Consider the following 124784-nt stretch of genomic DNA (forward strand, 5'->3'; position numbering starts at 1 on the left):
AACCACTCTAGTATCTTTGCCAAGAAAATCCCAAATGGGCTTGAGAAGAGTCATATATGACTGAACATCAAAAATACACACATGTACATATATGTAAGTATCCACACATACATGTAAACACACACATGTGTGTTGTAAGTAGACACAAAGTGGTTACAATGTACTTTTGGAAGGATCTACTGTGGGGATCAGTAAAGGCTTCCTGTAGACTATGGAACTTGACCAAAGTCTTAGAGAATGTGAGGAGGGTCACCTACAAAATGGAAGCTTGTGTTTGTCCCTTGTTTTTGAAAAGGACCATGGCATCAAGGAAACGATGACATACATGACTTTGATTTGAGTGAGACAGGGCTGAAGCAGTGATTTAAAACATGGGCAAGAATCCCACCAAAAGTGTCACGGGGCTGCCACTGGCGTGGGAAAAGAATGGACGCATAATCACAAGACCACGAATCCCTCACAAAACCAGTTCTCAAACTTTTTCATTTCAAATTTTAAATTCTAAAAAGTTTTCAAGACCCTCCATAAGAGTTTTGTGTACATATTCTACCTTGTATCCTGGGCCATTAGTTGTCCCGAGGTATCTGGCCACTGGACCCAGATGGCTCTGGAGGAGAAAATGAGGCTAGTGACCCCGAACAGCCCTGCCTCACTCAAATCAAAGTCAACTGCAAGTCATGTCGTCATTTCCCTGATGCCATGGTCCTCTCTGAAAACCAAGGACACAAGGACAAACACAATTTATCAAATTATGTGTTAAATTACATATTTACCAAATGGACATTTGATTATATTTTGATATTTGCCAAATTACATATTATAAATTAAAATGTCTTAGTGGTATTATGAAAATAGTTTTGACCTCATGGACTCCCACCCTGGTGACCCCTGGACCACACTTTGAGAACCCCTGCTTCATGGTATCAGAAATAGTAATCCAAAGGAATAATGGTAGGAACTCAGAGAAAGAAATTCACCCAAGAAAAGGAAGGTAGCTTTTTATACTCATATATTTTCAGAAACTTAAGGACAACCCTAAAAGTGATCAAGTTATGAAGTCATAGGATCATAGATTTGCATCTGGAAAGGAACTCAAAGGCCATGTAATCCAACTCCTTCATTTTACAGATGAGGAAACCAAGGCCAAGATAAATTAAGTGACTTGCACAAGGACTAGCAAGTAGAAAGTTACAGGGTTAGGATTTTGAACCCAGGTTCTCTGACTTCAATCCCAACACTCTTTCTACTGTTTTTTTCCTGATCTCCTCAGGTATTTGTGACCTTCCCTCATTCCTTCAAATGACTTTGTATATATTTTATGTTTATTTATGCATATTCCCCCCCCTCCCCAATGTAAGCTCCTGGAGGCCAGGCATTTTTTTTTCTTTCGAATTCCCAGCACCTGGTCCATAGCACAATGCCAAACCCATTGAAGCTATTTATTGAATTTAACTAAATGATCCCACTCTGCCTCTTAATTTTGAGTCAGAGTTACTGAATCCTGCTCCAAAAAAGAGTGAGGGTCCTTTGCTGAGCTTTAGAGATGGTGAATACTTTCTCCTTAGCACTCCCTTCCTTGTTTATTTGTTTTCCCCTTGTGATATTTAAAAAAAAAATTTTTTTTTTGGTCTGAATCCCTTTGAGTACATAATCTTTCCCGTAATACCTTGTGGGTCCTCCTTTATTGCATGCATTATTCTCTGTTTTCTCTTTTGTATTATCATCTGTTTAAGAAGATTAAGTGCTGTACTAAAATTAATTGATTCTTTCCCTGGCATAAAGACTGAGCTCTAAATCAATTCCACTTCTCTGATTCCCTCTTAATACTTGACGACCTAGACAGTAACGAGTTTATGGTTCATTGTCTTCCCCACACAGCTTTTCCCCCAGTCTAAGCTGTCATACCGATTTTGAACATCTAATGTGCCTTCGCCCCTTCTTTTATGAAGATCGACAGTGGGGTCATCTAAGCAGGCAACAATCACTTTGATAGAAAGAGAATTTCCATGACTCCTCATCACAAATGAGCATCATTGGTAAATTCTCTAGAGAGTTGGAATGGGCTGTAAACACCATCCAGGTCAATTCCCCCACTTTACAGAGGAAGTCCAGACTGGGGAAGAAAGCATTTGTGCACAGGCTCATATGAGTCAGGGCTAGGATTGGAACACATTTCTCTAAGACTTATTCCTCCATTGTATGCTGTCTCTGATTTCAACCCAACTAACAGGGCGTCCCGGTGGAAGGCTCATGTTTGGGCCTGAAAACATACTGCCCCCAAATGGGCACAATGGGAATAACGCTTGTCTTGGAGTCAGGAAGACTTGCTTTCAAATTCACCCTCAGACACGTAGTAGCTTTGTGAACGAATTGTTTAACACTCATTTCTCTCAGTTTCTACATCAATAAAATGGGAATAATAACAACTGCCTCCCAGGGTTGTTGTAAGAATAAAACAAGATATTTATAAAGTCCTTTACAAACCTTAAAGCACTCTATAAATGTTAGCTATCCTTATTGTGCTTCTTTAAAATTGTGTGTGAACTCAAGGGTAACACTGCTACTACTGCTGCTACTACTACCACCACCACCACTACGGCTACTACTACTACTGCTACTGCTACTGCTACTGCTACTGCTACTACTACTGCTACTGCTACTGCTACTGCTACTACTACTACTACTGCTACTGTTACTACTACTACTACCGCTACTGCTACTACTACCGCTACTGCTACTATTACTACTACTGCTACTGCTGCTGCTACTACTACTGCTACTGCTACTATTACTACTACTACTACTGCTACTGCTACTACTACTACTACTACTGCTACTATTACTACTACTACTGCTGCTACTACTACTGCTATTACTACTACCAATACTACTACCACCACCACCATCACTATTACTACTACAATAACTACTTTAAAGTTTGCACAATATTTTACTTATATTATCTCACAGCAACCTTATGAGGCAATGCTACAGGTGGTTTTATCCTCATTTTATAGATGAGGAAAATGGGGCTCAGAGATTAAGTAACTTGCCCAAGGTCACAGACAAGATTTGAACTCAGTGACTCCCACCTCCAAGTCCAGTACTGGAATCTGGCTCCAAGATTGGTCATCAAACCTTTTCAGGCACAAGAATTCCATCTACAATATCCTGCCCATAGTCATTCTACAGCCTTTCCTTAAAGACCTCCAATGAAGGGGAAACACTATCTCCCAAGGCATTCATTCATTTTGGGGATGGCTTTAATTGTTAGGAAGTTTTTCCTTATGTCAACCCTAAGTTTGCATTTTTGAAGCTAGAATTCAACAATTTTTTAAACATCTCCAAAGTAATTCAAACTGATTTCACGAGGGAGAAGATGACAAGAAGCTGGGGATGTGTGAGGTTTTGTGAAGTGTCACATGTGCTGTCCTTGAGTGTCAGGAGATGGGTCCAGATGACCAATGAATCTAGAAGATGTTTCTCTTTTCATCTTCCCCTCTCTCCCTTCCTTCACTCCCACCCTCCCTGAGCCTTTTGGCTGTGTTCATTGGGCTCCTTTCTCATGTGTGGATTAAACTTCTGAAAAATACAAAACAGTGTGAGATTCTGCCTCCCTTCTTCCCTGGCAGTTTCTCATCTCTCTTGTTTTCACCCTTTGGGGACAAACAGAGCAAAACAATCTCTCTTCTTCACAATCATCCTTCCAGTTCTTGAAAATAACTATCCTCTTTCCCCAAAGCCTTTTCCTTCTAGCCCAAACCTCCCTAGTTTATTCAATGAATCCTCATGGAGTGTGAGCTTGAGGCCCCTCCCCATCCTGGTGGCCCTCCACGTATAAATGCCCTTCAAAAGCATGGCCTTTCCGCACCTTGCCAATCACAAACCCCAGCAAATATGCCAACGGGCAGGCTTGCCAATAACCCTCAACTGTACTGTGACTAAAGATAATCTCTTCCAAAAGCAAATACGGGGGGCAGCTCCAGATACCACAGTCAGGTACTGAGGGAGACATTTAGTTAAGAAAAGGAAGGGAAACCAGGAGGGCCCTCGTGGGCCTCTCCAGTTCCTTTTGGCTCTAATTATTTTCTCTTTTCATCATGAACAAGTCTCCATTCTGTTTTCCTGTGGCCACAGACCCAGCTCTCTTTCCAAGTTGCCTCACTGTAAAAAAGTGACCTTGAGATGAAAATCTCTGTATGACAGCTGCCACTCAACCCCATGAATGAATCCCAGGGACATCCAGCCGCTGGCTCTTTGTCTGACCACTGCTTACCATGCAGAAAAAATAACATTCATTCTTGAAAGCTTAGTCTAGGTTATTCTCGGTGTTTTGTTTTTGAAATGTATGGAGATCTTTTTTGTTTTCCTTTTTAAATCATTCAAAATGAAATCTGAGCCACCCAAATGCAGAGGATTTTCTCAAGAATTGAGTTGATAAGGGTGTCCTTGCATATTCAGCTGCCAAATGACTCTACTCAAAATCCTAAAACTATACCATACTAGTTTTTAACTCAAAATGCAATTTTAAAATATCATTGAAATGTATGTCCAAAGAATTTGACCTTCTCTTTTTACAATCAAGACTGACTTAAGGAGTGTGAATTTTAAGAATAACAAAAATAGACAATAACCCCCATTGTTCCTTTGCTTAGTTAGCCGGCAGTAGAATAGCTGGGTGATTTGTAAAATGGGATTTATGGAGGTTCTGAAGACCTGTTGCTGTGGCAACCAAATTCAGAAAACTAACCTCTCGGTGAGTGTCAGGAGATTATTCCAGATGACTAATGAGTCTAGAAGACGATTTCTCTTCGCCCTCTTCTTCCTCCTTTCACTCCCTCTCACCCTCCAGGAGCAGTTTGGTGGCTTCCACTCATGGGCTTGTATTTAAGGTTCACCCAGATGGGTTAAACTCCTCAGAAGATACAAAACAGAGTGAGATTCTGCCTTCCCATTTCCCCGATATGTAAATACAACATTCCCATCATGCTGTCTTCAGGTCCCTCCCTTGAGACTTCCCCACTGGCAGCATGTTTTTCTCCTGGTATTTTCAGGTATTCACAGAATCATTGAGCTAAATGCATCTCTATTTGTGAGATTTTAAAATTCATTTCCAAAATCACACATAGGCACTTTGAGATCATGGCTGGCACATAATAAATGCTTAATAAATGTTTGTTGATTCTCTGGAGCTGCAAACTGATTTAACATTTCTGGAAGACAATTTGAAATGATGGGAGAAAGGCTGTTAAAATGTCTATACCCTCTGACCCAGTGGTCTTATTTTTAGGCATTTACTCTGTGGAAGTCAATGACAGAAAGATCTCAATGTATAGAAAACGTGTACAGCAGGATATTTTGGAGGATAAAAGCCATCTCTGGAGAGATGGTGGGTGCTCAGCAATGAACAAACTGTGATACACTATGAAATATGAATCTTAGTGCCAGTCAAATCATCAGCAGCTTACAACTGCACTAAGACTTTGGGGACAACTTGTATAATGGAATAACATTGAATGGGCTAGTGGACAGAGCTCTGGACTTGGAATCAAGAACTAAGTTCAAGATATTTCCTGGCTATGCACCTGTGGAACAAGTCACTGTATCTCCCTGGGCCTCACTTTCCTCATCTGTAAAATCAGGTTGTCTTGGAGAACCTCTGAGGTCCTTCCCAGCTCTAACCTATGATACTTTATGGGAAATTCAGAGAAACTTGGGAAAATAGGAATGAACTGGCAGACACCCACCCAGTGACAGCAATAATGTAAATAGAAAACAACTCTGCCTTTCAAGGCAGGAGAACTCAGATGATAAGCAATGATAAAACCTGGTCCAGGAGGGCGGATGATGAAACCCTTCTCAGTAAAGGGATGAAGGACTCATGTGTGGGTTGTTATGTCTGCTATTAGGTGTGGTCGCTGGGTTGGCTGGGTTGGGGGTGGAGAATTGGAACAAACCAACTGAAAGCATCATTAAAACTTATTTTTAAAAATTCAGCCAGTTACAAGTCCCTGGAAGAGTCTAGGTGTTGCCCCTCCTACACAAGACATTTCTCAGTCCCCTGGATGATAGCTCTTCTCCTGGCCTCCACAATTCTCTGTATTTACTTTGCATATTTATGTTGTGAACAACTCCTTTCCCTGCCCCCCCCCCCCCAGTAGACTGTAAACTCCTAGAGGGTATTTCTGTCCTGTCTCCAGCACTAGCAAGGTGCTTTGTACATAGTAGGAGTTTAATAAATGCTTGTTGAATTGAATTGGATTTAGATAAGAGGTACAGGTTATCCTAGAAATCTTAGTGCAGTTTTAAGTGATTAGACTTTTGGGACATTCTGAATATTGATTATAAAGTTGTTTTTTTTTTAATAAGGCTCACCCTATGCAGGGATTTCTTCAAGTTCAAGGGCCAAGACTTAAGCCTTTCTGTCTGTCCCCCACACTCTCCCCCTAACCACCCATCCTCAGAATCTCGGGCTTCCTTCAAGACCCAGTTTGAAGGGCCACTTTTTGCAGGAGGCTTTCCTCATTCCATCCCCTCTCCCCAATCCAGCTGTCAGTGACATTCTCTCTAAGGCAGCTAATCTTGTGGGCATCTTTTTGTGTATAAGTTGTCAGAGTGCTTAATAAATTCTTATTTGTTGATCAATAGGCCTCCAATACCTGTAGGTTCAAAGGGCAGCTGGATGCTCAGTGGATAGAACACTGGCCCTGGAACCAAGGACCTGAGTTCAAATCCAACCTCAGACACCTCCTAGCTGTGTGACCTTGGGTAAATCACTTAATCCTGTTTGCCTCAGTTTCCTCATCTGTCAAATGAACTGGAGAGGGAAGTGGCAAACCACTCAGTCTCTTTGCCAAGAAAACCCCATGGACACTGTTGGAATAATATATGGTCAGGAAGAGCAGGGCAGGACTGACCAACAACCACCTATAGCAATGATTCCAATATCCTCTGGACAATGGTGGTGGCGTCAGACCCGCACTCTTTCACTGGTAGTGACAAATGAGGCATTCTGGTCCCCACTCACATCAGCCCTTACCCTTCCTTTGATTCACTGGACAAATGAATTTTCCACTTGGGGCCTAAATTTGAAATCAGTAGAAGTGTTGAACAGTAATGGAAACTGGGGGCTATATGCAGGAGAGTAGTCCTGGGGCCTCTCCTGCCCACCCCAGGATTTACCAATTTAACCAGCAGGCATTTCAGTTCCCCTGGGTAAATAGCATTCTCACACCACAGATTCTAAATTAGGCCAGAGTTACTCCCATAGTGACTTTCACAGAACACAGGGAGGATTGGACTAAGTGTCACTACATGACAGAGCATAAATGCCAAAGACAAAAGATTTCCCATTTTTAAGACCTCTGGTTTCTTCTCCCGCCCCCTTTGAACACATGAAGAGAAAGTGCAAAGAAATACAGGTTTACAGTGCCTTTTGCTTGGGGTGTGAAATGGAAAAGATCAGCAGGTTTCGACTTGGAGAACCTGGGTTCAAGTTCTACCACAACTTCCTTGACTTCTCTGGGCCTCAGTTTCCTCTTCTGTAAAAGAAGAGGGGTGGCTGAGATAACCCCGAGAGCCTCTTGCATCCCGGGTACCCCCGATGCTATGAATATCCTAACAAAGCTGATAATCTTTGTACTCAGTGGGTTGTGACTGGAAACAGAACAATCACAAGGCATTTCTTGCATTTGGGCTAAGGACAACAACCACCCTTCCCGCTGAGAGCATCGCAGAGTGTAGCCCACAATCGCAGGATGTGTAGACAGGTGGATGAGAAGCCAGGTGGATCCGAGATGGCCCTCTGGTAGCTTTCCGGTTTAATTAATTCTTGCTAAGAAGGTGCTAAATTCTCCTGTATATGTGCTGATGAAGGACTCAAAGTGCTATACACAGCCTCCTATTAGGGGCCTCCCCTAATCCCTCCCCCCCCCCACAGGTATAGCTCCTCCCTCCCAGGGCTGTTGTGAGGTTCAAATTGTCATATTTGTAAACTGATGAGTACAGCCCCTGGCACACAGTAGGTGTTTGTTCCTTTCCCTTTTCTTTTTATAGACAAGCAAACAGGCCCAGCGAGGTTGGGGCAGTCAGCATCTGAACCCGGATCCTCTGATTTCAGGGTCTGCATTGTGCCTATGTCAAGCACAGGGACTCACATTCAATCAACCAACAAGTTTCATTGACCTCCTACTGTGCGCCAGGCTCAGTGCCAGCGGCCTTCAGGGGGCAACGTGGTCATAGAACAAGGGGGCATGTGGTGTAATGCCATCTCCTCTGGAGGCCTAGAATCGCTGGCTGCTTCTCATGCAAAGCTCTGGGGAGAGATCAAGCAGCCCCCACATTCCAGGAAAGGAAGGAGGAGAGCACCTGAAGGGGAGGTCTTCCTGACCCCCAGACTTCCCAGGTGGGGCAGGGGAGGGAGGTGTGGAGGTGAGAAGGAGCCCCCTAGTGGCCATGGGCTGTGATTCCAGTTGAATCTTCCAAATAGAGTAAGCTCCTGCCTCTAACTTCAAAGTTCCCAATTTAGCACCCCCTGCATATCTTAAGAATCAGAAGAACTTGTGACCTTGGATGAGTCACTGCATGACTCAGTTTTCTTGCCTGTCAAAAGAAAGGAATGAGAAATCCTCCAGGATTCCTCCTACCGCTAATATTTCAGGTTTTAGGAATACAATTTGGACCCTTTGACATAAAGAGAAATGGAAGGCACAGTGCCTTGAGTACTGTGGACTCTTAAATGTTCATTTTAGCTGACAAGTGATAGGAGGCAACAGAGTTCTCAACAGTCACGATTTTCTCCAGTGAATATTGGTCTAAGTGGTTTAGGTTGGGCACTTAAAAAACAACCAAACAAAAAACCCAACAGCCCAGACCAGCTGTGGGAGCTTCACAAGCCTGGCGTTGCTCAGGGAGTGAGCACCTATTCTGCTATTCAGTATTGCTCTGGCTCCAAGAGGCCCAGAACATCGTAAACATTCCATGGGCAGATTCCTCCTCAAAGGACCAGAAACCTCAAAGACAAATTCAACGGAACCTTTAAACCTAGGAGTCTTTGGATTCGGGGCTAGAAGGGACCCTAGACCCCATTCAGACCCTGATTTTATTGTAATCCATACTATACAGCTGCCAAGGGCCATTCCTCAAACACAGACAGGATTGTGTCACTCCCTAGCTTAAGAATCTCTACTGGCTTCCTATGGCCTCAAGAAGGAAGCATCAACTCCTCAGTGTGGCTTTCAAACCCTACACAGCCTGATTCTTACCTATGTCCAGTCTTATTTCATATTACTTCCATTCAGTCCCAAACATACTTCTACATGTATGCATGTATGTGTATATACACAAACACACATACACACTTCCATATTCTCCTTTCTAGTGTTCCCCACAGTGGACATTCCATCTTTCCATGGCCTGGATATTGGATGGACTGCCTAGAATGCTCCTTCTATCCTTGATTTTCTTCAAAGCTCAGCTCACAGGCTACCTCCTTCAGAAAGTCTTCTCCCCCAACTAGAAAGAGTGCTGGAATTGGGGCTGAGGACCTGTGTTCAAATTCTATCATTGCTGCCAGATGTCCGTGTGACCTTAACCACCCCATTTCAACTCTCTGAGTTTTGAATCTTCCTCTGAAAAAGAAAATTCTAGCCCCTAAATCTATGATTCTACTTTGTAATTTCTTGCTTATATTTGACACAGATGCTTCCTTATGCATGGTCTCTACAGAGTCCATGGAATGTAAGTGACCCCAGTACAGGCTTTCTATCCCCAGTTCCAAGCCCATATTTTAGTTCCTTGAGCGCAGGGTCTTTTGTTGTCGTTGCTGGCGGTTCATTTCTGCCTAGTTTCTGGAAATATAGCAGGGGCGTAACACCTAATGTTGAATTACAATCTGTTTCGTACAGCTGGCTCTTTTAAGTTCATAATAAATTTAGTTTATAGCTTTCAAAGGTGCCTTGATTGTTTTTCTTCCTGTTCCCCCATGCCAACCCCATTAAGATGCTTCAGTGTTCTTTCTTTTTCTGCAAACTTATCACTGTCCTCTCTGTCTTCTAAGTCCAACACCACTGGAAAAAAGAAAAGAAAAAGAAAGAAAGCCCTACATAGAGAAGGGAACAGAATTTCCAGCTTGGACCCCACCTAAAACAGCATAGCTCATTTTGCACTGGAGGTGGGATTTGAACCCAAGCCTTCTTATCCTCATTGTACCGCACCCAGGGAAACTGAGGTCCAGTGAGGGGAAGGAATTTGCCCAAGGTCACACAGGATGACAGAAGTGCACAGATTGGAATTCAAGTTCTTTCTGTAAACCCTTTTCCCTCTGTGCCATTCCTGCTATCCCCCGTTACTTGGTCTCCAGAGAAGCCCGTCCAAGCAACAGGGTCCAGGACAAGGAGCGTTTGTGAAGGTCAGAGCAACAGGCCCAGTGTTATCGGAGGGGCCTGCAGGCGATCCCCTGGTGGGCGGCACTGACCAGGTCGAATGGGAGGCCTGAGAACCGTTCTTTAGGGGATTGCGGCGCTGGCATCCCCACGGGGCCCGAACATCCCAAGAGGCTGCTTTGTCCCAGGACCCGCCCCGGCTGCCGCATCTCTTTCCCACTTGGTGCTCCTCCCTCCCCGCCCCCGCCCCTTCCCCCCTGGCACCAAGCCGCACTGCTGCCGCTGCTCGCTGGCCTGGTAGCTGACGGACGCTGGGGCCACCGTGCTGTCCCCAGCTCTTTCAGCCTCGGCCTCGGCTGGGAGGGGCCCCAGCTGTCTGGGGACCCGGGGGGCGGGGGTCTCTGGTCACGTGGCCCAGGGCCAGCTGTTACCTGGGGGTGGGGACGGTGGGAGAGCAGGGAGGGGGGCGGAGAAGCACCCGCTGGCACTCGGGCAGTTTCTGCTACAGCCACTGCAGCCCGGGCTGCCGCACCAGCAGCAGCAGCAGCATCAGCAGAAGCAGCAGCAGCCGCTGCCGCCGCGGAACCCAGAGACAGAACGAGCCCGGGAGAGAGCGAGCGTCCAGCCAGGTGAGCTGGAAGCAGGGCCACGGCCGCCCTCCGTGCAGAGCACCTCGCAGGGGCTGTTGCCCGCGGGGCACCGAGCAGCTAGGGGCTCCTGCCCAGTTTGCTCCGAGCTGGAGCGTGGGGCGGCCCCTTTCTCCGGGGTTCTCCTCCCTCACCCCCACCCCCATCCCTTCCACCCTGGTTTTGGTTCTCAGTCACGATCACAATCGGATGGCTGTAATGGCTGGGTGCATGCTGCAGCTAGTTAGACCCTAGAGGGGGAGAGAGACTGGACAGCCAAGCAGGGACCCTGGGCCCTTCTTCAACCCCTCCTTCCTCCCCCCACTTCTTCTCCTTTCTTCCCAAGGTACAGTTTCCCAAGTTGCATCCTTGCGGGTGCGTGGGCAAATGTGGCTCTGCGTTCGTGCCGTCCATCTTTCCTGCCCCCAGGGCCCGGCCCATTGTCCACGGGGGAGGTTGGGGGGAGAGGGCTCCGCTTCTGCATGCCGCGTGTCCGGCCTTGCAGAAACAGGTCCAGCCACCCCCCTTCCCTTTCCCAAGAGTTCCCGTACCTGTGTGGAGGACTCTAACATGGCTGCCTAGTCTCGCCTTCCAGACCTCCTGCCCGTGCCCTTGGCCGGCCTGTCGCACACTCTGGGCTTTATTTGTTGGGCTTCACTGGAGCGGATTTAATGAGCCCGGAGGCCATTCCCGGCGTCTAACCTCCTCCCATCCTCCCGGAGTCCCCTAGCTGTGCTGTCGCTTAGAGAGTGGGCAGCACACACTCGCTCCCCTTCGCTTCACCTTGGGGGCGCCTTGAAGGGCCGGCCCCTGGGCCCTGTTGCATGTTCGCACTGGAATGAGGGGAGGCTCCTTCCCTGACTTGGCTTTGCCTCTAAGATTCTAGCGCAGTGTGGGAGCTGCCCGGGCCCCCCCTGCCTTCATGGAGGGGTCATGTTTGCCGTCCTTCCGAGCCTAAGGAAGGAAGAAGGAAAAAGTTTTATGTTTCATGATTTTGAAAACGTGAGTCATACTGAGAGATGGGGTGAACATCAATCACCCACCAATCTGACTTTCAGTGCTCTCCTCACTCACTGCTAAAGCTGACTTGGGCTTTGAGCCTGGCATTTCGGGTTCTGCAGCGTTCTTAGATTTGCTGTTTTAAATCCCGGATCCTCAGGGTACCTTTGTGCCTACATTTGCTGCTGTGAATATGGTGACTGTCTGTGCCTATCCTGCCCAGATGATGCAGCATTTTGGGAAGAAATCTATCTTAACAATTCAAAATGGCAGCATGCTAAATCAGTTTTTTTTTTTTAAGAGAAAAGCCCAGTTCAACATCACTATATTTTCTATAGAGTATTAAGCTTCTGATGAAGAGATCAATAACTACCCAATGGATTCTTTCAGTATTCAGCAGGGAAGGCAGAGGCTGCATCTTGCAATGAGGCTTGGATTTTAGGAGAGGGATAGCTTTGAGGTTGGATGTTAAATGTATGTATGTATATATATCGAGGGGTGGATCTAGGGTTGGACTTGGAGTCTGCAGAACCAAATTCAAACCCTGCCTCAGGCATTGAGTGACTCCCAGAATGTCACTAAACTACTCTCAGGCTCATATTGGTTTGTTTTTTTTTTTTTTTTTCATTTGTAAAATAGAACAATAATAGCACCTCTCTCTCTCAGCCTTTGTTTCTTCATCTGGAAAAGGGGGCTAATAATATCACCGACTTCACAGGGCTGATTGGAGGATCCAATGAAATAACATGTAACAAGTGTTTAGAGATATTATGTATACATATATGTGTGTATGTATACATATATGTATGTGTGCATATAAATGCTATTAAGTCTTGGCTACCCGAATGTATTTTTTTTCCCCTTCTAAAGCACTAACCCTCCAATGTGGAGGAATTAGAACTGGAAGATCTAATCATGTTAGAGATCATCTAGTCATTTTCCAGATAATGAAACTGAGGCCTAAAGAATGGGCATGGTTTGCTCCAGGTACCAGAACACGGATGGATTGGAATCCAGATCTTTAGACTTGGAGGCCAGTGTTCATTCTGCTACGCAATGAGCCTCCCAGGAGAGGCCAGCCTTCTGTGGCAATGTGCTACTGGATTTGATTGGCCTATCTTCTTGGCTTCTTTGAATGAATAAAAAGTTGTTTGCTTTGCTGGCTTGCAGAAGAAAGCTTTTGTATTAAATCTGTATGCCACCCCCTCTAAGTTTTCTTCCCCTTTCCTCGTATGTTTTGTTTTATATATTTGGACTCCCTATTAGAGTCTAAGCACCTCAATGACAGAGATGGTTTTTGCTTGCTTGCCACATAGTAAATAAATATTTGTTGAATGACATATGGGATGAGATGCCTGTTTTGCTTGAATGCTTTTTTTTTTAAAAAAAAAACCATGAATTCTGACCTCTTTTGTCAAGTAAGAGGAATCATTTATGTTGGGCACTATATATTCATTCAACAAATATTTATGTAATACCTAATATGTACCAGGAATTGGAATAAAAAAGACCAATAGGAAATAGTCTTGGGCCTTAAGATCTTATGTTCTTTGCAACATGCACACGGGTAAATCAATAGAAAATATGTAAAAAGCTGGTTTTCTTTTTTTTTTATGGGGAAGGGACATTAATAACTGGGGATATCAGGAAATGCGTGTATGAGATGATATTTGAGCTAAACCCTGAAGGGAAATTCTGGATTCCAAGAGTCAGAAGTGGGGAGGAAATGCCTTTTAGTCTTGGGTGGACAGCCTAGATAAGGGGAGATGAACCAGTGTGTCCAGGGCTCAGCAGGTGGAAATGGAGAATTTGTGAAGGGGAGTAATGAGAAATCAGCCTGGAAAGATAGGCTGGGGTGAGAACATAAAGTGCTTTACATATCAGTTAGAGAAGTTGCTATGTCAGCCATTTCTTGAATGCCTTCTGTGCACCAGCCACTGTGCTGGGATATAACTGAGGGACTGCCTTGAGTTTGTATGAAAAAACTACCTCCACAAATGTCGATTGACAATTATTCTCTAAGTAGTGGTGAGCTCTCCAGTGCACTAAGAGCTTAATACTTCAGCTAGGAAGCATCAGCTAGAGGGCTCAAATACACAACTTGCTGTCTCTCTACTCCAATCTCTTCCAGTTCTAATTCCTCCACATTGGAGGGTTAGTGCTTTAGAAGGGGAAAAAAATACATTCGGGTAGCCAAGACTTAATAGCATTTATATGCACACATACATATATGTATACATACACACATATATGTATACATAATATCTCTAAACACTTGTTACATGTTATTTCATTGGATCCTCCAATCAGCCCTGTGAAGTCTCTTGCTATCCCTCTGCTAGGTAAATACTTTACATAAGTTTGACAGGTAGAATACAAACTCCTTGAGGGCAGGTTTTGCCTTTGTATCCAAAGCATTTTGAGCACTGTGTCCCCCGAATTGCAAAGTCATGTTGGCAGTGCAGAGGGGAGGAGAGAATTCCCAATTGGAGAAATCATGGGAGGTCTCTTGTAGGAGGAGGCAGCATGCTAAGTTTAAGAAGCAGAAAACGTTTCATCTCGGTCATAATCGTTGGGGAGGGAAGAAGGTGCATTTTGAGATTTCATTTTAAAAAATAAATAGGGCTTGTAATGTCTTCGGTAAGAGATCTTTTCCTGAGAAACTAGAAGGGAGTTACAATAGTATATCTATTAATCTAAAGCAAGATAAAAGCAAAAGGCAAACACCATAAATAACCCAGTAGATTTTACAATGGGTTTTGAGGCAGCCTTGGTGAGGAGCGTGATTGATTCATTTTCGGGTGAGCCTGAATTTTTCACGGCTAATTTGAGTCAAATGGTTTACAAGTTGTCACAGAAAAATTAAGCTGGGGTTAAGACTCCAGAGGAAACAGAGCAGAGGCTACATTTCTGTTTGGCTGTTCCATGTGCCTCTGGAGGATAACATTTGGACCCCAGTTAAGCAGAAGGGACAATACTGAGAGGGGGAAAGTGGAGAGGATGGATGTTGGGAAAAAGAAGCTGAGATGAAGAGGGGGTAGATGGGAGAGCTTGTGTTTGTGCTTTTTGGTGAAGGAAGATTTGAGTTCACTGGTTGCAAGGGTTGGGCTCTGAGTGAATGTAGAGAATTGAGGGCTCAAGCGAAAAACATCATGGAGCTAGATCTAAAAGTTGTCTAGTCCAATGTCCTGACATGGCCCTTCACCATCTCCATTGTAACAGGTCAGCTGCCTCAGTCACTAATAGTATGGGTGTCCAGAAAATGAATTAATGAAGTAATTAAAGAAATGGATGTTAAAAAAACTAGCTTGTTGCCTCTCTCTAGTTCTGAAATCAAATTGCCTTTTTACTCTTCATCTTTTTGGAACTATATTATTTTGTGCCTTTAGCTACTATACTTATCTAACACAATGGCTAAAGATTGAGGTGTATGACAGAATACTGGAATTATACAGATGTATTCAGTAGCTTTATTGACAAACGTTGGCAAAATAGAGGTGCCTCCTTGCTTACAGATTGTTGGATGATTTCTGTAGTCATAAACCTTGAAAACAGGTCTTATAGCTCAACACCTTAAGAATATGCGGACAGTTTGTCTCTTTTCCTTTTTTTAAAGAATGGTAAAATATTTTTTAGAATATTAATTTAATATTTAAAATATTAAAATATTCTGAAATTAAGATCTTAGCTCTAGAATTTTGAAGGATCCAGAGTCACCTAGTCCAACCCTTTCATTTTATAGAAGAGGAACTTGAGATATGGAGAACTGGCTAGTGTCACTTGGGTAGTGAGTGGAAGGGCTTCCTGGGTTCTATTTCTCAAAGTCCATGCTCTCTCTATGGTCCTTCCTTTCCAGTATGCTATATTCCCAATCCCCCAGTTTTTCTTTACAGAATCCCAGAGACAATAGACTTGCTTTGGTCCACTCACTGGAAAGAATTATTGGCATTCCTGCTAAACTGAAAACAGGGTAAATTACACCCAAAGAAAAATTGATCTTCTATATTGTATCTCTCCTACTGAAATATCAGTGAGGAAATGATGTCATTTTATTATGGAGTTCTTTAAACTAAAACCTGGAACAGTATGAAATATAGCATGCTGGGGAGTCAAGGGCAGTGGGAAATTAAAGGAAAGCAGATTTCAGGTCAACATAAGGAAAAACTTCAAAACTATTGGAGCTGACCCAGAGACAAATGAGATGCCATGGGAGGCAGTGGGTTCCCCATCACTGGAGGTCTTCAGATATAGATTGGGTGGCCCCTTGTTGGGTACACTGCAGAGGGGCATCCTGATCTGGTGCAGGTTGGCCTGGAGGCCTCTGAAGCCCTGGTCATCTCTGAGTCTCTACAATTCTGTAAAATATAGCAATATGTCACGGACCAGATTTTATTAGGACTGATGCAGTTTGCAAGTCTTCTATGCAGATGGTCCCTGAGATCTATTCCAGCCAGAAAATTGTCACCTTGAGGCTAATATGGTGCTGAGACTCCAGATTTAGCCGACCAGTCCTTGGTCTTTTGTTGGCCCAGACCTGAGGCCCTTGAAGTCTGGTGGAACTGCTGGAGAGTGCGCACCCTCCTTGTGTGGCCCTTACAGCCCAGGTTCGCCCCCACACCCATGCAAGACTCCTGTTGTGAAGATTTTGTCTCCTCAATATGCTCTAATCTTCTCAAGGCAGGGATTCCCCCCTTTGTTTATGTGCCCATTGTGGTGCCTGGGACACATTAGGTGCCGAATAAATGCTAGTTCACTGCGGTGGAGTTTGGTGCAAGAATGAATAAATTATCATTGCTAAGATATTTTTACAGGTTCATCCTAATAAGCAAACCTTTTGGTGTTAGAAGGAAACAGAAGTGGGGAGAGATTTAACTGGAGTTAGATCAATCTGAGCTCAAGTTGTGTGCCCGGGGCCAGTAAGATGCTTAGCCTGGGAGAGAATAAGGCAACTCTCTTAGACAGGGGTTCTTATTAACCTTTTGTGTGTCACAGACCCCTTTAGCAGTCTGGGGAAGCCTACGGACCCCTTCTCAGAATCTTTTAGGTGCATAGAATAGTGTGTAGGATTACAATGGACACGAATTATAGTGAAATATAGATATCTATGCACACATTCATACATACACACACGCACATACATACATACAATGGGAAGAGTGAGGACCTGGAATCAGGAAGACCTGAATTCAAATCCAACCTCAGACATTGGGAAAGTCACTTCATTCTGTTTACCTCATTTTTCTCTTCTGTAAAATGAGCTGGAGAAGGAATGGCCGATCACTCCAATATCTCTGGCAAGAAACCTCAAAATGGGGACTCAGAAAGGACTAAACAGCAATGGCTTGCTGAAAGGTCTAACAAGCAGCAAATGGCAGAGTTGAGATTCACGTCTGGGTCATCTGGCTTGAAATTCAGGACTCTTTCAATGGTGCTGCCTTTCCATTGTGCTATATTTCTCAGCTCCCCATTTTATTTAAAGAATTCCATCATTAAAAACTTAATTTACTCATTTACATTTAAATAGGAAAAATACAATAGAAAATCAGTTTCTCACTCGGTTGAAACTCATTCCATTTATAGTCCAGCAGAATGCCAATAATTCTCTCAAGTGAATCAATACAGCAATTTTTGGGGGGTGGTATTTGGGGGGTGGGTAGGAAAGAAGTAGGGAATCAGTTTGGATAATTGTTTCATTTACTTTTGCAAGAAAAAAACATTTCACCCCAGGATTCCAAGAGCTAATTAATAATTCTAAAATCTCATTGGGATGGACATTTTCATGCTGCCCTGAACTAAATCTTTTCCTTAATAGAGTAGATGATGACTAATGAGGAATGTTTCTAGAAGTTTCACTGAGAGAGATGCAGGGCATTCTGTGGGAGAGAGGCCATTCAGAGCCCCCAGTGATTGAGGGAGCACGCCTTCAGTTCTGTAAACATCGCCTGAACTTGAAGACAAAGACCTTTTTTTCTGACCTAGCTTCCTCCCTCCTTGTCTAGACATTCTAGGAGCTGTTTCCTAGTTACATATGACCAGCATTTCAACCCCCCAAAGGGGTTAACTTTAGCCTCCTTTCAGCAGCCTAGAGAGTGACTATTGAGGCATTAAACTCCTTATGGCTGGACTTCATTAGGACACAATTCACATCTTTCCCCTATAAGTAGCCAGGAGTGTTGATAGGACTCATTGGAAATTCAGTGTTGATGTGATGAAAAGACTCAGTATAGAACTCAGGTTAAATGTATTGACCAGTCTCAGTTCTGGAGAGGAGATATGGGCGGGGGGGGGGAGGTGGGGAATGTAGATACGTGATGTTGCCTGCACCTTCACATGAGGTCATGCTGTTTGGTAGTGAGGGGTAATTCTGCCATCCCTGATGAGCATCACAGAAAGTCCTGGGATGAGGAGGCTGAAAGGTATCCTCAGATAAACTGTTTCAGGGGTAAGAGGAAGACCTCATAGGATCTTAGACTCCAGCGGGATTCAGAGACCATTAATTTCAATATTCTCAGTTTGCTGACAAGACATTCGGTGATGTGCCAAACAGGTAATTAATAGCTGAATCTGGATTCAAACTCAGGTCCTTTGATTCTAAATCTAATGCTGTTTCCCTTACTCACTTCATGGAAAGACCTTCCACTTGGGACATAGAGCCTGGATCCTGGTCTCCTTGGGAAACCACCTTGATGTTCTGATTGAAAGTTGATTTCAGAGCCCAAGAGACAGTGAGGCCACAGGCCCCGAGGGAGAATGTGGGGAGAGGAAATCTGGGTCTCTTGAGTTATAGCCTCAGAGGCAACTACTTATTTTAACTCATTTTTGCTAACCAGGCATTGGACTCAGTTATTTTTATCTACTAAGGGAATGCAGGTGCGGTCATCCTCTAAATTACAGCATCCTGGATCAAAGTACCCATTTTCACTTCCTAGTTATGGTTCTGATGAGGGAAGATTCTATGGAGAAGAGGACACTGGGAAAAGTCTGTGATGTAAGAAATAAAAGCGATCACTTAAAATTTTAAAAGTTAAGAAAATACTGCAATGACAACAAAGATCCAGCAGAACCCTTGACACAGCATTGAAAAGGACACAATCAGCCAGTATGCCTTTTTGAAGCATCTACTTCAAGGCACTATGTTAGAAGCTAGGGATACAAAGGCAAAAATGAAGCAGCCCTTGTCCTCAAGGAGCTTACAATCTAATGAAAGATACAACATATGCATCTACAGAATGTATATAGCATGAAGACAAGGGAGTTTGGGGGAGAGAGCATTAACCCCCTTATGAAGTGTTTCATGTAGAAGGTAGGATTTGAGCTGAGTTTGGAAAGAAATCAGGAATTCCAAGAGGTAGAAATAAGAAGGCAATAGATTCCAGGCATAGGGTAGAGTCATTGCAAAAGAATGGGAACAGAAGATAGTTTGTAGCATGGGAAGAACAGTGAGTGTAGCTAAATTACAGATTGTTGGAAGGGGAGCTGTCCAGCTTCTGGTCTGGTGCAAGGAGTCCCTCAGAGCCCAGGGGTTCAGAAAAACAATTCCTTTAATAAAAACATTCAACAACCCTAGTAAAAAGGAATCCCCAAGGTGGTTAAAAACAAGAGCAAGAACAACGGTCCATGAAGGTATAAAGCAGGTAAAAAGTCTTGGGCAAGGAGATGAAGAAGCAATAGGCAAGGAAGTTCCCTGGGGTCTCAAGAGCCTCTTTGCTAAAGTCCTAAAACAGTTTCCTACATTTTCCTTTTCCAAATCGCCTACTGTTAGATCCCAGATCTACTGACCAGAGTCTGCTGGGGCACTGCTTCCTGCCTCACAACAGCTCCTGGTGGTTGGGCGGAAGTATGTGGATTAATTTAGGCCTCCCTGATTCCATTAGTGTCCTGGCTCACAACGGTAGAAATGTGTGAGAAGACAAGAAACATCTCTTCTAAAATCATGCTAATAACTGACATTGGCCACAGTATTTGTTTATGGCGGAAGAGAGAGAGAGAGAGAGCCATAGTTCTTCCTTGTTATTTAAAGCTGTATTTCTCTGACTCCTATAAAAGGTATCATCTCTGTGACCTGAGATTAATAGGCTTCACCCCTCCCCCTCATCTATCTTTCAGTATTTCCTTCCTTCCTTCTGATTGCATGTAACCTTTAAAAATAATATCTGCCTGAAAGCCTAAGTCCCTTGGTGATTGACTCCATAAATATCAAAGGCATTAAACAAATAAATGCTTTCTTATTGATATTTTCATCCCCCTATGCCTGGAATTAACTTTTCCCTGACTTTCATATCATAGAATTTCTGTCTTCAAAGCTACAGTTCAGGTGCCATCTCCCACTTGGGGTCTTTTCTGTCCCCCTTTCCCCATCCTCCCAATCCTTAGAACTCAACAGCTCTTGAAATTATTTTGTATGTGCCTATCAGTGTCTTGATTTTAAAGCTCCTTGAGGGCAGGAAGGATTGTCTTTTGAACAAAGTAGTGTTTAATCAGTCAATCAACAAACATTTATTAAGAGCCTACTAGGTGCTAGGCACCATGCTAACTGCTGGGTATATAAAAACCAAAAATGAAACAGACCCTTCCCTCAAGGAGCTTATATTCTGTTTGTAGAATTGCATTTACGATAGTCATTTTTCTTTTTTATCCTCCTTGCCACCATGAGGGGGGTAAGGTGGACTTTCAAAATTGCTTTCATTTGCCTTTCTCTAATTATTAGTGATACCATGATTGTTAGCTTAACTGCTCCATGCCAGTGCCCACCCTGCTGATCCTCTATGGGTCTAAACTGTCAGTGTGACTTTATCTGGCAGGAATTCACACTGGTGTTTAGAAACAAAGTTCCCTGGGGCAAAGCCTTATTCTACCCATATTAGTGACAGCCTTGTGTGACTGGATAAAGACCAAGAGGAATTACAGAGCAAGTAAATGATGCACAGATAATCTTATTTATACATTAGAACATATTGTATTGCAAATACTCTTGAATGTGAGTCTATGAATGTGCCTCCATGGCATGCTCCTTGTAACCCTGCAGACTGTAATCTGACTATACCTCCTCACCTTGGGTGACTCTTGGAGATGTCTTATCATCATTGGGAGGATCCTAGATCTAGAATTAGGCTCCATCCAGTCCAACCCCCTTCTTTTACACATGGGAGAATTGTGGCCCCTTGAGGTTCTAAGTGACTTGTCCAAGGTAGCAAGCAGCAAAGCCATCATTTCTACCCAGATCCTTGGTTTTGGAGGCTTACTCTTTCTATTCCCATCTTGCCTAGAGATTCTACATAGAGGGTCCACACGGCATTATGAAGATCTTCCTCTATGTCTCTTGGCATCAAATAAATGGGTTCCAGATCTTCTGTTGTCTCTTGACACAGTATTTACCATCATGACTGGTCCATTTTATCTATTCGTGTGGTTTTTTTGACCAATATCTTTTATGTTATCTATTTTTGTTTTGTAAAGTTATGTTCATAATTCCATTCATTAAGCGTTTATTAAATGCCTGGTACATATAGGTAGATTGATAAACGTTTGTTGACTTCCTTTTGTAGCCAGGTCACTGTACTGAACTACAGGGGTACAAATATAACCGTGAAACAGCCCCTGTCATCATAGAGCTTTATTTCTTTTGGGAGATGCAATGTATATGGCAATCAATGCAATCCAAAGCAGAGTGTAATAAGCCAAAGGAGGGACCTAGAGGACAGAAGCACATTCCCAGGGGAGGCTTTGTGGAAGATGCAGCCCCTGAGTTGGCCTTAAAGGAAGAGACACATTTCTACAGACAAAGACAGAGGAGGGAGTATACTCTAAGCATGGAGGGGATGGCCCAAGTGAGTGGATGGAGAGAGAAGGAGGAGCGATGAAATCATGGGAGAATGAACTTTGCAGATTAGTTAGTGTAAAATGCATGACAGGGAACAATAATGATGACAATGTAGTTTTTATGGAGTCCCTGAAGGTTTGCAAAACACTGTGTGTGTTACCTCATTTGATTCTTCCTATGGCCTTCTCAGAGAGATGTTATTTATTATTATTATTATTATTTTTTAAGCAATCGGGGTTAAGGAACTTGCTCAAGGTTACACGGCCAGTTATTTCTGGGTGTGGTGCTGAGTGTCAGAGCCCGGGATTCGATCTCCAGGTCGTCCCAACACTGGAGCCGGTGCTCTTACTTGCTGTGCTACCTGGCCGCCCCAATGTTATTTATTATTAACCTCATTTTCCAGATGAGGAAGCTGGGGGGGGGGGGGGGTGGGGGCGGGGCGGGGAGGAGGTTAAGTGACTTGTCTGCGGTCACACAGCTACTAAAGTGCCTGAGGCAGAATTCTGACTTGGGTTTTTCTGATCCCCAAGTCCATCACTATGGCCTGAAAAGTCTGGAAAGGGAAGTTGGATTTAGGTTATGGGGAGCCTTGGTAGCTGGCCACAGAGTTTTATTTTACCCTAGAGACGGTGGGGAGTCACTGATGATTTTAGAGCAGGGGAATGATTTGGACAGGTCTGTGCCTTCAGATGGATAGGACAGCTGTATGAAAAATGAAATGGGAAAGAGAAGAAACCAGAGGCAGAGAGATCAGTGTGGAATTTTTTTTTACCACTCTCCAAGCTTTAGATAATGAAAGCCTGAGTTAGGGTCATGGTAGCATCAATGGAACAATTCATTTTAAAAATAAAAATTGACTTTGATACCACCAGGCCTCATTCCTTTCTTCTCTTTATTTTTCCTTTAATTAACAAGCATTTACTTTTTTCATTCACCTATCTCTCCTCCCCCATCGAAGAGGAAAAAAAAATCACACCAAGGTCTAGTTCATAACCAAGCATAGTTGGACAACAACAAAAATCTCACATTGGCTGTGTCCAAAAACATTTGTCTCCCCTTTCAGCTTGAGTTCATCCTCTGGCTGCCAGGAGGGTGGTAGATGGCTTCATCATTGGTCCTCTGAATCATGGGTGAACATGGCATTGGTCAGTGTTCTCAGGTCCATTTGTCTTTATAGTGTTGGTGCTAGCACAGAAATCGTTCTCCTGCTCTGCTCACTTCACACTAAATCAGTTCAGGTTTTTCATAAACCATCCCCTTCACCATTTCTTATGGCAAAATGCACCCCATGACCTTTACAAACCATTGTTTGTTCAGCCATTTCCAGTTGATGGGCATCCCCTTCGTTTCTTGTTCTTTGCCACCACAGAAAGAGTTGCTATAAGATTTTCAGACTTCTCTTTATCCCAGGCCCCCATTCTGCTTTGACCTGCCGCTGACCCAGAAGGGACTCCCATGACTATCCACCCCTGCTCAGTCACATTCTTGTTATGTTATTGCTTTGTAATGATACCCCCATGGACTTATAGGACCTGTTGGACTTTTCCAAAACCCCTCAGTGAAGTGGCAAACATCTCAGAAAATGCTCTACACTGTCCCTATGCATATTTGAACTCAGAAAATGCATAGGCCTGTGCAGTAGCCACTCTTTTTCTTTCTGCTCCTGCCTGGGAGACCAGGTCAGCCAGCTCTGGTGCCTGGGCCTTCCTCTTTCACTAAATTATTAGAGGAGTGGTGATTTTCATCAGTATAGGGAGTATTTGAGTTGATAAGGGAAACTGAGGCTATAGTATACTGTCTCTCTTTGTATTCACTTGGGGTATGAAGAAGAAAATGGTTCTGCCCCCAGGGAGTTTGCAGTCTAACTTTTATATATGACATGCTCCTAAGGATGAACTGAGGTGCACTGAGCCAGGGGGGGAGTTGTGAGCCAGATACGTTTCTCTAGGAATATTTGAGGAGGGAGAACTCATGCTCAGTCTGGGGACATGAGGGTCATGGAGGGCTTCAGGGAGGAGAAGGCATCTGAGCTATCAATAGGTGGAGATGAGGAAGGAGTCCATTCTTGACATGGGACATGCCTTATGCCAATGTATGGAGGCAGGAGAGGTTGGGATGAGATCACAAAACCCCAGCAATCCACTTTCACTGTGATATAATTTATATGACTGCAGGGAGAGTGGGAGTGAAATAAGGCTGGAAAGATAGATTGGTGCCAGATTGAAGAGACCCTTCTGTCAAGTTCAGGGGGTTATATTTTAGCCTATAGATAATGGGGAGCCATTGTTGTATTTTGAGCAGGGGAATTTTGTAACTATTCTCATGGGCTATGAATGTTGTCTGACAGCTCTAGGATGGATAGATTGGAAAGGGGAGAGTCTGGGAATAGGTTTAGATGACTGTTACACTAATTTAGACAAGAAGCAAAAGGGGCTTAACTGGTAAATAGAAGATAGAAGCAGTTTGGCCATCATGGGGTACCTGAATGGAGGTGGGAGTGAGGAAGCAAGGGGGAGGAGGTGCATATTATTCTAGGATAGGCTTAAAAATTTGAGTTGGGGGGGCACAGTGAATAGAGCACCAGCCCTGGAGTCAGGAGGACCTGAGTTCAAATCCGGCTTCAGACACTTGGCACCTACTGACTTTTCCTCCCTGAAGCCTTCCATGTTCCTCTGGGCAAGTCACTTAACCCCAATTGCCTTGCTTCACCCCTGCCACCAAAAAAAAATCTGGGTTAGGAGGATGATGGCCCATCACCAGAAACTGGGAAGATTGGTCCTGTAAAAATAGTATTGGCTATTATATTATATAATATATTATATTACTAAAAATAGACCCATTGGCTGTTTTTGTTCTCATTTCTGGGTCAAAGATCATTTTTTTCTTGGCAGAGAAAATGGAGGCAAAGTAGTAATCGAAGAGCTTGGCCTTCTCTGTTGTCAGTTGGTCATCGTCCCATCCATCCAAGCAAAGGTCTTTGCCCTTCTTTGATCTTCCTTTTCCTCCCAACAGAGCTTTAAAAAAGCCCTTTTTGTTGACTAGTTTTCCTCCTCAGCCTCAGATCTTTCTAAAGGTGAGCATTCCTGACACATGTTTATAAGGCCATGCCATAGTTTTGTTTTCATCTTCCATTATGTGGCCTTGCTTATGTTTTCTGTACATCATTTTTGAAAAGTCTAAGTTGTTTCATGAGTTCTCTGTGAATCCACACTAGTCTTTTTTGTACAATTCCCTCTTTTCTTCCCCATCAGAATTGGGTTTCTGTGTTTGTCTTTAGAATTTCATGCTCAAGAGATTCAAATCCCTCTTGGACTGAATTGTCCTGTGCAATTTTAGCCCATCAGATCCTAGCTATCTTTCCTCTGAATATTTGATACTTACCCTTCCAAAATCTGGGGAGGCTGGGCATCGTATCTGTAATTCCTGATGTTGGGGAGACTGAGGATGATGGAACTCTTGAGCTAGAGGTGATGGTCTACAGTTGTCTGTGATGATTGAAAATCCATAATAAGTATAGAATCAATATGGTGAGCTCTTGGGAGTGGGAGCCAACAGTGTGCCCAAGGAGGGATGCGCTGACCGAGGACAGAAACAGAACAGGTTACTGTGTCAATCACTGGTGAGATTGAGTCTACGAGTAGCCTATGTATTGAGAAAGAGAGAGACAGACAGACAGACAGAGACAGAGAGAAAGAGAGAGCAGAGAGAGAGAGAGAGAGAGAGAGAGAGAGAGAGATTCAGTCTTGAATGAGAGTGGGTAAGGGGGGTCAAAGAGACTCTGGGATTTCTTTTTTTTTTTTTAAAGCAATTGGGGTTAAGTAACTTGCGCAAGGTTGAACGGCCAGTAATTTCTGGGTGTGGTGCTATGTATCTGAGCCCAGATTTGATCCCCAGGTCATCCTGAAATTGGAGCCAGTGCTCTTACTTGCTGTGCTACCTGGCCGCCCCAGAGACTCTGGGATTTCTAAGCTGAATGACCAGGAGGTTGGTTTGTTCAGGTTTCAGTTATGACACCTACTGGTTGTATGATCCTGGGAAAGTAATTTAATATTTCAGTGCCTCAGACAGCTCTCTAAAACTTCATATTGCCAAGGAAGTGGTAAAAATACTACTACGTATGCCAGGCTTGTGATCTATTTCCTGAACTCTTCATTTATTTCTTCTTTCTGTCCTAGTGGTCTATAGTATACTTTTATGACATACTTCTGTTTCTACTGTCTTTACCTTCATTCAAATGCTTTCCAGCACTTTTTCCCTTTCTGGTTCCTGAATTTCCTCACAATGCTAATCCACCCTTCTTCTATTTTGCCTCTCCTGTTCTTTGTGAAAAGACTCCATTGACTTCCTAACTGGAAAGAAGGGAACATTTGACTACCTATGGAAGATGACTTCAGAACAGATATTGCGTAATTCCCATGTCCTTTTCACTTTCCATCCCTCATGAAGGGAGTAGAAATCTCCAAGTTGGAAACTCATGCCCTGAGTACTTTGTGGGTGTTGTCTCCTAGGTAAGGATGATGTGATTCCCTGAAGAGATTAGTAAAATTTGGCTTTCACTTTCCGCTCTCCCCCATCTGACCGGAGCCATCACTGACAAGAGACTCCAGACTTGGGTGGTTTCATTATTCAGTCTCACAAGGGTCCCTTCATGGAAGATTTTAAATGACTAACGGTTGCCCCAATTCATCTATTGCTACTTTGGTTTATGAGGGAGATGACAGATGTGCAGAAGTATCATTAGAGCCCTAAACAGCAGAGGATTTCAGCAATAATGGAATTGATGATTATTTGTGAACTTGGTTCATTTCCCCCTTGGCCTTTATTTGGACAGTGCTGTGGTATAGGGCAGGGAGCAATGACTTTAGAGGAGCTGGGTTCAAATCCATGACTGACCACTAAATGTGGAGGCAGGGGCTTGTTCATTGTGACCATTCAGAAATATCTCTGGCTTCACATCCTATGGTCCCTGCTTGGTCACAGAATTCAGCAGAAAAATGAGCTCCTTCAGCTCCACAGATTGCTGGACATCTGTCGCCAACCCTCACCACTGCATTAAAATGGACCGAGAACATTTGGTTGTTCAGCAGGAGTCCTGACGGAATGGTCAGCAGCAGCCAAGGAGCTTATGGGAGTTTTAGCAGCTTTTCTAAAGCTGGGTCCTTGGCTTTAGATGCAGGGTTGGTGAGTTACCATCTTCCAGAGAGGCAAAGAGGGGGAGGTTTAATTTTTTTTTTATTGATCTGACCTTGTCAAGGACAGCGTACCATAAAATATTGATTGTGTGTGTAGATAAGATATAAATAACCTCTAATGTATCACTCTTTTTTCCAACCATACCTAAAGTAGAAGTAGGAAGATGGAGGAAAACTCCTCTGTGTGTGTGTGTGTCAGAAAGAGAGAGAGAGAGAGAGAGAGAGAGAGAGAGAGAGAGAGAGAGAGAGCAAATAAAGGAGAAGTCATTTTTTTGGTATAGGGGTGCTTTCCAGTGTGGGAAGCTCCATCCACCAATACAGACTGACAGATTGCAACCCATGTGGCAGCTTGGCATGGTTAAAAAGAGTCCCAGCTCTAACTTTATGGTCACCTTTGGAGCGCTCCCACAGGTCCAATCTAGTTTATTGGTGACTATACAAACTGGTCCACTCAGCCTGTCTTTGTCTACTGATTGACTCTAGACACCAGATTATACTTTAGCTTCACATCCTGTCCAGGCATCTCATCATCTCCTTTGCAGTATCTGTCCCCTTCCGCCTCAAACCCGCAGAACAAAGCTCCTCTTCCTGGTCCGAATCACACGACTTCTCCTATGAGAATGTAATATCCTTAAGGTCAGGAATTGTCTCTTAGAATCTTTTTACTCCCAGAAATTAGCACAGTAGCCAACTCACAGTGCTGCTTACTAAATGCTCATTCATTCGTATATGTTCCATACCACATGAATACAATCTTCCGAGTTTGTTTATAAGGGAAACAGACATCAAAGTTTGACATCCACAGGTTTTCAGACAATCAAGAATATCAATCAAAGAAACAATCTCCTGTATTGGCAAGCTTGTTCCTCCATCCTAAAACGTCTTAAATTTCCTGGCCAAGTCCTTCATTCCCCATCATCCTTCTCCAAGGTTTGGCTTTAGATTATCCTTCTCCTTAGCCCAGAATGAGCCTGCCCTGTTTTTCCCATGGAACATTCCTCTCCCCCTTCCTTTCAGAATTGGGAATCAGCACCAACAGGGCTCACCTGTCTATTCAACAATCCCAGGCTCCCTCAGCTAATCAAGATCCCTGGCTCAGCCTTGGGTGCCACAAGCAAGCAGTGTCTTTGAATTGGAAGGAAATGAAGAGGTCACTTAGTCCCACCTGAGCGATAACACCTTCTACAAGTCAGCCAGCATTTATTAAGCACCACACAGAGAAAAAATTAGGTGCAAAATTAATTCACTGAACCTCTCTAAGCATCACCTTCCTCTCTTGTGAAGGGATAATAATACTTGTATTACCTACTTCTCTGGGTTGTGAGGAAACTGTTTCATGAGCCTTAAAGGACAGGAGAAACAGAGCTGGAAGTAGGATTCGGCAATTGGAGTTTTGTCTCAGGGTGCTGAAATCTAGGGGATGTGTGCATCTTCTCTGGAGCAATTTGGAGACCAGTTCCCTTGCACTTCACATCTTCGCCCACTGTGCTATCCTCTACCAACCTGCACAACATGGCATGATCCTGTTTTTTCATCCCACTCAGGGACATCCCTAAGTGCCCTTCCTCCCCATAGTGCCCTCTCCCGGGACCCACATCTTCCACCTTCCCTACCCCAATTCATTCCAAGGTGCAGACTGGGCTTTCTGGGAGGAAGGAAGGCTGCTCTGTTTTAGTGCGACTACATTTGTGGTTAGACTGTCCTTTGCATTACTATCTCCCCCCAATTGCTTTTGCACCAGATGAGAGAATTCTAAGTTATGACTCTGAATAGAAACATGTTAAATTGTTAAGCTTTTAGTGGGAGGCAGTGTGGTGAGCCCTACATTTGGATTTGGAGTCCAAAGACCAGGATTCTTGTTCTAGTCCAACCTCTTAAGAGCCTTGGGCAAATCACCTAAAATCTCTGGGCCTCTTGCCTCATCTGTAAAACAAGGCGGTTTCCCTCCATGATCCCTGAAGTCCCAGCCTTCCTAACCATAGGATATTAGCTCTATATTAAAGTGATATACAGAGGGAGGAACCAATAAGTCATGTATGGATGTTGGTCAATATAGATGTTATTGATTGGAGCAGAGGTCTGGATCAGGGGAGTAGAGACCTCAGGGGTGGGGAGCACTTCATTGTTGTACAGCTGAAACAAGATTTTAAAAAGACAATTTTTCTTCTTCTCACTGGTCTTTTCTTGCTCCCTCAATTTCAACCATATGGCAGCATGGAACCCTGCCAGCCCTGCGGGTGGGGCTTGGGACACAACCGAGTGGAGTGTTCTTGCTTTCCTAGGAGGCGACAGATTGCTGCTTTTTTGTCCTTTCCCTTTTGCCATTGCACTTTTAGCTGCTTCTCATGTCCATTGCCATTCTAGTACTGAACTGTTTTGTAATTATTTGTATTTATTCTTTATATGTTTCTCTCTACCTATCCATCAACCTATTTATCTATCTACCCAATTATCCATCAATCCATCCATTTAACTATCTATAGCTTTACATCTATCTATCCATCTTTCTATTCCTATATCTATTTATCTATCCATTCATCTATTCATTTGTCTACCTATCTATCCATCCATTTATCTATCTCACTGTTCATCTATCTACCCTTCTATCTATCCATCCATCCATCTATCTATACATTTATCTAACCATCCATCTGTCTAGTTGTCTATCCACCCACCCATCCATCCAACATCTATCTATCCATCTAACCGTTCATCCATCCGTCTATTTATCCATCCATCCATCCATACATCCATGTTGTCAATCCTAACAGTATATAAGCTCCTAGAAGGGTCCTATTACACTGTTGTCTTTGTATCCCCAGCACTTGGCACACAGTAGGTGCCTATTAAATGTTTGTTGATTGGTTTATTTTTAGCCCCAAGGGGTACTCAGTGGCATCACTTATAGCTGACCAGTCTTGATTATACCACAATTTTACTCCTTCTCGTTTGCCAGCTGGGATTTCTTCATGACCAACAATGCACACAGTTCAATACTAATGTTATTTAGTGGATAAAATACTCTGGGGAAAAATACTATGCTGATGGCATGTCCTGTGTTCATCCCAGCTTCATGGGCGTGTGGTGTTCTCTTTTCAGGATGTCTGTGGCTCCTCCCAGCTACTGCTTTGTGGCTTTTCCACCACGGGCCAAGGAAGGGCTGGTGGTGTTTGGGAAAAACTCGGCGAGGCCCAGAGATGAGGTCCAGGAGGTTGTCTACATCGCAGCTGCCGACCACGAGCCTGAGAGCAAAGTGCAGGTGAGTGATATGGGATCCGTGCCTTCTTTTGTGGTTTGTGGCTTTTTGTCTTTCTTCCTCTCTTCACTCTGGGCTGACTTAGCTCATGCCACCATGATGTTCACTCTGTGAAGCATGTGTGTTGGTCCCAGCTGCCACCTGGGCTGTTTGGTGCTATTTCTTTGGCTCCAGGTACTAAAAAGTAGTAGCCAATACGTATACCTGTCACTCCCATGTGTCTTGAAGAGGAATGTGAACAGATTCCCCCAGTCCTCAGGTACAAATTTTATCAGCATCTAAGGGAAAGTTTCCGTTGTTAGTTTCAGGAGAAACAGATCTTCCTAAATGAAGTATATGGGACCGAGAATCAGGAGAGATTTTGGTTTGAATTTTGGAGCTAGCAAAAGAAAATTCATCTCTGATTCAAGTTGGTTTTAATCTCCAGAGGGAATAGGAGATAACTTTAGCAGACAGACCCCACCCGGGTTTCAGAGGAATGATGTTGGAGCCACAGCAGGAAAAAGCACCTGGTGCATTACAGCAAGCTTTTATTGTTCTTAACTTGGTGTGGGAATGCCTGGTCCCATCGCCCACACAGTGGGGCATCTGGGTCATCAGTAGGGCACAGAGCAAGAGCTAGAAGTGACTTTGGTGGTCATCTCATCCAAGTCTCATTTTATAGGTGAAAAGCAGAGAACCAGACAGGCTGCGACTTCCTCAAGGGCACACGGGCAGTATTGGCAGAACTGGGACTTGAACTCAGGTCCTGTGTCTCCCAGCTGGGTACTCTCTTCCACTGTGTCTCCTTCCCTCCCTCAAGTTTAGTGACTTGAGTCAGTGGCAGTGATTGGCTCTGTAACATCTGATTTGTCTCTTACCATTTGGTTGTAGGGTCCTCAAGGGCAGGAACTGTCTTTTACCTTTCTTTGTAATCCCAGCACTAGCACAGTGCCCAGAAAATAGTAGGTATTTCATAAATGTTTATCAACTGACTGATGGATATCACAGCTTTTAAAGATCCCTGTCCAACTCCAGGTGTTCAGTCTGGTGTGATGCCGGGTTGGAGGCTTTTGAGTTGGATCCCCAAGGTCCAGAGGTTAGATTTATCCTTGTCCTTGATTTTGTGCTGTGTGCAGCAGTCCCTGAAAGCTCTATCCCACATCAGGGAGAGTGAAGGGCATCATTGGCCTCCCCAGTTTTCTTTTCCTGAGGCTGACGTTTCTTCTTAGTTCAGCCTGAGTGAGGGCTGCTCCAACTGGAGCTCTGGTCTACCAGCCTCTTTTCAAAAACCTTTGGTTGGTTCAAAAACCTTGGGGTTCCTCAGAGACCATTTAGACAATCGATTGGTCCTCCAGAACTTATTAAGCACCTACTGTTTGTAAGACCATTTACCACCAAGTGACCTATATAAGAAATTTCTGAGACAGATTCTTGGCAGTTTGGGGGTGTGTAGCTGGACTAACCACAGTCATGGGGAAGTGGTAAAGCCCTGTTCTTGTTTAATGTTGCTTTTTATTCCAAGGTTCAGAGAAACCACAACTTAAATCATTCCCAGGATTTCCACTGGAGTATGTTTTCTATAGATGCTGCCCTTCGTAAGTGTCATGTTAGCTTTAATAATAATAATATATGACATTTATGTTGTTAAGTCTACAAGAATGTATTAAGTGCCTGCCATGCACCGACAACCATTGTGCTTCCATGGAGGAGACAACAAAGGGCAAAGCCTTAGTCCCTACCCCCAAGGAGCTCTCTGTTTAATGGAGACAAAAACAAGCATACAACGATACATAAACAAGATGAAGGCTTGGTCCATTGGAGAAGTCTCAGAAGGAAGGCACTGGCATGAAGGGGGGCTGGGAGAAGTTTCTTGTAGAAGGTGAAGTCTTAGCTGAGCCTGGAAGCCTCACGTCTACACTTGTGGTCAGGACACTGGAAAGAGCGCTGGCTCTGGACACAGAAGTCCTGGGTTCAGGTCCTACCTCCAATGCTGAAAACCTGTATGATCCTGTCACTTGATTTTCCTGTATTTCCAATTTCCTCCTCTGTAAAATGAAGGGGTTAAATAGAGGAGGCTCCTCCCATTATTCAGCTGGTATCTCTTTATGCTGAGAATCTGGCAGACCCTTTTATTAGATGTTTGCAAACCTCGAAGAGGAGCAGCAAGGCAGTGTAGTGGATAGAATGCCATGCCTGAAGTCAGGAAGACCTGAGTTCAAATCTGGCTATGTGACCTTGGCCACTTAACCTTGGCTGCCTCAGTTTCCCTATCTGTAAAACAGCTGGAGAAGGAAATGGCAAACCCATCCAGTATCTCTGCCAAGAGAACCCCAAATGAGGTCACAGAGAGTTGGATACAATTGAAACCACTGAAGAAGAAAAAGTCTCCAAGAGGCATGTGTGTTTATGTCTGCCTTATGTCTGTCCCAATGCATTCATTGACAAATGCTTTGGGATTTGGAATCCCTGCCTTATCATTCAGCTCATACGAGGATAATAACAGCAAATCCACAGTCACACTTTCTGTGACCCTTGGGTTTGTTTCAGTGAACACAGCAGCTTTGTGACTTTGCCTCTGGCCAGAAAACAAGGCAGAGGGGCAGTCTTCCTTTCCATTCAGAAGAGACCCATCTACCTGACCTACCCTCACGTCATCTATTTGCACTGTGGTAGTCTCAAGACATCCAGACCCCATCAAATAAATACATTTCCAACACTGGGGAAATACTGAGTTAGAGAGAAGTCTTAGAACTTTCCATTTGACATATATGGGTCCTAGCCTTACCCAGCTGGGCCTTATCCACTGGTTCTGAATCCTTTTGGTGTTATGGACTCTATTGACAATCTAGTGAGGTCTTTCCAGATTCATGTATTTAAATGCCTAAAATAAAATCATAGCAAGTGCCAAGCCTGGAGTCAGGAAGATCTGGGTTCAAATCTGGCCTTGGACACTTACTAGCTGAGTGACCATGTAACCTCTGTTGGACTCCATTTTCTCATCTGTAAAGTGGGGGTGTTAATAGCACCTATCTGCCAGGGTTGTTGTGAGAATCAAATGAGATAATAATTGTAAAGCATTTAGCAAAGTGCCTGGCATATAGTAAACTCTATGTAAATGCTAGCTGTTTTTATTATTAAAATATTGTTGCTTACCCATTTTCAGTTGTGTTCTGCCCTTCGTGATTCCATTTGGGGTTTTCTTGGGAAAGATACTGGAGTGGTTTGTCATTTCCTTCTCCAGCTCATTTTACAGATGAGGGAACTGAGGCAAACAGGGTGAAGTGACTTGCCCAGGGTCACACAGCTAGGAAGTATCTGAGACTGGATTCGAACTCCAAGGCGAGCTCTTTATTCACTTCACCACCTAGTTACCTATTATTAATATGTAGTTACCAAACATTAAACAGTGTTCTTATGCAGTCCTTTGGCATAAGGGAGACCCTCCTGAGAGGACCCTATTGACCCTTGCGTTCTACAACTGGAGTCACAGTGCCCTGCTCCCTCAGTAGAGGGGTGCTTGTTTATGGGTTAAGTCCTTGTCCAGGTATTCAATTTATGTCTAAGGAAAGGCCAGTCAGAGACATTGGGGGAAAGCAATCCCTCAATGAGTTCAGCTACCGAGAATAACATGTAAAACAATGGGAATCAGTACAATGTGAGCCATGGGGAAGAGGGGGAAAAGAGAGAGAGAAAGGGACCCTGCATACAACTCACACACACATGCTAACAGAGTATAACTCACATGGGCAGTTTTGCTTTCAGGAGCATGGAGACGCAGGTCCATTCAGCAGAACGGAGGCACTCGAAGGAGGAGAGGGTGTCCTCCAAAGCGCCCTTCTGAGAGAGGGGTTCTTATACTATGATGTTGGGTAACCTCCCTGGAGCTGGCCACCTGGCATGTCAGGAAGTTAGGGCAATATAATATTTTATTATCAGAGAGAAAATGGTGGTCATAGACAAAGCATTATTTAGGGGACATAGTTGTACCAACCTTCAAAAAACTGTTTTTGTCAGTGTTTTTCTATGGGTATTTCTAGAGATCCTCTCTTAAGGGGAATCCTGTCCTAATGGCCTCAAAAACCATCAGATTTAATCTTCTAACAATGGTTTCCATTCATAAGTTCTATAAGCTACAGCTTCTTTATAGTGGAGACATTGTTGATGTCAACATTTCAGCTTGTGATATCACTGCTTACAACAGAAATGACTCTGGCCACCTTGTCTTTTATCAGCTTTACAAGGAACTGGAATTTTACAAGCACTTCAGCAGTATCAGAAATAGCATCCTAATAATCGTCCCCTCCTCAATCTCCCAGCCCAAAAGCGTCTCCAGGGAGTGAGGAATCTCAGGGAGAAGGGTCCAGTAGTGCCCCTTTCCTCAGCTGCTTAGCCTTTCTCCAGTCCACAACCTTGTATGATCTCAAAGCACCAATGAGAAAACGAGACAAAACAAATTATCTGTGTAGAAGGTGGGAGATTCCAGACCCTGCAGTCTTCTGCCTCTGTGATTCTGTATGCCCATCAATAAATTAGTCTAAATTCATAGAATGTCAGTGTAGGATAGATTGGGATTTCCCTTGATAATATACCCAATGAGAGGTCATCTAGCTTTTGCCTGAAGACCTCCAATAAGGAAGAGGAACCAAAGCATCCTGGGCCACTTGTGGGTCATGCTAGTTATTAGGATGTTACTCCTGACATCAAGCCTAAAGTTGGCTCTTTGCAGTTTCTACCCCCTGCTCCCAGGTCTTCCCTCTTAAACCAATCAGACCGGAGCTAGTCCTTCCACAGGATAACCTTTCAGGGACTTGAAGACAGTCATTGTTTCTTCCCCTGAATCTTTTCTTTTTTCAATTTAAACACACCCAGTTCCTTCTACCAGTTCTTATAAATGGCATGAACTGGACATTCTCCAGTCCTTCCTAGACTATGGCACTCACCACTGTACCCAGTGCTCTGGTCTGATGAAGACAGAAAACTACCTTGCCCAGGGTGTCGCTCTGACTTGTCATGGCTTTGCCCAGGGCCAAAAAGCTCTGTTACGATTCTTCCTGCCCCTTCTCTTTTCCAAGCCTGCCATCGTTTCTAAAGCATTGCCTGCGTCCTGTCATTGTTCCTTAGACTAAGAAGTTTGACTGGCTCATCAGACTGTTTCATAATGGCCCCGTCGGCAGTGCCAGGATTTTCTTCACCCGTCCAAGTACAGTAGGAATGACACAATGAGTGTTTTTTCATTCATTAAACAAATCTATTGTCCTGATGTCTCCATTCCCCCTTTCACTGGACAGTCCCCAGGAATACTGGCTGCTGGAATGTGTAAGGGGGAGGCCAGTGTTGTCATGAGCCCATGGAATAATAAAGGGCTTCCTCTAGAAGAATTGCCTTTTGTGTTTCTGGCTTCTGTTGGGTTCTATGACCTTTGCAATCTGATTTTTCAGCTGTTTTCAGACTGCTTTGATTTTCTACTGTCCAGGTGCTCATGGGTTCATCTGTTAGAAGAAAACTCAAAGATCATCTTGAGTCGATTGGTCATTTTGGAGATGAAGAAATTGACTCCCAGAAAGTGACCTACCCAAGGTCACACAGCTTAGACAGGGATTTTCTGGGTGATTTTAATCTTTATGTTATAAGGACTTCTTAATTATTTGATTTTATTGCTGGCTATTAGGTTTGTGATTTTTCAAAATTATATTTATTATTTTAAAATTCCTTTCAATGATCTCAAACATGAGTATCTCAAAATAAAGAAGAAATTTAAAACACATACACACACTCAGCTGATTCTCTTGATTCCTGGTCCAAGAATTTGGTGGGGTATGAGGAAAAGAACATTGGCCCTAGAGTCAGAAAACTTGGGTTCAAATCCCACCTCTGATGCTTATTACCTGTGAAAAGTTGGACAAGCCATTTTATTTCCCGATGCTTCAGTTTCTCCACTTGTAAATTGAAGGGCATGGACCAGCCCTTCCCAAATCTGGAGCCATGAGCCTCTTTCCCTCACCATCTCCTACAATTGTCACAGCAGAGAATTTAGACTCTCCCTATTATTTATTTATTTATTAAACCTGAATTATCTCTCTAAAGCTTTTGATAGAGAAGAAATTAAGTTATCGTGGTGTTTCAGGGTGTGATTTTGGTTGTATGTGGAAAGTAAAGTGGGGGTGTGTGTGATAATTTAGGTTCAGAAACCACTCTTGTCTTAGTGAGCTAGGTATTTCAAAGCCAGTTTACCTAAGGCTTCTGGAACTAGAAAGTATTGCTAGGCATAGATTGGGCGATGCTTTCATTCCCAAACATAACAAACAGTAAAACTTGCCATGGAGGGAGAGGGCACCCATGCCTGCAGTTAAGCTTTGCAGTGTTTAAATGGCCCAGATATTCTTAGTGTGTGGCCTTTGGCATCCTGAGTACTTGTGGCCTCCAGAAGCCCTGATTGGCTTCATTGTTGGAGAGTGCACGGGCGTGGCCATAGGCTGGCTGCACAGTTTGACCATTTTTATGGGACTGACCCACCATGAAGAGGCTGAGATGGAAGCCCTGTGTCCATCTTGGGAAAGATGAGGAAATCTAGGCAAAACTTAGGGTTCTCTGGAGATTTTTCCTTGTTTCCACTGGGATTGGTTTCTAGTTTATTATCTCGAAGCTTGGCTTTTTGACCTGGGAAGCAGATTTCTTGGTCACATATTAAGGAATTTTCAGATATTTGTTGTTCAGTCGATTTCAGCTGAGTCTGAGTCTTTGTGACCCCATTCAGGGTTTTCTTGGCAAAGGTACTGGAGTGTTTTGTCACTTCCATCTTCAGTACAGATGAGGAAACTGAGGCAAACAGGGTTAAGTGCCTTGCCCAGAGTCATACAGCTACTGTGTCTCAGGTCAGATTTGAACTCAGGTCTTCCTGACTCTAGGTCTGGTGTTCCACTGAACCCCTTTTTAAAATTATAAACTTGACCACCAATAAAATAGATTTCTTTCTTTATTACAAATTTGAAGAAGAATATTTTCAAGATTAGGAATTTCTCCCACTTGAAAAGTTTCCATTTTCAAGGATGTTTTGCTTTAAGACCACCTTCCTAGCGGGGTGCTCTATCTATACCAAGAATGGGACAAGTCATCTTTGTTGTACACAAGAGTACTGAGACGGAATTTGTGGCAGGGTCTCAGGGTCCTGGGAACCTCCAGGATGCTGTCCTCTCCTCTCTGCTAGAGCCAGAATCCTGCAGCTGGGGCCTCAGCACACCTAGGTCCTGGGGTCACTGCTCTCCTCAGGGACCCTGACAAGCCTTCAGTCTGTTCTGACTCCAAAAGGATCTTTGCCCCATCTTCCCATCCTGCCGTTGGCACGTAACGGGATGGGGAGAAGCTGAGGAACATTGAGGGGGACTGTTCATTTTTATGGCAGTACTTTCTATGTGTCTTATTTATTCCCTTGTGACAGAGGAGCTTCAGGGTTTACTGAGTTCACAACAAGGAAAGACTGCATGTTTCAGAAGCTCCAAACCGGGCGGGCTGGGCAGGATTTGTGGGCAACGGCAAATGATGGTGTAAAGGGTTTGCACAATAAATAAAAGCTTAAAAGGAAAAAAAAAACATCCATTAGGGATATTTTTAGTTTATTACACTGCTGAGACTCAGCATTGTGACCTGGGAGGCAGATTTCTTGGCCACATGTTAAAGAGTGTTTAGATAAATAATTGAACTAACTTTAAAAAATAATAAACCTAAAAGTCCTTACAAAATAAGGAGTAAAATAACACACAAAGCTATAAACCTTATAGTATGACTGTATACACACACACACTATATAGTGTATATATAGAAAATGTGTATATGTGTGTATGTAAATATACACGTATGTATATACACATACATATATGTAAATGTTTTAACGAGGTCTCGAGGTATAGTTGAAAATAGACTGGATGTAGTAGCTGAGGACCTTAGTTCAATTAATTCAATAAACATTTAATCGTCACCTACTTTGTGCCAGGCATTGTGTTAGGTGCCAGAGATACAAAAAAAGGCAAAAGTCAGTGGCTGCCCTCAAGGAGTTTACAATCTACCTGCCATAGTTATTGACTGCCCTCTGTGACCTGAGGCAAGTCTTCTCACTTTCCCGGACTCCTCTTTCCTTTTCTGTGGAACAAAGGAGCTGTCCTGGCCAGCCTCTGGGGCCCCTCCCAGCTCCATGGCTATGTGCTGGCTTTGAATCCTTTTCTGAAGCTGACAAGGCTGCTTCACTTTATGTTCAGTCCAACCATTCTCTCCCCATCACATCCCACCTCGGCTCTTTGGTTGTTTCAACAGTATGTCAATGAGACGGATCCGTGGGCTTTACCCAGATGGCCACTGGGCTCGAGGGGCTCTGAGATCCTACCAGCTCGGACATTCTGTGTTTCTGCCAAAACTGGTCTTAATGCTGCTCGATAACTGTCTCTTATCCGTAACACATGGTCTTCTTCCCTGTGGTGACAGGACGGACTGGAATTTAGCACCTCAATAACTCCTCATGGCAAAGGACTGTCAAATGTATTGTCAGTAAGAGGCATTTCCCCCTGAGGAGGGAGGGGTCTGTTTTTGGCTTCAACCAGAGATGTCCTCTTCAAACAACACCAGCCTTGCTGGACTCAATCCATAGCAGAGACTTTCCTAGCCAACTCTGCGTTTCAAAAGAGCAACTCCAGACTTTTGCAGGCTGTAAACAAAGCTGTCCATGATCACTATTTTTTTTTCACCCCTTTGTTTGGTCTGGAACAGTATGTCCCATTGACATCGTAATTTTTGAAGGGTTCTTAACCTAGGGTCATGAACTTATTTGGTTTTTTAAAAAAATATTTTGATATTTCATTACAATTAGTTTCCATGATCGTTCTATGTATTTAAAAACATAATTCTGAGAAGTCCATGGATTTTATCAGACTTGATTGCCAGAGGAGGCCATGACACAAAAAGCTTGAGAACTTTTCTATACCACCCATGGTTTTCTTGTTATTTTTCTATGTCTTTATCAACAAATCTGTATATACGGAGCACCTACTATGTACCTAGTCTTGTGCTAGGCATTATGGGGAATAAGAATGAAGTTTGGGACTTAACTATCCCTCTTCCTAGAAGGTAAGCTTTCTGAGGGCAGGGACTAGGTTTTGTTAATCTTTGTATCTCCAGCATCAAGCAGGGTCAATTTGCACATAGTGAGTGGATCATAAAAGCTTATTGAATGAGAGTTGACTCAAACCCAATAGTGAAACAATTAATTAACTCTTAACCTTAAGCTTCCAGAGGGTAGGGAATTTCTTATGTGTCTTTGTATCCTAGGTTCCTCCCACAATTCCTGGAAAATAGTAGGTCCTTAGTAGATGCTTGTTGATTAAATGAGGAAGGAAAATGGAATTTCCTAGAAGGGAATATTTAATGACAATTGAGATGACAAATTCCATAGAATGGGGGATATGGAAGCCTGATTACAGGAATTTAAGAAGGGAATAGCTGGATAGGAAGTACAGATAGTTGTAGATGAGTTTTGGGAGATCTGGAATTTAAAAAGGGGAGAATTTGGATGGTAATTTGAATGGTCAAATCAAGGCTTGTTTTTTAAGATAAAGGAGATTTGATAATGTTTGAAAGCTGGAGAGAGACAGAGAGACGCAGAGAGAGAGAGAGACAGACAGACAGACAGAGAGAGAGACATGCACAGAGAGGGGGGGAGGGAGAGAGGGAAAGAGGGGGGAGAGAGAGGAAGAGACAGAGACAGAAAGATACAGAAAAGGAGGGAAGGAAGGAGAAAGGGAGAGACAGAGACAGAAAGGAAAGAGAGAAAGAGAGAGAAGGTAATGGCTCATTTATACAGTCCTTTAAGGCACTATGTTTCAGCAGAGTCAGGGGACCAGCTGTGTGACTCTGGACAAGTCACTTCACTGCTGTCTACCTCAGTTTCCTTATCTGTAAAATGGGACACCTCCCTCCCAGGGTGGTTGTGAAGATCAAATGAGATATTTGTAAGGTATTTAGCACAGTGCTTGATACATACTAGGTACTTAATAAATGCGTGTTTCTCTTATTCCTATAAGATGAAGGATTGGACCAGATGTCTTTTCCAGACTTATATCTATGGACTTCAGGTTCACAAAGATCCTGGAGATGCAGACAGTCAGAGGCTTGCCGACTCAGAACTGAAAGGTCATTTGCAAATGAGAGAAGTAAAGCCCAGGAAAAGGAGAGTGATGGCGTGATTGCCCAAGGTCACGTAGGTGGTTAAAAGTGGCAGCAAGGAACTTGAACTCGGGTCCTCAGTGTCCTGATCCGGCACTGTGTCCTGAGGCAAGAACGATGCACTCGAGGAAGTGAGGAGAGATGGGTCCAAAATCCTGGTGCGTTTTGTTGAGGGGGAGAGAGCTTGAAGGTGATGCCAGTGAAATCTATGTTCCAGAAGTTCTGGCCAAGATGAGAGGGCTTTGGGAGGGTCCTGACGATGGCCTGTCTGCCATGTGATGGCCAGGCTGGTGCAGTGTGGACGGGGACAGCCCCAAGTTGGCTGCTCAGGGATTCATTTTTCTGCCAAAGTAATCCTCTAATGCTGACCAGGGGTCATGATCTGGATCTATCCTCACACTGTTGGAATTGTGGGTCCTTAAAATATGATCTTATTATGCCTAGTTTATGGCAAAAGTGCCACAGAAAAGTGTAGAGGCCACTTTGGGGATGAACATCTCCATGCTTGTCCTCTGCCTACCTCATGACTGGGTGTGCACATGCCTGGCACACAGTCATTGCTTAATAAAAGCTTATCGATTGATTGTAGGTGGACTTAGATTGCATTTAAAAAGCAAAATAAAGTATCTGGGCAGTTGATGGGTCCCACAGAATGTAAATTTTTTGTCTTTTTGTCTTTGTATCTTCAGGACAGCAACCAACACACAGTAGGTGCTTAATAAATGCTGGTTAAACTGAACCGGATTTTCTCTTACCTTCTTCCTTTCTTAGTGTACATACATTGAAATTGACCAGGTCCCGAGGACACATGCCATTGTGATCAGCAGACCTGCCTGGCTGTGGGGTGCAGAAATGGGAGCCAATGAGCATGGCGTCTGCATTGCCAACGAAGCCATCAGCACCAGAGAGCCAGCCCCTGAGAATGAAGCCTTACTGGGGATGGACCTGGTCAGGTAGGTGGAGGCTTTACTGGAGAAGAGAAGCTACTAGTAAGTGGGTTTGTCACCCAAGAGAGACAGGCAAATGCATGCACACACACTGAGTGCTAGATACTGCCCTGTGCATACAGGAAGGCAGAGAAAAACCATTTAGCAAGCACCTACAATACATCAGGAATTGTTTTAAGCATTTTACAAATATCTTATTTGGTACAGGGCTTGAAATGGGAAGTAGGTCTGAGGACAGCAAAGATTCCCCTCCCTTTCCCCCAATTTATAGATGGGAAAGCCAAGTTTCAGAGAAGTGGGATGGTTTCTCTGGGATGATCTTGTGGCTAGTAAATTGGAACTCAGGTCTTTCCTGATCTCCAGTGCTCCTTCCAGGACCTGCTGTGCCTCTCATCTGCAGGCCTGTCCCACTAATTTGGACCACTCCACCCAAGGTTTTCTAGTGGCACAACACAGTGCCATGGAAAGAATGCTACATTTGAACTTTGGAGAGAACCCTGGCTCCATCCAGAGATCATAGAGCAGTGAATTACCAGGGTTAGCCTAGTTTTTCTTCAAGACTTCGGGCACATCACTGAACTTTCAAGAGCCTCAATTTCCTCTTCTGTAAAATTGGGAAGAGTTGGACTAGAGTAATTCTAGGATCCCTCCAGGTTCTAAAACTCTGAGCCCTCTTTCTCACCCATGTGTACCCCCCACCCCAAATTATTTCTTTCCCCTCTCCTCCAACCCCACACAAGAGATGAAGGGATTGTGCCAAAGGACATGCTCAAGTTTTTTACATTCTCTGAAGTAATGGGATGCCATCAGAGGGCTCAGGTGATTAATCCCACCAGGTGGAGAGGCAGGAGGCCTGAGTTCGGGACCTAGCCAAGCCTTTAGGAATATAAGGTCAAAGATTTGGAACCAGAAAGACTCTCAGATGCCAACTAGTCTGAGTTGTGTGACTGTGAGAAAACTGTTTCCCCTCAGTTTCCTCGTCTGTAAAATAAGAACATTGAATTAGACATTCTTCAAGGTCCCTTTCATCTTGAAAAATCTGAGCAGTCACCATATCCTGGGCTCTGTTCTATGAGATAATTTACCCTAATCTATTGCTCCCTTTCTTCTTCTCCCAAAAAATTCCTCTCTCACCTCTTAGTTTTATTTTTTAGATATCATCCCTTCATATTCAACTCATCCTGTGCCCTCTGTCTATGTATACATGTACAAATGCCCACACTCAGATATATATTTGAATATACATACATATATAAATGTATACATACATATATACATACATGTATATTCCCTTCAACTATCTTCATATTGAGAAAAGTCTTATGAGCTACAATTATTGTTTTTCCATGTAGGAATGTAAATAGTTTAACTTTAATAAGTTCCTTATGATTCTTTTTCCTGTTTACCGTTTCATGCTTTTCTTGCTTCTTGTATTTGAAAGTCAAATTTTCTTTTCAGCTCAGGTTTTTTCATCAAGAATGCTTGAAAGTCCTCTATTTCATTGAATAACCAAAATTTCCCCTGAAACATGGTACTCAGTTTTGCTGGGTAGGTGATTCTTGGTTTTAGTCCTAGCTCCTTTGACTTCTGGAATATCATATTCCAAGCCCTTTGGTTCCTTAATGTAGAAGCTTCTGGGTCTTGTGTTATCCTGATTGTGTTTCCACAATACTCAAATTATTTCTTCCTGACTGCATGTAATATTTTCTTCTTGACCTGGGAACTCTGGAATTTGGCTATAATATTCCTAGCGGTTTTCTTTTTGGGATTTTTTTCAGGAGGTGATTGGTGAAGTCTTTCAATTTCTATTTTGCCCTCTGGTTCTAGAATATTGGGGCAATTTTGCTTGATAATTTCTTGAAAGATGGTGTCTAGGCTCTCTTTTTGATCATGGCTTTCAGGCAGTCCAATAGTTTTTAAATTCTCTCTCCTGGGTCTATTTTCCAGGTCAGTGGTTTTTCCAATGAGATATTTCACATTGCCTTCTATTTTTTCATTCATTTGGATTTGTTTTATAGTATCTTGATTTCTCATAAAGTCATTAGCTTCCAATTGTTCCAATCTAATTTTGAAGGAGTTATTCTCTTCAGTGACTTTTTGAAATTCCTTTTCCATCTGGCAAATTGGGCTTTTTAAAGCATTCTTCTCCTCATTGGCTTTTTGGGCCTCTTTTGCCATTTGAGTTAGTCTGCTTTTTAGGGTGTTATTTTCTTCAGCATATTTTTGGGTCTTCTTTATTTATTTTGCTTTTTTTGGAGGGCAGTTGGGGTTAAGTGATTTGCCCAAGGTCACATGACTAGTAAGTGTTAAGTGTCTGAGGCTGGATTTGAACTCAGGTCCTCCTGACTCTAGGGCTGGTACTCTCTTCACTGTGCCACCTAGCAACCCCTTTAGGTCTCCTTTAGCAGGCTGTTGACTTGCTTTTCATGATTTTCTTGCATCATTCTCATTTCTTTTCCTAATTTTTCCTCCACTTCTCTTACTTGATTTTCAAAATCCTTCTTGAGCTCCTCCATGGCCTGTAACCAGTTCACATTTTTCTTGGAGGTTTTTGATGCAGGAGTTCTGACTTTGATGTCTTCCTCCTGCTCCATGCCTTGATCCTTTTTGTTGCCAAAAAAGGATTCTGTTGTCTGTTTGTTCTTCCATTGCCTCCTCATATTGGCAGCCAATTACTTGACTTTTGAGCTCTTTGCCACAGCAGAACTCTGCTCCCAGAATGGAGAGAACTATGTCCCAAGTCGCAGGGGTTGGGTGCCCTCTCTGCAGCCCCTACATGCTCTGGCTCACTGGTCACACATCCCAGGACCACCATCCAAGACCAAGATCCAGATCCAAGCAAGTCAAAACAAAAGCATTTACCCTCTGAATGGTCTCTTGGTCCTGCTACAATCTGCAGGCCAGAAGTTCCGGAAGGAGCCACACAGCAGGGATGCAGCCCCCGCGCCTTCTCTGCATCTCGCTTTGGGCTAGCGGCCGGACTGCACTCTTCTATCCTCCCCTGGACCAACCAAGTTCTGCACTGACCTTTTACTTTGTCTTTGGCATTTATGGATCGAGAAGTCTGGAAACCGCTACTGCTGCTGGTGATTTACTCTCTGAAGTCTGCTCCAAGCACCGCTGGTGGGGGCCACCCTGGGGCTAAAACTGGCCTCAGGAGGACTGCCCTTGACTCCTACTGTGCTGCTATGGACCCCTCCTGCCGGCCTGCTGGGCTGCCTTCAGCAGGAGATTTGTTTCTCTCTGTCACTTTGTGGGTTCTGTAGCTCTAAAGTTTGTTTAGAGTCATTTTTTACATGTATTGGAGGAGGTGGAAGCCCTGTTTCTACTCCACCATCTTGGCTCCACCCCCTGGGGCTCTGTTCTACGTCAAGATCAGTGCATAGCAAACAAAACACAATTTTGTCATTTTTTGTTATTTAGTCCTTTCCGTCATGTCCGCTCTATGGGAGTTTTCTTGGCAGCGATACTGGAGTGGTTTGCCACTTCCTTCTCTAGCTCATTTGACAGATGAGGAAACTGAGGCAAAAAGGGTTAAGTGACTTTTCTAGAGTCACACAGTCTGAGGTCAGATTTGAACTGGGCCCCAGACTTAGCACTTTATCCACTGTGACACCTCGATGCCCATTTAGGACATAGCTTCCACCCAAACCCTTCAGTACAACAGCAAATATTTTGGTGGCATCAGTGTACTACCCTCATTTTACAAATACGTAGACAAGGTCTGGTCTGAAATCTGCTGGGTCAAAGACCATGTATCCAGGTCCAGGTAAGAGCTGAGCCATCACTGAGCTCCGTGTCTGTTTCTGTCCATTCTTGGCATTTCCCCTGCCCACCTCTGCCTCCTCGCTAGCACAGTCCCTGACTTATATCAAGTGCTTCATAAAGAAATGCTTGTTGCTTGGTTGATTTGTGGGACCTTGAGGAAACTTTCCCTGTTGCTATTCTAACCTGTCAGCCAAGAATGACAAAGGCAGCACCTGCTGGTGTTTAATCAGTGGGTCCATCTTAGCTTTCTCCTACCTAGCCCTGCAGTGTGTGAGCCAAGCTCACAGACAGCTCCTGGGAAAGCTCAGCAGGACACAAGCTCTTGAGTCTCATTTCAAAAGGGAGAACTTTGCACCTGAGTCTCTGTTCAGAGCTTAGCTATATGACCCCAGATTGAGCGGGATCCCACTCACTTGTCACATTTAGAGGGAAAGCAGCCTCTGCCAATCTCCTAAGGCTCTGCAGTGACATGCATTTTTACCCTTTCTGCCTTTTTCTTCACCCCTCACTGAATTAAGGCTCCGAATAGTATCAAGTCAGAAGGCACAACAAGGCACAACTGCCATGGTCTGTGCCATCCACCCCAGGCTCTCAAAGATCCTGCAGTTACCACCTCTGTTCTTGCTAGAGCACCTTATTCAATTAGAGGGTAGGATTTCAAGTTTGCAGGCTGGCAATTGCCATCCTGTTCTCACCACCCCACTGGTATATCCTTGGCATTTCCCTGTGAGAGAGATCACAGAAGGATGAGTTACTGGGGTTAGCCTTCCTTTCATGGCTTTCAGTACAATTTTAGCAATGAAGGATTCTTTGAAGCGTCTTCTCTGGGTGTGGCACTCATAGTAGGGTGCAGGGAAATCAAAGCTGCATGATAACTATAATATCTACTTTTTGCCACGAGGGGAGCTGGGAGCCTGTTGCCTACAATGGTGGAGCCTAAGGATGAACTCCAGATGATATCTTTGGAGATTTTGCCAGAGTAAATGCTGGGTGGGGAAAGTGAGTCAAAGACAGAGAGAATATTTGGGGGATGGCTCCTGAGGTCAAACCAGATCTATGTGAGTCCACAGCCTGGCATCTTGGGCCTTGGGCTAGGCTTATCTATGTGTCCACTGATCTTTTGAGTAGGATATAAGCTCCCTGAGAGCAGAGACTGGGTTTTGTTCTGTTTGTTTATTTTTTTTTACTTTGTGGCCCTAGCAAATAGTACCCAATAAGGTGATTGGCATCCAGGAAGCTGGCAGCAGGTGGGCTTTGAGAGAAGCAAGGCAAGACCCTAGTCCTGGAGGCATTGAGGCATGGGACAGATCACACAGAAGTCACTCAGTCAGCCAGCATTTTTCATTTTATTTTTTAAAATTTTATTATTTATTTTTTTAGCATTCATTTATTAAAAAAATTTTTTTAGTTCCAAATTCTCTCCCTCCCTCCAGCCCCTTCTCTACCCATTGAGAAAGCAGGTCCTGTGATACAAGTGAAGTCACTGTATTTTTTATTAAGTGCTTCCTGCATGCCAGGTACTGTGCTAAGCAGTAGGGCTACAAAGAATAGTTAAAAAAAAACAACAAAAAGACCACAACCTCTTCCCTCAGGAAGCTTGAAATCTAAAGGGTGAGACAAGCATGAAAAAACACTAGGGACACAGAAGTGTGTGTGTGTATGTGTATATGTATATGTATATATATACACATACATATATATACATACATAAACCCACTATACATATATATGCACACATGAACACTCACATTTCATATATATACACACATATATGTATGTATTAGACAGAAGTTTATCTGAGAGGAAGAGTCTCCAGCCGGGGAAGGCTTGGATTTAACAAGAGTCTTGAGGAAAGCTAAGAGGGAGAGCATTCCAGGCATGGGCACAGCCAGTGCAAAGGCAAGACATGGGAATGCCAAGCATGAGGAAGAGCATTAGGCTGGTGTGGCTCGATCACAGAGTACGTGGAGGGTGATCAAGTATAAGAAGACTGGAAAGGTCGGAAAAGGCCAGATTGGGAAGGTCTTTAAATGTCAAACAGAGGAGTTTATCTTGGAGGTAAGAGGGAGTCTCTGCAGCTTACTGAGGAAGGGCACAGACAGACACTGTAGTACAATGACTTCATCAGAGAAGAGGAGAATGGATTGGAGTAGGGAAAGATGGAAGCAGGACAAGTAGAAGCCTAATGCAGTGGTCCAGGCTCAAGGTAAAGGAGGCCCATATTAAGGTGATGACTGGGTGAATGGAGAGAAGGCAATGTATATGAAGGGTGTGAGATGTTTGGTGAAGATATGACTACGTGGGGTGAGCAAGAGTGAGGAGCAAGGATAACACTGAAATTTGAGCTTGGGTGCCTGGGAGGATGGTCATGCCCCAGACAGTAATAAGCAATTCAGAAAGGAAGGATTTGGGGGCTCAGGGAAAGGGTGTAGAGCTGGAAAGGAATCTTAGGAATTGAGTTCTCTGCATTTTTTAAAAAGATGCCTCAATGATCATCTTGTCTGTTTGTCCTTCCTCCCTCCCTCCCTTCCTTTCTTCCTCCCTCCCTCCCTCCCTCCCTTTCTCTCTCTCTCCCTCTCTCTCTCTCTCTCTCTCTCTCTCTCCTATCCTTCTCCCCACCTCCATCCCTCATTGGAAAAAGAAAAGAGAAAAATATTTTGTAACAAATATGCATAGTCAAGAAAAAACAGATTTCCCATTCCCAAAAATTTGTGACTAAATTTGCACCCTGAATCCATCACTGCCCTTTAAGGCATTCTTCAATAACTGGTCCTTTGGAATTGTGGGGCTTTTTTTGCATTGAGAAGAGTTCTTAAGTCTTTCAGAGTTGTTTGTCTTTACCATAGTATTGTTCTCCTGGTTCTGCTCACTTCACTCTTCATCAGTTCATATAGATCTTCCCAGGTTTTTCTGACATGATCCATTTCATATTATTCTGTCACATCCATACACTGTAATTTCTTTAACTATTCCCAAATATTCGAGTACATTCCTAGTTTTCGGTTGTTTGCTGCTACAAAAAAAGGAGGTGCTCTAAATATTTTTATACATACAAGTCCTTTACAAGAGTATTAGTGTTGATGTGCTGTAGGTTTATTTTTGCCAGCCAGAGTTGGCGATGGGCCACAGGGTGAGGACTGAATCTCAAGACAGTTACATTTACTTCTTTCCCTTGCTAATCATGCCAGTGCAGGGGCTGTAGCCTAGGATGAATGAAGAATTAGAAGCATTGGGTATGGATCTCCTCCATCCAGGAAATAGCTGCCATGAAAGGCTTCACAAACATACATGTTGGTGTGATCTCTGGTCCCAAATCAACATGTCTGTAGCTATAATGAGGTGCCTCCCTTTACCATAGATTTGGTCATTTTGTAGATAAAATACCTCCCAAGTATCACCTTCTAGGAAGGTTGTTAATAATTTGGGAAGCTCTGAAATAGGAAGGCCACTGGGGCTGTAAAGGGAACTTCTTCTTTATAATGCTTTTTTTAAAAAAAAATTACGTGTATGTTAAATTTGATCTGGTGGCATCAAAATTGCCTGCTTGTTTGTGCCTCCTTCTGAACTTCTGTGTATTTTTAAATGTTTTATTGAAACTCTTTTCTTTGTTCTTTTTCCCCCCATTGCTCTCATTCATCAACTCTCCTCCTACCACAAGCTAAAGCCCTGCTTTGTAAACAATATAATTGAGCAAAACAAGTCATGGTATGGGCCGTGTCCAGAAATATTACCTCTCAGTCCCCCAGTCCATCCCTCTCTGGCCAAGAGGTGGGAGGCGGGCTTGACCAATGGTCTGACGTCAGAGTTCTGCCCTCGGCAGCCAAGCAGATCCAAGCTAATCCCTCTTCCTGATGACAGACCTTCCACAATTCCTGACTTCTGTAATCCCCACTTAGAAAAGGAGACATTTATTAACAGGATGCTCTCCTTAAATCAGCTTTCTAAAGAGCTTAATCTTGTGCTGCTCTGTCCCAGTTTTATCATCCACCTTCCTAATCATTACTGTGAAGCTAAGTCTTCTTAAGCAAGCTTAAATGGAAAAGTGTCCGATGCATCAATGAGCAATTATCTGACCATGAAAATAAGCCTGTTATGGCAATAAATGTCACGTTCTTTTTAACATCTGGAATAGCCCAGCAAAAAGAAATGTTCTTTCAGTGAAAGCATAGATCTTTTATTTTGATATTAATAACTTAAATGTGCAAAGTATTTTATATACATTTGAGCCCCGATCACCTTGTGAGACAGGCACTTCAAGTGTCATGCTCCCCATTTTAAATATGAGAACACAGAGGCTCAGGGGGGTTCAGTGATGCCCCAGTGGTCTGGGCCACACAGCTTAGTGAGGGTCAGGGGTGAGATTTGAACTTATGTCTTCCAGATGCCACTCAGTGCTGTATTCAGTGAATTAACAAACATATGTTAATCCCCTACTATGTGCCTAATGAATGACAGTGGAGCAGAGTGGATGGGGAGCTGACCGTGGAGTCAGGAAGACCCTAGTTCAAATCCTGCCTCAGACACTAACTAGCTGTGATTCAGGGGCAAGTTACTTACCTTTTGTTTGCCTCGGTGTCCTCTTCTGTAAAATAAGGATAATAAAAGCACTTACCTCACAAGGTAGGTGCCAGAATCAAATGGAAAAATTCACATAAAGTGCTTTGCAAACCTCGAGGGCACAATATATAAATACTAGTTATTATTTCTTAGTAGTAGTTGTTATTAACGACTAATAATATGAGTCAATATTATTGGTGTTCAAACAAGTTCTGATTGTTACAATGATTTTCTTTCCTTTTCAGGCTGGGTCTAGAAAGAGGTGCCACTGCCAAAGAGGCCTTTGACGTCATTGTCTCCTTGTTGGAAGAACACGGGCAAGGTGGAAATTACTATGAAGACGGGAACTTGTGCCACACCTTCCAAAGCGCGTATCTGATTGTGGATCAAGAAGAAGCCTGGGTGCTAGAGACCATAGGGAAACACTGGGCAGCTGAAAAAATCACAGGTTGGTGAGTTAGGTTGATGGGAGCTGATGAGGATGAACCTGGAAGACTTGCTCCCTCTCTGTCATCTGCCCAGGTCTCTGCTTCCTCATTAGGCTAATGATGTATTTGGAGCCAAGGTTCAGTAGACTTTCTTCATAGGAGATAAAACTCAGTTGGGTTTTTTCCTTGTAAGTGTCCTGGTCTTTGGATTTCACCCTTTCCCCAACCTCTTCCCTGGGCCCACAAATTAACCAAGTGGTGACATCATTATCACTCCATCCAATCAGATGAATCAGCTTTGAAGGGACGGTACCCCTGCAGTTCTGCAATGTGGCAGTCTGGGGCCTCTTCATTCTGCTTGGTGATCTATGATCTAAGAGGGTACAGTTCGACTTTGCTTAGATTTAGCAAATTTGTGGGAAACCGGCACTCTTGCCCCTCTACCATGTTGCCTTCAAGGGCAAAAGGAAGAGGACATACCTGATGAAATCAATTCCTACTCTATTGTTCTTTCTGGAAAGTGCTTGATCCTAGTCTGGGGACAGAGACACTTTATAGGGTTCTAGGCAGCTAGGAAAAAAAAACAGATTTGGTGAAACTCCTACCAAAAATCTTTCTGACGGATATTTGGTGCCCAATATTTTATATTTCAATTCTTCACATCTCCAGGACTGAGCTAGAACTGCAAACAGGGGCATGTTTAAACATACCAATGAGCAGCACAGGCTGCTAGTTCAAAGCCTTTACCTTCAGCATGGTGCCCAGAGCCCCTAGAGACTCTGGAATGGAAGTCTGGTTCACTCCAGATTCTACCCACCAATAGATGTGCTGGGACAATCAAATTTTAAGATGTTTTTTTCATAGAATCGGTTCAATATAAAAGAGTGTTCTTTGGGAGTCAGAGTTACTGGAGCATAAAAAAGAAGTCCAATAAAACATACAATCCACTCAACCTAATGACATTCCAATATACCTCAATCCACCAAGTATTTATTTTTATTGTTAAATAAGGTTTTTTTGATAATCTCTTGTTTTTTATCACCCACATTTCCAAATGCAACCCATCCCTTCCCAGAGAGCCAACCCCTTTAAGAATACAAAAGTATGGGGGAAAACAGTTGAGCAAAATCAGCCAACAGAAAAAGTCTGGGACTATCTGCAATGTCACATACCCATAGAATCCCTCATTTGCAAAACAGCACAGGCAGGTCTGTTTAACTCTGGGGAAGGCTTGGTCATCCTAATCACACAACATTCCGTTTTATTGTTGGGTTGTTGGTTTTAAAATTTATATTATTGTAGCCATTGTGTATGTCATTTTCTTGGTTCTGCAGGCTTCACTTTGTATCAGTTTCTGATACACTGGCTTCTCTGTAGTCACCATATTCATAATTTCTTATAGCACAGAATATAATATTCCATTACGTTTTTGTATCCCAGCTCATTTGACCTTTTCCTCAATTGATGGAAATCTACTTTCTAACAAATATTTTTTAAGTAACTAATATGCCATAAAATCATGGATCCTAGCTCTAGGGCTGGGAGAGGCTACAGGTCATCTAGTCCAGCCCCATTATTTTATATGTGGGGAAATCGAGTTCCAGGGATGTTAAGGGACATGCCCAAAGTTAACTGTGATAGGGAGTATCAGAAGTGGGAATTGAACCCAAATGCTCTGATTCTGTCTTCCTCCTCACCTCCAAACACTGGGGATGCAGAGACAAAACTGACATTTTCCTCTGTGTGTGTGGGTGTAATCAGAGAAATATATATCGTTAGTTCAGTTGTTTTCAATTGCATCTGACCCATTTGGGGTTTTCTTGGCAGATATTGAAGTGGTTGGGCATTTTTCTAGCTCATTTTACAGATAAAGAAACTGAGGCAAATAAGGTTAAGTGACTTGCCCAAGGTCACACAGATAGTGTCTGAGACCAGATTTAACTCACAAAAATGAGTCTTCCTCAGTCCAGGCTTGGCACTCTACCTACTGCACCACCTAGCTGTCTGTTATACAATATACATGACACGTAGTATATGCATAATACCAATTAGAAGAGAATTAACAAGTAAATGAATCAAGAGAGGCTTCCTGTAGGAGGCAGCACCTCTGGGAGCCTTGAAGAAAGACTTCTAAGTGCCTACAGAGGCTGGTGTGATATAATTCCTAAGAGCTTCTTATCAAAAGATCTCATCAGGGCCGAGGCCAGATGGGGATGGGGATGATAGTTTTGTACTGTAATTACATGGTATTTCTGCAGAACTCTTTGATAGACGTCTCTATTCCAGAAGTTTATTTTCAATGAAATTCAACCAGAAATCCGTCTCCCTCCCTCCTCCATAGATCCGTTTTTGATTTCAAAAAACACTGCCATTTTTGAAGTTGTGCAGCTGCTGCTTTTACGGGCTGATTGCAGGAAGCCTGATTACAGATTCAAGTCCCCCAGCCGTTAAACATCCAGGAAGAAATCACCAATATCAATCAGCCTGGTTAGGAAAGAAAAATCTCAGGGCTTACTCCTGGGCTGGAGCTTTCTCAGCAGCTTAGCACGAATTGTATCGAAATCACCGGTGCAGGCCAGAGAGTTTGCTTTTTTAAAAATGCTATCTTCTGCTTTCCCCTATGATGAGAAAAGGCAAAGTGAAAGCAGAGAAACACAAAGGAGAAGAAACCTATCCATCAGCGGTCCCTGGTTCCAGCCTTCCATTTTCAAGCAAAAAACTGTTTACTTCTAGTCTATGATTCTAGGTTTTTCCTCATCTGCTGCTCTGTGTGGGCAGCAAACAGGACCACTTTACTCTAAACACAAATGCCTCTCACAGGCAGCCTTTTCCATATTTTGACCCTAGAGAGTTCCTCGAGGCCCAAGCCTAACTTAGCTCCTGGCTATGTTGAGGTGCAGGGATGGTCAGAACAGGCCTGTTCTCCCTGCTTTGTGCATATTAGGAGAGCTTGCTGTCCAGTCATCCACAGAACAGGAAACTTGGGGTCTGGGCTGATTTTTATGGATTTCATTGATTTTTTTATGGGAACAACTTTCAGATATAGCACAGTGTACTATGTAGACAGTGCACACCATGATTGGCAAGCAACTTTTAAAGTGAGCTGCTGTTGTTAATCCTGATGAGAAGGCAAAGGAGAGAAGCTGTAGGACTCAGCATCTGCATTTACTCAGCTCAGACCCCACCACTGATATTTAGTGGCTGTGTGATCATGAACAAGTCTTCTGAGCCTCAGTGTACTCTTGTGAAATGAGGCTGCTGGCCAGGACAAGATACCCTGAGAGTTCTCTTTTAGGTCTCCATGTAGGAGACCTTATGACCTAGGTTCATATCCCACCTCTAAAGATTAGAGCCTGTGTGATGTTAAGCAAATAAATCACAACCTTTGGGGGCCTCAGTTTCCTCATGGGTTCCTTATCAGTCCTCTGATCTTTCCTTATCATCACCTTTCCAGGCCTGAATTTCTTGTATGTGTGTGTGTGTGTGTGTGTGTGTGTGTGTGTGTGAAGGTAACAAAAGCCCACAAGTGCTTTCCCTAAATGTTGTTCTCCTAAATGCCAGTGATAGCCAAGCATCTCTCTTGGAAAGGATTTTCCACCTTTTTGAGGGTAATAAATGCCCAGGTATCCTTCAGCCAGATGGCAGGGGGGCCTCGCATATTTTTCTTAATTGCACATTTAAGCTCAGTTAAGCATTATCTAGTCACTCCATCACACTCTTTGATCAGGGTTGGCCAGTTTTCCTGTTGTGTTGGTTAATGGAGGTTGCCCAGATAGAGGGCAGGAGAGTGTCTGTTTTCATATCCACCCAATTTAGCACGTTCTGGTTTTACTTCCTTCCCATCATTAAGCACCAACATGGGAGGGCAATGACAGTTCTTAGGTTCCAGTGGCTTCCTTCGAGGTATATTTTGAACTAATGCAAGCTTCACTCTTTCTGCAGAGGGAGTGAAGTGCATTTGTAACCAGCTTTCCATCACCTCCAAGATTGACGCAGAGCACCCTGAGCTCAGGAGTTATGCTGCAGGTCAAGGCTGGTGGACTACAGACCAAGAGTTCAATTTCTCAGAAGTGTTTTCTCAAGCTGATGACCACCTAGGCTGCTGTTCAGGCAAAGACAGCCTGGAGAAACAAGAGGGTGAGTAAGCGCACCTTTAAAGCATCTTTCTCATTTGTTTTGTCTCTTTAGCAAGATATAGTAATTAAACTTCGCTCACTTCCCTGATTTTCTTCAAGACTCACCTTGACTCTCACCTTCTTCACTGGACCTTTCCCAGTCTTCCCTCCCCATACTTTTCTCTTTCCTTCACCACCATCTTCCATTTACACTGTATACACTTGTATTTACACAATGGGCACTTTGAGGATGGGGGGCAGTGTTTTTGACCTTTTTTGTATCCCTAGGATTTGGCATCATGCCTGACAGTACTAAGCCTAATAAATATTTCACTAAGTAAATAAAAGGGAACAGGCAGAATGGACATTAAATATGGAGCTCCTTGCTGAAGTTGATATGGGGGAAACCATGAATTGTGCTTCTGTTTCCACTTCTATTGTCAAACTCTTGAACTCTCTATTATCCTCCAAACTGCTGACCTTATCCCAGAATTTGAAATGACATCAGAGATGATCTAATTTAACCCTCTGCTCCCTAAGTTTACAAATGAAGGAAGTGAGGCTTGGAGTGGCGGTGATGACATGTGAGAACTCCTGTGCAAACTCTCGTCACCTGGCTGGAAGGCCTTCACTTTCCCATTGTTTCCTATCAGGAAGAATTATGATGAAAATGAGAAATCAAGGTGGAATGAGCCCTGACTCGGGAGTCAGAGGACCTGGGTTCGAATCCCATCTCTGTTTCTGACTTACATGACCTTGTTCAAATTGGGGTCTGTTTCTTCATCTATAAAAGGAGATTGGGCTAGTGGGCCTCTAAATCGCCAGTTCTAAATCTCTGCTCCTGGGAAATTTCAGTGAGTCTGCCTGTTGTGTTAGCAGCTTTGGGACTCCGCAGCCAGCATTCTTTACTCCATACACAAGAGGTCGAGGAGAAAGAAGGCTGCACTTGGGGTCAGGAGACCTTGGCTTTTTTCTCACCTCAAATTCATGACTCCAAACAAGGGACTTTGTCTCTTCAAGCCTCAGTTCCTTTAGCTGTCAAATGGGTTTGACAATAAGGCACAGCAGGGAAAGCGCTTTGAAGCACCACAGAAATGTCAGCAAGCTACAGTTATGAACAAGACTTCTTGCATTTCCAGCGTTGGCTGCTCTCATGCCACAAGATCCAGGGTCTCCTTGCTGTAGGTGAGGGTTTTTTAACCTGGGGCCCACATATCCATGGACAGATTTCAGGGGGTCCATGAAATTGAATGGGAAAAAATGACATCTTTATTTTCTAATAATTTCTAATAACACTAACTTCTTTTTCCCACACTTAATAGTATTTTATTTTTTCCAATTACATGTAAAGATAGTTTTCAACATTCATTTTAATAAGATTTTGAGTTCCAAATTTTTTTCTCCCTTCCTCCCCCTCCCCTCTCTCCTTCCTCCTCCCCAAGACAGCAAGCAATCTAATATAGGATACACACACACACACACACACACACACACAATTATGTTTTGGGCGGCTAGATGGGGCAGTGAATAGAGCACTGGCCCTGGAGTCAGGAGGACATGAGTTCAAATCTGGCCTCAAACACTTGACACATTTACTAATCCAGCCTCAGACACTTGACACATTTACTAGCCAGGTGATTTTGGACAAGTCACTTAACCCCAATTACCCTCCAAAAAAGCAAAAAAAAAAAGCTTCACAATTATGTTAACCATATTTCCCCATTACTCATGTTATATTTTCACTGTCTGAAATTTAGCATTTCCTTAAATTATTTAAATACATTATTCTGAAAAAAGGTCCATGAGTTTCACCAGACTACCCAAGGAAAAGTTAGGACTCTCTGCTGTGGGTCCTTCTTCTATTAACACAGATCACAACCCTTCTCCTACTTGGTAGCCAGTCACTGAGAGATGCTATGGCTGGAAATTAATTCCCTTTGACCAACTTAGTAAAGAGCTCTCTGACCTTCACTGTACTGTTCTTTGGACCTCTGACCATGTCACTCCCCTGATCAATAATCTCCAGTGGCTCCCTATTACTTCTAAGGATCAGACATAAACTCATGTTTGGCATTTAAAGGCCTTCACAACTAATTCCAACCTATGTCTCCAGGCTTATTATTTCTTACTTTTAATTTAGTATTTATTGTTTTAATTTATTGTCTATTGCTGATTTACTTATTATTGCTTACTCTCCTTCCCACGGTCTATGGTCCAGTCAAGTGTTCTTTCTGTTCCTCACACATGACTCTCTACCTCTGGTTGCTTGCTCTCGCTGCTCCCTCAAGCCTGGAATGATTCCCTCCTCACGTTCACCCCCAACATCCAGCTTTCTTCAAAGCTCCCCCCAGTGTTATCTCCTACATGATCTCTTTCCTTATTTCTCCCAATTACCTCTGGAAAAAGCAACTTGATTTATATTTTTATATACTTACACATGCATATGTCAGGGTTTTTTAGTCTTTTGTGGTGTCATGGACCCTGCCTTTGGCAATCTGGTGAAGTCTATGGATCTCTTCTCAGAAACCATGTTGTTAGATGTTTAAAATTGAATGTATAGGAGTACAAAGACAACTACTTATATTGAAATACTGCTATTAAAATATTGAAAATATAAGTTCATGGCCCCAGGTGAAGAGTCCTTAGTATATATGGTCTCCCCTCATAGAATGTAAACTCCCTGAGGGCAGAAGCCATTTCATTTCTGTCTCAGTATTCTCCATACCTGACCCAGAGGAGTCATTTAATTGGTGCTTGTTGATTGATTAGGCAGCAGCCAGCCAGACTTACTGCCACACAATCTAGGCTCCTGTGCTCATACAGGCTACTTGTCATACTATGTATGTTTTTGAGGGAATAGTAGAGACAAGCAATAGTTGGTGTGTCTTCCCTGGAGATGTATTCATCTATATCTTATTCTTTCTCCCCCGCCCCCGTTCCTTCCTCCCTCCCTCCCTTCCTTCCTTCCTTCCTTCCTTCCTTCCTTCCTTCCTTCCTTCCTTCCTTCCTTCCTTCCTTCCTTCCTTCCTTCCTTCCTTTCTTCCTTCCCTTTCTCTCTTGACAGAGAGCATCACTGTGCAAACCATGATGAACATTTTGCGGGATAAAGCCAGTGGAGTCTGCGTAGATTCAGACTCTTTCCTTACTACTGCCAGCATTGTGTCTGTCCTGCCCCAGGGAGGGAGTTCACCATGCATCCACTACTTCACTGGGACCCCAGATCCTTCCAGGTGAGCCTGCCAAGGTGCTTTGAATAGCCATGAGCTACAGGTTGATGGTTTTACTCCTTTAAAGATTTTCTTCTGTTGCTGAAACAAGTCTAAATCTCCCCTGATTCAATACCTGTTGCCTGCAGTCCTCCTGCCTAACCTCCTCATTTTACAGCTGAAGAAAACAAGGCACAAACAAGTTAAGTGGCTTGCCAAGATCACCCAGCTCTTTAATGGGGGTGATGGGCCTAGAAGCTGGGTTTCTTGACCTCCCAGTCCAGTGCTCTTTCTGTCTGTAGTGATGTCACACTAGGCTGGCCACAGCACAGAGTGGTGAACTTGGACCTTCTCTGGTGCCTTGTGAATATTTCTTTTAGAAGAATAGCAGCTTAACGAAGTGCCTTCCTCCTGGAAATCCTGTGATGTGATCATAGGGTTGTAGACTTTGAGCTGGAGAGAGAAACATTGTTATATTCATCAGGGTCACACAGTGAGTGTCAGAGTCAGGAACTGACCCCTGATTGCCTGGCATTGTGCTTTCCATTAGTACCGCCTACACCATAGTTTACATTACACCCTGTTAGGTAGATGATATCATTACTCCCATTTTATCAGTGAGGAAACTGAGAGCAGTTAAATGACTTGCCCAGGATAACACAACTAGTAAAATGTCTGAGAGAGAATTTGATTTCAGGTCTCTGACTCCAGCTCCACCATGCTGTTCTTCAAAAGTCTCGGGACAAAGACATGAGGTTGGGGGCAGCAGAGTAAGGAAGAGAGAATTGGACTAGGGAGTTGGGAAACCTGGGCTCTATCCTTGACTACCAATCATGAATTCTACCTAAAGCAACAAATCTGAACCCAACCTATCTGACGTGTAACTTTTTAGATAAAGGAATGAGGCTCAGAGATTTTAAGTGACTTAGCCATGATCACATAGCTAGTAAGCGCTGGAGGTAGGATCTGATCTTCGGGGTCTCCTGACTCCACCTCCAAGGCTTTTCCATGATACATCCTGTTTTCAATGTAATGTGTTTCATGGAATTGACCTCAGAGCATCTTAGGACCAGAAAGGACCTTGGACAGCTCCTTCACCTTATAGCTAAGGTGGCTGTGGCTCAGAGAGGTGAAAAACTATGGTGGCCATGCTTGTTCCCATCTGAAGACCCTTCATTCTTGGCTTTCTCTTCTTCCTCTTTATTTTAATTAAGCAAAACAATTCTTTTCAACAGTGTTACTTGTAGTGCTCATTTTTATTGATGGGTATGGAATACTCCCTTCAATCTAATTCAATTCAATTCAATCTTTAGATGTTTACTCTAGGGATACGTGGACAAAATGAACAATAGATCAGATATCAGAAATTATGGTGATCATGAGATAGAGAAATTTGACCAAGGGAACCAAGCAGCTAACTTCTCAGTGATAGAATGCAAGCTCCCTGAGGACAGGGATTTCATTTTTTGTCTTTGTGTCCCAGTGCCTAGTACAGTGCCTGGGATATAGCTGGTGATCAATAAAGGCTTGTTGATTGGTTTGTCTATTTCAAGTTGCAGGTCTGACAAGGCCCCTGGCTTCTCTTAGTTTTGTTCTCATGGGGAATTCCCTTTGCGTATGAGTTGGACTAGATGTCAGTGAGGTGCCTTCTAACTCTTAAATTCTGTGATTCTATGATTTTGTGGTTCCTTGAAATTGTATCAAGAACTTGTAGTCAATGAGTAAATGTGGTACAGTGGGAATTGCACTGGATTGGATTCAAATCCTAGGTCTCAGCTTCCTATATGCAAAGGGAGATTGTTGGATGCAGTTTGGGGGAGTGAATTGAACACAGCATGTAAAACCTTTAGAGGACCTGGGTGTAAATCCCGGCTCTGATATTGATTCCCTGTATTGCCTTGGGCAAATTGCTTCTGGGCCTCATTTTCCCCTTCTGTAAAATAGAGAGTTTGGACTAGGTGGCCATTGATGCCCCCTCTGGCTTTGCATCTGTGATCCTATGATTGAGAGATTGCTAAGGTTCCCTTCAGTTTTAAATTCTGCAAAACAAGGTCTGAACCAAAATCAAGCTTATCCCAAATCTGGAGCTCTTTTTGGAACATCATCCTACCTCAGTCTTTTGCCTCCTTTTTATCCCAGCCAGACACACAGGTGCACAAAGTCTTCTTTGAATGATAAAGGTAAAATGTTTTTGGTAGCCTCCTTTTAAAAAAATACAGGAGATCCCCTTGTCTCAAAGTAGACTTAAGCTGATATGCATTTGAAACCAGGCAGCTTGGGAGAAGCCTAACCCACTGGGAAAAAAAAACCTTTGACTGGGGAAAAGAAACAGTTGTAACTAGGACAGGGCATCTGGACCTTTGCCATAGGGTGCCAAATTTCAAGGGCTCTGAAAGCATTTTTAATCCGTCTGAAGGGTAGGAACATCAGAGTTTAGCAGTTAGTTAGCAAGAAGAATTAGTTAAAATAGGAAGCTGCCTCATGGTCCACTTCCTCTTCCCAACAGCAACCCCGCTAAGTCAACTTCTCCCCTTTTCAGGCTTTGAAAGTTTGCTCGCTGCTTGCCCTGGACATAGTTTGTGCTACCCCAGTTACAAAAGGTTTCTAGTTAAAGTTCTGATCAGACAAACTCTGTGTTCTATGACTTTGGGAAAATGAAATCACGTCTTTGGGCCTCAGTTTCCTCATGTGTAAAATGAGAGTGTAAGATTAGACAAAATCTTAAATTCCTCCTAGTTAAAACATCTGCAATTCAGTGATGGTAGATGGGCCAAGGAGTTAGATGAAGGCTTCTTCACTTCTTAGCAGCCAAAATAGAGAGGAATCATTTGTCTTGGGGAAAGTAGATGGCCTAATAAAATTATAGAAATGGATTGGAAATAACTCTTTTTGTAATTTTTTTGAGGTGAAAAAGTGCTTTAGATTTTTTAAAGTGATTTTAAAATAAGGTTCTCTGTATGATTAAGTGATCTGCAAAGATTTAGCAGAACACGAAAACTCTGGCTGAAAGATATCCTTTCTTGACTGATAAATGAGCCACATTATCTATAATGATGAGAGAAGGATCACAGATTTGGGGTCTTGTATTTTTTTAGCAATTGCACGTGTTAACATTTCATATTTTGTCATGGAGAAACCTGAGGCAGCATTGCAGAAATATTGCTTGACTAGGCAGCCAGAGACCTGAGTTCTAATCCTGGTTCTGCTTGTTATGAGGTATGTGACCTTGGGCCGGATGATGAGTTGGAAAACTTCAGAAGCAGCTGTAAAATGAGGGACTTGTAATAGATGACCTTGAAAATCTCTTCCAGTGCTAACATTCCATAACTCTATGATCAAAGGTAGGGTGATATAGTAGAAATCACTCTGGAGTTGGAATCCTAGCTTGACTTGCTAGTAACTGTGGACAAATTGTTTAACCTATCTGAGCTTTGGTTCCCTCACTGAGTTGTGGTAAATAAACTTTTTTGGAAACTCTTTAAAGAGTGTGAATTTACACTAAAGATGTTTGCACATATTATAAATATATACATTTTAGTCCAAACTGTGATTTTGTCAGTATGGGGCTCTAGTTTCATCAGTTTGCATTGGTGAAGGTCAGGAGACTTCCTCCATCAGCGCAGGTCAGCTCCTTCTCTGGAGCGTCATGTGGGCTTCTGAGGGATTCGCCCAGGGTCATACAGCTACTTTGGGTCAGAGGGGATCTTGAACCCAAGTGTTTCTGACTCCCAAGACCAATCTTTTCTATCCACTGTACCATGCTGACTCTCTGAGTTTGCCTATAGCTCTATTCTCTTTCTACTTCTAATAAAAAAATGAAGTTTTCTGGGCATGGTGCCAGACCAACATACTTAGAAAACACATTGGTGAAGAGTGTGTTGTCTTAATTAACCCTCCCCAGTTAGATCATGGGACCCCCAAATGACATCATGACATTATTACTCTGTCTTCTGTTCCAGATGACTGGTCTTCTGTGTCTTTTTGGTTTGGTTAGTTGTTTATTCCATTCATTTCTTATAAAAGCTTTTTGTTGAATGTGTTTCCCTCATTTATACACTTAGAGATTTGGGGGAAGCAGGGGAGGGGAATAGGAATGAATGGGGAGAACTATAACATTTAATCAGTTTGAATGAAAATCTCAATAGTCGTACTTGCAGCTTGGTAAGCCATTGTATAACTTAAAACACTCACATAGTTGTTATTTTTGTAACAATAGCAAAAAATAATAAGATGATAATATGGATGACATATTATTGTAATTGGCCCTGTATCCTGTCTTTGATTCCAGAAAGAAGAATTTGTAATTGGAAACAAGTATGTGGTGACATCTTTATGAAAATAATGAATTAGATTGGAAAAAGTCTGACCCCCTCAGCATTATGAGGTTCCCCCCAATGGGGAGTCCTGTGGACACTGGAACACTGACTGTGCTGTAGTGATGAGGGGTGGAGTGGAGTGGGGTGGGGTGAGGAGTAGGGGATCATGTGAGCAACTCTGACCTACTTTGCCCCAATGGTGGTAGGCAGCAGTCATATGCCTGTCTCTTCCTTTATCCTTTGTCCCCTTTCCTTCTCAAAGGGCTGAACTAGAGGGGCCAGACTAGACTGGACCTTGGCTAGGTTGACCCTAACTGGGGATGCTGGGCAGGGCTGAGGTTTGTTGCTTTCCAATCTGGTCCTGAAATCTTAAATCAGGTATATTCACACTCAATAGGACCCATCTGGCATGGGGGAGCATGGGATTTTAGAACCGGGAGGGACCTAACAATTGTCTAGTCCAACCCTCTCATTTGTCAGGTAAGGAAGCTGAGGCTCAGAGACTTGTCCAAAGTTATATCATGGCAGAGAAGAGAGAAACCAAATCTGCTTCAAAATTAAGTGCTCTCTTTACCGCCATACCACATCCACTCCTTTGAGGCTTTCTTTGAAACGACTCTTGAAACTGCCTCTTCTTCCACCATCATAGTTCCAGCAGTTGTTAACTCCCCCCTGGACAGTCTGGCCTCAGGTGCAATAAAAATCATGACCTCCCAAGAAACTCGGGTGGCTTCCTCTCTCTGCCTTCTGTACTGGTCTGACCACATCCCACATCTGTATTCAGATCTGGGCACCTCATTTTAAGAAGGACATTAATAAGCTACGCATTGAGGTGTCCCAGTGCAAGGAGGGCTAGAGTTGGAATCAAGAACTGAATTTGAATATGATAGATATGATGGTGGGCAAGGCACTCAACCTATCGCAGGCTCAGTTTTAATATCTATAAAATGGAGATAAGAATAGCATCCACCTTCCAGAGTTACTAGTATTAAATAATCAAAAGTGCTTTGTAAACTTTAAAGGGCTATTTATAGAAATGTCATTATTATAATAAATACCATTATAATAGGCTATTATGAGTCAGAAAGCTTCCAAGAGAGGGCAGCCAGACAGGCCTTGAATTCACTCTGAATTCAGTTGAAGGAACTGCATGTGTTTATGGAGAAAACTTAAGGAGGGGATAGCTGGACATGCCAGCTATCTTCAGTGATTTGAAGGGCTTTAAAAGAGGGGATAGACTTGTTTTGTTTGCCTTCAGAGGGCATAGTCAGGAGTGATAGGGGTAGTCTGCAGAAGGCAGATTTAAGATGGATGTAGAGGGAGGTGCTGTGGACAGATCTGGCTTTACAGCCAGAAAGACTTGGGCTTGAATCCTGCTTTTGACACATCCTCTCTGTGTGACCCCAGACAAATCACTCAACCCCTCAGTGCTCAGTTGGAAAGAAGGTGCTGACTTGTATTAGGCGAGGGGGATGCCTTGCACTATTGAAATCCCCATCCCCATCCCCATCTCTAATATTCTCTTACTAGACTCTAATGGCAGAGGGGAAGGAGCCTTTCAGGATGTATCCAAAGGCAGGTTCTAGCTCTTGATTCATCATTTCCTTCCCATTTATCACATGGTCTTTTTTTTTTTTGCCTTTTGGAGGGGGGAAGGCAAGGTAATTGGGGTTAAGTGACTTGCCCAAGGTCATATGGCTAGTAAGTGTTAAGTGACTGAGGCTGAATTTGAACTCAGGTCCTCCTGACTCCAGGGCTGGTGCCCTATTTACTGCACCACCTAGCCACCCCACACATGATCTTTTCAACATGATAAAGATTAATGATTAAAAAACAGTTGGTACTTCTACATTAAATCATAACCCTCCAGCTGGAAGGAATCACTGAGGTCCTGTGGTCCAACCCCTTCATTTTAGAGGTGAGCAAACTCAGGCTTCCAAAGGTCATACATACTACACAGGTAGTAGAATGCAAAACAATCCGGGCTATTTTCCCCTGCATCCAGCGTGGTTCTCAGTGACCTATTCATTGATCCATCTGTCACAAAATGTAGACCTTGGGCCAGTCTGTAGTGGTCTAACCTGGCATTCAAGGCCCTCTGCTCTTTTCAGCCTTTCCCCATAGCACTCCTCCAGCCAGACTGGACTGTTTGCCTCCTGGCCCCGAAGCTGTATTCTTTCTTCTTTGGGGGTGGGTGATCACATATCAGCATACGAAGGGGATTGTGGATTCAAAGTCAGAACACATGTAAGAAAATTCTGGTTTTATCACTCACTAGCTGTGTAACTGCCCTTCTCGGTGACTCAGTTTCCTCATCTGTGAAATGAGACTTTCAAGGTCCTTTCCACCTTTAAATCTGTAACCCTGTGCTTGGCCTTGAGCCTGTTTCCCTCTGAGCTTCACCTTCCTCAGGGCACAGTGAACGTCACAACTCCTGTCCCAAGCATCTCCCGTCTTTGCTGCCCAGATCAGAGTATGCTGTTTGCAGCCTTAAAGTGTGATAGAAACAATCAGGGATTATTAGTCCTCTGCTGCCTCTTTAGTCACCCAAAGAAAAGGAATTCTTGGAAAACAAGTAGCCCTTCAGCACTGGTTTCTGGACTGAGAGTGATTGATCTGTCACAGGGTTCCAAAAGTATGAAATGCCATTTCTTGGAACTGATTGAGGGCGACTGGAAGTTAAAAGAAATCAGGTCAGGAACCAGCTCCAGAAACCTTGGAAATAAACCATTGTGCTCTGGGGCTTAGGCTGTGGGACAAGGGACGCCCTCAGACTTGTGAGCCAAGGGTCCTGGGGGCCAGAGCCCCAGACAAGTGTAGTACTTTTAATGTCCTCTTGTTTTAATAGTCAGCAATGAAGAGCCCTTTAAAGTCGCTCTGAATGCTTCCTTGGTGTCATCACTAACAGGCCTAACTAGCATTTGTGTGAGGAAGGCAGCCAGCATCTCCCCATTTCTAATCTCCCAGGATGCCTCTGCTGAGGCCTAGGTGTCTCTCTGAGTCCATTTCACAGATGCAAAAACTGAGGCGTGGAGAGATTATCTAATTCAACCCCCTCACTTTGCAGCCAAGAAAAGATGCTAGTGGATGCTGTTGTGCACAGAGCTTCTGGGCTGCCCCGGCAGCAGGGAGTTTGGAGCTTTCTACTTCTGGCTGCTGCGTCGTGCCTTCATCTGCCACCTTCTTTCAGTGACTCACAGGCTCCCGGGGTCCTCAGAGGGACAGGGTAAAAAGCAGTTCTTGCTGACACTCATCCATTTCTGTCCCTCTTTGGAAAATAATTTCTTTACCTTGATGTGTGAACTCTTGTACCTCTTCTCCAATGGAAGAGAACAGTTGGACTGGATTATTTGTAGGATTTGTTTTTAACAGGTAAAGGAACAACCAAAAAATGTTATTCTTAGGAATCTTTAAAGGTTCATTTAAAGATTTAAAGGAAAAGTGCTTTTCCTACCATTGACTGGGGTGACTGGTCTGGCTATGAAGGTCCTGTTGGGGGCAGGGGAAGCAGGAAGGAGAAAACGTCAATTCCATTTGTCTTCCGGTTTCTCCCCTGCCGTGTCCTCTGCAGTCTGGTGACAGCTGCTTCCTTGGTGTACCTGGAACACACCACCCCATCTCCTGACTCCGGACACCCTCCTTGGCTGTCTCCCAAGGTTCCTCACCTCCTCTCTGCCCCCTGGATTCATTCATGCCTCTGAGAAATCTCCCCCTTTAAGGAGCCTGTCCTAGTCCTGCTTACTGTCAGCACCTTCCCTCTTCCCTCTTCCCTTCCCTCTCCCCTTCCCTCTTCCCCTTCCCTCATTTATTTTCGTATTCTATTTTTTGTTTATGTATTCATCTCTCTATCTGTTGGGTATCTAGTTTGCAGATAGCTGTTTGTGTATTATCTACTCCACTAGGCTGTGAGCTCCTCAAAAGCAGAAATTTACCTTGGACTTCTTTTTTTGTATTCCCAGTACTTAGTACAATGCCTGGCCCGTAGGAGGGGCTTAATAGATGTTTGCTGACATGACTTGACCATAGGACCACAGATTTATTACTGGAAGGGAACTCAGCGGCCATAGAGTCTAATCTCCTTGTTTTACAGATGAGGAAACTGAGGTACAGAGAAGTTGGGTAGGTGACTTGCCCAGGATCACCAGTTAGTAAGTGTCTCAGGTAGGATTTGAACCTTGCACCTGTCTACTGTGCTGTACTGCCTCCAAGACTATTAGGGCTTTGCCTTCAGAGTTGTGTTCAGTGGCTACTGTCCAAGTCTTGTCTCCTCAGCTAGACTGTGGGTCATGGAGAGCAAGGACCACATGACTTCTGCTTCTTTGCACTGTCCGTAACACCCTGAAGCAACTCACTGAACCTTAGAGTCATCTAACAACACTTGCTGAGTGAATGAATGTCTCTTGTTGGGGCTGAGAATCCCCATCTCCACTGACAGTCTAAGGGACTGGCATGCAGCTCTCTGAGAGCAGGGACACCTTCTTCTTATCAGCATAAGGAGGCAGTGAATGGTACGAGAGAGAACTCTGGGTTTGGATCCATAATGTTACAATGGAAAGAGGGACAGACTTGGTGTTAGAGGATCTGGATTCTGATTCTGGCTTTTCTCCTTTCTTGGGTGAGTCAGGGCAAGTCACGGAACTTCGATTTTCTTCATAACTGTTGTTGGTCAGTTGTTTCAGTCCTGCCCAGCTCTTTGCCCACTCCCCACCCCTACCCTTGACATTGGCCACCTTCGCTTAACACAGGGGTCGGGTCTGTGGGCTCTGTCAAGGTCTCTCGCTGGGAAACAAATGTATTGATGCTACTTGGAGCTGATTACCTGGCAAAGAAACTGGAGCGGTTTGTCATTTCCTTCTCCAGATCATTTTACAGATGAGGAAACTGAGGCAAACAGGGTTAAGTGACTTGCCCAGGGTCACACAGCTAGTGAGTGTCTGAGATCAGATTTGAACTCAGGTCTTCCTGATGCAAGGCCTGGCACTCTATCCACTGTCCCACCCAGCTGCCAGTACTCCTCTTAATAATAGCTAACATTTATATGGCACCAAGTACATGCCAGGCACTATGCTCAGTGCTTTGCAAATATTATCCCATGTAATCCTCTCAAGAAGTAGGTGCTGTTATTATCCTAGTTTTACAGATGAAGAAACTGAGGCAAATAGAGGTTAAGTGACTTGCCCTGGATCACACAGCTAGGAAGTGTCTGAGGCTGAATTTGAACTGAGGTCTTCCTGACTTCAGGTCAGAGCTCTGTGCATTATGGGACCCCCTAGTTGTCTTTTCTTGGCTGTTAAGTGAGGGGATAACCTCTCTAAGATCTTTTTATCTCTAAATCTGTCTTCTTACCTGTAACCAGGGGTCTTTCTGGCCTGTTTCCTCATATATGAAATGGGGTGGTTGGAGGAGATGATTTCTAAATCCTCTCCTAGTTTTTAAAGCTCTGTTCTATGAAACCCAGCTGGTCTTATTACCTGCGTCACTGGGTACAATGAACAACTTCTCTGGGTCTCAGTGTCTTTATCTGTACAATAGGGGAGTAGATGGCTGTAAGTTCCTTCCACTTTAATGTTGAGGAGGCAGCACCTCCAAGCCTATCTTTCCTGTGCCTGGCCCAGCTGCTGTTTCACCTCCAACCCCCTACCCAGGGTGCAGCTGCCCTATTACAATCATCAGTGCCTAACAGCAAGATATCATTTAAGGAAAGCCAATGCAAATGTTTTTGTATTAAATATTTTTGTTTGTTTGAAAGAGACTCTCTTCTCCTTCTAGGTCCATATTCAAGCCTTTCATCTTTGTGGATGATGTAAAGCTTGTCCCTAAAGTCCAGTCTCCCTGCTTTGGGGAGGATGACCCCGCCAAAAAGGAGCCCCGTTTTCTTGAGAAGCCTGACCGCCGGCATGAGCTCTACAAAGCCCACGAGTGGGCACGGGCTGTCATTGAAAGTGATGAGGTGAGACACGGGGTGGGAGGGGAGAGGGTGAGAAAGAGGGGCCACATGCCCCTTGTCTGTGACCAGGGGGAGCACTGTGGGAGGAGACCCTGATCTCTGAGGTCTGCTCCTGATGATCGACATTCCCAGACAACCTTCCCAGACTCGCTTCTTTATTTTCAACAGATTCTTGGTTTCTGTTAAGTTTTATCACAAAGTCTTTTGAAACAGTCTCCCAGTAAAATGTTGTCCAGAGACTCCACTTAGCTGTGAATATCCTCCTTCCCTTTGTGACTTTATTTTTTCAAAAATTACCTCTTCAATGAAGACGAGATTCTCTTTAGAAATCACATCTCTACCTTTTCAGCAAAACACAAGTTATTTATATGTATGCATGAAGGTGAAAATACACACTTGCCAGGAATAGTTTAATGACAAGAATTAGAATCTTATGCTGTTTGAATAAATTAAAATCCATGCACCTGTTTGCCCCCCAACCACCTGAGTTCTTCACAGAGAGTTTCAAAGCATCAATTCAGACTTGAACATACCCTAGTAAAGCTGTCTGCAGAGACCCCCACAGCATGGATAGCCATCCCTCTTGCTGTTAATGACAGTGGTTCATTTCAAACCTAAGGTTGGAATGGATAGGACTGGAGACTAGGGGGCCAGCCCTTTTATTCCCAAAATAAGGGACTTTGGAGGGAACCTACTTAGTTGTTGCTAACTGGTATCAACAAGGCATGCCATCTGGTTTTCCCCAGGATATGAGACATTATTAAAGTTGCTTATGCCTCATGAGATTTAGCAAATGTGCAGCATACTTGTTTTATTAAGGGCTGAGAAGGTTTTCCGTCACAGAGATCTAGTATAAAAGGGTGTGTGTGTGTCCTACCATGGTGGAAAGAACATGGGATTTGTAGTCAGAACTTGTGTCCAGGCCCTTCCATGTACTCTGAGTGGGACTTTCATCTCTGGAGACCATCTCTGGGCCCTGGTCTCCTCATCTGCAAGAAGAGGATGGATTAAGTGACATGATGATTTTAATAGGATCTCACTTATTTAGTTGCTATGTGACTCTGGACAACTTTTCTGGGTCTTAGTTTCTTCATCTGTAAAATGAGAGAGTTGGGCTTGGTGTCCTCTGAGGTCCCTTCCCTAGTAAAGCTAAGGTCCCTTCTTAGGGACTCTAGATCTAGAATCCTTTGACACCTTCTCTCCATGAAGAGATGATGCCTGAGGTCCCCCTTCCATTCTTCTTCCATGATTCTACCATATTCAGAGTGGTGAGGCAGCCGATGAGCTGCACAGAGAGGTTTTCCGTGTGGTTGGTTGTAACAGCCTGTCTCTCTTTCCTTAGGATCAAGGTCACAAGCTCATGGAGACCATGTTAGACCTGGAGAAGCAAGGGCTGGAGGCCATGGAAAGCATTCTGAGCAGCACAGACCCCATGGACCCCAGTGAGGTGGCAGACCTTTTCTATGACTGTGTTGACACGGAGATTAAGTTCTTTAAGTGAAGTAAGCCCACCCTTTCTCTCTCACTTAGAAACTCCCTACTTGGCCAAACTCCAAGCAAAACCAATCCCCTCTCCTCTTTGAGTAAAATAGAAGATGGATATTTCAGCCCCCTTTTCTAAACAACCAGCCTAATTTTAACTCACACTCTGTGCTGTTGGTCTCAGAAAGAAACTCCCTTGGCCCTCCTAAGATTTAGCCAGCTTTAGTTTTTTCATTAGCCTGATCTTTGGCTTTATATGACTAACTGTGGATTTTAAGCTGCTGTTATCTTGTTTTGTGATGATGGGCACACTTAGCCTTTTCCCAAGAAGACTAGTGCTTGTCAAGTCTTGAAGGATAGCCTTCACTTTGGTGACTTTTCAGGAAGACAGAACAAAAGCAAAGCCTTTAAAGAGTCTTTCTCTCTTCTTAGTGGTTGTTTCAAGTTTAACAAACTGGTTTTTCTTTGCCCGGTCACATGCTGTTTTGTGTACAGTCCAAGGAGGATGTCAGCAGCGTGGCCATGATTTTCCAGTGGGTGTGTTGGCTGATACCCCATGGAATGCTTTTCTGGGCCACTAGAACAAATGGATGAGAGAACCTCCCTGGCCCGTGTTCTGATGGCTGGAGTCACAGACATGTTTTTCTTCTAGTCAGTGGGTCCCCAGGAAGGCTCTTGAGGAGGGAGAGGCACACACACAATTGTCTCAGAGGGAACTGGACGAGTTTGAGAGGTGCTGAGTCAGTGCATGGATTGATGCTGAAACAGCCCCTCCAGCACGGATCTCGGCAGGCCAGCTGCTTCTCCACCTGGATGGTGTCATCTCTATAGATGATTCAGAACCAAGCTGCTGCTGGCTAGCTTGAGGTTACTGTAATTAAATGGCCCCATGGAAGGATTCCAAACATACAGAGGCTGGGAATCCTCCAACACAAAAGGCAGAGGGGGAAAACAAGCAGACAGTGACCATGGAGGCATCAGCGGATGTTCTCACAGGCCTAAATTCCCTCCTTTCTCTGGGAAACTCAGAGGAGCTCTCCCAGTGTATGCATTATCTCAGCAGCCACTTAGGGTAATTCAGTTGATTCCTTCTGCACGTGTAGAATTAAGGGAAAGAAAGCAAATTGACAATAGCTCCTGGAAACCAGCTTAAGGAAGACCAGATTGGGTCAGCACTATGAAGGAAGAGTGCAAGGAGCGTTAGAGAGGTCTAGGATTGCTCTGCGGGGCAGCTGTTGGACTCTGTCTCTGAATGGCTGACGTTTACTTACAAATCACTTTAAGGCTTCCCAAGTGTGTTACCTGCAGTCTATCATACTTTCTGCTGCTAGCTGTACATTGTTGACTTCTCCTCTGTCTGACTTTTCTTCCTCACTGTTCCCTCATCTGCTGTCTCCCAAAAAACTTATATGGGGAAAGCTCTTAGACTAGGGTGTTCCCTCTCCCCTCCCTTCCTTAACTGGGAGGGGGCTGATACCTCTTTTTTAAAGTCCTCATTTATTATTAAAATGGTCCCCCCAAAAGGGTTATAATTTTAGGTGGATGGTGAGATGATCATCAGCTGAAACAGACAAATATAACAATTAACAAAGGGAACCAGCAGGTTAGAGCACCTGGTCGGTGACCATTGGGATGGAATTACTTTTCACCACTTGTGTTGATAGGATTCTACAGATGTAACAGCTTTGAAGGTTACCTAACCCTTAATAATGTTGTAGCCCCCACTTGCTTCCTTCCATAGATATGCTCCTTGCTTTAAACCTCTTAGTCAAAGTCCTGTGGTGGTTGAAAAGCATGGCTATTTTATCTAATTCAGTACCTTATGATGTTAACTCCAAGTAAGCAAATACCCGAGAGCTGTAGAAATGAAAAAGCACAGGCTGTGGGGTGTGCTTCCTTCAGAGCCACAAAAACACAAAGATAAATTCCTTTTCAGACTGTAGGCTATCAAATGTACAGTTTTCTCTCTGGAGAGCGGGATGAGACTTCTATTTAGTTTCCATAGCCAGAGCAGCTTTCTTAGGCTTCCCATCGACTGGTGGCAGCAGAAGGCAGGAATGGTGGAGATGGTTTAGCTGTAGACTATGGGTTCTTAGACCCCATGGCTCCCTTTGGCAATCTGGAAGAACCTGTGAACCCCTTTGCAGAATCATGTCTTTAAATGTGAAAAAAATCATAGAATTTCAAAGGAAGCCAGTTATATTGAAATGCAATTGTAAAAATATATTTTTTAAGAAGTTCATGGACCGCTTGAGATCTATCCATGGACCCCAGGTTAAGGTCCCTTGTAATGGAAGGAGTGATGATGTAATATGGGATATTTTAAATAAACTAAGACAACCTAAAAGGAAATTCTACAAACTCATGATGGGGACTGGGGTCAGTAGACCTTTTGCTATTGAGAACTCAGAGATCTGCTCCATATCAACCAAGTTGATCCAAATGTTGAGAAAATAAGTTCGGTTCTTCTGATTCCCACTGTGGCTTAAGTCCTTATTGGTACAACTCTGAAGATGAACTTGTTACTCTAGCCTGGTGCCTTGACCCCACAGACATAACTGCTGAGACTATCACACAGCATTGACTTTTCTTGGGCAGATCAAAAGAATGGTGGAGCAGACTCCACTGGTCATGGGGACCAACCCTATCTATGCTGTTCTTAGCCCAACATCACTATGCCGATTCCATAACTCAGAGCAAGTTTTTTTTAATAAGGCTAATTACAAGGAAATGTGGGTCTCATATTGTATACACCCTGAGGATGGCCCCTGGTTAGTTTCTGTTTCCTCAGGAGTGGTGGGAAGGTGCCCACTGAAAGGCAATTATAGGTAGGTTAAGTTACTGATGCTTCTGCCATGCCCTCTGAATGGTTTTGCACATTTGTTTAACACTTATATAGTTCTGTGCCTGATCTGATTGGGCCTTTGCCTTCTGTGGTGGAAAAAAAATCAAAAATAACCTGACAATTCCAAACTAACAAAAATTCAATGAGGGCTTTGGGTCTCTTCGAAAATGCTCAAGGAGGCTCATAAACTCCACTATGGAGTCCATTCTGATTTTTTAAGTCTTTTTTTTTTTTGCTTTTTGGAGGGGGAAGGCAGGGCAATTGGGGTTAAGTGACTTGCTCAAGGTCACACGGCTAGTTTTTGTGTTAAGTGTCTGAGGCTGGATTTGAAGTAAGGTCCCCCTGACTCCAGGGCAGGTGCTCTATTCACTATGCCACCTAGCCGCCCCTGTAGGCACTTTTTAAAAAACTAAAGCTTGGAATGTTGACAAATTTACCAGAATGATGATGTGGGATCTATCTTTGGATTCAGAAGACATGCCCGATATGGGTAGAGAAGCTGGTCAGAATCATCGTCTTCTATAATCCAAGACAATGTTAATTTGATTGTTAAAACCTAGCTGGTTACCAGCTACAGATGAGGACAGGCCGATTGTTTTAAGAGGAAAGAGCCTGGTTTTTGTAAAATGATGCTGGAAAGGTTTAGAGTTTAAAATGTGAGACCTATCAATTATTTGAATGATCTATATGAGGTCAATACCATGAAGAAGTTCTTACATCAGAGCATACAGACATAGCTCCACTTAGATCCCAATAACACACTTCTTGGCTGTTGAGTGAAGACATTAAATCATCAGAATGCCCATGTGCCAGGAGATGGCCTCATGGGTAGAAAGTAAGCCTTGGGGGCACAAGACTGGGGTTCTTGCCTCTCTGGTACACAGCTGTTACACAGATCCACTTCTCCAAGCCATGGAGACCAGGTTACTTCATTAAATAGATTAGTCATAGCCGATGCTGATCATTTCATGCAACTTCTAAGTCCCATTCCCTGTTTCTGATCCTGTGTCAATGTGTGCTTTTTCGGATTGAACCCAAGCACTATGTGAATCTTCATTTGCTAATTTCTTGTGGAAACTCACCTGCACCTGTTTGCAATCATCTTGTGATAAAATGAAGTGTCTTAAGTGGAAAAATACTCTTTATTGAGAACAATGAAAGAGGAAACGTTCTTTTTCCTGTTATGGGAGCAGACAATGTAGTTATGATGATTATTTTTTTTAACCAATGCCTTTGAACAGAAAGATATTCTTCTCCAACTCTTCTTTATGACCTTGTCTTTAAATACATTATGCATAAAATTAAAACTGTAATGAATCACCCCAAACTGCCTTCTTTGTGATATGTCTTGGCTGTCCCATAAATAAATGTGGGGAGAGGTTGGAACCAGAGAGTTGTTAGAAGAGATGTCTGACTATCCTGTGATGAGACTATTGTGGAAACCCTGATGTGAGGGCACCACTAGCCCTCATGATTGGAATGAACCTGGCCATTGCCTCCATTATATCCTGCTTTGGGAATGAGCTCCCCTAGTCAAGGAGATCCAGAAAAAAAAACAAGAACAAAAACAAGCTGCCCCTTCCAGCTGAATATAATTATGACCTAAGTAGTTCAGAGTAAGCCATGATTCAGACCTTCCTGTGACAGGATGAGTTTAATGACATTCTTACCCACCTCTGTCCCTTCTTCTACAAACTTTTGCAAGGTCAAACTGGAGGTCTAGGCTGTCTCTCTTATAGGGCACTGCCTTCTGGCCATAAACAGTGGTAATGAAAATTTCTTTTCTTTCTTCCTTCCTTCCTTCCTTCCTTCCTTCCTTCCTTCCTTCCTTCCTTCCTTCCTTCCTTCCTTCCTTCTTCTCTTTCTTTCTTTCTTTCTTTCTTTCTTTCTTTCTTTCTTTCTTTCTTTCTTTCTTTCTTTCTTCCTTCCTTCCTTCCTTCCTTTCTTTCTTTCTTTCTTTCTTTCTTTCTTTCTTTCTTTCTTTCTTTCTTTCTTTCTTTCTTTCTTTCTTTCTTTCTTTCTCTTCCTTGCTTCCTTGCTTCCTTCCTTCCTTTTGGAGGGCAATTGGGGTTAAGTGACTTGCCCAAGGCCACACGGCTAGTTTTTGTGTTAAGTGTCTGAGGCTGGATTTGAACTCAGGTCGTCCTGACTCCAGGGCCAGTGCTCTATTCACTGTGCCACCTAGCTGCCCCAAAAATGTCATTCTTGTGTTTCTAGTGTTATGATCATTAAACCTATCTCTGCAAGCTGTGGAAGGATCATGGGATTGTAGACATAGGGCTGAAATGGAGGAAGGAAAAATGCATTTATTAAGCACCTACTATGTGCCATGCAATGTATTAAGTGCTTTACAAATATTATCTCATTTGCTCCAGAGTTCAGAGGCCAGCTTGTCCAGGCTCCATGTTTTACAGATGAGGAACCTGAGGCCCAGAGGGGTCTGGGATCACACAGCTAGTAAACAGCTGGACTGGGGTTCAAACCGAGGTCCTTCTGACATCAAATCAAGGTCTGTTTCCATTGAACCAGTGATTCCAACCTCTGATTTTACAAATGAAGTAATGGAAGACACTGGGGGTATAAATACAAAAAGCAAAAAAATAACCCCTACTCTTAAGGAACTTGCTCTATTTGAGGATTTATTTTTTAACTAGCTTCCAAAAGCCCTATTTAAGTTTTATTTGGGGAACTAAACCATCCTTGGGAGGTAATGGGTTCCCCTTCACTGGAGATTCAAGTGAAGCCAGGATGGTCAGGAACATTGTAGGGGGATCTCATTCATGTGAGCTGGACTTTGAGGCACCATTTCACTCTGAAGTTTCGATAGTAAAACAGAAGTACAAAGAATAGGCGTGGTCCCAAATATATGTGAGAAGATTCCCCCTTTGAAGAGGTGAGAAGTACCGTGGGGTGAGGGGAGAGGACATGGCATATACTTTGAGACTTTGTCAATGTATTAATCAGTTTTGTTGATTTTTTTTCCCTCTTATTTTTTTCTTTAAAAAAAATCTTTGTTATATGGGATGGCTGTGGGAGGGGGAAGTCAGAGGAATCCTGGGAGAAACTGAGGTGTCAAAACAAGAGAGATCAATAAAAATGTATTTAATTTTTTTAAGCCTCAGAATTACAGGGGAGGTTTTGCACTGGCCGGGGCAGGGAAGGGGGGTGTGTATCAGATCTGCCAGCTCAAGCCTTGTTGAGAGGGGATATGGGTACACACTACAGATAGGCTCTTCTCAGAGTTCAAACATTTGAATTTGTTGTGTTTTTTCCAACTGAATCTATGTGTGGGCATATGCACATATATCAAGAATTTTTTCCCAAAAAGATGCTTATCAAGGCCTATATTTCCCAGAGTTTCTGGTTCTGCACAAACACTATTTTGCCCCATCATGAAGCTTGTCTTATAATCAGATTAAAATGGCCCTTTAATCTTCTTCACCGGGGATGGTCCTTATCTGCAGTGCTGGCACTGACCCTGGTATTTGCATTCATTGTTAACTATATCAGCACCAAGAAATTGATTTATAAAGAGAATCCTTATAAATATGAAATATCTATATTAAACAGAAGGGGTGTCTTGTAGATCACAGTAGCAATGAGAATCCTTGAGATAGGAGAGGGGATAGGGAAAACACTCATCAAGTGTCAAGACTGAGATTCTTCTTTGTACCATTTCATGATGAAAGATCCAGGCCCGAATATTGTGCCTAGCAACTGTACACCATTGGTTAGTGCAAAAGGTTGCTAATTCTGTGACTGTATCCAGTAGGAGCTTAATAAATGTTTGGTTTTTTATTCAGTAATTTCTTGTCGACATGATTATATCTTTCCAGTTTCCAGAGATTACAATGTAAAAATTGATTGTGGCTTTTTATTTGCCTTTGAAGAAGTCTAATTTTTTTAGTCACATCTTAAACTAGACAAGCAGAGTCTGACTATTTTCTCTCATCTATGAACATGTTGAAAACAGTCCACAAAGTTTCTCTGGCCATGGGTCTTGTTCTGTGATGGAGAGAGAATTGGGATTATGTATGTTCCCATGATTCTGTGGCTTTGAAAGATGTAGGGCTGTGTATACATACATACATACATACATACATACATATATATATATATATGAGGTAGGAGAGAGGAGAAGTCCACTAACACTACAAATTTGGGGGGGCGGTAAACTGAGTTAACTGGAAGGCACAGAGCTTCACTACACTTTGGCTCTTGCTGGAGGAAGCCTGTGCTTACCAAGGAGGGGATGAATCAGATATGGGGGGGGGGTAGGAATTTCCCTGCATGCTTCAATATCTACTTTTTTGTGAGGGCTGGGCTGATCACATGGCAGGAATGTAAAGGTCACTAATGGTCAGTCGACAGGCTCTTAAAGGATCCTCACTGTATTTGAACATGTTGAGTAGATTCCCTGTGGTAAATGGGTGTATGGGAGGGTAAGAACCAGAGACACCCAGGACAGGTGAAGTATATGGATGGGCTGGGAATATCCACTGATGAGATCACAGATCCATTCAAATACTGAACCACAATGGACATTCATCGCTCTAAGGGGATGCTCCGGGGGCAGTATCACTGTCTCAGAACAGGGAGTTCAGAAAAAACTGAGAACATCTCTTTCACCACGGAACTGAACATGAGAGAGTTCTCTCAAAGCTCATTAGGTACTATAAGGAAAGGTCCTCAGAACCATATGTAGTGGGGTGTGAACTCCCTGAGGACAGGCACTCAAGGTCTTCCCAGCACCCAAGCACAGTATTTGTAAGTAGACACCTAAATGTTTGTTAGACTAATCACTGGAAGGAAAAAACGTGACAGACAGCCTTGTAAGCAGAGGATGGATGACATCAGGTAGGACTGGCTTCTACTATTAATAACCAGGCTAGACAAAGAGAAACAGAGTCATTGTATGGAAACAAATTCCTTCTCTCCTTTTTTTTATTAAGGGTCATATTTACATTAGGCAATAAAATTCACATATTGAAAATCAGAAGAAAGTGGGAGAAAAGGTAGAGAGCCATGACATCCTGGTCATTCCATGCTGACTGGTGAAATCCATTAGCTGCAATGTGGGTACGTTCCTCGTTCATCCATTCTGTAAGGCATTGTTTGGTTTTGTTACCTAGCTGATGCAATTAGACTATGAAATCATGTCATTGACGAGTTGCCATGTACTCTTGAATAGGGGGACTAGTTAAAACTTCTCTAAGGATGATTCAAAAAATGTTGGATTTTTTTAAAGACACTGGAAGGGCCAGCCCATGTGGCTATTTACAGTCATGGAATGAATACTGAACAGGGAGAGGAGTAGATGCCCTCTCCCCGATACCACTAATCAGGCTGGGGTAAACCTCCTCTTTGTACCGACTTGGACAAAGGGGCTGCCACACATCTGGGCACATTTAAAAAATAAATCGCTAAAATAAAAGACAGCTGCAACACTGATTCAAAGCCTGTGCTATGACCTAACTATAATAAATAAGAGCTTGCTGCTGAGCTCGTTTGTCAGATGAAAAACAAAATCTTGAGTTTGGTGTGGTTGCTGATGGCATTCTCCAGCAGATCCTCCATCCTGCTGTTCAGACCAGGACATGATGATGGGACTTGGACTTCATCTGTCTTCTTACCGGAGAGTTTTCAGTGGTAGCTGTAAAGATAATACAGTTCTGATCACTGTGGTGAAAAAACTTGTCTCGCCTATGGGATCTGGTCAAGGGCATGAAATCTGGTGTAATGGACTTCCAGGCCCTTTGAAGCCTAGATGCCCCCTCAAGGTTCCTTCAAGCTCTAAATATAGGATTCTCTGATTCTTCAGATTCTGAAATGCCACAATTCTAGGTATGGCTCTCAAAGGGCTGCCTGTTCCCTACTCAAAGAACTCAACATAGCTTCTTGTAAAAATCTCTACAAGTAGGAGACACAATGGTTTTTCTTCCTGTTTCCTTTGTGGCAGAGCTGAGTTGGGTTGCATGGTTCCAGCATGAATACTGCATCTGACTTTTTTTGTCATCAGAAATCAAACATGATTTTAAAATGGAATGAAATCATTAACAAAGTTGGCTATTTGTGAGGGGCTCACGATCCTCTAGAATCCACTAGGGGCAAGCATTGGTCACCTTCAACCCAATTGGTAAGTACTTGCCTAGGATTCCAAGATAGACCTACTAGAAAATCAGGGGAGAAACTGAGGCCATTCTTGCCCCCTGGCTCAGTGCTTTTACTACTGGACCACTCAGGTTTGGGTGCATAAATGAACACAAACATCCCTTGGAGGCCCATCCCTGAGACTTCATGATTCAATGATTCTTAGTGTTACTCTCCAGGAGGCCCCCTGCTTCCTTCCCAAGTAAGGCTCTTGTGAAGCTGTTCTTAACAGGTATCCTGTGATGCTGAGGACTTGGGCATTTTGAGTGAAAGCTTCAAATTTCACCAGAATGAACACTCAGTAGATTAGGATTCCAGCTAAACACAATGAATGATTCCCCAGATATGGTAATAATTAGATATTGAAGTTAGCTCCCAGCAGAGACTGAAATAGCCATTTTTAGGAATGAGACTATTTCTGGTTCACCTGGATAAGATGCAATGATTCCTGGAGTCAGCGAGACCCTTTAAGGCAACAGGGTCCCCAAGAGATGCTTACTGATAATAAGTCACATTTATAAAGCACTTTACAAAGGTAATCATCCTCATTGTTTAATGTTATAATCTTCTGTGATTAATACTGAGTAGAAAAAAAGAACTAAGTTCCTTCCAAATGATCTCGGAGGTCCCTTCTACTTAGAAACAGTGCAGCCTGAAGGACAGAGTCAGGAAGGCCTGGGTATGGATGACCTCAGGTGCTAGCTGTGTGACCCTGGGTAAGTCACTTCATCTCTCTCAGACTCAGTTTCCTCATTTCTAAAATGGAGATACTGGTAACACCTCTCTAACAAAGTTGTGAATATCAAATGAGAGAATGCCTATAGTGTCTTGTAGACAGTTAAGTAGGGCTCTATAAATGTAGACTGCTCTGACCATGGTGCTGATAAAGTGTCTTGTAGACAAGTAGGGCTCTATAAATGTAGACTGCTCTGACCATGGTGCTGATGCTGACGCTGGAGATGGCACCTTGGAGATTTCCTGATTTTAAGATTCTAGGGCCAGCTCTCAAGGGGCTCTTGGCCATGCCACATTCCTGTCATCTTTTATCTAGCTTCTAGAAGGGTCAGTAAAAAGAACCAACGAGTTAGTAGTGTTTCAATAACACCTAGATTCTTGGGGTTGTCCCAAACGGAAAAAAGTGAAATGCCAGCATAGGAAAGGACTGATGTAACATTTCCAATAATAACTCTTAAAGATGAGAACCAAACCTCCACATTGAGATAAGGGAAGTTAGCTCTTTGGGGGCTAAGAAGCCCAAATATCCTCAGCTGGACTAAGAGACTGTCCTGGATAACCCAAGGTACTTTCCCATCTCATATCCCTTTGGGCCTCCCTGGTTTTCACTTGTGATCAGGAGCTACTCTGACCATAGATTTAAAGCAGAAAGAGACAAACAAACTCACCTTTATTCAACACCTTATTTTATGGATAAGGAAACTGAGACCCAAGGAGATTAAGTAATTTGTGCCAAATCACACAGCTATTAAATGGTAAAGCCTCCTACAATATGCCTCAAGAGAACCTGGGAAAGCCATGTTCCTCAGTCAGATATTAAGATCATGTGTTTTATGGACAGTCTACATCAAATTGCTTGCTTTCTCAACAGAGCGGGGAGTAGAGGGAAGGAGAGAATTTGGAACTCAAACCTTGAAAAAAATAAGGTTAAAATTATTTTTACATGTAATTGGAAAAAAATAAATATTAAATTAAAATTTTAAAAGGAGTTTAAAAAAACATAAAAATCATCATAAAAACATCAAATCAAATCATGTATTTCTATCTTTGTTTAAGATCAATGAGTTTTTTCAATGAGGGAAAAATTGAGGAGAAACTTTTTGACTGTTGTGAGAAAATATATCCTGGCTCATTCTCTGGTCCCCAGGACAGAATTCCAGCCCCAGGCTTGACATTCAGATATGTTACCTGAGAGTTTCGACCCTTGGTGTCCTCATTGCCCCGACTAGTGGCCTCTGCTGGGAGCCAGGAACCTGGAGTTGGACCTGAAAACAGAAGATGTGATTAATTAATCAGGATTAATTGGTACACAAAGAAATGTTGTCAAAATCAGCATCTGCAAGCAAGAGGAGCAAAGTTACCAGTGGTTACAAGACCTGCCCAACTGAAAACCTTCAAATTAAGAGCCACTGCACTTGGAGTCAGGAGACTTGGATTCGAATCCTGCCTCAGGCACTTCCTTGCTTTGCTGTGTGACCCTGAGCAAGTCTCTGCATATTTCCAGGTCTCAGTCACCTCATCTGTAAAATTTAGGGTGTTGGAAGCAAAGACCTTTAATGTCCCTCCTGGCTCTGTGTTTCTTGGCACAGGCAGTCACTTTCTCATCCACAGTCTTAGCTGTAGACACACTGTCTGAGGAGGCAAAAGCTCTTGCTACTTTAAATATTTTATATACAGTAAGTGCTTTACAAATGGTCACTGAATGAATGAAAGAATGAATGCATGTATATGCAGAGACTAGAATAAATAAGCCAACTTTCCCTGCCCCTAATAATTCTCGTTCAAGCTTCTCTCCATCACAGCTGTTTTAACCAAGGTCTGCCTATCTCTGTCTCCCAGATAACATCAAAAGGAGCTGGGCTGGGGAATTGGTTGTCATTCCCCTCTCCACTAGCTTTGTTTGAATCTGAGTTCCATCTCTGGCTTTTTTAGTCTTTAACTCCCTCCCAATCCAATCCAATGAATGTTTACCAAGCACCTACTATATGCTGGACACTGTGCTAAAGGCCTCCCAGTGTACAGTCATTCCAAATGGGCTCCATTGATGTCCTTCACCACAATTCAATGAGCAATTATTAAGCACCTATTTTACAGAAGGAAAAGCAGTGTAGTCTAGTGGTTAGAGAGTCAACCTCAAAGCCAGGAGACCAGGTTCAAGGCCTTCCTCTGACATACCCTGGTTGTTTAACCCTAGACAAGGCACTCTCAGTACTCCCAAGTGTGCTCAGTCCTGGCAACACAAAAAGAAATCAGTCCCTGCCCTCGAGGAGCTTACATGCTATTAGGAAGACACAGCCTATAAACACTGATAGTAAATACAATACATACACCAAACAATACAAAGTAATTTCAAGAGTGAGAGAACACAAATAACAGGCGAAGGGGGGTGCTAGGAGGGGTTTGTATAAGACGTGGTCCCTAAGGAAGGAAACAAGAATTCATTTACTGCCTACTGCATGCCAGACACTTTGCTGAGCACTTTACAAATATTCTCATTTGGAAATACAAATCAAAACGACTCTGAGGTACCACATCTCACTGGTCAGATTGGCTAAGATGACAGAACAGGAAAATGATAAATGGTGGAGAGGATGTGGAAAAATTGGAACACTAATGCATTGTTGGTGGAGTTGTGAACTGATCCAACCATTCTGGAGAGCAATCTGGAACTATGTCCAAAGGACTATAAATAAGTGCATACCCTTTGACCCAGCTATACCACTTCTAGGGTTATATCCCAAAGAGATCAAAGAGGTGGGAGGAGGACCTGTATGTATAAGAATGTTTATAGCGGCTCTTTTTGTGGTGGCAAAGAATTGGAAATCAATGGGATGCCCATCAATTGGGGAATGTCTGAACAAGTTGTGCTATATGAATGTAATGGAATACTACTGTGCTATAAGAAATGAGGAGCAGACGGACTTCACAATAACCTGGAGAGACTTATATAAAATGATGCTAAACAGATGAAGAACAGAACCAGGAGAAATCTGTACACAGTCACAGACACAATGTATGTATAATGACTAACTTCAATAGACCAGGCTCCTCTCAGCAATGTAAGGTTATAAGACAACTCCAAAAGCTCATAACCAACAGAGATACCCACACCCAGAGAAAGAGCTGTGGAGTCTGAATGCAGACTGAAACAAACTACTTGCTCTGTTTCTTTTACTTGTTTTCCCACTGATCATTCCATTGGTTATAATCCTTCTTTACAACCTGACTAACGATTAATGTGAAGATATTTGTAGATCCTATATTCGAGTGCATCCTGCCATGATGGGGTGGGGGGAAGAGAGGAAGAGGGAGAAAATTTGAAACTCAAGGGACTGTGGAACTGAATGTTGTAAACTAAAAGTAAACAAATCAATTTTTTAAAAAATCAATGGGAAAAGAAAACAAATATTCTCATTTGGTCTTCACAGCACTCCACTGCTATTATTGTCTCTATTTTTATAGTTGAGTATACTGAGGCAGATAGTACTTCAGTGACTTGTCCAGGGTCACATCTAAACTGTGTTTTGAAGAAACCTAGTAGGAATGCTGCAAGGTAGAGTTGTGGAAACCATTCAGATATGGGGACCACCTGTGCAAGTGTCAGGAGGTGAGAGTTCTTATCACCTTAGTTGTGAATGACATAGTTATTCTTAGCAATGCAATGATCCAAGACAATTCCCAACTCATAATGGACTCACAGTGAAAACAACTATCCACCTCCAAGAGAAAGGCCCAACGAAGTCTGAATAGGGAGCAAATCATACTTTTAAAATTTCTTTATTATTCTTGCTTGGTTTTGATCTGTGTTTTGCAACACAGCTAATACAGAAATATGCTTTGCATGACTACACATGTATAGTCTATATCAAATTGCTTGTTTTCTGGGGGGGGTGTAAAGAGAGGGAGGGAGAGAATTTAAAACTCAAAATTAAAAAAATACACGTTAAAATTGTTTTTACATGTAATTAAAAATAAAATGTTGAAATATCTCTAAAAATAAATACAATGATTATTTATCCAACACCTAATCATTACTCCAAAGGATTCATGAGGAAACACGTTACCTACATGGCTAACTCAGGAATTCGTTTTGCTTGGTTGTAAAATGGGTTTTGTTTTTCTTTCTTTTTTAATGGGAGTCGTGAGGGAGAGGGAGAGAACATAGATTTTTGGTCATTTAAAAAATTTTAAATAATTTTTAAAAATTTATTTTAGTTGCAAATTTCAATTTTAAAAAGAAATCTGACCACTTAACCCCAATTGCTCTCCAAAAAGAAAAAAAAAAGATTAACAAAATAGAAATCCGAGGGGCAGTCAGTAGGGAGATGCAATGTTGTATATAGGGAACTGCCAAAAGGCTCATTTAGTTCAAGTGTAACTAAGTGCTTGCTGGAGGGTAATGTTCAATCAGGCTGGAAAACAGGCTGAAGCCAGACCCTGGAGCACTTTGATGTCAATCTGAAGTGTTTGTATTTTAATAGAAGAGCAAAGGGGAGTCCTTGTAGCTTCTTTGGTTGAGGAATTAAATGTTCTCACCTGTACTGATATCACACACACACACACACACACACACACACATATCTGACTTCGGTAGCAGTGTACACAATGGATTTGGTGGAGTGGGGAGACTGGAAGCAAGGAAGACTATTGAGAGGTCTTGCAATAGTCCCAACTCCTCATAACTGGGGAATCTTTCCATAACACAGTAATAGAAGGTAAGTCAGGATAAGAAATCCATACTTTGTAAATACATCTCTTTTTATGCCTTTGTATTTGCTCTCTTTTCCTTTTTAAACATTCCAACCTCATTCTGGGGAACTGAGGGGTAAAGAGATCTCAAACATCTCCATCAGGATAGAGAGGTGCAAACACCCTCTCTGGAGACAGGCATCAGGGATGAAGGGAGTAAGCTGTTTAAAGCCCCAGAAACAGAACAAAGGAAACACCTAGGAGCCACAGAACAGAGATGACAACATACCTCCTGGTAAATAGGAGCATGTAATGTGTGTGTGTGTGTGTTCGAATGTGAGACAAAGGGCACAATCTACACACGTCACTAGTATTGAAACAGGACAATGAATTCCTCAGAGGTAAGATGACATTGCTTTCTCGACCGTGGAGAGCCCAAATCACAAAGGAAGCGGGTCAATAGTGAGCCAGGGGGCAGGAAGAGACACGGAAGTGTTAGCAGACTTGAATAATGAAAGATTGGCCTTGTATTAATCTGATAGTGTCTAGCTCTGGGATTCCCAAGGACAGACACTCACAGGCTCATTAGTCTTGCCAGGGTTATTCCTGTATTTCTTTCCCAGCTCCCCATCCTGAAATGAGAGGGTGAGCTCAGTCCTTAAGACCACGAATATCAGTTCACAGTTGATTTTACTCCTTCTTGCTGAGGATAGGAATAACGAAACACAGAATCCGTTAATGATAGCCCTTTAGGATACGAGTGCAGGGTGGGGGGTTGGGGTAGCTAACCTCCATTTCCACCAAGAAGTAAACTCGAAGCAATAGAGCCAGTTATAACAGGAGTGCTCTGCATGACCTAGAATTTCCTACCTCTAAACCCCCTAAAACTGAAGTTCAAAGAGATTACAGGATATCTGAAGATTAAGACTCCCTTTTCCCAGAATGGCTTAGTGCAGGGGTTCTTAACTTAGGTTCTGTGGATAGATGTCAAGGGGTCAATAAACTTGGATGGGAAAAATATTACATCTTTATTTTCACTGACGTCTAACTGAAATCTAGAATTTCCTCCAATTATTTGAAACCATGACTCTATTCTGAGAAGCCTTTGGATTAGAGGTCCAGAGGCTTTACTAGACTGCTCAAGGGATCTACAACACGAGAAGGAATATAAACCAGGTGGCTCATTGCCCCATCCTGCTCTCATCAGTGTGTGTAATTTCCCAAAGATACCACAGTGAGAACAAACAAGACAAGGCAACTACAACAAATTTTATTAAACTCAAGAAACCCAGCGTAACAAGGCTTGCTTTTCAGTTTGGGACTCCAGTACTCCAAACGGACAGGGGAGCTCATTGAGGTGGCTTTCTCCTCCAATGACACATCAAGCAATCCCACGTGGCCCCCAAGTCATCCCTCCTGGCCCATCCTGTGTGGCTTTTGTCCATCTGTGCCCGTGAGATCATCACAGGAGATCCACCCAGTGTAATGGGGCCCCCCTCACTTTCTTATGACATACAAAGGTTCCAGTGGAGCTTTCTTCTTTCCCACAAGACAGGCTCATTTTTTCCCCTTGGTGACATCTTGAACTCCTGGCACATTCCTTGTTTGGAAGGTGTTGCTGCCAGTTCATACCCACCAAGCACCTTCCATTGCCCTCTGGGTAAACCTTTTTTAATTCTTGGGAGCCTTCGATCACTCTCCACCATACCAGCAACTCATGAAGAAACGTCTTCGTAGTAGCACAATAAAAAAGAGTTCCATCCTATCTTTCTCAGAGTTCTAATATAATCATTATCAGCTTTATGACTTAGACTCCTCAAATGCCTATGGCTCCTTCTCTGGTATCAGTGATGTCCTCTCCACCTGCCTTGGGCAATGGCTCTGCCGTTGCTTTGACCCATCTGTGTGATCTTATCCACGCGGGTAATGACCTTCTTCTAAGGGTAATGCCTTCTCCTAAGAATAATGGTGATGATAGCTAAAGGTTTGTAAAGTGTTTTGTGTATGTCATATTATTGATCTTCACAACCCTGGGAGAGAGGTGCTGTTATCATCCTCATTTTACAGATCAGGAAACCGAGGCTTAGAGACTTGCCCAGAGTCATATAGTTAGTCAGCATCTGAAGCAGGATTTGAACTGAGGTCTTCCTGACTCCAAGTCTGGCATTCAATCCACTGAGACACCAGCTTCTCTTCCTTTGTGACTCTTATCCATGCCCTCCCATAAATCCTCCACATGGAGTTCACCCAACATTCTGGGGGCCTACCTCTAGTAAAGCAAAATGAAATTGCCATTTCCCAAAGGCAATCCAGCTTGCTCTCTTCCTCCTGGCCAATTCTAAACCAGTGCTTGTCCAAGAGTCATGTCTCGACTGACCCAACTCTATGGTTTCTCCATGCAACTGTACATCACATTCTGGATGACAAACATAATTCATTCATTTGGTTTTTCTTGTGTGAAATTAGGTAATATAATAATAATAAAATAAGGTAAATTCTTTTGAAAGACTATGAATTTTACTTAAGAGGCTGTTCAGTGTAAGGTTTTGATGCAGGGAATATAATATCATTTAGTTCCTCTTCCATCTGGACTCTGTGGTCTGTCTTCCATGACAATTGCCAACACCTTTGGTAAGCATAAATCTCTCTGCTTTAAGCCTCTCCTGACATGAATAATGAGGAGGTCATCAAAGTCATTCTATTATTATACACTTAAAGGACTCTTAGATTTTGAGGTATACTCGGGAGACACTTTGATGGTGAAGTGCCTTTAGGGTGACATTTTGGTTTATTAAATAATTTAATGTAATGTAATAAAGTAATGGCCTTTTGTGTTTTTCATCTCTGTTTCCTTTCCAGTTTTATCCTTTGATGGCTGTGGGTTAATTTGGTGTAGTTGGATTTCTCTACATTTGTTTTATTCTCCACTACTTCTCACTCTTTTCCCAAGTACTACTGCTCATGATTTTACTCAGTAAGCTATTACAAACCACTTTAATTTTATTTACAAACCAGTATACTTCACACAATGCCTGGCACAAAACAGGTGCTTAATAAATGCTCACTGACTAAACCAGTGCTGTCCTTGATTCTACTTCTTTTCAATTGGCGAGGAGACAAAATGTTTGCTGAGAGAGGTGGTTTCTGGGCTTTTCTGTTCTCATCGGTATGGTGACCGAATTTCTTTATCGAATTTCTCTAGGAGGTGGTAACAGTCTACATTAAAATCTACCCTTTTATTCATTTTTTCATTTCAATGTCTACAACTGGTTGAAATAATTTATATGTGAAAACCGCTTTGAAAACCTTTGTTGCTATTGTCATGGTTGGTCAGTTGTGTCCAACTCTTCATGACTTCCTTTGACAAAGATACCGATCAGTTAGCCATTTCCTTTCCCAGCTCATTTTACAGATGAGGAAACTAAGGTAAACAAGTTGAAGTGACTTGCCCAGGGTCACACAGCTTATTAGTGTCTGAGGCCAGATTTGAACTCATGAAGATGAGGTTTCCTGATTCCAAGTCCAAAGCTCTATGCACGATGGTGCACCCAGTTGCCTTTGAAAGCCTTAGAAGAATTATACAATTAGCAATGATGGTGATAACAATGGAACTGTCTGAATTGTGTCATTTTCGGTCTTTATTTTAATTTGCTATTGATTTTGATCTTTGATCTCACAAGTCAAGAGTTTATCGTATCGACATTAATTAAGTGATTCATCTGTAACGAGACTTTCCTGCCTTTAAACAGAATCAGATTCCGTTTTCATGTTGACATTTGATGCTCCCCATTTCCAGGGTCTCCAAACTCTCTTAAGGCAAATATTCAGATTTAGAGGCATGGAGTTTTGCCCTTGTCTACAAATTATTGGCTTCTCTTGTTTCTTACTCTTGCATCAAATTTTCCAATTATTATTTTTCCCTCGAGGCAGTTGGGGTTAAATGACTTGCCACAGCTAGTGTCAAGTGTCTGAGGCCATATTTGAACTCAGGTCCTCCTGATTCTACCCACTCTACCCACTGTGCTACCTAGCTGTCCCTTCTGATTTATTCTTTTTTGCCACCTTCTCCTATACCAGCCTTTGCATTGAATACATCGATATTGACATACATGTATATATGTATATGTGAGTGTATACAAATACACACATATGTGTGTATATGTATGTATGTATGCATGCATGTGTGTATGTGTGTATGCATGTATGTGTGTATCTTCTCTCCCCCTTCCCGCCATCTTGGATGCAAGATAAAACCAACTTTGCCAGGTCCATGAAACAGAAGGATAGTTCACAGGTTCTCCCTTGGAAGGTCAATGACTAAGTCCTTTATACCTTAAATCATGCATTCATTGAGATGCAGCAGTGGCCACAACAAATATTACTACTGTGTTAAATTTAATAAACACTTAAAAATGACATAATTAAAGTTTAGCTTCATATGCAACCCTCTTTTTTCCGTACTTGGTATACTAAAATGTTCGTGTTTGTTGATGATGTCTATTAAGTTTATAATTAAAAAGAAAACTGGAACTAAAGAGGGAAAAGCAGTGAATTTGGGGTTAGAAGGGAATTTGAATCTTGGCTCTGACACATCCTAGCTCACTAGCCAAGACAGATCATTAGACCTCAGTCCTCAACGTAAAAGGGGGATAATAAAACTTGTATGCCCATCTCACAGGGCTGTTGTATGAACAGTGCTGCAGACAGATCTTAAAGCAGTTATATAAATGGGGGTCAGTATTTTTCAATAAGAATTTGTTATGGCTTTATTCTGCAGAGTAATGCAATGGAAAACCTTGGAATCAGAACATCTGAATTTGAACCTCTGTCACCTGTAAACTACATGACTTTGGATGAGTCACTTGACTTCTGTGGGCCTCAGTTTCTGCATTTGTAAAATGAAGGCCTTGGGCCAAGTGAACTTCTAAAGAAGATCACTAAGGCTCCTTCCAGCTCCAGATCTATGACCACAATGCTACAAGAGGTTGAATTATATATATTCACTATGATGTTACCCAATATTTATAAGCAAATACACAAATAAGTGAGATATCTATGCTCTCATCAGTCAGGGAACTTCTGGTGTGGGAACTCCTTTCCCAACATGTCTGTGATTTCATAGTTATGTAGGAGGAAGTTGCCCATTGGCTTGAGGCCCCCAGAGTCAAGCAACTCACCCAGGGTCACACAGTTGATAAGGGGTTGTATCTAAGATCTGAACCCCGATTCTGAGCCCAAAATATCTTTCAGCTTTTACTCATTCTAGTATACCGACTTCAGAAAATTTGAGAATGAAAAAGCATTCTTTGTCTAGTCAATGAGAGAGGATCCTTACTCACTTTTGGGGACCTTGCTGGGATACGTCTTCTGGCATGGCTTGTATTCATCGGGAGGAGGGAAGTCTTCTACTGAATGAAAAGTAAATTTGGACTCAAAGTCATCTGGATTGAGAAGAAGAAACAATGAGAAAGTGCCAGTTAATGACAATCCTGGGCATGGAGTCTGTTTTTACTCCAGGGAATAAATCCCCGAGGGAATGGATCTGAGACTGTAAGCCCTTCTTTGCCTCCTCTTGCTTAATCTCAGGGTTCACACTGAGAGTGATTTAAACAGTCATTTGGGGTATCAGGGAGACAAAGGAAGGGATGGGGAACCGGCATCCAAACTTAACCACTCCCTTCAAATGTGTGCCTGTGTTCGAGACATTCCAACACAAATAACTTTAAAGTGATAACATTTAAAGTTTAACTTCCTTCAACGACAAACATTTCCTGGGCAGGTACATATGAGTGAAGCTGATGGAGGGTCTCCAGACTCGTTTAACTGCCTTCAACAACAAACATTTCCTGGGCAGGTATATATGAGTGAAGCTGATGGAGGGTCTCCAGACTCGTTTAACTGCCTTCAACAACAAACATTTCCTGGGCAGGTATATATGAGTGAAGCTGATGGAAGGCCTCCAGACTCCAAGGTCAAAGGTGGCATCTGGCACCTTGGAACTGCCCTGGGCAGCTCTGATAACTGGGGTTCCTGGGTAAAGGTGGAACAGTGGCAGCAGTTGCCCTTGCTGTCAAAGGGAACCCTAGCTTCAAAAGCAGAAGCTGAGGAAGTTTCCTGAGGCACCTCAGGTCTCCAGGAGGTCACTGGGCAGGGTCCAGAGAAGAGGGCCTCACATTTCCAAGAACCTCATCTCCTTACAGTGGGCACAAGTCCAGGCCTAATGGTTCCCTCTTCCCCTACAGTCTTTGCCTCCCCAAACTTCTCATGCACATTTTAAAGGTTGGCCTTCCTCCGCCCACAATCCCAGCTTTTCACGGTTGGTCTGTCCCAGATGATCCCTCTGTTTGTACAGATGCCTCTGGGAGGCACTTTGCTGCCAGCATGGCAGAGCAGACACACACATTTTCACTTTTATAATTGCCCAGGGCAGTGGGAATAGACTTGCTTCCAAAAATGTCTGCTTAGTAAACCTCAGAGCCCATGTAGCATGACTCAGCTTCCCAAATCCATCAGAAAACAGAAAAGTCTAAGCCCAGCTAAGGGTACCAGGGCTGGAGATGAGATAGGTGAGCTGCCTATCTGGGAGCTCAGGTTACCTGTGATATGGATGTTTCCATTCCTCACCGGGGCTCCAGGTTGTGGCGTGCCCACCCAGGCCAGGGCCTGCTGACTTTTGCTGGATAGCTCTGTCGTGGGGGACCTTGCTGGGGGTACTGGGGGTGGATTCAGCTTCCCCCCACCAGAGCCTGAGGAAGAAGCAGATGGAGCCTTAATATACCCAAATGTGGCATCAAAGCAGGAGGTTAACAAAGGTTAAATGATTTATCCAGGGTCACACAGCTAGTAAGTGTCTGAGACAGTATTAGAACTCAGGACTACCTGAATCCAAGTCTGCTGCTCTATCCACTGTCTTGAGAGAGCTTTGAAGAGAAGTAGATTCTGCTACTGAGCTCTGAGGGAAACTCAGAAAGGAGGAGGAAAGGCCTTGGGGAAGGCAGCTGGGGATGATGGAGGTGAGTTTGGGATGAGCTAAAGGTTTAAGTTTGGCTGGAATCCAGGCAATGTGAAGGGGTTAGGGTCATAGAATCTTAGGTCTAGAGTCCTATACTCTCATTTCTCATTAATGTGAGAAAATATTGGAAAGGGTTAATGGGACTGGACTGTGGAGAACCTGAAATGACCAGGCTAAGAGGTTTGTATTTCCTTATGAAGGCTATTGAAATGTTTTAAATTCAGCATGGCACCTTCCCCATGAATACTCAATAAATACTGAATTGAACCTGTCCTGAATTTTTCTTTTTCTCCCCCACTAGACTGTAAAATCCATGAGGGCAGGGAAGTGGGTCTAATAACTCTCTGAATCTCTCACTGTACCTGCCTACAGGATAGGGTCCAATCTAGTAGCTGGAAAACCAGGAAATATCGGGAAATTGAAAGGTCAGCACAGTGCAGTCAGGCACCTGCAAGGGATATGCCATCCACCCAGGCACTCCATAGTCTGGGGATTATCCTGTTTTATTAAATATGAGGCAGGCCCTGAGCCATGTTGGAGAGACCTCAGAGATATGGTGGAAAGGACTTTGGTCTCAGAACCAGAAAACTCTAACACTGTTACTAAGTAATTTCTCTCTCAGTTTCCTCATCTTTCAAACAGGGATGAACTGTCAGATCCAACTCAAAAGTAAGATAGCACTAGTTAGGAGAAGTAAGAACCTGATTCAAGATGTGGGAGAATTGGTCAAGAAGCCTGTGAGGGAAGCAACTTTTAGGGGTAGTACCCCAGAGACCAAAAGGTAAAGGAAGCCAATGAGTTGAAGTATGTTTTTTGAAGTCTGGCCGAAAGCTGGTGGGCATCATTGGAAAAGTGTATGGAGTTGGCAAAGGCTTAAGTGATGTCAGTAAAAAGATAATTGAAAATGATTAAAAAGAAAGATAACTGGAAAAATCTGTTGAGAAAAACTCTTCCTTCAGCTGCCACGGCAGCCCAACTAGACAAGATGTTCCAGAAAAGGTCCATGGAGGTGAAAAACATGGAGACGAGAAGATGGTGATGATTCACCGAAGACCCCAGAAAGAAAGTGTCTGCTGGAAGGCCCTGGAAGAATGTGAGGTCATGGAATTCCTCGCCTGGAAACCGAGGCAGATCTCAGAAGGGATCCCTGCAGAGTCCTCTCCCTAAGAAAAAGTGGAAGACTGACCTCTTCAAAACTCACCCTGGCCAGGAGCACATAGCTCTGCCTGTACTTCACAGGACTAGCACCATAGAGATATAGTTTGGTTTCCTTAAAAGCTCCCTAGCTCCTTCCTTGGCTTTTCCAGTCAGACACCTGAAATATTTGATTAAATGTAGGCAAGTGCAGAGAGTGGCATCTGTTACCCTCCAATTACTGCCTTGGGCTATTTGCTGGGAAACTGAGCAGCAGGGCTTGTCCCAAGAATCTTCAAGTGAGACAAATCTCTCCCTCATGGAACCAGAAGGAAAATGCTGTTTTCTGTCATGCAAGGCTACCAGCATCCACTTGGCTGTATACAACTCCAAATAAGGGGATGGCTTAGAGAGGGTCCAAAAGATGGTAACAATGGTCTGGGACTGAAATGAGGCCCTTGGGAAAAGAGCAGAGAAACTGGGATGATGGAGCCTAGAGAAGACAGGGCTGGGGAGCTTCCTTGGAAAGCCTTCCTGCAAGGGAGCTTGGGCTTTCTGCATCCTAGAGGATGGACCACTGCTGCAGCAGGTGGGGCCAAACCTCCTAATCCCAAAGAGTAAAGAGGCAGTGGGATCAATGGCTGATTTTGGATCAGACTTGTGATTTAATTGGTTTAGGAGACCCCCCCCCCCCAGCCCAGTGAGGAAATGCCTTGCTTTGAAACTGAAAGTCTTAGGGAGCTATCTGAGAAAAGGTAATCAGTCATCTAACATGTATTAATAATAATTAACATTATTAATAATGGTTTGTTGATTATTAATCATTTCTTTTACCAATAGCATTCAATTGTTTATTGGTTTATTTAACGGTAACTTGTTAATACTAACATTATTAACAATATTTTACTAATTATGAATAATGTAGTTTAACTATATTCAATTGTTCATTAATTTAACAATAAATTATTTATGAATAATTAACATAAAATATTTAAAAATGGAAATTCTTTTATTATCATGAAATTTTAAACAGACGGACTAGAAGGCCCATAGTCAGAAAGTTCTGATGTGCTCTCGGTTACCCTTCTTTCCGTAATAAGGCTAGACCTTTTTCCCCCAGGCCTTTACTATCTCCTTCATTTCACACACCTGGAAAGGTATCTGAACACATTCATTTCTGAGTCCCCCCCCCCAACATGGATCGTCTCTGGGTAAACTATTTCCCTTTGGTACCAGGTCTATTGCTTCTATCCGGTATTTAAGAATGGTTTTAATGGTTTGTAAAGTGCTAAACAAGTTATCTCTTCTAATCCTCACAACAATATCAGTATCTTTAATTTGAAGATAAGGAAACCGAGGACCAAGACAGTATGTGACTTGGCCAGGGTCACAGAGCTACTGTCAAAGGCAGGACAGGAACCACGGTTTCGAAGCAGTACGGAACATGGGAAAGAATACTGCTCTGGACTTGGAAGGGGTTCAGATCCTGCTTCTGTCTTTTCTTACCTGTGTGACCCTGGGGAAATCACTCTTAGCTCTATTTTCTCATCTGGTAAATGAGGAGGTTGGACTAGAGGACGCTGGGGAATTCCGTAATCTTTTGCAACTATGAAAAAAAATCTTCTGACATTGATTCATGGTGGGCTGGTGAGTGTTTAACAACCAGCTTTCCATTAACAATATTAAGTTAACGTGCCCCAAACAGTTTTCAAGTTTAATCTGCATTATCAACACTTCTCCCATCACTCTCTGGGCAATCTACAAAACAATAAGGGAAGCCCTGATTTCAGCGCCTGCCGATTTCGGGGCGTAAACGCTTTTGTGAGCCACAGGAGCGGCTCAGGTTCACTTACCTGCCCCTCTGCCAGGTCTTTTCTTCTGCACCAGGATGGTGGACTGGGAGGCTGGGGGCGTGGGTGGAAGGGGCACGGACTGCAGGCTGGCCTTGGGAGACTTGAGTGGGAGTGGAGGGGCAGCATCAGCGCTATTATTGGCGCCCGGCAGAGGTGTCGGGGACAAAGATGACCTGGGGGAAGGAGAGGAGTAAAGAGGGAGGGGTGGAGGTGGGGGCGGGGGTGGAGGAGGGGGGTCCCGAAGATCTGCCGGCGGAGGGCTGGGACCAGAAGCCTCTGACACCGGCCCAGGGAAGCCACAGGGGGGAATGAGGGGGAGCGGGGGCGGAGGAGGGGGCAGGTGCAAGGGCCCGATCACGGGCTTCGCCGCCTTCTCGCTCTGAACTGGTGGGGGGGGAGGAGGGGGGGGGGGCGGAGGCGGGGGAGGGGTGGTGGGAGGAGGAGGGGCAGGCACGTTGGGGCGCGGAGGGACAGATCTGCCAAGGGTCGAGGCTTCCGATGCATTTCCGAGTCTCGGAGACGCAGGCGGGTTCAGCGGACCGCTGATGGTCTTCGTGGGGAGCCGAGGGGATGGAGCCCGGGACCCACCACCTGCAGACCAAATTGGTTGTCAGTGACGTCACCGCGAGGCCCCAGGAGTGGGGGCAGGCATCCCTGGGGACCTCGCACCCTCCGCTCCCACCTGGGGAGGGGGAATAAGGGGCCTAGACAACCTTTCAGTTCCACTAGAAGGAAAATAAATGAGGGTTAGCTTAGTTAGAATTTCTTCCTTACTGCTCTGCCCTTCGTCCTTCTATCCGTGGGCATTACAAAAAATAGAATTAATTAAGTAATCTAAGAACTCGAAAGGTCAGTTTCTTCTGCTTCCCAGAAGCACCCCGATTAATTCTGAGCATTGGCTCAGGTGTCAGAAGACAGTTCAGTCTGTAGTGAGATTATGATTAAATCACTTAACACCTCAACTGTAAAATAATGGGCATCATAACATTTGCCCTAGCTGTGCCCACTGTATAATTGTGAATAAAGCCCCTTGTGACCTTTCAAGGGTTATAAAAAGTGAACTTTTGCAATGACAATTATTATGAGACAAGCCTAGTTTATGATTTTGATAAAAACCCCATTTTCCTCTGCTGTTTCTCAATTCAAGACTTTCCACAGCATTAAGCTTTGTTCCTTCTGTTCCAATGAGTTGTAATGTTCTAATTTGGGCTCTCAAAAGGACCAAGGCAGCCCCAAACCCCTAAGTGATGATTGTCTGGGGAAACACTACCAGCAGCTTAGAACTCAGCCAGCTGGTGGATTTCTCTGCCTTTGTCAAAAGCAGTGGATAAAAATGTCACTAAGTGTACCATCCTTCACAAAATTTGTGAAAAGCTTTCCTCTGTTCCCCTCTCCTCCCTTCTCTCTTCTCCCTCCTCTTCCCTTCTCTTCCCATCCTTTTCTTTCTCTCCCCCTTCCCTTCTCTCTCCTGCCCTTTCTCTTGCTTTCTCCCTCCTTCTCCCTTCTCTTCCCATCCTTTTCTTTTTCCTCCCCTCCCTTTTCTTCTCTCTCCTGCCATTCCTCTTGTCTTCTCCCTCCTCTTCCCATCCTTTTCTTTCTCCCCTCCTTCCCTTCTCTCTTCTGCCCTTTCTCTTGCTTTCTCCCTCTCCCTCAAGAAAGCGGGATCTGAAGTCAGAGAACCTGAGCTGAAATCCCACTTGACTCAGTCACTTAACTTCCCTTGGTCTTCATGTGCTCCTGTGTAAAACAAGGAAGTTGGCCTCTGTGGTCTCTGAGGTCCCTTGCAGCTCTAGAACCCTATGACTGGAATGACGTCAGAGCCCCAATGCACTGCTTTGCCAAAAGTCTGTTACCTCTGGCCTCCTTACCTGAGCCGTCCCTCTGGCCAGCTGGTCTCAGCACAGGAAAGCCCCCTGCAAACAGGCCTCCCAGGGCCTGTGGGTTGCCCCCTCGGGAATTCCCAGGAGTACCTCCGCTTTCTTTGTTGGCTCCTTTTGAAGCTGAGGGGAAAAAAGGTAGGAAATGGCCCTGGGTTCAAGCATCCCATAGCTAACGCACCTGTGGCCCTTTCTCAGTGAGGACCATTCAAATGGAACTGGTTCGTGACCCACTGTCCCACACTTGCCTGACAAAAACATCTGGACGTGAACTCCTGGTCAGAGGTCCATTTTAGCTTTACAGTGTTCTCAGCACTTAGCACTGTGAGGAAATGCTTCTAAATTCCACTACCCAGCCTGTGGAGGTGGGTCAAGCTAGAAACCATGTTTCCCCCAGACTGGCCTTCAGTTCCCTTCCCCCTCCCCTATAACCTCCTCAGGAAGAATGAACTGGCCTCAAGCAGGGGAAAGAGAAGCAGCGCCTGCCCGGCTTGAAGTTTCTGTCAGAGGGATTCCTGTGCTTAGAAACTACAAAATATGAAAAAACCCACTCAGTTGCAGCATGGATGAGAGCCCCTGGCAAGACATTAAAGTCATCTCTCATCTCATATTCTCTTAGAAATTAGGACATAGTGCCCACTGGTGGATGAATACAGCTAAGTTCTCAGAGCAGCATTTATTTATTTAAACTCTGAGTTATGAGGCTGGAGGAATTCTGGTTAACTGCATTTCCTAGTTAACTCAGTGCTCTCTTCCTTCCTTCCTCCCTATCTCCTTGTCGAAATTTCTAAAACTATTTGTTTCTTTCTCTACATCATTAAAAATAGGCCAATGAGCAGGATGAAATCTCTCTGGTGATCTTGGAGTATCTCAAAGGGAGCATCGCATCATGAATCACTCATGCAGGACTCTTGAAAACAGTCCTGAGGACCTGAGTTCAAATCCGATTCTGCCATTTACTCCCTGTGTGGTTTTAAGCAAAACAAACCTCTCTGGGCCCCCCTTTCTTCAGCTGTGAAATGACAGGGGTGGACAAGCGGGCTTCCAAAGTCTCCCCAGCTCCATTTCTAGGCTCTATAGAACAACTGCCATCTTTACACAGTATTTTATCATAGGGTGGCGGTGACTAGGCTTGTTGTGTACTGAGCCTAAGAGACAATGGAGGCACCTTTTTGGGGAAACACAATCTTGCTGTCAGTTTGTTGCCCCAGAACTCACTTCTCCTAAAAGTGAAGTCCAGAGGAAAGCAAACCAACTAAATCAGTCAAGGTTTATTTGTATCCTGTTATGGTCTGGGAACATGGAAGCTGGAGCTGGAAGAAACCTTGAAGGAATACCAGCCCAACCCCTTCCTCTTCACAGATGAGAAAAACCAAGGCTCAGTGACTTGTCCAAGGTCACACAGGCAGAGAATGGTTATTTGAGCCCAGGTATCCTTTGGGATTCCAAAGCAATCCAGTTGTCAAGCATGAGCTTTAACTTCCATTGGGAACCAGGATGTCTAAAAGTAATCTAACTGTAGTTTTGTTTGTTTTTGCTATTGGAGAATGAGTAAGGACAGTTTTATTGCAAAACCCATTTTTGTTACATGAACATAAATTTCTTATATATAATGACGAAGATATGTTATTGCTTTATAGGTCTAGAGTTCAGTAAATGCTACAAATAATATTAAACTCAGTACAGATTTTTTTTTTTAAGTTTCTGGGAAGAGAGCAGAAGTTTTATAAATCACCTCCAACTTTTTAAACAAAACAACAGCTTCATGATGGGCTGACCCGAACCGCATCTGTCAAACTCATTGGCTTCATGATGAGGGCAGCAGCATATTGTTCAGAAACAATCTCTGGGTTGAGACTTGAGCCCGGGGTCCTAACCCCCAGCTCTGCACCTGACCCAACAAGTCTCCTGGGAAAAGGTTCTTTGCAGAGCGGGGGACGTTGGGCGTGGACCACGGCATACGCTGTGAGATTTAGTGACACTGGCCTCTTTGCTGGGACACCTCCCCAGCCTCATCTCGGCCTCCTGGCTTCCTTTAAATCTCAGTTAAAGTCTGACCTACAAGAAGCCTTTCCTAGACCTCCTTAATCTTACAGCATCTCTGCTGCTGCCTGCCCTCCTCCATTCATCCTGTCTCTAGGAGGCTTGCCCTGAGCGGTTTACACATCGTCTCTCCCATGAGCTCCTGGAGGGCACGAGCTTTGCTTTGCTTTTCCTGGGACCTTCAGCCTATACTAGGTGCTTAATCATGGTTGGTGACTTTTAATATTATTATTTATCACAAAGGAAGGCTAAATGAGGGAAGAAGAGGGACGTATTCAGAAGTGAAGAGGATGTGCAAACAGAGGCTAGCATTAAAATGAACATTAAGCCAGAGGGTCACCTCCTCTGACAGGCCCTGTCAGCTCTGACTTTTCTGAGCTTATGAGCTCACTGCCCCTTGGCCTGAGGGGTCTGGCACGTGTTGCAGGTGACTTAACGCCGAAGAGAACGGTCATCCCAGAGCAAACCTGGAGCGCACTTACTTTCGATCTGAGGGGCGCTCCGGTCATTGATCTGCGTGACTTTCCTTAAGCGAGTCCCTTGCTGAATATCCGCCAAGAGCGCACTCCGACCTTGGGGCGCGTCCTTCTTCAGTCTGGGGGCCTCTGTGCTTGCCTGTGTAAGAGAAGGAGGAGAAGCCATTTCACTGCCACTGGCTGCTGACCACAGAGGATGTCTCTCTCGATTAGAAAGCCTCTCAATTGTTGAAGGCGGGAGTCTTGGCAGCCAGGCTAAAACGGAAGCAAGGTCAAAAGCAGGAGGAATGGGGAGTGGGCTGGGCAGCAAAGGGGGGCGCCAGGGCAAAGCTCAAGACCCCGAGAATGCGGAACTTAGCTGGGGTTTGTGAAATAGATCCCTCCACCTTTGAAAATAGCTTGTCAAAACCGGGCTGCTACAGAGATCAATAATAACTACAGAGATTTAATGCACAGCATCTGAAGGTCTGCTGAGGGCATTATACGCCTTGTATCACTTGTTCCTCATTGTAGCCCAAGGAAGAAGAGGATCTCCATTTTACAGATGAGGAAACTGAGGCTCAGACTGGTTAAGTGACTTCCCCATGGCCTCACTGCTAGTCAATTTGTGCATTTTAGAGGAAGATTCAAATCTATCTGACTCCAAGGAAGGTAGCTAAGTGATGCGGTGGCTAGACCGCTAAACCTGCCGTCTAGAAGGCCTGAGTTCAAATCCTTCCTCATACTCTGGGCAACTCACTTTACTTTGATTCTCCTTGGTGGGGGGCAGCTGAGTCTGCCCAGAGTCTGGTGCTGCTCCCTCCTCCACCACCAAGGGATTTCTTACTGTTCCTGCAAGTCAGTTGTGAAAAGGTCCGGTGAGGCATGAGCTGTAAGAATACTGCGGATCACTGTATGGGGTCCCAGATCCCAGGCAGTGGGGCCCCACGGGGGAACACTCCCTCTTGGGAGGACTGCCTAGAGGGGGGGGGTCCTTGATGCCTAGTGTGGGAGGTGTGGAGTGAGCTCCGGGTCCGTGAGCATTATTTCATGGGTTTAGGGTTTTTCTAAAACACTTCTTCAGGACTTTGCATGTCCTAAACCATGGAAACAGTTGAAGCTGCTTTATCTTTGGTGCATACTTTCTGTTTTGGAGAGGTCTGGGAAATCATAAGATCAGAGAAAAATGTCTGCTACTTCATCTTGTTGCCCATGTGACTTGGAAGACTTTATCTGTAATTAATAACTATTACTGCTTTCTCTGAGTGACTATTGGGCTCATTTAGGATGTTTCCTCTGTCCCTCAACTTATATTTTAGATCTATTTGCCACTTCTTACCAAAGCACCTCTTTGGCTTTATAGTTAAGCTTTGCTCCAAGATGGCGGTAACTGATGCTGTCAACACTGATTCTCGTCCCTTGTACCCTGTGGGCCCTGGTTATCTATATTTCCATTACAAATATCTGTTGATATAGCGCCCCCCCCCCCCCAGAAGTCACTGAGATCTGCTAGTACCCTCTTCCCAGGCCACCGAGAGATTTCATGTTAAGACTCATCTGTTTGCATGACGTGATGCAACCTGTTAAGCCTAAATTTCAGGTGCCCTTTTCTTGTCTTGCTTTGGCTTCCTCTGTGGAGACCCCTATTTTCTGGACAAGCCAGCCATGTTGGCCTCATAATTTTCCCACCAGAGGGCTCCCTAACTCGATATTAAATACAGCTTCTCATATTCCTCTTGTGAAGTAAAAACCTGGTAACAGCCTCATGATAGATGTGGCCAATCTCTAATTTATATAAAACTTAGTTATGGTGTAAAAGTCATCCAAGGACAGATTCATTCACTCACTACAGGTCGTGTTAGATATTGACTGTACTTTCCAAGACCTCACAACGTTTACAAAGAATAATTCCACCACATTTTGCTTTCTTAAGATTCTCTACCAGCTTAAGAAGTCTGGGATATAACAGTCTCTTTGTCCAGGCTACCCCAAAACAGGTCTTTTGAATACTCTCAGTTCCTGTTACTGTTCTAGGTTTAGCCTGGTCATTTCAAAAATCAAAGAGATTTCATAAAGGCCAAATTCTTGTAATGAGATGATAGCAAGAACTTGTACTTTAGGATATTTTAAGGCCTTTCAAAGAACCCTGTGAGGCAGGGAGTGTGCCATTTTTAAAAAAAGAAGTGAGGAAGCAGGTTCAGAAAAGTGAAGGGATTTGCTTAAGGCATTGTCAACAGCAGGATCTGAAGTCAGGGCCCTCCCAGCACACTCCTCAGCCTAGAGGATTCTCAGATGTGGAGGAGTTTGACCAAAATCTTTGAGGCCAGCCCTGCCCTTGCTAGTTCAGAAAAACAAAACAAAACAAAAACAAAAGGGAGCATTTGCTTGGATTTTTTATCCCTGGACAACTTCCAGAGGAGATCCTCCTGGGAAGAAGAAAACAGAGGTCCAAGACCTGATAACTGGAATCCTGGGACTCCCTGAAGTTAATAGACCAGCCCCCAGGTCTTACACCCTCTAAAAACAAGACTGAAGGCCTGTCAGACATTGCCTCAAGCCAACAAACGGAGCTCACATTCAGACACTGTCTGCAAAGACTTACAGACTTGGTCTCCTTCAAGTTGAACAAGAACCTATGAAGGAGGGGCCACAGAGAGTTTTATCCCCATTCTCTTAAAGAGGAAATCAAAGCTCTGAGACCCTTGGCTAGAATTCTCCCCTTCCCTCCCCGCCCAGTGCCAACAGTGGGATTGGAATCCAGGTCTTTAGGCCTCAAAGACCAGCTCGATTTCTGATCCTCTTATCAGCTTCACACAAGTGAAATGGCCTTTCTCACCACCTCCTGGACATCTCCAAGTTATGCTGCCTGATTTCTGGCATCATCCCATCTCCTCTCCTCAGGAACCTTGGATTCTGATCTTGGTACTCCAAGCTCTGTTAGGTGAGGCGTCACCTTATCTTGCCACAACCAGGCTCCACACTGTTCAAACTTTTCAGCTATGTCCACTCTAGCCTTGTTGTTGTGGATACCTTTTGTCTAAGTGGATACCTTTTGTCTTTCCCCATTAGAATGTAAGCTCTTGGGAGCAGGGACTGTCTTTATATTTGTATCCCAGAGCTTGGCACATGGTGAATGCTGAATAAATATTCTCTCTGTATCTCTGTCTGTCTCTCCTTCCCTCCCTGTCTCTGTCTCTGTCCCCACCTCTTCCCTCTATCTCTGTTTTCCCGTCCTCTGTCTCTCTTCTCTCTCTGTCTCTCTCTCCCTCTCCTTCCCTGTCTCTTTTTTCTATTTTCCATCCCTCTGTCTCTGTCCCTCCCCTCCTCCTCCTCTCTCTTCCCTGTCTTTCTCTCTATTTCTGTCTGTTTCCCTCCTCTCTGTCTCTCCCTCTCTGTTTCTCTCCTGCTCTGTCTCTGTTTCTGTCTCTCTCTCTCACTCATCCATTCTGAATCGCTACTTAGACTAGATGCTGTGTTTGAAATCCATGTTACAGACTGGGCTCAGACCAGATCATGTCTGGGAACTCTCCTAATGCAGAGACCACAATCCAGGGAGAACTCTAATAATTATAACTGACCTTTGATAAATAACACGCTGGGGTCTGTAGTGCTTTTTAGGTATATGATCTCATTTGAGGTTAGCTACTACAGGTACTATCACCATTTGATGGATAAGGAAACTGAGGCAAGCAGAGGTTAGGTGACTTACCCAGGGTCACACAGGTAGTAAATGTCTGAGGCCACATTTGAACTCAGGTCTTCCTGACTCCCTCTCTCAGTACACACTGCCTCCAGCCTGATTCTATGACTCTATGGCCCAAGGAGAACCCAAAACCACTTTTCCCTTCTGTATTAACTCTAAGAAAAATGCCCACAGAGACAACAGCTGCTCTTTTTGTGGTACTGTGATTCGGCCCTGCCATGGCTTTGCTGGGCTCCATGATGGACCAGACTGCGTCTGGTGTAGGCTCAGAGCTGGGCCTTCCAGGCCTTTTACTGGTGCTGAGGATCAGGGCATGTGTGTGAGCACAGGGCCATGGGCACCAGGCCTGGGATCTCAGAGAAGGCCAAAAAGAAATAAAAATAGAAAGCAGGCACTAAATGCAGCCTTTGTGTCAACATCTCTGGGCAGCGGACGCCTATGGCCAGCCCGTGCCCTGACAGTGCCAAGTGTCAGAGCGGCACAGAGACGCACTGGGGGGCAGGGTGGGGAGCAGATGTTCAACAGAACTGCGGTCTGAGCACCTTTGGGGACACGGCATCAAGATAAAACTTCTGTTTTCTCTTTTTTTTGGTGGGGAGGGAAAAAGGGGAGAGCAGGAGCCAGGGGAGCCCATGCATAAACTGTGGGCTCTGTAGTGCCCCTGACCCCTAGGGACTGGTCTTCCAAGCCCATGCCATCATGTGGGCACCATGAAGAGATGGAAGGGTCGATGATGAAGGCATTGAGACCCACGAAGATGTTAGGTGATGTTCACAAGGTCATGTAAAGCTGGGTCTTCTGATTCCCAATCCAATACTAGTCCCACCATATTGTGACACCTCCTGACAGAATTGGAGCTAGAAGGGACATCAGTGCAATGAGACCTTTATTTTATAGAGGAGTAAACTAAGGATAACACTGGGGAAATGAGTCATTCAAGATCACACAGCTAACTGTGGAAGAGGCAGGATTTAAACCCTTGTCCTCAGACTCCAGGACAGCCAGGGGAGCCATAGCTGGAGAGAGCGCCTGGGCCTGGAGTCAGGAAGACTCATCTTCCAGAGTTCAAATATGGCCTCAGATACTTCCCAGCTGTGTGACCCTGGGCAAGTCACTTGACCCTGTTTGCCTCAGTTTCCTCATCTGTAAAATGAGCTGCAGGAGAAAATGGCAAACCTCTCAAGTGTCTTTGCCAAGAAAACCCCAAATGGGGTCACAAAGAGTTGGACATGACTGAACAATGACAATCTCCAAATCTGGTCCCCTTCCTGTGGCATCAGGACATCATCCAGTGCCAAGTCTACACATGGCCTCAGCTGACCCCTAGGTCAGACATTTATTGTTGGGGCTGTTCATAGTTCAAGAGTTGTTGACGAGAAGTGGGCTGACAGAGCCACAATCAGCCAGAAGCTCTGGTGGTGGTTGTGGCTGTTTAGAGGGAACACGGAGGGTTCAAGTTGGGTGAGGAGGGAAGGATGAGAAAACTGAGGAGTCCTTGCCATCCTCATCAAACTCAACAGAATGCCTGGATTTTTTTTTTTTAACACTGTAGACATTTTTTGGTGTATTGAGACCTGAATTCTTGATGGTTCATTTTGAAAATTTCAAATATACGATTACAGCTGAGAATCAATGAATAAAAATAATTAAACAAAACTGTGCATTCTTGGCTTCACACCGGGATACTCTGGGTCTGGAATTCGTTCCCTCCCTTCACTCACAAGAATTCTCAGCTTCCTTCAAAGCACAGCTCGAGACCTGTCAGGCCTCTCCTGCTTGTTGACATTCCCTCAATCTCAAAATCACTTGGAATAACTTTGCCCACATGCAGGAGTCAGTTATCAGCATTTACTGTTGGGACTTCTGTTCAGAGCCTTCTGATGGCCCCAAACGGATGGTCTCGAAATCCAGCTCCTCCCCTGCCTCAGGTGGCAAACTGCTAAATGATACCTTCTGTTTATGTATCCACCAGCTGAGGGAATGCCTGCTGTCTAGCTGGAGCTCCCGGGATGTAAGAGCAGCCTGACCAGGTTACGAAGACTGTAGAAGATGCCAATACATGGAGGAGGGTACGAGGACAGAAGGCTGGGTTTGTAGTCAAAAGGACATGGGCTCAGACCCCAACTCAGCCACTTCATGTGTGTGTGACGCCTTGGACAAGTCATTTAACCTGTGCGGGACTCAGTTTCCCCATCTGTTAAATAAAGGGGTTGGACAAGATGACCTATGAACTACATTCCAGCGTCAGTCCTACAAACCTACTTCAAAGGCGATTACATAGGACTTTCATAGAAATATTTTCTTTTTGGAAGAAAGACCAGGGCAAATAATTTCTTGTCTTCCCTCTACCCCCCTTGCATTGGTAAAAGTAACAAACATTTATTGAGGACCTACAATGTGCCATGTGCTAGAAATTCTACGTAAGAGAATCCAATCTAACAAGCATTTATGAAGTGCTTACTGTAGACCAGACACGAAGCTAGGAATGCGAGGCAGGGTCGTCTTCATTCTATCTGATTTTCGCCTTGGAATTGTGCCTAAATTTAGAAGACTGGGACTGAAGTCCCTGCCTCTGAAACCTGGTCATGATTGGCCTCTGGACCTCGGCTTCCTTAGCTCCGAGGAGGAAGCCCTGCCTGCACTTTATGCTTCCCTGGCCGCTCTGGGGATCAGGTAGGCTCCTGGTTCGAGGGGCTCTGGCTCCCCAGGGCATGACACTTGAGGGCTCTTATTAAGGTCCTGCCTCACAAGGCACTTGGAAGCTAGCAGCAGGAGGAGCCCTGATCATCTCCTGTCCCCTGCTCCCCGCCTCTGAGCAGGGCCGTCTTTGGTGAGGTCAAGTCAATGGGGGCCTTTTCTCTTTCTTGTCATTCCTGTCTCATGGAGTTTTAAAAATCCAACTTCAGTAGCATAGTCATGTGCCCCGGCCAGTGTTTTCCTCAGGGCCCCCCGCCCTTGTTTCTGCCTCAAGTGAAGGGTCTGTGGGTCAGTTTCCTTCTTTAGTTTTCTTCTTCTTGTCTTTATAGCACTGGCACTCACCACATTGGCAGGCACACAGTAGGTGCTTCACAAATGTTTACTGATTGACTGAATAATCTCCTAAGAAATGCTCTCTGTACAAGCCATGACAATCAGACGTGGTGGAATTCCCCTTCGGACCTTGATCAGTCCCAAGACAAGTCAGCTAGTAGGGAGAGAAGGTGTGTCAGTGTGGCAAGGATCCAGTACAGGGGTTTTGGGATGAGCCCTTTCTCTGTCACTTATTAACTTTATGGGGGGGGGGGAGATTACTTTCCATATTCAGAGTTCTTTTCCTCCTCTGTAAAGGAGGGAGGGGCCTGGCTGGAAGGCTCTTCTGGTCCTCTGACCTTGTAAATCAGGACAGGTCACAAGCAGGAAAGGGGAGTTGGGGGACATCCCAAGGTATCTAGTGCCTAGAGATACAGAGACACAGAGAGGCAGAGAGAAACAGAGAAACAGAGACGGGGGGGGGGGGGGCAAGCAGTCACACACACACACCTGATTCTTACAAAGTGCTTCCATTCCCCAAAGATTTGCCCCCTCCATATGCAAACCAATGGGGCTGGCTGCCAAGGGAGGAGACTGAACAGCCCATCTCCCCCCCACTAAAAACCATTGTTTAACTTCGAGCCTGATTGGTGAGGACTAAAAGGTAATGTCATGGCTGCCCACAAATCACTTCTTTCACTGTCCTTAATGTTAAAAATGTCTTTATGGAAATGCTGGTTATTTTAGGGAAATGAAGGGGAACCAGGGTTGCTGAAATGGAACCCATCTCCCACTGGAAAAATAATTGAGATCAGGACAAAAAAAAATACGTTGCTTCTTAGCTCTCTGCTCATGACTGACTTTTTTGCCTCTTTCTTTGGTTTTAGCTGGTAGTTTGTATGTTGAAGGAACTCCCTCTACCAATATGGAAAAAACCCACTCTGCAATTTATAGAGATTCCCCAGGGCAGTGAGGGGTTAAGTGACTTGCCCAGAGTCACACAGCTGCCAAGTATCAGAGGTGGGATTCAAATCCATAGCTTCCTAACCACGATGCACCGTGGGCTTGGCCTAAATTAGATATTACCTTGTATGACTGGGCTGCATTGTTTTCATGCTCCTGTGTCTTATTTGAGGGCAGAAATCCATGCCTCTTTACCAAGGAGGTGCCTTGCAGAGATAGGCCCAGGGAAAATATTTGCTTATTGATGTTGAGGTCCTTGGGGGTTTTCACAGTTAATGGGTGAACCCGTGGTTAAAAATATTCACTGTTCCCCCTCAAGCCTCTCATGAATACTCTCAAATGGAGTCATCAGATAAGAGTCACTGTGGCCATCAAGAGCTGAGCAGGGTCAGCGAGAACCAGAAAACACATGGGAAGAGTGTGCACAAAACCACGAGCGAGATCAATGCCCCTCTGGGCTTCTGCACATGTCAGGCCTCAAGAAACTTCTGTGGCTCCCTACTGACCCTGGGGTCAACACAGATGTATCCAGGTATTTAAAGGCCCGAAGAATTTGGCTCCAAATGCCCTTCCCAGCCTCATTACCTTTGGTGCACTCTTGGATCTTAATAAATGAGTCTTCTGGCTGTTGCCCACCCATGACACTCTCCCCTCCTCTCTCTCTCTCCCTCTCTCTCTCTCTTTCTCCCCCTCTCCCTCTCTCCCTCTCTCCCTCTCCCTCTCCCCCCCCCCTTTCCCCCTCTCCCCCCCTCCCCCTCCCCCCCTCCCTCTCTGTCTCACTTCTCCTACACTTAGGACAGTTCCTGGCATGCAGTAAATGTTCAATAAATGCTTGTGGCCCCTGAGCAGCTGGGAGCTCTCAGACACCACAGATTCCCGACCATTTGGGGAGTGTTTTTGCGTCAAGCAGAAAGAACCACAGCCCAGTGAGGGGAAAGCAAGTCTTTGCCTGCGCATTAGGGGAAAGGTAGAAAGGAGAGCTTGAACTTTGGGGATGCACCTGAGTTCTATGTCTGTAGGTACACGGGGTCATGACTCCCCTAATTCCTCATGAGGAAGGACCTTTGCTCTCTGTTCACCTTAGACCTGCCTCTTGCTTTCCCCATCTCTCAGGCTTCAAGATGAGTCATGGTATGCAGTGTGGTCCATGGGGAAAGACTCTAGCTCTGGCCTCAGATGACCTAGATTCAAATCCCACTTCTGTCACTGGGTATGAGGAACAAACAATCCCACCACCAAAACGACCCATGCTGTTCTTTGTACTACACTCGCGCCCGGCTCATACCTCCAGCCTAGGGGCTGCCGTGGGCAGCAACAGTGACAGGGATGATAATGCCACCTTAATAGGGCTCAGCAAGTTCTGGGGAGCAGCACTCTTCCTTGGCCAACCCCTTCCCTCCACCAAAGTCGGGAATTTAGCAGATCATAAGCTGATGGGATTTTGCTGAGAAAACTGTCCAAGGCAAACCTAGGCTGTTTTCGAATCTCAATGAAGGACATTTAAAATGGCTTTGAGACCTCCAAGGGGGCAAGACCCACCCTCTATGGAGGCCGAAATAGTTTAAAGGACATCACCAACTCCTGAGGTCCCCTATTCTTCTCAACGACGCAGGATCTGGCAGAGAACTAGACTGGGAGTCAGACAGCTTGGGTTCGAGTCCTTAGAAACTTTCTAGTCATCAATAGGCCTACCATTGTCTGGGCCTCAGCTTCCTCACTTGTGTGAGGAGAGGTTTGGACTGTGAGGTCCGTCTCTGCTCTCAAGCCTAGGGACCCCCATTCATTCATGGCTCTGAAATTCATTTGAGAGCTTCAGAATAGCATTGTCTGGACATCAAGAAAAACAGCCAAGAATGCTCCCAGACTCAAAAGACCTTCAGGCTCCACCTGTCAGTGGCCCTCCCAAAGAGCAAACCTCATTCTCAGCACACTTGTGTCTGGTTGTTTTTGTTTTAATTAAAACTACCACCACCAGAGGGCATGACCATGCAGGACGTAGTGCCAGGTGCTCCATCCCTAGGCTCAGGCAGGTACTCCTGAATGAGGAAATTCATATACATGAATTTGCAAGGTAACAACCCCATATCTACGCCAGAAGAAAACGTGATGTCTTCGGGGTCAATTAGGTACAAGACGGGGATGCACTTCCAAATTCTGAAGCAAAAATCAAACCCGTATTTCCTGCACCCCTACTATGTGCCAGGTTAAAAGTGAACCCGTTGCTAGCCTGGTTACCGTTCAACAAAACCCTAAGGACCTGCTATGTGTAAAGCACTGGAGATATGAAGGTGACAACCCAGTTTCTGCCCTCAAGGAGCTTACCTCTGGCTGGTATCAGGCGTGGGAAGAAGTCATTTCATTGCCACAGAGGAGAGGGGGGAACCCCCAGCCTTGGTTTCATTCAGCCATTCATCATGACTGGGGCAGAGCTATAGTTCCTCCTGCTGGCTCTCTAGGACCCTCGGCCTCCTTAACCTTGACGTTGGTACCACCATGGACATCCTTCCTAAGTCTAAAGCCTTCTGTGGTTACCCACACAGCAGTACAGTTCTGAGAGGCAACTGTGTTGGGCCCCAGGGAGGAGTGTCTGGTGCAATATTCAATCCATAGTCAAATCCCGCCCCCCCCAACCTTCTCTGGTCTTCCCTTTTCCTTCTTGGAAGTTCTGATACCTCAATCAAATCTCTAAGGAGAGAAGGAGAAGCAAGATGGAGGCCTAGAAGGGTCCAGGCTGTGCCTTGGGGCACCAAAGGAAGGGACCTCTCATGGGACACTAGAAGCCTAGACCGTGAGACCTTAGAACCCAAGCCTCCTGATTTGGCAGATGAGGGAACTGGGAAGTGTCACGTGTAAGGTCGCTCATAGGATCCAAGACCCAAAGCTGGACCCTCTTTCCACCTCCTGACTTTACGAGTGAGGAAACTGGCCCCAAGAAGCTAATGACTAGCTCAAGGTTTCTAGAATCTGAACACCTGGCTTAAAATCCTACCTCTGACACTTATCATCTTTATAGTCACATTAGCTTGCCCAGGGCTCAGTCTCATCTGAAAATGAGAGGGCTGGACTAGCTGGCTTCTGAGGTCCCTTCAGCTTGATACCTAAAATCCTATGATAAACCAATTCACCCCAGCCTTGGTTTCCTCATCTGTAAAATAAAGATGATAATAACACCTACCTCATAGGTCATTATGAGCTTCAAATGAGATAATGTATGTGAGGTGCATTAAGGTAAAGTCCACAAGCTTTTATGAAGCACCTACTGCATGCCAGGTACTGTGCTGAGCTCTGGAAGGAGGACTGGCACTATCTGAGGGTGGGCTCTCAAGTGTAGTTTGCATTTACTTCACAAGATATGCTCCTTGAGGGCAGGGCTTATTTTCATTTCTGTCTTTGAATCCCCAACACCCAAGCAGCAGGACCTTAATAAGTGATTGTCGAAATGAGCTGAGAAGCTGAGGGGAACAGAAGTTAAGCCACCATTCCAAGGCTGTGCATCAGACTAGGAGAGAGAGAAGTGGCTGGTGCAGAGGCAGCCCTGAAGGCTGATCCCCTAACATTGGGCTGCTTTTTCCCCATCTCCCCTTACACACTATGTGCCAAAGTACAGAAGGCAAGGGCCGGGCTGTACTTCACATGTCTAAAGTTTACCGGCTCTCTCAACCCTATCATTTTATTATGAGGCTTATCTCGGAGGAACAGGGGGCTGGTCACTGGGGAACCTTGGCCCCAAACCGTTCTGCCAAGGAAATGCAGGATAAATCGCCGTGCATTGAATGCCCAGGGGTTGGGGGCCTTTCCTGTGTCATTGATTACCTCTGGTGATTAGGAGCTACTCGAGAAGGAGGAAAGATATACAATGCCTCAAGGAGAGTTAGCAAAGGCAGTGTTATCGGTCACCTCTGTAACTTTGCAGCCTGGAGTACATCCCCTCCATATTTCCACTCTAGATTAATTCAAGGGACGCCTCCTGTGGGAAACCTTTCTTAATCTATTTATTTATTAGGGCTCACTCCATATTCAAATTATCACGTATACACTTATCTGGGTAAATTATAAATCTTCTCCTCTCCCCCGAGGGGAGCTCAAGCTCCCTGAAAGTAGGGCCATTCTCACTTTTCGTCTCTGTATCCCTAGTGCCTGGCACAGAAGAGGTACGGCAAAACTCTGCTGAATTAAATGGATTTCTCACTTCTGGAAACAAGAGAAGACTGAACTTTGATGTCCACCCATCCATCATATATACACACAGATATGTATGCATACATGTGCACATATATACCTTCATACTTCTAAGACACACCCTGCTGTAGAATGATCCTGAAGAAGCACACCTATGGAAAGAAAAGTGTGGACACCAGGAGCAGATCTCCCAACTCTGGTGAAACAGTGACTCGAGATCCCGTGACACCGAGTGGAGGTGGTGCTTGCCTTGGAGCTAGTGAGACCAGGGCTCCAGTCCCACCTTGGACAAGCAGTAGTTGTGTGGCAATTGGTCAGCCAACTCATATACATATCAGCATCCTGTTTCTTCATCTCTCAAATAAGGACCTGCCTCACGAATGAGATAAAGAAGTTAAGTGGTCTGTCTGTACTCACATCACTTCCAGGTTGGCAAAGAGCTTACATACTTTACTTCCCAACCTTATCACAATCCTAATACTCATGGGGGCTCAGTCAGTGAGGATTTTTTCAGCCCTTCAGAATTTGGAAGCGCATTCTTGCCACGGGCCCTGTTGGAGCCAAACACAGCAGATTTTCTTTTCACCAAGATATATGGTTGTTCCCTTACTGACTCAGGAGAGATGAAGTGATTTGCCCGAGGTGATGGAGGTGGTAAATGTCAGGATCTGACTTGAATATAGGCCCTCTGAACTCCAAATTCATCACTCTTTGCTCTCCCTTCAAGAGCTGCTGGGCCTTCTGGTCAACCCTCTTAGCTGTGAAACGTAACACCTGACCTTGAACTTGAAGCAACTTGTTCTTAACTCTAACTTTCAAAAATGTTCCACCAAAGGATTAAAACCTCATAGACTCACTCTAAGTAATTCCTCCCTTTCCCCTCACCACAAGCCCAAAGCTCCCATCACTTTCACTTTACACAAGGGTCCTCACTCCTTCCCTCTTTGAGGGATTTCCTTCCCAACGCCAACCTTTCCCCCACTTTTAAATAGGAATCAGACAAAAGCCGCACAGAAGCCTGCCTTGTCATTACGCTGATTAGCCAGCAACATGGAAAAACCTGCTGTCCTCCAGCATCACTGTCAAAGAAAACAGCCCTCTGGAGATCTGGCTTCTGGGGTGCCTGGGGAAGAAGCCAGAGGAAGAATCTGCCGCCCCCATAAAGCCCCAGTACTATGATTAGCCCCTTTCTCTTAAAGAAGTTGACCAAGAAAGGGGGGGAAATTCAGAAGGCTAATTGCAAGAGCCCACTGAGCTCACTTCAATAATTATTAACCCCCATCTCAGGTTTAATTGCCTAGAACAAGCCAGAAGCCAGAAGCTTCTCTTCTCAGAGTGCAGCAGGAGAGACCACATGGGGGCAAGGATTGAGGTTTTGGCCCCCTCCCTCTCACTGTGGGGTCTTCAGAAGCTCAGGGGATTTTCTTTTTTAAAACCCAAACCAGGAGGCACCCCACCATCTTCTGCTTCCACTTCCTCTCCTCTACCACCTGAAAACAGCCTTCAGCCAGAAACCTAGTTAGCAGCAAACTTCCCCCAAGTCTTTTTTGGTGGATGGAGTTAAATAATTGAATACTAAAAGGCATGGAGGGAAGCAGGGGAGAGCACAGGCTGAAGGGAGAGGTCTACCATATCTGAGTGGCCTTGTCCTGGAGAAGGCTCAGAGAGATTCTGCCCCAGGCAGGCTGATCTCCTTGGGGGAGAGGCCCTACCAAGGCCAATGACAGGCACCCTGACTCGTGAAGCCTTTTTATCTTGGCTAAGAAGGCTTTGTTCTCTAGGTTTGATGAAACAGAACACTGGCCAAGAAGGAGGAGTAAGTCGCTACCATGGACCATGAGACTTCTGCAAGGGGCCCCACAGCAGGACCATGTTTTACCTTGCAGGAAAATATCATAGCCCCAAACTTGTGTCTAGCGCTCCCCTCGGCCCCCAGCCCCAGGACTCAGGACAATCCCTCAGCTGTGTGTGATAGTGGGTTAGAACAGGGCTGCCCTCATCCCTGGAGAAATCAGAGACAGATTGTGTGAAAAGCAACACTCCTCCCCTCCCCCCACCCCACCCCCCTCACATATACACAATTACTGCATCAGCTTGGGGCTGTTTTACCTACCACGTAGACAGGCTGGGCAACCTTGAGCAAGTCACGCTCTCAGAGTCCTAAGAAACTAAGACTCCAAAGTCTGCCTCGGTAGAGGGGTTTTCCTACTCTGGGAGTCCCTTGTGCCAGTGATGTCCCAGCTCCAGCCCCTCACCCTGAATGCTGCTTCACTTCCCTGGCCTCCTGCCAAACACTCCCTTTGTCAATATTTCCAAAAGGCCAGCTCCAAGCAAGGAATGCTAACCATGACAAGTGAACTTTGAAGGCCCTGGTTGGTCCGGCCAGAAATGCCTCCAGGTCGGGTTAACATTTCCCTCTCCCTGATTTCAGGTCTCAGAGCCCACAGCCTCAGCTGTCTGACCATGGCGTGACCTTCAGAATCTGCGGGCCACAGACACCGAACATCCCTTCAAAGGGCAAGAGGGCTCTCCAGCCGGCCCCAGAGAGCTCCACTACATGCATACAGCTTAAAATATGCCAGAATTGAACAGCAGCTGAGAAAACAAGCCTCCTTTTAAATGGTTTACATGTTTTCTTCAGTAATGACTTAAGGAGTCAGCACTGTGAAAACATCCCCCCTTCCCCCCAGGACTCCAGCTTCCACCCGGGCCATTCTCAGGGTACACCACAGGGAACACCATCACTCTTGTCCTTGAGTATGGGGACTCCATCCCCCCAAAAAGACTTGGGGGAAGTTTGCTGCTAACTAGGTTTCCAGCTGAAGGCTCTCTTCAGGTGATGAGGACAGGAAGATCATGGCACACCCCCTGGTTTTGGTTTTTAAAAAGAAAATCCCGAGTTTATGAAGACCCCATAGTGAAAGGGAGGAAGGTGCTATTATTATCTTCATCTTACAGCTGAAAAAAATCGAAGGCCAGCAAGGTTAAGTGATTTGCCTAAGGGCGCACGATTAGCAAGTTTCAGTGACAGGATTTGAATTTAGGTCTTCTTCATTCTAAATCCAATGGTCTACCCAACCGTGGCACCTAGTATTTGTTCATTTTAATTATCATAATTAATTAATTATTGATAGTTATCATTCTTATTTTACAGATGAGGAAACTGAGGCGCAAAGAGGTTACATGACTTAAGAACCCAAACACAGCTTGCAAATGCCAGAGGTAAGATCTGAATTCACATCTTCCTGGCTCCATGTTCAGTCCTGCTGGCATTAGATCATGCTGCTTGGAGGCATGAAAGGCAGGCTGAGGAGTTTGGGTCAGCAGCCGGATGGGAAGTCACTGCTGTGAATAGAGCTGAGCATTGGAAACACCTCAGACAGAGAGACGAGAGAGGCCAGGAGACCATGCCCACTGTCCAGGTCGGGAGGGGGCTGCACCCGGGAGGCAGTGATGGGAGGAGAAATTCAGAGGACCCCCAGTCTACAAAAATCACTACATAAATAATCAGGGGGAGGAGGGAACTGACTACAAGTTTCCTAGGAATTATTCTCTCTACCATTTAGAGAGCTTTTGAAAGCCCAGGACCAAAAGGTTCTGACCTTTAAGCAGATGCAGGTTCATGATCCTCTTCACCAAATGCATATTACAGGCAGCACGCGTCTGGGCTCTCTGCTCAGGCCATCTTACGCATTTGCACACGCACGCGTGCGCACACACACACACACAGACCCACTCCCCTCCTGGGACAAGTCTCTGGGACTCAGTTTCCTTCTCTGTAAAATGAGAGGGTCGGACTAGGCGGCCTCTCACCCCCTTCCCTGCTCAGAATCTAGGATTCTGTGGTCTGGCACTCCCTCCCCTGCCCACGCTATATTCCAAGTGCCCCCAGGCCACGCCACAACGACCTTCCCTAAGTGACAGCGCCAGCTTTCCTGCCAAGTCCCGGGCAACAGGAGCAGAATAGAAAGTAATCACCCAGCGCGGGTCCAGGCTGGACGCCCTTCCCTTATTGTGCCCACATCTCCTCCCACCTCACAGCAGGAAGAAAAGAAACACATTCAATACTGCTGAGAATGGCTCTTTTGAAGGCTGAGTGACAGGCCCAGCCACACCTCTCTTCATTACAGACCACGGAACTGTGCGGCCCAGAAGGGCCTGTTTGTCAGGGAAGATGGCTAGACGAGGTATGCTCACTGCTGGAGGGAGAAAAAGCAGGAAAGAAAAGAGAGAGCGAAGGTGTTCCGAAGGGACTTGGAGTCAGGGAGCAGATGTGAAATGTCCTTTGAACACGGGTCCATGTGAAGGTGTCTCAGGGACCTGGGAAGCCCTCACCAGCCTTTCACTGCCAACACTCACCAAACCCTCACAATGTCCAAAGACCCACGTGAGTGACAGCGCTGGAGACTTTCCCAGGGCACCAGCCCCCATGCAAATGAGCTCCGCCAGGCTGCTGAGGGGCGGCAGGACCTAATTCCACTAAGCTTCTTTCCAAGAAACTTTCCTCCATTTACAACAACAGAGAACCGAGAGGACCCCGACAAAGCCCTCGGGGTGCACTTGCTTTTTCAGACTGCCTTTCACAGAATGACAAGTCTTCTATACCAAACCAAGGCCACTCCACACTGGAGATAGTGGGAAAAATCCCAGAGACCGGCCCAGCATTCCTGATGTCTCCTTGACCCTGGGAAGCCCACCTCTCCATGAATTATGCATCTTAGGGGGACAAAATTCACACTAGCCGGTCCTTATGGCGAACAAAGATTTTGCCATAGGTGACCTGGAGCTGGAACGACACTCAGCAGGCCTCCCAATGATGTCTCTGGGTGTTCTGAATGGTGATCCGTCACTTTGGGAATATAGGGACACAGCTAAAGGACCCTCACATGGAGAGTTTCCTATTGGCCACTGCTAATACTGATAAGCCAAGCTGCTCTTCCAGGGGCTCACATGTCCTGACTTTGTTCCCTCTGCTACTTCTACCCTCTTTTTAAATATGACCAAACCCAGGCAGACACAGGCTAAGTGACTCCCCTGTCTGAGGTCACATTCGAACTCGGGGCTTCTAGACTCCAAGCACAGACCTCTATCCACTCTGCCACCTTCCATCAGATCACCATCTGCCTCTCCATAACTTCCATATCCCAGCGACTCCACATGCTGCCCTTTGGGGCCAAGCAGGACAAATCAAGTCTCTATTCGTTCAGAAGCTCAAACCCAATTCTCCTGTGGTCCTGAGTCTTCTCTGCTCCAGACTAAATGCCCACAAATCCTGGCACCTCCAGGCCCTTCAATGCCCAGCCCAGAACACAGCCTTGCCAGCCTTGGTCTCACTCGAAAAGAGTATGGTGAATGGGATCGTTATCTCCTTCATCTTGGGCACTTTGCCTCTGCAAATGCATGCTAAGACTGCACCCACTTTCCTGGCTCCCCTATCACACTGCTGACTCAAACTCAGCTCAGAGTCCATTAAAACCCCAGATCCTTTTCAGACGACCTACTGTCTCGCCAGCCTTCCCCCCTTTCGTACTTATGGATTTTATTTTTTTTAAAGTTTAATAGCCTACATTTATCTCTCTCAATCATGGTATTACCCTTGGTCCAATGTGCTAGTCTGTTGAGAGCCACAGAATCCAATCTGGAGAAAGAAAACTAGTCAAGGATATTTCAGCAACATCGAATATCAACTGTCACAAAAGCATGTTTTTTGGTCAACTAAAGAATGACATAAATCTATTGGCCAATCAAGCCTCTCAGCTTCAAATGACAATGCCATGCTCAGGCCTTGTCAGTGCAGCTAATGCCATGGGGGTTGTCAGAGTCATTAGAAAATCACAGTATGGTTGCCTGTGTCATGGAAAGATACAAAACAGCAGTTGGGTCCCTCTGCTCAAGAAGCTCATGATCTCCCCCAGCTCAGTCCACCCAGAATGACACCATTATTAGACTTTCAATTCAACTGACTTAAGGAGATCTGAACATGAAAATTCAGCATGGTTCTCCCCATCTCCTCCCCAGAGATACTGAATGATTCAGATCCTGCTCTTTATTGATTGGAGGCACCACAAAATGCAAATGGCAGTCATCATCCATTGTTAAATGTTCGGGGAGACTCCATCCCATTCCCTGAGAAGCAAATAAAGGGGAGAAATGAAGGGCAGCCCCGAGGAAGACAGGATGAGAAATGGAAAGATAAACAGGACCCAGTGATCTGGCTGCATGTTTCCTACTCTCCACCAATCACCATCCCTTTCTCATTCTGGACAGGCCAACACTCAGCCCCTGTCTCCCTCCCACAGCTCTGCTTCCTTCTTTACTAAGATTAGAATGGGACTGTGTAACAGCAACCACACTCACATCCCCAGGATGGCTGCCAGCACAGGTTCTTAGATCTGCTTTACTAGAAAAGACAGCTGTTCAAGGGGTCAGCAATCTTTTTTAATTACATTCCTTAGTTCAGGGGAAAAGTCAGCACCCTGAACTTCAGAGAAAATCCAAACAAAGAAAATAGAGAAGATACAAGCAGAGAAGTAAAAGCCAACAGAGAGGGCTTCTAACTGTCTGAAAAATTAGTACAGATTAAAAGACAGATCCAACTATCTGACCAAGGCAGTAAGTCACCTGAGAGAGAAGCACCAACATCTGGGTTTTTCAAAGCTGGGGGAAGGGGGGTAGGGGTGTGGGGGGGCTCCTTAATGGCCACCTGGAGTCTCATCTGGTCAAAACACAAGAACACTCTTCCAACGAGTGAGCCCCCAAAAATGCTAACCTCAGAGCATATATATCCTTCTTCAGGGTCAGAGGGCATCCCAACCCTCCTGACCCAGTGCCTACTTAGAAATTAGCAAAAGGTGTGAACGCCTTCCTGCAAGCAAGCCTCCCCTATCATGGTCTCTAACAATGGCCTATGAATGGGCAGGGAAAATCTTAAATCCCATTAACATTACAGACAGAAAGAAGAAAAAAGGAAGAGAGGAACCAGAAAAGAAGGAGCCAAGGGGAGTAAGTGGCATCCAAAGGATGGTCTGTTTAGAGCAGGTTGTCCAGCACAACCTGCCCATTTCACAGATGAGGCCAATGGGGCCCAGAGGTTAAGAGGTGATTTGTGGCAGACCCTGGTTTCCTGACTCAAAACCCCAGCCCGTGTCCACCGTCATCATGCTGCCTTCTCTCCTCCATCCCCTTTGGCCTGCTCCAGCCCGCATGGAAGCCAGCTGGCCTTCATTCCAGCAGCTTTGCTTCGTTGTGACCCAGAACAGGCAGTACTGCACAGTACTTTCTCCAAAGCATCCTGACTACAGAAAGGAAGGCTTGCTGCAGGTGGGACAGGTGTGCACTTTCCTTGCCCCTTCCAGCCACAATACAGTGGGGTGGTTCAGCGGCTGAAGCACCAGGCCTGGAGTCACAGCCAGCCTCAGTCACTTACTAGTGACTTACTTAATACTTGCGAATCTCAAGGTGCTGCAGAAATGTTATTCTATAGGATTTATCATATTGATCATTGTTTAGAGAGGTAAGGGTTGCTGGAGAGCATCTAGCTCAACCCCTTCAATTTACAGACGAGGAAACTGAGGCCCAGAGATGATCAGGTTCTAGAACTGGATAGTCTGATCCCTCACACAGGAAATAGAATCGCAGACAAGCAAAGTCACGTTTCCTAGGTCACAGGAGCGTTAACCAGCACACTGTGGAGTTGAACCCAGGTGCTCTGACTCCCCAGTCTGACCTCGAGCACACACACACACACACACACACACACACACACACACACACACATGCCATGGGTCTTTCCTTGTCCCTGGTGAGGGATCAATGGCCCAGCTGCTTTGGGCATGCCCCCTTTCTATGCAGCCTGTGGCCCAAGTCCGTCCCCACCACCACCACCACCACCACCACCAACGTTTATCACTCTCTCTTGGCTCCATCTCATTCAGTTCACAGAGAGTGCCCAGATATACACTGGTCACTTTTTCCATCTACTCTCCAAGCCAAACACATTTACACAAAATTTCCAGCCCCAGAAAGAAAAATCCCACCCCACTTAAAAGCCCTGAGCCAGCAAGGCCTGGAAAGGTCCTTCTCTTCTTCCTCCCCAACTTGGAAGAGAAAATGAGCCCCACTAATTTCCTGATAAAGAGACTATCTTTCCCAGCAGACTTTCTACTACCCACCCAACAGTGCCAAGAACAATAGGCAGCTGTCCATGCCTGGCCCCCATGCTGGTGGCTTCCCACGTTGCCCACGTGGCTCGAAGGAGGGGCTCTCAGTGCCTCAGGATCTAGGGGATCTGGGATCTGAGAAGGACTGTGGCTGCCCTTCTCCCTGACCGAAAACCAGGGACGGACTTGGGCCACAGGCTGCATAGAAAGGGGGCATGCCCAAAGCAGCTGGGCCATTGATCCCTCACCAGGGACAAGGAAAGACCCATGGCATGTACCCATTCATTCAATAAACATTTGATATGTGGTTACCACAGGTCAAGCCCAGGGGTCTCTGATCTAAGCAGTTTATATTTTACTGGGGGGAAGGGGAAGCACAACATGTCACAGATTATTATAAAATGTACTACCATATGGCTCAGTGGATAGAGCATTGGAATGAGAGTCAGGAAGACCCAAGTTCAAATCCTGCCTCTAACATTTAATGATCCTGGGCAAGTCACTTACTCTGGGCCTCAGTTTCCACACCTGTAAAATTAGAGGTTGAATCTGATAGCCCCTCAGGTCCTTTCCAGTCATCCCATGAAAATCAAGACCAAGTAAATACCAAGTAAATTGAGAGGGAGCTCGAAGGTATGAGAGCGGAACCTTGAAGGGCACTAGGGAGTCTGACAAGCAGATAAAAGGAGAGAGATCATTCCACGAGCAGAGGACAGTGAGGACAACGGAATGGGGATGGGAGATGGAGTGTCACCCCCAGTCCTTTGTATACACTGTCCTCTGTTCATAGAATGCTATAGCTAGATAGAGATATATTGCAATATATAATGTAATGCTATAATGTAATATATGTGTGTATGTATATATACACATACGTACACACACATTTTCAAACTGGTGTTCCGAGATGTATTCCATTCAGCAAAAAGGGGTGTCTACAAGCAATAATTTCTTATCTAGAAGGTCCGGGCTGAAGGGGACCTTAGTGACCATGAAGTCAATCCTTTTCTTGTATGAGTTAACTGAGAACTAGAACAGACAGTGGCTTGGCCATGGTGACTTGAACCAGCTGATATGAGAGGTAGGATTCGAACTCAGGACCTTGGGTTCTAGCTCAGTGCTCTTCCCACTTAAACCTTGGTTAGCTTCTGGCCAAGGGAATGTGCTATTTCTGACAGAATCTGGCAATGAATTGTGGCAAGAAGAAAATTAAATGCCAAGGGTGACTGGAAGGGACTGAAAACCCCCTTCCATCCTAAACAACTGAAGAGTTCAAATTCCGTATCCTCAGCTGTTTCCCCCTCTCTCCTCCACACTTTTCTTGGATACTTAAAAAAAATGCTGCCTACAATTATCTCACACCTTTTAGTTTACAAAGTACTCCTCTCACAACAAAATAGGAATTATTATCCCCATTTTGCAAAAGAGGAAAGAGAGGCCTAGAGGGGTGTAGCTAGTTAAGGGTCAGAATCAGGCCTGGAACCTAGGTCATCCTCTAGGTCAGCCTGCTTTCCAGTAATCCCCACTATTTTCCAGTAAAGACAACATTCTGTCCAAATAAAATTCAGTCACAGAGCTGAGACCCTGTCCTTCCCTTTCTTCTCTCCTGTACAGAATCACCAACTTCAGCTGCTTCTGCAGCCTAGGCGGTCCAGGTCAGTGTATGTTAGCATTGCCTGGCTCCCCACTGCCATTGCACAAGAGAGACCAAAGGGCCAGGGAGCCTCTCAGAGCAGTGGGGGGCCCTGCTGCAGGTGAGTTAGCCCACCACTAAATCAGCCGTTCTTGCCATTGCTGTGCTCAGTGTGCCTTATGTAACTGCTTCTCTACCTTTGTCTGTCACTGTGGCTTTGACAAAAGAAGCCAGGCTTGATTATGCTGAGTCTACAGTTCTTGAGACACAAAGAAGAGGGTTTTCTTTGGTCTCTTCCAGCCGTGCCTCCCTGCAGGTTTGGAGGTTTGTTCTAGTATGGCATTATGGATCTTGCAGGAAAGTCATGCTCAACTCCCCTGTCACCTCCTAGGGGCTTTATGAGTGGGAGTGGAGAGCTGAGAAGGAAGAGGAATTCATGGGATATAGGCCCAGGGTCTGGGGAGCACCATGTTCTCCAGATGGCATTCAGATGATCCCTGAGAAGGCATGCATGGCATCTTCTCGATACAGTGCAAACTCTTTCAGGGGCAGCACCAGGATATCGAGGGCTTGTTCCCCACAGTCAACCACACTGCCAGACACACCATAGGTGCTCAAGATGTAAGCAGAAGAATCAAAGAAGGACAGCCCCTGCTCCTGTTTGAGAGGAGCCATGAGAAGCAGCCTGGTGCAGGGGAAAGATGGCCGACCCTGAAACCAGAGGGGCTTGAGTTCAGATCCTGCCCCTGACATTTACTAGCTATGTGACGATAGGTATAGACCTTAACCTCCAGATCAGGGGTTCCTAACCTGGGGTCCATGAGCTTTCATTTTTCTTTAAAAAAATGTCTCAATAGCTGTATTCCAACACAATTGGTTTTCTTCATAGCCTGTGTATTTTATCCATACAAAAACATTCTGAGACAACATCTCTAGGGCTCCCCAGAATTTGAAGGAAAGAGGTCTGTGACACAAAACAAGTTCAAGAATGCTGCTCTGGACTGGGATGAAGCATCTGAGTGGGATGGAACTTCAGAGGCCATTAATCAAACCCTTACCCCAAGAGTATCCCTGCTACTAACATCCCTGACAAGGTGTGGCAGCAACCACACTGGCATCCCCAGGATGGTGGCTGGCACAGGTTCTTACATCTGCTTTACTAGCAAAGAGAGCTGCTCAAGGAGTCAACAGTCTTCTTTAGTCACATTCACTAGTTCAAGGGGAAAAGTCAGGACCCTGACCTTCAGAGAAGATACAAACAGAGAGAATACAGGGAAAATACAAGCAGAGAAATAAATACCAACAGACAGGGCTCTGAATGCCTGAATCAACTATACGCTTTATATACATCCCTGGATTGAAAGAGCCCTTTCATCTGAGCAGTCAGTGGGGAAGCTCTGAACACACTCAGAATCTCAACCAGGTAATCACAAGATCCTTCTCATAAGCAGCCCCAAAGCAAAATGCCAACTCAGAGTATATATACTCTTCTCAGAGCCAGAAGGCATCTTAGTGTCTAATTAGAAATTAGTGAAAGGTGTGAAAGCCTTCCTACAAGCAAGCCTCTCGTAAGGCCTATTGATGGGACAGGAAGGTCTTAAATCCCATTAACATCACACAAGGGGGTTCTCTTCTTGTAATGTAATACCAAGCAAAGGCAACTTCCCAGGTTCAAAATACCAGCATAGGTGCTCTCTATTTTATTCAGTAACAAACCCAGAACAGAGAAGATCGAACCGTGACATCATTCCAAATACAGCATTTACTAAGTGTGATTAAATAATCTCCAAGTACTACCCCACCCCAGGACCTTCCAATCATTCAATCAATTACAAAGTCTCTGTTCTAAATACTTCTCCACCCCTAGGCTATACCTTAATTAAGTCCACCACAAAGCCCCTCTTCTCAAATGTAGATTAGTTTCCAAACATAAGGTCAAAAGTTCCCCACCCCTGGATCACAATTGAATCTACCCCAGAGTTACATCAAGTTTAAACACAGCACTTAATACCCAAATGGAGGTCTTTTCTTCATCTTGACACGAGGCAAGTTCTCAGCAATCTTAGTTCCTGGGGAGACAAGGCTTAGCAAAGCCACAAGATACATTGCCAGTCCCTTCATGAATTTATCCTCTGTCTGTAGAACAGTCCTAGAACCCCTGAACACATTAGCAAAGCCCTCTCCCAGGATTTCTGTAAACATACAACAAGAAAATCCTTCTTCAGGGCTTCTGAACCAACAGAAAGGCTCCCAGACCCCTGCAACAACAGCACTGTCCCTCACCAGTGGACAGTATTCACTCTGTCTGCAGGACAGTCTCCAGACCCCTGCAACAACAGCACTGTCCCTCACCAGTGGACAGTATTCACTCTCTGTCTGCAGGACAGTCGCAGGCCTTCTTAGCGAACAGCCAGGTTCCAGGACTTCTTCAACAAAAGGACAGTCTTTCACCAGTGGACAAATCTGGCAAAATAACATCAAAACAGACAGACAAAGTACCAGCAAAACATCCATGTCTCCTCAGTCCTTGGCAGCTCAGGGGGCAGGTCTCAAAAGTCCAAGGCAATTCAAAGCAGCCACCAGCAATTCTCTTAGTCTCTCTCTCTCCACGAGGTGCTGCTTCCAAAAAGATCTTCCGCCTCTCTCTAGTGTCTCTCTAAATCTACATCACCAGCTCCTCCCAGTTCAGGACTTTCTTTTCACATCAACAAGCCCATCCCACAGGTGGGATTAACAAACTCTGGGTTTTAACACAATCAATTTGAAAACCAAGCCAATACAGGGGAATCTTTAATTGCCATTACTATCACACTTCTCAAGAAGAATCTGCCTTCCCCCTGCCCCCCATGACAGCCTATCCCACTTCAGGATAAACCTAATGTCACAGAAGTTTTTACTGACCCCATACCTCAGTTTACCTTTTTGGCAACTTCCACCTGATTGCTCCTAATTCTGCTGTTTGGAGACAAACAGGACAAATGGAATCTGTCCCCATATGATAGCTTCTTTATAACAATTAACAGCTGTCATGTACCCCCTTTTCTAGGTTAATAATCCCATGATCTTCCAAGTATGGTTGACAGTGATACGACACTCCCAAATGCCTGTTCTGTCAAGACCTGAGCATGTGGCTCACCTGGGCCAGGTGACCTGAAATCACCCATGGACTCAGGTGTTCTCTTGCCAACTCTTTACTTCTCTTGGGCACATGCTCTCCATTGTGTAACAAGGTCCCCACTAGTGCAAACACTGAACCCCCTAATGTGGCTGAACAGCACCACCTCTTTCCCCTGGGCTGGAACTGAAAACCACATCTCATATCACTCTGAATAAAGCAAATCGGAATACAGGCAATGGCTGTAATCCTCCCACAGGAGAGGGACCCTCACTGCTCCTCAGCACAAACGTCACTGTCCTTGGCAGAGAAAACAGAAGCCGGCTAAGCTTGTCCTTCTTTGTGCCGTTAGCCATCAGCACGTCACACGGAGGCCCCAGCCCTTCCTTCACCTTTTCTTTTTCCTCCCAGTAGAGTTAAATATATATAGAGAGATGAGTGGATGGATAGATAAGTGAGTGAAGGAATCAGCCCCTGCTAGCTTCTTCCACAAAGCTCAGCTCCACCTTCCGAATTCCTGACACCATCCATCCAGGCCTCATGGGCTCTGGACGAGATGATTACAGTAGCCTCCTAATAGGCCTCCCGGCTCTCCCGGCTCTCCCGGCTGCAGACCAACCTCCCTGCACCTTCCAGAAGGATTTTCCAGAAAGGCAGATCGGACTGTGCCAACGGTCCTCTGCTCAGCCAATGCCAGCGACTTCCCGCGGCCACAAGAGTCAAATAGGATCTCTTCTGCTGAGCTTGGAGAGCCCCGACCAGATTGAACCTTCTATGGAAGGATGTCCAGCCTCGCTGACGTCACTCTTCTACCCGGGCTCACTCCGAGATCCAGCCACACCGGCCTCTCTGGGCCTTGGTCAGACCCTCCCTCTCACTGCCTCCCCCGGCCTCCCCCCTACACCTCCCTCCTCACCTCTGCCTCATGGATTCTCTTCCCTGAAGACACAGCTCAGGTGTCTTCTGCAGGAAGCCTTTCCTCATCTCTCCAGCACTCTTCCTCCCAAATCACCTTGTATTTAATTCCATGTATATGAAGGTGCAATATATATATGCATATATATGTGTTTATTAACTTTAAACTCTCACTCTACATACATACATGTATGTACATGTATACATATATACACATACATGTGTGTATACACGCATATTTGGCAGTGAGGTGGCTAAATAGAGTGCCAGTCCTGGAATCAGGAAGACTTATCTAGCTGAATTCAAACCTGGCCTCAGACACTTCCTAGCTATGTGACCTGGGCAGGTCATTTAACCCTGTTTGCCTCAGTTTTCCCATCTGTAAAATGAGCTGGAGAAGGAAATGGAAAACCCCTCCAGTGTCTCTGCCGAGAAAACACCCACTGAGGTCACAGAGTCGGACACAAATGAAATGACTAAAGAACAACAAAGCTCAGGACCCTCGACTCAGAAAACCGCAAGTCAGCATCCCCTCCGTTTGGCTGCATGCTGACTTCACTTCCCAGCTTCACTTCATCACTCGGGAGTGTGTCTGACCCCTGCTCTAGAGCCCACACCTGTATCTCTGGAGCTCAGGCCGGAGGACATGAGAGGTGCTCTCCAGACTGAGATCTATGGCTCTGCTTGGTGCTCTGAGACTCCCTCCAGTCTGTGCTGTCTGCATGCTGTGCCTGAGCTCCCAGGGCAAGGATCGTTTCTGCCTCTCTTGTGTCTTTGGTGCTTAGCACTGTGCCTGGTGCACAGGAAAGTGCTTAATAAATGCACAATTAGACTTGCTGCCTCTCCTACAGCTGGAGCTTCCCCTTCCTACCTGTGTGACCTTGGGTAAGTCATTGTCACCCTTCTAGAGCCACACTTTGCTTATCTGTAAAAATGATGGGTTGGATCAGACCCCTAAATGCATCATCCTACAAACCCCAATCTGAATAGGGACCTGTGAACAGAGAGAGCAGGAGACAGGGAGGAGAGTAGGGGAATGGGGAGGAAAGTGCCCTGGGTTCAAATCCTGCCTATGACCTGTTTGAC

At 44.5% G+C, this 124784-nt stretch overlaps 2 protein-coding genes across 2 annotated transcripts; one reads left to right on the forward strand and one right to left on the reverse strand.

Moving 5' to 3' along the window:
- The first annotated feature begins 10825 nt into the window (after window positions 1-10825).
- On the forward strand, window positions 10826-73401 carry SCRN1 (secernin 1). The gene is made up of 8 exons (XM_069088633.1): window positions 10826-11011; window positions 30119-30278; window positions 41235-41416; window positions 49981-50183; window positions 54106-54300; window positions 57343-57508; window positions 67570-67750; window positions 69090-73401. Exons 2-8 carry the CDS (start codon window positions 30120-30122, stop codon window positions 69246-69248), a joined length of 1245 nt encoding a protein of 414 aa, XP_068944734.1. The 5' UTR covers window positions 10826-11011; window position 30119; the 3' UTR covers window positions 69249-73401.
- A 3583-nt stretch (window positions 73402-76984) lies between these two features.
- Window positions 76985-107485, reverse strand: WIPF3 (WAS/WASL interacting protein family member 3). The gene is made up of 8 exons (XM_069088303.1): window positions 107390-107485; window positions 98050-98182; window positions 95516-95647; window positions 93648-94238; window positions 90245-90394; window positions 88988-89089; window positions 80148-80224; window positions 76985-77727 (listed from the first exon to the last, which is right to left on the reverse strand). Exons 1-8 carry the CDS (start codon window positions 107483-107485, stop codon window positions 77704-77706), a joined length of 1305 nt encoding a protein of 434 aa, XP_068944404.1. The 3' UTR covers window positions 76985-77703.
- Window positions 107486-124784: the final 17299 nt, after the last annotated feature.

Source organism: Petaurus breviceps, unplaced genomic scaffold, assembly GCF_028583685.1.
Source record: "Petaurus breviceps papuanus isolate PSGF00001 unplaced genomic scaffold, PetGlider_PUasm1.0 185, whole genome shotgun sequence".
NCBI classification, from domain to species: domain Eukaryota; kingdom Metazoa; phylum Chordata; class Mammalia; order Diprotodontia; family Petauridae; genus Petaurus; species Petaurus breviceps.

Coding starts and splice junctions, on each gene's coding strand:
- SCRN1 (XM_069088633.1), top strand. CDS start 30,120: ATGTCTGTGGCTCCTCCCAGCTACTGCTTTGTGGCTTTTCCACCACGG. Junction 30,279..41,234: donor AGCCTGAGAGCAAAGTGCAG/GTGAGTGATATG, acceptor TTCCTTTCTTAG/TGTACATACATTGAAATTGA. Junction 57,509..67,569: donor GGGACCCCAGATCCTTCCAG/GTGAGCCTGCCA, acceptor TTCTCCTTCTAG/GTCCATATTCAAGCCTTTCA.
- WIPF3 (XM_069088303.1), bottom strand. CDS start 107,485: ATGAATGAATGGGGGTCCCTAGGCTTGAGAGCAGAGACGGACCTCACA. Junction 95,648..98,049: donor GAGCGCCCCTCAGATCGAAA/GTAAGTGCGCTC, acceptor TTTTCCCCTCAG/CTTCAAAAGGAGCCAACAAA. Junction 94,239..95,515: donor TGGCCAGAGGGACGGCTCAG/GTAAGGAGGCCA, acceptor TTTGGTCTGCAG/GTGGTGGGTCCCGGGCTCCA.